This window comes from Mchenga conophoros, linkage group LG7 (genome assembly GCF_057382185.1).
Source record: "Mchenga conophoros isolate Kocher_MC1m ecotype Shallow Benthic linkage group LG7, M_conophoros_male_GT1.1, whole genome shotgun sequence".
Classification (NCBI taxonomy): Eukaryota; Metazoa; Chordata; class Actinopteri; order Cichliformes; family Cichlidae; genus Mchenga; species Mchenga conophoros.
The window spans coordinates 42,409,513-42,553,691 of NC_140532.1; the positions used below are offsets into that span (position 1 = coordinate 42,409,513).

Here is a 144,179-nt window from a genome sequence, read left to right on the forward strand (position 1 = left end):
CACGACTAATTTATTCACCAGTTTAATAATCATGTATATAATGGTTTAGGATGTAATAACTGCACCCTTGACACAAGTCCGAGATCCAAAACTTTCATTCTGTCACTTTGACTGACCATCCATGTATGACCTCCTTGTATGACAAACAGTTCAGATGTGCAGCAGGCAAAAAAACTAAAAAGCAGCATCAGGAAACACAAAACTGGGAATACTAGAGGAGCAAGAAATAGTGAAAGGCTGATTAATTTGAATAACATGTCAATCTGCCAAGTGACATTGGGTAAGAGGGGAGTATATGAGAGTGAATAACTGATTGGAGACAGGTGGTGCGGAAAATTAAAGGGAAACTAAACCAGAAGTAAAACTACCTGATATGCAAGAATGATTTTGTAATAAAACAGGATGTGACTAAACAGAAACCCCAAACCATGACATGTTAGCAATTTTGTCATTTTCTTTTCCATTTTTGTGTTTTTCCTCTGAGTCTAAGGGACATGTTTAAACATTTAAAAAGTTAAAAATGGTTCTTTTTTTTTCTTGTAAGTTTAAAAATGTGACCCAATTCAGCTCAGTGCACGCGGGCCAGGGCTTCTCCACTCTATTGTACACTAAGAGTGTAAATATACCATTATTGAGCCACTTTACTGATTTTATGACTGATGTAAAGAGGTGCTATGAATACACAAGCACTTTTCTTTAACACTACTCCATAGTTGGCAAAAATGTATTAAGGCTTTAATTATAACCAGGCAGAAGCCTTAACGTTGTCCATGTTTGTTATAAAAAACAAAAATAAATAAAACTCATTATAAATCATGCTGCAGAAACTTAATTGTTTTCAAGCTTAGTGTACCTTCAGGCATTCAGCTGATTTACACACATAGTGGTATCCACCTGAGGTATATCTCTAACTGTATATATAAAGAGACAGCTACAGTGTGGGCAGATTACTCACTAGCTGCTAAAGTGAAGCATATGAAGTTAAACCATTGTAATATTAATTATCCTCATGATTGTTTGTTATGATGTGGGTTTTAAAGTGCTAGTGGTGGTCCCAGTATTATATTTTAATGTGATTTGTTTGGCTTAGACTCTCTCGAGGAACTAAAAACAATTTCTCTGGAGAAACTCATTGCTTAGTTCTGCCTGTGAGCGTTCAAATACATAGCTTTGACTGACTTCTGACAATGCAGTGGAAAATTAATTCACACTAAAAATAACTTTCGAAAATCCCCAAATATCAACTTACTCCCCCTGCCTGCTTCCGTGTTGCTACTTACTCATACAGCACTTGTCTTGAAGCAGACTCTCATGTGGATCGACAGTTTAAAATATTGACATGAGGAATTTGCAGACTGTTTTTTCCCCATCTTTTCTACAGTCAAATCAGCTACAGTTACGGTTAATGCTCTTTTCAGATGTGCTGGGATGCTTTGCAAAGCTTTTGGCTGGGGATTAATGTGTTTCATGAGGTTTCAGTGGCTGACATTTTCTATGATTATCATGGGGTTGTCTTACAGGTCTTTCAGTCTTATTGCTCATCTGAAAGTGTTTATTTGCTGCAGTAGACCTTGTTCTGTGTACTTGTAAACTCAACGCCTCCTTCCTACTCCACGGCGGCCTCTTCCTTTTCCTCTTTCATCTTCATCACATCCTCCTCCCTCTTCCTCTCGAGGTGTCATTGATGATTTTCACAGCCCCTCCTCTTGTGTGACTCCTGCAGTCTCTGCTGCTCTGCTGCTGTCTACCAAAGTGAATTATGGAAAGATTTGGAAGGCTGGTTAGCATGGGAGTCAGGATTTGGGCTTGCTTAAAAACCCAGAGTACATAATTCATCAAAATTAACATCAGTTATAACTCTGCATCACTATAAACACTCATAAATTGTTTACACTTCTACTCACACACACATAGAGCCACACTTTGTCTCTTTTTCAATTCAGGAACAAAATGATATGATTTGAGGGAATTTCTTTTTAGAAAAAAAGGAAATATTTGATTTTTTTAAGTTATAGTCTGGCACTGACTTTATGAGAAAACTTTCCAGTGAAATGTCAGATAAGCAATGGACGTCTGGCAGCCTCATCAGTGTTTACCCACGAAAACTTGACGATTCCTGTATATTTTTATCATATATAGAGGGCAAAACTTCATATTTGATATTTGCTCAGCTCCGTGTGAGCTGTGAAGGTGAGAATCCACTCTAATTTGCATTGGGCATCGCTGCTATGTTAAGGTTGAAGTATTATTTCTGGATCATAACTTTCTTTGCTGTTGGCCAGATATGTGAAGTTGATATAACGTTCAGCTCTGTCAATCTCCCTCCTTCCTCACACTATTAAGATTTTTATTAGTCATGCGGATGATGTAAAGCCGGTCTGCCTGTCATGATGATATAACCTCTTCAGAGTCAATTTCCCAACATGCACATCCCTCCATACACCTAAGAAAACAGAAACTTTCCCCTACTGCTGAAATATTCGTTTGTAAGACAGCACATCGATCATCACAGGTGGTAACAAAATATAGAAGAAATATTTGATGTAAAGTTGTGTTTTTGATTTATATTTCCATTTAAATCTATGCTGTAAGATATGCCTTTTAAAATCTGCTCCTGCAAAACATTAATTTTGAAGCAGATGGTTCTTAAAAATTGGGGATAGCGGAAACCGTTATTCACTTTTACCCATGCTGTTGAAAGTCATCCGTTAGTCGGTGCACCGTTTGGGTACAGGCTGAAATATATCTGGATGGATTTAATGGATTGCTATGATTTTTGGTACACAGTCACTTCCCCATTAAAAATGAGCAACAATAACTTTGGTGAGCTTTTAATTTATAGTCTTACACCATCAGATCAAAATTCAGTGCTCAACCAAGTGGACTGGCATGTGCACGAGATGTGTTTGTTGTTTAGTTTAGTATCAAATACCAAAAGGTGAGCAAGTCAAAAACCTCAAATTTGATAGTGAAAATAGTAAAACGACTGCATTGCACATTTCTGTACGTTTATTAAACCTCTGTTAACATGCTTACAGCACTACTGTGACTACAAAGTGCATTGCGAAAAATGAAAAACATAAAAACGCAAACCAAAGCAAGACTTTTGCTTTCGAGTGTAATCGCAGCATTCTTTACAAAACTCTAGACTCTTCTTCCCCATCACCTGTGGGCTGCCTGCAGATAAATTAATTAAAGCCCATGTGATTATATAAATAAATAAAACACAAAGCAGGGTCAACAATTTAGCCACTAATACCCACATGACAAGGAAAATCAAAGCAGGAGGTTTGGTTGCGTTCCACCCTGGGCGAATTGCTAAATTGTCACTTCTGAGAATAAGCAAATCAAAATTAGAGACAATGAAATTAAGAAATAGTAATCATAGAACAAAAGTCTCCAGCAGATTACGTGATAACAGGCGGTGATGGAGTGAGTCCCCCTTACAGTGCTGACTGCTAACTTCAAATGATGAATGATTTCTTCCTAAATCCACATCAAAACCAACGAAGCAACAGAACTTTAAAATCAGCTTAACAATTTTTACACCCAGCTTGTTGCCACGTACCAGACGGTGTGCAAATGTGGTTTGATTTTAACATATCACCCTCCCTCCCCATGTTTTCTGTCACTCTTCACTGAACACAGCTGCTTTGAGGTGAACGCTAAAATGATGGTGATAACATGTCGACAATGGCAATTCACAGCAGGATTTGCAGTCAAACACAGTTTAATCTCTGCGTACCTGTGAGAATTGAATGACCTTTATTCAATTACAGCTTGCCACGTAAGGAAAGGTCCCTCTGGCTAAAATACATCAGCTTATCAGCCGTTTAATCCTTAGCAGTGTGTAACAATAGGGTCCAACTGTAAGGCAGTCGGGGAGGGCACGGTGAGCTAAATTGTGGTACTAATTATTTGTTTTTGTGATCATTAGCAACATCAGTTGTCACAACAGTTCTGCATTCCTTATATCCTGAAACAAGTGGCAAAACTGATTTGTCTCATGTGGTATATCAGGAACATCAAAAGTAACAAGTCTGTTAAAAAAAAACAAAAAAAAAAAACAGATCCCATTTTTATAACCAGACAGCTGGTCACTTTTAGGCGTCATGAAGGCTGAGCACAGTATTGTTGTTTCGCGTTACATGAAAGATCACTGAGCTTTACCTTTTGAGACCTGTCAGTTTGATAAAAATAAACAAAAAACAGGCGGTTACTGGTAAGTTCTTTAGCTAAAATGCGATGATGGATACAGTAAGTAAAAAGTAGCAGTACAGAATTCTTCACAGCGTCCAGGTAATCCATGAAGGCTCAGCACACTATTGTTGGTTCAACAAGCTTTGTCACCAAATTGAATTTATTAAAAGTTGAAGCAGGCTGCTCAATGACATTTACCGCACAACCAAAGTCGCCCTTCATTCGGGAAAAACATTTCACGTGAAATAGATGCTTGTGCGCCACCTTTTCGGCAATCTTTTCACTCTTACAGAGGTATTGATTGGATATCCAGAAGGACAATAAGGATTACGCCCCTGTTTTGATAACCACTTAAATATTGCTTTTAAGCAATTGCGCTTGTGAGGTCCTATTCTAATATTTGTTGGCTATGAAAAAAGGAAATTATTTTAACCAAGTTGTATCAGATTTTCAGTTGGCATCCTCTTCCCTGGGATAGAAGAAATCTACTGATGCCCACAGGCTGTGAATATGTTTCTTCATGTAGGAGAAAAAAGACTGGAAATTAGCAATTTACTGCATTCTGTAACAACTTTGCTAAGGTTGCTGACTACTGAAAAACCTGCAATCATCTTTTTAGTTTTGCCCAGAAAACACAAAAAGCTTTCAGAGGAAAAGGAGAGACGGAGGCAGAAGCAGGAGCAAAATGAATGTGTTTAATGATAGTTAAACTTTAAAAAGACAACCACTGAGTACAAAGAAACCTATTGTGTAACTTACGAGCTGTTGAAAAAAATCGGGTTAAGTCGATTAAAAGAACACAGTACTTCACCTATGGGAGGAAACGGACACAACCAAAAGCCTTAAGCACTGCCTGGACAAAGGCACTCTGGCCCCGGCCATCTGCTTTTCCAAAGCTGAAGTATTCCCAGTGTGTTGATTACTGAGTGGAGTTAGTTGAGCACGACTCACTGCCTCAACAGGAAAAGGGAGGTACTCGAGACAGTGGAGAGAGCAAGAAACAGCACACACAGACGCAACAATCCACAGTTGACTTAGGGATGAAGCAATCAGCAAACAGCAACACTCGAGGGCAACTAAAGCTATGCATATTAATTTCAAACTTCACCATATTCTGCACAGCAGCTGTCAAAATATGTTATTCAAAGTGTTCCTTTAAATCCAGATATAGCGATACACATGTTTATTTATAGTGTGAAGCAGGACACTCTACTACATGAAAAAAAGATTAGTTACACAACAGAACACCTGATTTTATTAAAGGTCAAAGTCATTTTTATTATCTCTGAGGAGCAACTTGGTGCACAGTTATCACCAACAGTCAACACAGAAACAAGTCACGCAAAACAAATAAAGCTGCATCACTTCATTTAAAAGGATACGAATAAGGGACAAATGAGTTCAAAACAACCTTAACTTATTTAACAAAGGGTAAGCAGGTGAGTGAGGACTGACTGGGCCTAATTAGAGACTCTGATCTTTTACAGCTGGAAGAGGTTGTTTAGGTTGTTTCTAGCAGTTAAAAAAAAAAACTCTTTACCTAAAGAAAATTACCTTTCTCTGAGTACCAACTCAATGCAACGAGGCTAAAGCATCTCATGCAATTTGAGTCAAGATCAAAACTTTTGGGCTTCGTAGTGCTTCTGATGAAAGTACAACAACAGATGGACCTTCCCACATAATTCACCGGTGTTTGGATCAAAAGCTGACATTGTTGCTGCCTGTCACACTTGTAAAGCCGTACAACTTCAACAGCCTGGAAACAAATAAAACAAAGATGAGCGATAGAGTTCTTCATGAAGTCTTCGTTTTTTGGCCAACTGATGTCCAAAAAGAAATCTTTACTCTAGTCACTTAATTCATCAAAGACCAGTTCGATTGTTCATCACTGAGCAGCAATGCATTGATGGGAGTCATCTGATCTTTGTATGGAAAATAAAAAGAAAATTTGTGTCATATTTTGGGGATTTACGTATAAGACAAATGCACAAAAAATAGCATTACATAAAAGATTACAGAGCTTTACCTTTTGAGACCTGTCAGTTAAAAAAAACAAAAAACCCAAAACAAAACAAAGCAAAAACACAGGTGGTTACTGGTAAGTTCATCAGCTGAAATGTGATGATAGATAAAACTGAAAGCAGGGAGAAGTCAATAAAAAGTAGCCGTACAGAATTCTTCGCACCATCCAGGTAATCCAGGACCCTATTACGTGGAGTGCTCTTGGCATCCTCAACAACTCTGCCTGCCCTGTAAGAAAAGAAGTGAATCCAATTTTGTTTGAATTGCACAATATCCTCAAAGGTTTTCATGATGAGAGCGCCAAAGGCCTTTAGTCACTGAATGATTTTGATGGCTTTATTTTTAGGTACAGATAAAACCACTGAACACTTACTGTGACAAGGAACCTGATGGAGTTCAAATCACTTCATGAAAATAAAGGAAAACTTTTCTGCACATCTTAATGAAACATCGGTATTATCTTGACTGGGACATTAGTTTCCTTTCACTAACCTGTGGAGATTAAAAGTCTCCTCCATAGAAAAACACATCCAATTGTGCTCACCTGGACTAGGACGAACATTCAGTCTGCTTAAATCTTCAGTATTAAAATTCCCACAAGTTGAGAGTCTATATCCCATGCTGGAGGTGAATTACTAGTAAGTACTCAGCAGGTTTTTCACTGTGTCCATATAAATACGTTTGGCGAGCCTTTCTTAACTTACCTCTGCACCTTGTTCCTATGAATATCGCCCCTCTGATGAAATGCTTACCTGAATAATTGTGTTTTAAGAGATTGTGACCCAACCAGGGGTTAAAATGGGACATGGGAACTGGGGGACTCTAAGTGTCCAGTGTAGCTGTGCAGTGGTGAGAAATGATTCTCTTGGGAATAAATCACAAAATAATTTCTTTTGTGAACTCTGGTATATATTTTTTGCTACTGCGGGTTATTGCCCTTTGTAGTTTTAACCAATTTCATGAGCTATCGTAGTTCCTTTCCAGTCCCTAGCCTGTGTATTGTCAGTATAACAGTATAATTTGTCATTAGCTTAAATTCATATTGATGATACTACCTTTTGGAAACAACATAAATTAAAGGCCCCAAAAGGTCACACATTCCTAGAGATTGGTTGGCAAGTGGTTCCTGGAGGTTGCTGTCAGTCTCTAGCTGAATTTAGTGGCAAAGAGCGATAACGTACTGCTGTCACGTTTGCTGTGGCAGACGGTGGAGAATGGAGAGTAAGTGTGGACCCAAATGCAGACAAAGGAGACAAAAGTGGAGTAAGAAAAAAGTGAGTCAGTGATTTTTACAAACAAAAGGCTGTCACAGTACTGGATTGTGTGACCCAGTGTTTGAGTTTTTATGTATCTTTTGTATTCATTTGTGTTCTAGTTTAGCTCATCTAGTTAATTTCTAGGTTGCTGTTTAGTCCTTTGTTTCTTAGTTGTTTCTGTCATCTCCCACTGTACTCAGTGTCCCTGGTTCGTGTGGCTACCTGTCATGTTTCATGTCTGTGTGCTTATGTTAAGTTCATATCATGTCTAATCTCCATGTTTCCTGTTTTACTTTGAAAGAGTCTGGTGTTCATCGTATGTAGTTTCACTTCCCCTGTCCTGTCATTTGGTTCATGTGTGTCAGCTGTTCTCCCTCATGTGTTTCCACTTCCCCTAATCATCCTTGTGGGTATTTAGTCTCTGTGTTTCATGCAGTCTGTGTCACGTCATCTGTGTACCTTCCCTCTGGTCAAGTGTTTTTCAGGATTCTGTGCAGTTCATGTTTGCCATTTGGTGTGTGCTGTGTTTCATGCACCCGCACGATGAGGTTCCGTGCAGGTCATGTTCACGTCAGTTTTGTCACGCCATTTGGTTCAGTTTCCATGCATCTGCACAGCATTCTGTTCACAGCGATCATAGTTATTCCTTTCAGTCATATTAGTGTTTTTCCAGTTTAGGTTTTTGGTTAGTTGCGGTCTATGTCCCTGTTATGTTTTGTCTACTCCCCTCTGTATCAGCCCAAATAAAGGCTTGCTTTCAGTTTAAGTTCACTCCCGTCTCCTCACCTGTGTTCGCACCTGGGTCCACCACACTCTCCACGCGGTCAGCCCCCGCTGACCGTGACAAAGGCACAGATAAACAGTCAAAACTAAACAAGGAAAAGCTAAACACAAACACTAGGCATATAGAAAAAATACAGAAACTCAAGACAGGACAAGTCTGAGACTAGGAAACATGAGGACAGATTAGCAGAAGGTCCAACAACAGGCAGAAAAATACCGAGGGCTAAATACAGAAAGGATAACGAGGGCATGGGAAACAGGAGGGAAACACAGCTGGAACTAATCTGACACAACAAGACAAGGAGGAAGCCAAACCGGATACACTAAATACATAATGCATATGAATAAAAGGCTCATTGTATGTATTCAGTCATGTCTGTCTTAACAATAAGAATCCACTTAACTCTGAAAAGGCAGTGGAAACCCCTCTGGTGGTGGGGCAATTCTTTGTTTACGTTAAGAAAAAAGATTATGCCTCTAAAACACATATCATACAAACACGACATTTTCTGAGCAAAGATTTATTTATTTATTTGTGGTTCTTTTTTGAAAGGTGAAATCATCTAATTTCTCTGGAGACTCTTCCACCACCTTTGATTTCCCTCTGGCATCTTTACCTTTTTCCTGCCCATCAGTCAATCTCTCTGTCTGGTTCCTTCTCTATTTTGTATTCTCTCACTGTGGCAGGGAAGATCCCAGAGGCAGATTGCTGGAGTCGAGGAGCTCTTGTGCAGTAATAGCCCATTACATGTTATTTTTCTCACACAGTGTCACTCGTTCCCAGCTCGTTCTGTCACTCAGTCACCCTGTGAGTGAACCCACATCACTGACAGCAAACTGAGTCCCAGACAAGTATAACATGCACACCACTCAATCTTTTGATCTGTGTCATGGTCTTTTCAAGCCAATGAAGGAAACAGCTCAGTGTGATTAGTATGAGAGGTCTAATGATACAGAAGTTACAATCATAAAGTTTTCATCACTTTTCATGTGAGATCATATAAAATTAACTCTACTGGTCTTCAATTAGCACTCTAATACACCTCTACACCTTTGAAACTTTAGTTTTAATGAAATAGCTACAAAATCAGAAGGAATCTAAATGGAAAGCCCCGTGACATTTAGATTATTATTAATTATTTAGTTTTCCACTGTGCAGCTAATGGAAAAAGCAATATAATCAAATCTTACACATATGTTTTATTGAAACCTCTTCCCATATTTTTTTTTGAACTAATGCACTTTGTCTCTGTCTTTCCACCCACTCGGCCGCCCTCATATTTATTTGCTCATATTTATTCTCTTTATTTCCTCTCTCTCTCAGTGTACCCCCGCCCACCCTCCAATCCCACAATGCATTTTAGATGTAACTGAACTCTCATCAATAATGAGTTTAACTCACTTTTAATAAATAACTCACATATTTCTTGTGGGTGACATCTTATTTTGGTTTCAGCTATATCTCCACTGATTCTTTTCCTCTGGGACTAAAGGGGAAACCAAACAAAGCGTCTATTTAAAATGGTGTTTACATTTCAATAAATTAAGTCGGACCCCCTTATTAATGTATTCTGCGCAGCCTTCAGGCCTTCATAGCAGCAAACTCAGCTTGTTAAAGATTCACTAGTGCCAGAGCATAAAAGTATTTTAGATCAACAGCACAAAAAGGCTTTTTAAATTAATGCTGCACCAAAACACTAACCTAACCCCAACAATTTGAAAATCTGAATTACACAATAAAACTTAACTCACCAGAGGTCACTGCATCATCAGAATTTAATTTCCTTCTCAGTCCTCTCTTTACCTGCCTTTATTCATATGATAGCTGTTATTAAATACACACTGGAGTGTATGTAAAATATGAATGAAGGTACATTTCTCTATATTCGATGCTAAAGTGCATTTCTTTTTCTATACAAATGAATTCTGCTGTACTGGAAAAATATTTATTTTTAAAGAAGAATTATCTTCGATTGTAATGTCAGTTGAACTTATAACTGTGCCGATGATTATCAAAGTTGGCTCTCCACAGTACCTATTCCAGAAGTGGTCAGAATTTTGATATAGTGCACTGTTAAAATTATCTTTTCTGTCTGGAAATACGATTTTTCTCTACTTTGTTTTTATTCCATCCATAACAATTTACATACTATTAGTTCTGGTTATTTGGGATCTATGTTTTTTCATTATCTTTGTTCTTTTGAGTGACTATTCACTATGGGTTTTTTTGTTTGTTTTTTTAAAGGAGACATGATGACTCCTGTAGAAGAGTCAGTATTACTAAGGGAAAATGTGTGTTCCCTGACAGTTGGGCAATGGCTAAAGGTTGCTAGCAGTCGCTAGGTGAAGTTGGCTGCGAAGAGGTATGTGGTGCTGGACTGAAAATCAGTGCAATTGCTTTGGTCATTAGCGGGTTACCTGGGTTGTCTGCAGTTTGCATGAAAGATGCTGGCTTGTCTGGAAAACTCAACAACAGCAGCTAGTGTTTCAAAAGGCTTAACTTCAACTTTGAATATTAAGGTGTCTGTTTTGCTTTTTTCTGTTTCACTATAGCTCAGCGAGTGATTATAAACTAGCTGAAAACATTTTGCCATCTTTCATGCAAATTTTGGACAACAATGGCAATCTACTAATGACCAAAGCAATTACAAGGAGGTTTTTGCACCCTTGTTTCACCTAGTTTTGCCTAGTGTAAACTAGCAACCTCCAGCAACCATTTGTCAACTGGTTAGAGAATACACATTTTTTTCCCTTAGCATTGATGCCAGGGGGTCACCAACCAGTGCACACGTCATACTTTCTCAAAGTGGAAAGCGGCTACAGTGCCATGAAAAAGTAGAACATCAAACAAATTTTAATATTAGACAAACACAACCCAAGTAAATGCAAAACTCGGTTTTTAAATAACAATTTCATTTATAAAGGAAAAAGGCTTTCTAAACCCACTTGGACCTGTGTTAAAAAGTAATCGCACTTCTAAACCTAGTAACTAGTTGTGTCACCCTTAGTAGCATGAGCTGGCAATGAGTCTCTCACATCATTCTTCTTTGCATAATTCTTTAATTCAGCCACATCGGAGGGTTTCAAACATGAATGGTCTCTTTAAGGTCGTGCCATAACATCTCAATCGGATTTAAGTCCTGACTTTGACTAGTTCCCTTTAAAACTTTCATTTAGTTATAGCTATTCAGAGGTGGACTTGCTGGTGTGTTTTTGATCATCGTCCTGCTCCATAACTCAAGCGTGCTTTAGCTTCAGGGTATAAATGAAGGCCAGATATTCTCCTTTAAGATTCTTTGATAGAGAGCAGAAATTATGCTTACATCAATTACAGTCATCCGGAAGCAGCCCCAGACCATCACGCTACCATCATCATGTTTGACTGTTGGTATGATGTTCTTTTTATGAAAGGCTGTGTTAGTTTTATGCCAGACATAACAGGAACCCTCCAAAAAGTTCAGGTTTTGTTTCATCAGTCCACAGACTATTTTCCCAAGTCTTGGGCATCATCAAGATGTTTTGGGGAAATGTGAGATGAGCCTTTGTCATCAATCATGAACTCTGATCTTAACTGAGGCAAGTGAGGCCTGAGGTTCTTTAGATGTTGTTCTGGGTTCTTCTATGACCCCTAGTTTTGACACAAGATCCTTTTTTATTATAATAAATTACATTTTTATTTAAAAACTTTCGTATTTACTCAGATTATCTTTGTCTGATATTAAATTTTTCTTAATGATCTGAAACACATAAGTATTACAAATATGCAGAAAGAAAAATCGGAAAACTAAGAACTGTTTTGTTTTTTTGTTTTTTTCCACAGTACTGTAACAATATATCTTCAAACCTTTTGATAATATGTGCAGTGTCATGTGGCCCTGTGAGGCAGGCAGAGTGTGGACCCAAAATGAAGGATATTGGAGACAGGACTAGAACTCAAACACAGATTTATGGATGTTAACTGCAGGAATTAAAAATCTCATACACAGAACAACGTAGGAACAAAACCTACAAGAAACTAGGACCGGAAGAACTAGGAGGAAAAACACAGCATAGAGGGACAGACAGAAACTAAGGGCTTAAATATACACAAGGTAATCAGGGAGATGGACTACACCAGGGAACACAGGTAAACTAAATCAGACTAACAAGACAGGGGAAGCAAAACTGAACACAATGCACACTGGACACAGACTATCAAAATTAGACAGGAAGCAAACAGAGACAGAGCTCCAGACTCCAGGCGTACTAGCCTGACTCAGGGAAGGAATAAACAAACACAGACACATGACTGACAGGAGACAAGACATGTTTGACACAACTAACCATAGAGACAGGGCACAGACAGTGGACATGTAGACATGACCAGAGCCACAGACAAAGATAACTAAATATTGCAATCTAGGGAAATAGATCAAAGTAAAAACTAATTACAGAGTACAAACTAAAAATTAAACTAAACACAGAGACCAAACTGACTAAATACAGGGGACGCAAGCGAGAACACACAGAGGCGAGACCAAAACAGACATGAAAGGGAACTGACTAAATAAAACAGGGAACTGAGAACTAGAAATATAGAAAACAAAACTCAGGTACTAGATGAACTAAACTCAAGGCTAACACAAAGCTTAAACATCCATTATTTCATAACTCCAAGAAGTAATCAAGAGCCCATAACACAACTCAAAACACAGGGTCCAAACACACAGAAATTGGGCTGCATTTAACATTTTTATTGTGGTAGAGGCTTGATATACTCTATATTAGGACAGTTTTATCAGGAGAGTGACGAATTCATCCTCAGTTCTTCTCTCTGTTTTGCTGCTGACAGTTAACTATTTTGGGGGGAGTGTTTTAGAATTCAGCATCACAACAGATAATTTTTGACATTTTCTCAGCTTTGCAGTGACAGTCATGAATTGGAAGGCTTTTCGTCTACTGCTTTTTTTTCCTAGCATGCCGGCATGTGAAATGTATTTTTTTTATTATTGTTAATATACCTACTTGACATTTCACAGTAGCCACATTGCTTTTGTGTGATTATAATCAAGTGTGACAAAAGGGCAGAAAGGTCAAACTGACTGGCGGAATGCTGAGAATGAAACAGCAATTTCTAAGTGCATCTCTTTTCTCAGCACGAACAGAAATCTAATTCCAACTCTTCTCTGCCCCATGATAGAGAAAAAAAAATACACTGCATGTTGAATGCAACACTCAGTCAGTCATTACATAAAGTGTTTTTTGGATGAAAAAGCACGGCTGTCTGCTAAGTACTATAATGTGGTTTTGTAAAAACCTGTAATGTTCTGTTTTCATTTACAATCCTGTTCTTTACTTGTACAACACCCACAAAAAGTTATGTTAGCTGGAATTTCCATGGTGGATGAGAAGACAAATGTTTTCCCATTCAAGCACTGCTATTGCATTCCATCAGAAATTTCTACAACGTTCATTCTGCTAAAAGAAAAAGCTGTGGAAAAAAATTAAAAAATCTGTATTTTGCATAAAATTGTTCCCAATTAAAAAGGACATTTGGGGCAAGATGCTGGAGGGAGGACAAAATTTGACAAAAACTGCTCAGTCCATCTACCTGGCATACAGCAGGTTGTGACACAAACAACCTGCAGCTTAACACCGAGAAGACCAAGGAGCTCATCATGGACTACAGGAAGAATGCTGACCCACATCCACCCATCCACATTAAGGGGACGGCTGTGGAGCGTGTGAGCAGCTTCAAGTTCCTGGGAGTCCACATCTCCGAGGATCTCATCTGGACGACCAACTGCTCCAAGCTGGTCAAGAAGGCTCACCAGCGCCTCTTCTTCTTGAGGACTCTGAGGAAGAACCACCTGTCCTCAGACATCCTGGTGAACTTCTATCGTTGCACCATCGAGAGCATCCTGACCAACTGTATAACAGTCTGGTACGGGAACTGCTCTGCCTCGGACCGGAAGGCGTTGCAGAGGGTTGTGAAAACTGCCCAGCGCATCGCCGAAGCACCACTTCCTGCCATAAAAGACATCTACAGGAAGCGGTGTCTGAAAAGGGCTGGGAAAATCATCAAAGACCCCAGTCACCCATCACATGGACTCTTCACCCTCCTGCCCTCTGGGAGGCGCTACAGGAGCCTCCGGACTAAGACCACCAGGAACCGGAACAGCTTCTTCCCCACAGCTGTCAGACTCCTGAACTCTGCCTCCTGACATCTGACCCACGTTAAACTCATGGACTGAACATACAAACAGACCCACAATGGACAACTGTACCCTCAAACACACAATAATAACATGGACTGAACCACCACTCACAACCACTAGCACTTTATATAGCCTCTGTAGAATTATCCACATATCTCACTTATCTTAACTGCACTACTGTATAGCTCTGTAATAATCATACGATAATTTTTAACCCTACAACTGTTTACAACTTGCATAGTTCCCATTTCTCTATAGCTGTATATCTCAGATTCTGTAAAGTTTTTCATATTTATATCCTGTTCATATCCTGTACATAGCTTGCACTCACTACAGCCTGTACATACTTATAGTTATAGAATATTCACAACATACTTCATACCGTGTACATTATAACATACCATAATAGACCCATTTCTGTAATATACTCACATATCTATATTATTGCTAATATATATTGTAATATATCTATATCACTAAAGCACTTCTGGATGGATGCAAACTGCATTTCGTTGCCCTGTACCTGTGCATGTGCAATGACAATAAAGTTGAATTCTATTCTATTCTATTCAATTCTACAGTACATACACTACTGTTATTAATAAGACATTAATGGGGGTGTCCAAGAGTTTCCTTCGTGGTGATCATGGATGCATGATCCATTGCCCCAGTTTTCTGTTCCTAGTTAACTGGAGTGGCACCTGGTGTCTTCTGCCATTGTAGCCCACCGTCCAACATGTTGTACTTTCAGAAATGCTTTTCTGCATACCTTGGTGTTAACTGTTGCCTTCCTATCAGCTTGAAGTAGTTTAGCCATTAACTCTGACGCCAGACAGGGTACAGGGTTTTTTGTTCAGAGAACTGCTGCTCACTGGATATTTTGACTTTTTCAGACCATTCTCTGAAAACCCTATTGATGCTAGAGAGATGAAATCACAGCAGATCAGCATGCCGACAAGCACGCCACCTTTCTTCACCATCGTGATGCTCAGCTTCAGCTTCAGCATGTCGTGTTGATGGACAACAAGCATGTCTTTCTGTTTTATATTTTTTCAAGCACAGGCTAGCCGGTATCATAATTGCAGCTTTTGACAGCATTGTTTGTAAATTCTTGTTTTGATCTCTGCGACACCCTCCTGATGACTTCAGACAGTTCATGAAAGAAGACAAGCTATAATCATTCAATATGTGATCTGTCTAGTCATTTTATCTGACAGCCAGACAGAAAAATCTGTGTAGTCTGAACCTGGTATCAAACAACATGACTGAGTTGACAACATGGCTCAGTTGACATCAGTTGAGTGTGCACTTAAAACAGAAGATGGAGAAATTGTGAAATGTTAGAGCTGCATTTGCTGCCGTGACCACTTTCAAACTTTCAGGGTCCACTTTTTGCTTTCATCTGTCTGTCTCTTCAGAGGGCTCTGCACTTTTGTGTACAACTCCCAATCTTTTCATCTGCTCTTCTTTACTGGTGGAACAATGTGTCCTGACAGTTGACAAAACTCTGTCCTCCCAGGGGCATAAACAGCTGGTACTGGTAACCTGATTAAGAGGTTCAAGATAGCATCTCGTGTGAGGATTGTAAGAGTGAGACAGGGATTGGAATGATAAAAAAGAAAAGATAACTAGAATGATAAATGTCCCGCAGTACTGCTATTTGGTTCCTAAGTCCTTAGGTACACACAATTGTACACATGTTGGTACTGATAACCACGCTGAAGGGCTGTACACAATGAAATAATAATGCTTGTGCAGTGGATTTTTCACAAGATGAGGTGAACAAAATTTAAGCTCATAGCATTGTGTTCCAGTTACTCTCCTTGTCTCATCTTCATCCCATATCTCTCTGCCGTCCCTTCATGCTCCAGATTAAGCATGATTGCTCTCGCCCTGCTTTTCATCCTTTTTATGTTGCAGACTTCACTGTGCTCTCAAGTGTTTATGGAAGCTTCAAAGGATAGAGATCTTGATAAAATAGGGTGTGTGTAGCACAGCTGACTTGTGATACACTGATTATTTAAAAAAAAAAAAAAAAACAAGAAAGATTTTTGTGGTGCGTGTGCAATAAATAACAAATTAAAGGAAAGAAAATCCCCTAATCCTACATTGAGGGAATTTGGTGATCAGCTTTGGTTATCTAGGGCATTTTGCTGGCCTTATAGATTCTGAAACAATCCAAACTATTTATGATTAGTTGGGCATGACGAGGTGATATGGGGACAATGTATTTATTGTACAGCATAACATAAAGATTTTTGTGATTTAGTCTTCATATGAGGACACAGGGTCCTAGGAGGTTAGGACAAGGCTAGCCTATAAAAATTTCCTACATTGGACATTAAAAACAAACTACTGCAGGCTCACTGAATGCAGGGAGGTGTTTCTAGAGCAGTGGTTCTTAACCTGGGTTCGGTCGAACCCTAGGGGTTCGGTGAATCTGTCTCAGGGGTTCGGCAGAGCCTCCGCCATGATATGCATGGCTCATTTTGTGCACCAGTAAAAAAAAACATATGTCTTGAATTTGAAAAAAATCATATTTTATTTTTCACTAAAGAGGGGTTCAGTGAATACGCATATGAAACTGGTGGGGTTCAGTACCTCCAACAAGGTTAAGAACCACTGTTCTAGAGTTTAGGAGCTATAAGCCACAAGGGTATGGTCTCCTCTGGATTTAACATAAAAAAAAGAGAGATGGACATTTAAAAGGTCTTAACATTGATTAGACTGGAGAGGCTGACTCGTAAGAAGGTCTCAGAACCTCTGCTAAATAGATGGGCAAGGCCACGTAATTTCTGAATTCATTTGGAAGAAAATCAAATGGAGCCAACAGCAGGGGAGATATGGGATGGCTGGGAACATCAAGAAAGAAACTACCTCTGACAAAACTGTGACAATCATGGCATTCATGAGCTCATTCAGTATCCAAAACCATGTTTGGGCAACAAACTGGTTGGGTCCACACTGGTTGTACTATTGCAAAAAAGATGCATCCCCAACCATCTGTGGGAAAAATGTATCATTTAATATCTTTTGATAGTTTTTAATCAAGCTTTTTTACTTTCCTCCATGTGTGACACTTCTGAGTTGTAGGGAAAGATAATCTTCTCCTCCACATTTACAGTATACTGATGACACTCAGGTTTATCTTGAAGTCTGGCCATTTCTGAGTGTTGAACTCGCATAAGAATCATCCTGTAGAGGTCTTGCTGTCACCAAGCTTAAGACAGCTTAATAATTTAAAAACTCAGAACAATTTTCCGTCATCCTGTATGCCTCGCGAAGGCTGTACAAAATGATTCCCTGGGCAGACTTGCCAATTAATCAAATCCTTCTACTGAGGTCTGCTCATATTTTTGTTAAGAAATTATAAGACATGTCAGTCAGTCAAGGGAGTTATTCACGCTTCGATTCCCACTGGACAAGACTTCAAGCTGTCTACACTTCCCTCTAAGCAGCAGCTAAGACCAGCAACTGCTTCAAATCGTGGCTGACAAACTTCTACATTTTACAAGAAAATAAGATCACATTGATCTTGTGAAAATCATGGTTTGATTTCGTCATATTACTTTCCAATTTTTAAGTATGTGGGGTTTTTTTTATTGTTGCTCTGGTTTCTTCCACAATTTCTTTTTCTACTTAAATTAGTTTATCATACCTACTTCAGGGGGACTGGAGGAAAAATGATAAGAGGTAAACTGTTTCTTAATGGTTCCCACTGCAGTTGCTTGATTTCACAAATAGAACATACCTTGGGAATTAACTGTTGCTTCATGTCCTTCATTCAAAAATAACCAGTAAAGCTGTGCCAGATTTTTGCTGGCACAGAAAACCTCCATGAGTTATTCATTCCAAGATCGTTCCTCTGAAGCGGTGAATCATAATTTTACACTTCAGTGGTAGAAGGGATTTTAACAAACCATCATCTGCTTGATGGTAGGCCGATACTTACATGCCAGCCAAAGGTAATTTACAAATTAGCCTAAGCTAATTATCTCCCTGTGTTTGCAGGTGAGCTCCCTGGTGTGTTTATTCAAACCTATGTTTTTGGCCATTGTTTTGCTTCATCTTTGTTTTCTGTTTGACAGTTCAGCTCTGCCTTCGCCATATCCAGGTCTTCTTGTAAGCAACCAGATCCTATGATGGCATAATGAGACTGTGCTGGCCGTTGACTTAAAGTGAGTCTGGAAACAGTAAAAAACAACAGGGAGGGATTGGGGTACAAGGGTTTTGTGTCTCTGCGTGCCACCATGTTAGTTCCTTAGTGACCATGATTATTCACAGTTACAGTGTGGTAAAAAAGTAAAGTAAAAAAAACACCCACCTACCTGCCATACCACTTCTAGAATTATTTAAAAAATAAAATAAAATAACAAAAGCTGAACAAGAAATAAAGTGCTGTACACTCAGTGGAACCGTTTCTTAGGTCTACTTTGCTAGTAAAGGCTTTGACCTTCTGCCACATCTTCAACCAGTTCTGAAAACACTCTTCAGAGATTTTGGTCCATATTGACATGACAGCAAGACACATCCAGGTACATCCATGATGCAAATCCAACACACACCAAAGATGCCCTATTGGATTGAGACCTGGTGACTGTAGAGGTCATTTGAGTACAGAATACAGTAGTTATTGTCATGTTGAAGAAATCTGTTTTAGATTATTTCAGCTTTGAACACAGTGCTGGAAACAGCCATCAGATGATGTGTGTACTGTGGTCATAAAGAGATGGATTTGGTCAACAACAATAGTCAGGCAGGATGTGGCGTTGAAATTATGCTCAATTCATACCAAAGGCCCAAAGTGTGCCAAGAAAAATGCCCACACTCTTACACGTCACCTCCAGCCTGAACCATTGATACAAGGCAGGATGGATCCATGTTTTTATGTCGTTTATCCCAATTTCTGACCCTACCATCCGAATGTTGCTGCAGAAATCAAAAATCATCAGGCAACATTTTTTCCTATTCTCAACTGTCCAATTTGTTCAGCCTATTCAAACTGTAGCCTCAGTTTCCTGTTTTTAGCTGACAGAAGTGGCACCATGTGCGGCCTTCAGCTGCACATCTAGTTCAGTAGCACATGTCCTTCAGCAACGTGTTGTGCAGTCAGAGATGCTCTTCTGCATACATTGGTTGAGTTACTGTTGCCTTCCTATTATCTCCAAGCAGTCTAGCCATTCTCATCTGACCTTTGCCATCAAGAAGGCATTTTTCGATCTGAGAACTGCTGCTCTTTTTAGACCAATATCCGTAGTTGTGGGAGAATCCCACTAGATCAGCAGAGTTTCTAAAATACATCTTTCTTTGCCATTCTGTTGTTTAGTAAACTTCAGCAGGCTGTGACATTGCCTACATGCATAAAAGGATTTAACTGCTGCTATACAAATGGCTGATTAGATATTTATATTAACAAGCAGTTTAACAGGTGTGCCTTATAAAGTGGCCAGGGAGTGTAGAGTATAGTGACGAAAGATGGTGGAAGTAGCCCCCTTATCAGTAACAACTGAATGTTGTACTCACAAATCAAACCTGAACTGCCTTCTGTGTGCCATGTTCAGTATGTTCAGGATACCAGTCCAGTCAGCATGTCTTTTCTCACAGTCCTCATAATTCTGAGGTCCTAAGACATGGATTTTGAAATGTTTGTGCACCTCACATAGTCAGCATATAGTTAAATGTAGGAGATATAGTTGAATGTAGATGACCAGGAGCATCCTAATATTGCATTCAGATACATCTGAGCTATCAATGTAAAAAAAACCCACAAAGAAAACCCCAAAAGTAGATCTGCAAATGAAGCTGGTACTTTTACGCAGCAGGGGTTGCAGAAAGAAACTGAATGCCATGCTCCTAATTGCTATTTGTACATTCCGGTATCCTGTCAGAACTTTAAAGATGAGAGAAGGAACTCTTGTTAGAGTTGCTCCTTGCCTCAGCTCTGGCAAAACAGCTATTTCTTGTCGACATAACACACAGTGTGTCAGCATGGGGATCCCCCTAGACAAGCAATTTGAAACTCCACTATGAGTTCAACCTGACGCTGAGAGCCTTAATCAGCATTGTTTCAAATCTTCTGGCTAAAGCTCGAACCTAACTTATGCCAGCTTTTCGAATATGTATCATCCTGGAATCAGGTTATATGGATCCCCACCCCCCACTGGCCAGCTACAAACTTATCTTGGAATATATAATATAAAACTCAATGTTTTAGAAAGAAACCAAAAGGACCATAATAAATGAATAAAACAACAAAGTACTGCGAAAAAACACAGTTGGGAAGACCTCGTTATTTATTTTGTAACCAGCAATTTAAGTTATTTAAGTTAAATTTAAGTCATTTTTAAAAAAAGGGGGGGGGGCTAATAATATAAGCAGAGTGCTCTGTCCCGGAGGGGTTTGAAATCTATAAACTTTTTTCTCACGTCCCTTGCCTTTATCATATGATGAATTACAATGTAGCCACTTGTCTGAAATAAATAATAAATAAAGTGGCTGAAAATCAATATCTGCCAGAAAAACACCACCATTTGAACAAGACTACAAACAGAAATGGTTTTTGAAGTCTCTGGATTCAGCTGGAGAACAAAGAGGCAGGTTGAAAAATAAAAACCAAATCCCAATTGGGCTGATTAAAAGGTCCAACAAAAAAGTTCACAATGTTATGAAATCCAACACTCCAAGAAACACCAAATCTATCTGGAAAGCAGAGGGAATACAAACATGGGAGCACAGAAGATTCAATGACAAATGGTGGGGTGAAATTGTCAAATTTGCTTAGGAAGGTTGCTAACTGAGTGAAGTGACCTGACAGTATCTATGTGGCAGCCACAATGACAACAGGTCAGCTTCTTAAAAAAATGTTACCTTGATTATCTGCTTCTGCATAGAAGGAATTCAGGCTGTCGCATAATTCGTAGGGTAATTTAAAAGAAACAATCAAGATAACTCACAAGTGGCAGAACATGTAAAATGTTAATAAATATTTAGCTTTTGGCAATGATAGGTGAAGGGCTCGAGAGGCTAAACTGAAGATATTCTGTGAGTATGCATGCTCTCTAGTGTCTCGCGCGAGTCTCTCAAATGTGTTACATTTGTATTTTTTATTGTTTTGATTTGTGGTCTCTTTTCTTATTTTCAATTTCTATGCTTCATTGTGTACTGTGTTTTATTATTAAAGTTACAGTCTATGAAATCTCACCACTAGGTGTGGGTAGACTGCAGATTGGAGTCTGTTTTCTTATCCCTCCCAATTCAAGTGCATAATCCCTATAATGGCTGCTGTGGGACAAAAAACTCTGGCTGTTGTTCTTTGTAGTAAGTGTCAGCTGTCTGTCTGCTGTTTACTTCAGCTGTCAATATTGCCTCTTTTCCACTTGCCACCTTTTACCTGGAGATGTTTGAAGTGCTAAGGAAGAAGATGACATTTTTTCCAGAGGTTGATTCTATTGTCTCTTTCCTCTGCATTTTCGCTTTTTTGAGGGAGGCTACCCCTTCTCAGATGATAAAACACTAGCATGATTCTTTTTATTTTGAGTCTAGAGGTGCAGACACAGACTAAAATTTGCCTCCAGATGCATACCAGTTCTCTTCTCCTTTGGTATGGCACGTATTTATAGCTTTCTCTAGCCACATGCCGTTAGGCAGAATGGGGATATCCAGCTCAATCACTGTATGTAAGATGACAGGGGAACATGACAGCTTTCACTGCTATTATGTATTTTTAATAGAATAATTTTAAGTTTATGAGAACACATCAACACACACAATAAGAAAACAGATAAATGTGATCATAGCGTTATTGCTTTTATTTTTTTCTTAAAGTTCTTATAGGGGTTGGGAAGCGCATCGGTAACTGGAAGGTCGCCGGTTCGATCCCCGGCTCTCTGTCCTGGTCATTGTGTCCTTGGGCAAGACACTTCACCTACCGCCTACTGGTGTTGGCCAGAGGGGCCAATGGCGCGATATGGCAGCCTCGCTTCTGTCAGTCTGCCCCAGGGCAGCTGTGGCTACAACTGTAGCTGCCTCCACCAGTGTGTGAATGTGAGAGTGAATGAATAGTGGAATTGTAAAGCGCTTTGAGTGCCTTGAAAAGCGCTATATAAATCCAATCCATTATTATTATTATTATTATTATTATAGATAGCTCAGTAATATTGTCAGTGAGAATTATTCTTACCAATATAGTTTTGAAGTGAAAATCTATGGAATCTTGTATCTGCCAGTGGGGACAAAAGGAAAAGAAAAAAGTTTCCTGATTAGCAGAGCCAACTCACAATTTTGAGTTATCTATAAATTTTCAACTTCATTTTTTTTTTTCAGTGACAGAAACATGTTTCCATTAGACTCTTTAATGTAGATGCTATGCAAACTTTGATTTGCATTTAAAATGTGAGATATAACCAAGAGATCTGTTTGGACTGTGACAGGTCATGGTCTGCGTTCTTTAGCAAGATTAATACCTCATTTTAGTGTTCAAAGTTGATATTAAAGTCTTTTTCATTTTAAAATAAACCATGTTAAGATGTTGCTGTAGTGCATACTACTGGATCTAACTATCATGAAGCCTATTCACAGGGCACATTTTGAATGCTTTTTGTAACCTGAGGTCAACTCTACACTGTGTGCAATATGAAAACACAGAATGTCGTGTCCAAAATGACAGAGAATAAAGACATAGCAATCTTGTAAACATGTTGTATACTGTGACTTTTCAGAAGAAAAGAAATCACCGAACCGCTAGTAACTTTTAGTCTATGTTTTAATGGTGATATATATCACGGGTATTATATCACCCTACCCTTCTTTAGACATTACCACAATAGTTCTCTTTTCATTTTGGATTACATATTAACCTGTGGAAGCAGCAACACTGTCCCTATTTCTGAGCAATTTATCAAGACTGTAATGGTTCCTGGTATTTATTCAGATACACTAAGAAAAGGATTTGACTCTTCAAACAGGTTTTTGTCCAACACGCCTAGGCTGCTTATGTCTTCCAATCATTAGGTAAACTAGAGAATTTCATTTCATTGTGCAACAGTGAACAGAGAAGAAAGCGAGAGCAAGAGATTGATGGAGCATTGATATGCTGCTGATATCAGAGGGGGTTTTTTAGGAAGCCTAGGACCAGAGGTAATAGTAACACTACCAGTTTATTAATTCTGTCTGTTTTACAATTGACTGCTTCTGAGAAACCTCCAGTGAACAAAACCAAAATGCAATTTAATCAGAACCTGTAGGAATAGACTTATATATCATAAGTCGTTTTAAGAATTCCTTTAAACATGCAACTTCACAAATGCATACAGCAAAACTTCCAATTGTGTTGCAAGTGAATTATTCATTACAAAACATGTGATGTATTCCTGTTCCTTCATTACCGAGTAGAACCGCTGCTCCTGCACATTAAATTCCAGTCAAAGACACATTAACATTTTACCACCTACAAATCCTCAGTGTATTTTTTTTATTCAAAAACAGACCGTAATTGCTGCTCTGTGGGGCAGACTTCTTACTGTCTAAGCTATCTCACTCGAGGCTTCCACCAGCCCTTGGCACAGAGGGAGATCTGCTTTAAAACAGAACTATTAAATGAGATGCTTATTTTGTCTTCCGGCATCCTAGGGAGGCACGCCACCGCATGCTGCTCCCCAGCTGCGCAACTCAGTTATGCCTTTCTTTTGCAACACGAGGAGTAGCTGTTTACATTTTGACATCTAGTATAGATTGACACAAGTTATGGGATTTAAAAGTTGCACAGAGGGCGTTAAGAGGTTTAGCGGTAGTTGCTGGTATATATGAGGCTGGAAGTGACATGAATATTTAGAAATGTGTCTGTGAGCATCCATTTGGAAAAGGCATGGGTGGATGCATCCAGATCCTAATGAAGGATTTTTCTTGTGAAACAGAGCAAGACTGTGGCTTTGTGGAAATCAAGGACCTAGTTCCTAGAATGAACTGCTTGTTCAGCAAAGATATAAGAACGGAGGTAAATTTTTTAAAAGGTTGCTATCTTGGAAGACTGAAATACAAATTAGGAAATGTTAAGCTCACCCTCACATTTTGAAACTGTCTCATCTGGCTTTTAGCTGGGAATGTTGCATACCAGTTGAATTTCTTGTCTGTGCTAAGAGTCCTAATGTGTAACCCATTCTCTGACAAGATGAAAATATCTTGATAGTCACAGCATAAGGAAGTAGCTAACTCAATATTGATCAAAATTAGAAGCTGTGTAAGAATGTGACTAGACAGTGACTATGTGCAGCAAAGTTTAACATATGCTGATATTTCATTTAAAATCATACCCATCACCAAATGAGAACAATGAGGCTACATGCCAATCATGATGAACTCACTGTGTTATAACTGACACCACAGGCTCATTTTTATCTGCCAGTCTGACCCAGTTTTTGAACCATCTCTGGCACTCACTTATAAATGTTTGATTACGCCTGCAGAAAATTTACATTGTTCTTATACTGTCAGATATGTAAAGGCGTGTTTTGCACTGACAAGCTGAATGGGCTTGCAAGAAAGGCAGAAGAGATGCAAAACTACAAAACAACACATCATCACAGCTTAATACTTCGAGCAAACCAATTCTGCCTGCAAAGACAATAGACATCCCGTGCTGCACACATTTCTCTGGGCCTCCATTGCTTTGTTTCTTTTGTTGTGCAGGTTATTGCATGCAAAATCAATAACTGCTTTCAGACACTGTTCATTAAACTGGGTTTCTTCACAGCTCAGTGAGAAACAAAGTCATCTTTTTATTTTGTATTCATTTGAGGGTGAGATATCACAGTGCCTCAATTGCCAAAAACCATCCTATATATTTTATTCATATAATTAAGTTTTAAAGCCAACTAAATCTCATATTGAAATAGTTGTAAGGTAATGTATTACAGACTGCTTGCTCCAAACCTGTCTTTTACAGAAGCTCATTAAATAGATGCAGTGGAAACATGTTTGGGGTTATTAGATAGGTAGTTGTTTTTGACAGTTTTGACAGTGCTGCTTTTTGATGTGCTGTTGATGTGCTTCTCCATCAGCAGGATGCCAGGAGAGTCATGAGTGTCTGTGTGTGTGGAAACTAGATGGAGTGCTCTGTACTCTAGCTAGACCGAGCATTTCAAAGGCTGACAGCCATCATTTTGCTTAAACTGTGAGACAACTCAGTGCTCATGTGAGCACAAAGTTGAGTTAGATGTATGCGATGAAGCAAGTTGTCCAAAGACTATATATAGCCAGTAGTTGTGGCTCTTGCATATGAGCCATCGATCCATAGTTTACAGTCACGTGACCAACTCACTACCTTGGCAGGTCGGTCACATGTTGTAGAGAATCGCTGACCTAATACTGCTGCCAGGAGGAAAGCTTTCAAAGTACACTGAAAAAAGTGATATTGGCTCCTTTTAGATATAGCATATTTTATTTTGGTATATCTTTTTAATTCAAATGAGTAATTCCTGTCTACATATATAATTCGAGTAACTCCAGAATACATTCCCTGCGTTTTAATCCAATTAATTTTAGTTAATTAAATGTAGCTCAAAATGCTTAAGTATGTTTTTCATAGCCTCCTGCTGGGCTATTTTGCACATGCGTTAGGACAGGCCACCATTTTGCGTGCGGACTGAAAGCGGACGTTTTGTGTGCTGCAAGCGGGCTCAAGTTAATCACACAACTTCGTGTAAAGGTGGACTAGCTTTGGAAAAGTAAACCTTTTCCGGTCGTTTTTGTTTTATTTTTTTACCTCAGTCAAAGCATGTTGACTCTTTAAGACGTGTGCACATGGAGAAAGAAGTCTAAGTAGTTGTACACCTCTGAACTTTGTCGTGATTTGACTTAAGCTAGCTATGTGCTCTATTAGCTACTGCTCTATTAAAAGAGTAATTTAAAACTGCTACGTTAAATTGTCATGTTTTTAGCTTAGTTCTGGTGGCACACTTTGTACTAACAAATTATGTAACGAGGCAATTTCTCTGTTGTAGTTAGCTGTAAAGTTCACTGTACAGTTGCCTGCAGTTTTAAATTGAGAAATCGTCCCTCCCGCCACAACATTGGCATTAATAGTCGGGCGGGGGAGGGGGCTTCTGAACGCACCTGCACAGTCAGGGGTGCAGTAGGAAATAAGTAGGATTGGCGTTGCACAACGTCTTTTGTGCAGAAACAAATAATGGTTGAAAACTGTGGAGGAGAATAACTCAGTGGTTGCCAATAATGTGAGCTCAAAAGGCACTGAGAGTGAGGTTTGTCAGGACTGAAATTAACTCGGAAAAGAAGTTGCTTCACTTGATAGAGCTGTTGAGTGTGAGACCTGTCAGCGGTCTGGTTTAGCATTTGAAACATCGCTACGTGCTTCCAAAACGCTGCATTTAATCTCAGAGAAAACTAACACAGAGAAGTAAAGCAAGTGTGTAAGTTCATCTCTATATGTTTGCATAGTATTTCCATGCTGAGCTTAACAACCGATGTATGGAGCCACAGCTGGACTGGCTGTCAGAGTTTTGTATTGAGGGGGAAAGGAAGCGATTTGTTTCGTACTTCAGCTAGAATGAAAAAAGACACAAAGCTGGAGTTATTCGGTGTCTTCATGCTGAACAGCTAAAACTTCTTCCCTCATTCTCCCCCCTCCCTCTCCTGTTGCTACTTCAATCATGAAACTGATCGATTATCAGCTGATCGGCTTTTCTGTCGCTAGTCCTGCCTCTCTTGTTTGTTAATCGCCCAGTTTGCGCTAGAAAGTGGAAAACGGCAGATAAACAACAGCAGCACGTTTAAGCTTGATAAGCTGTTGCTAGAATTTTTTTAATATTACTTTCTAGTATCCGCTTGTGTTTTCTGAAGGCACAGCCGTAATAGCTGTTGGTCATGATATCAGTTTGTATATGTGGTGAGAAGGAAACATGAAGGTGAAACCAGGAGATGTTTTTACTGAATCATTAGAGCTGAACAGGTAATGAAAAAACAGGTTTACCTTTTAGGTGACATGAATGAGTTGAAAGGAAGTTATGAACTGTTTCTGAGAGACAAATAACACCAGGATCCTTTTCTAAGTAGCTGGCAGCTGGTAACTGTGCAGGGGCGGGTCTAGCAAAGTGTTGTTGAGACCGAGGCCCTGTACAGGCTCTTGGTAAATGCATTGAGGAAATTAATGACTGGTTGTGCCACAATTTTCTCCAACTAAACAAAAACAAAACTGAAGTAATAGTCTTTGGCGCCAAAGAAAAACGATTACAGGTCACCAGAGAACTTCAATCTATACATCTAAAAACCACAAACCAGGCGAGAAATTTGGGTGTAGTGATGGATGCAGACCTAAACTTAGAAAAACACATTAAGACAACAACAAAGTCAGCTTACTATCACCTCAAGAATATATCAAGGATAAAAGATCTGATGTCTCAACAGGACCTGGAAAAACTAGTCCATGCATTCATTTTTAGTAGGCTTGATTACTGTAACAGCATCTTTACAGGTCTACCTAAAAAATCAGTCAGACAACTACAGCTCATTCAGAACTCTGCTGCTCGAGTCCTCACTAAGACCAAAAAAGTGGACCACATCAGTCCAGCTCTGAGGTCCTTACACTGGCTGCCTGTCCGTCAGAGGATAGACTTTAAAGTTCTGATGCTGGCCTATAAAGCTCTGAATGGTTTAGGACCAAAATACATCAGTGACCTCCTGACCCAGTATGAACCTTCCAGATCCCTCAGGTCATCTGGATCCGGTCTTTTATCAGTTCCCAGAGTCAGAACCAGACACGGAGAAGCTGCATTCAGCTTTTATGCTCCTTATATCTGGAACAAACTCCTAGAAAGCCTCAGATCAGCTGAAACACTCAGTTTATTTAAATCCAGGTTGAAGACTCACCTGTTCTCAGCTGCATTTGAATAAAGCACCAAATCCACACTTTTAAGCTTAAATTTCAAAACTTACACTAACTACTGATCTTATCTATTTCTGATTTTATCTGTTTTGATTTTATATACTGTTTTGTTTGTTTGTTAAGCTTAAATTTCAAAACTTACATTAACTACTGATTTTATCTACTGTTCTGATTTTATCTGTTTTGATTTTATATACTGGTTTGTTTGTTTGTTAAGTGGGTTTAGAGCTCTGGGTAGCTCCCCAACTGGGTCTAGACTGGGTCTAGAGAGTATTTTAAATTCAGGGAATTTAAAATAGAAAGTAGCTCGTCCACAGAAGGACTGGTAGCTCCCCTTACGATAAGGGTTCAGATCGCGCGAACAGGTGTGGGATTAGAGCTCTGGGTAGCTCCCCAACTGGGTGTAGACTGGGTCTAGAGAGTATTTTAAATTCAGGGAATTTAAAATAGAAAGTAGCTCGTCCACAGAAGGACTGGTAGCTCCCCTTACGATAAGGGTTCAGATCGCGCGAACAGGTGTGAAATGTGTGTGTTTAGTTAGTTTGTTTGCTTGTTTTAATCAGTTTTAAATCATGCTTTTTATTTGTTTTTGTTTCTAATGTCTCTGTAAAGCACTTTGAATCACCTTGTTGTTGAATTGTGCTATACAAATAAATTTGCCTTGCCTTGCCTTGCCTTGCCTTGTCAGGGGGCCAGGTAGGGCATTAAGGAAAGGGGGGCATAAATAATTTTCTTTCTTATTCTCATTTAAAATGTCTAGCTTTTAATAAATAATTATCTAAATCTTACAAGCAAAGTGGTGATCTGGTTAAATGTATAGAAATCCATTATTGTATGTAGTAAATATTAAGTCTAATATATACCCTAGTAATAGTAGTTCATATAGCACTTTTTCCTTTGGGAAGGTACCGTCTGTGCTGTCTGCAACTGTATTGAAGAAAAATGTTGAATCTAATTATTGTAGGAAAATAATTGTTTCTGTGCATTAAAGTAGATTACGTCAATTAAGCATTATGAGGCAGAGGGTGGGGGGTGGTTTCCTAATATTTTTGCTGGGAGTTGGCAGCCCTATTAGTTAGGTTGTTTAATATTTCTATGTACTGTTTAGAATACCTGAATAAGGAGGATGGTGTAAGTTTTTTAGGTTGATCAGTATTGCTGAAGTATAAAATATTTTGGGTGCAGTGTATTTTTTGTATACAGGTATAACAGAATAGTTTTAATGTTTTTTTTTTTTAAACTGAGTATGAACTTATACAAAATGCAGCAAAATATTTATTTAAAAAACCCAGTTTTATTTATTATAAAATACACTATATCGGATTCACATCGGCATCGGCAGATAATCAAAGTTATGATATCGGTATCGGACATAAAAAAAGTGGTATCATGCCATCTGTAGTTTTTACAGAGGCACAAGTAAGATTTGTTTTTTTACAAGGGAGTATCATGAAGTAGCTTGGAAATGGTAATTGTTTGTCTTTCTAAAGTCCTCATTTTAATTTTTTGTATTTGTGTTCCTTTTCTGGCAGATTTTCTTCCCCTTATGTGTTATTGTTTATTCAAGGAAACTGTGTTATTTTGGTAAGTACATGCAAATTCTTTACATATTTATCACGACAGTATTGCATTGACAAGTTTGTCTATCTCATCTTAAGGGTTCTTGTGATTATTAATATTGATATTAATTAATATCAATTATTACATATGATTAATATAGTTTAAGAAAAGATGCCTCTATATTTTGTACAGTTTTTTTTTTTTTTTATAAAGACTAGGGCGTAGAACACTGATTCCATGTGTTGCCAACAGTTCCCATCCTTTAGAGAAAATTATTTAAAGTTGAACATGAAAGTTGCTGGCTGTAACATTAGTTTTTATTTTTTCCTTTTATTTGATTGTTCAATTGGCACTGTTATGGTATTGCTTTCTAACCTGATCAGATTTTAGGTGCACTCTAGATCAGTGTTTCCCAACCCTGTTCCTCAAAGACCTCTGTTCTGCATTTTTTTAGATGCCTCCTTGCATCGCCACACTGATTTGAACTAATGTTTAGCCTAATTTCTTCAAGTTGTGCACAAGTCTGTCACTGACACAGTTAATATGTCAGGGTGCACTGAAGCAGAGAAACATCAAAAATATGCAGGATGGGCATCCTCAAGGAACAGAGTTGGGAAAAGAATGCTCTAGATAATACAGCCTACAAGCATACTTCTAAGATGCATCCATTCTTGTAGGTTAACCACGGCTAAAGTTTTCTTTGTGTAAAGTACTAAGTGTGTTTTTTGTTTTTGTTTCAAATTTTCTCTCTTTGTTGTATGTCCAGTTTATGTGGAAGTGTAAAGACTGCAGTGCAGAAGTTTCTAGACGATCAGAACTTCTTAAGCACTATAGACTGAAACATAGTCATTTTGGGCGTGGCCATCACATTAAGTGCCTATATCCTGAGTGTCCATGTCTTTTAAAGACTTGGAATTCACTTCTGACACACTTGTCAAGGAATCATAGCAATACCCCAGAGCACTCTGACAAATTTACAACTTTTTCCTGTCAGTTATGTTGTTGTAGTGAATTAGGAACAGAGCGTGAATATTTTGTGCACATTAGCCGTCATTTAAAAAACAATGAGACAGTAACATGTATGTTTAAAGGTTGTGACTACAAATCAAATATTTACAGTACCTTTAAGTCACACAAAAGTCGCAAGCACAGTTTACACTCGCTGGTAGACTTCAAAGAGGATATTGTCAGAGGATCTTTTGCAACTGAAACTGCAGAGCATGATGCTTCAAATGCTGAGGAATTGTGGGGTGACGAACAGCCTGTTGATTTAGAGACATCAAATGATCATGAAGACGTAGTTCAGCTAAAGCTTGCGGCAGTGTTATTAAAACTAGAAAATATTTTTCACGTTCCAAGTGCTGCAGTTGATGAACTTTTGGAGGAACTTCAGTATTTGTTGGGCACAGCATCTTTGTGTACGGCAGCAAAAGTTATCCAAGACACATTGAACAGTCACAGCTTGCAAATAGACCAGTCAGTCATTGAAGAACTTGCATCTGCACTGTGTACATCTAATCCTGTGTATAAATCGGTAGGTAAAGGTTGTCCCCTAGCAACATCCTTTAAGCGCAAAAATTTCTACAAGGAAAATTTTAAAGTTGTAGAGCCTGTAGAGTATGTGTTGGATGAAAAAAATAAAAGAACATTTCAGTATGTTCCAGTTTTAAAGCTTTTACAGCAGCTTTTCAGTGATTGCCACCTTCTTGCTAAGGTTTTGGATGGTAGTCGCATAACAGAACAAAGTGGGGAAGAAGTGATTTACAGGTCTTTTAGGGAGGGGTTGTTTTTCAAAGAAAACAGTTTTTTATCAGCAGGTGAATTGCGAGTTTTACTGAATTTGTATATTGACGATTTTGAGATTTGCAATCCACTTGGCACTTCCCGTAAAAAGCACAAAATCTGTGCCATATATTGGACTCTTAGCAATTTACCACCTGCTTGCCATTCATCACTGACTTCCATTTATCTGGCTTTACTCTGCAAGTCTGAAGATGTAAAGACATATGGATATGAAAAGATTCTAGAGCCCTTGTTGAGTGATCTTGTTACTTTGGAAAGTCAAGGGATTTTTATTGCACATCTTGGAGAATTTGTCAGGGGCACAATACAGTGTGTCATAGCAGATAATTTAGGAGCACACAGTATTTCTGGATTTATTGAGAGTTTTTCTGGTGAATACTTTTGCAGATTTTGTGAGGCCAAAAGATCTGATATTCAAGAAACAGAGGTTAGTTCAGGTGTGTTTACTCTGAGAAGCAAAGAGACACATGAAATGCATGTAAGTTCTGCACAGAGTAATGCAAAACCATGTCACGGTGTTAAAAGACGGTGTGTTTTCTCTGCACATCTCTCCCATTTCAGTGTTTGCAGTGGATATCCTCCAGATATTGCACATGACATATTTGAGGGCATATTACCAGTTGAGTTGGCATACTGCCTGAATATCTTAATTTTGAAAAAATATTTTACACTTGACAGCCTCAATGAGTCCATTCTGACATTTCCCTACAAATGGGCAGACAAGAGTAATCGCCCTCATGCTATTCCCAGGACTTTCATGCAGAACAAAAGCATTGGAGGAAATGCTCATGAAAATTGGAGTCTCTTACGATTCCTTCCATTGTTGGTAGGACACTTGGTACCTCCAGATGAAACAGCTTGGCAGGTAATTTTGGACCTAAAGGACATTGTTGAACTAGTTGTTGCACCAGTACACACAGAACAATCAATTGCTTTCCTTGAGTCTAGAGTCTCTGACCACAGATGTAGGTTGAAAGAGCTGTTTCCAGGACTGAAGCTGTTACCAAAACATCATTTTGTGGAGCATTATCCACAGATGATTAAATTCTTTGGGCCACTTGTTGGCATGTGGACCATGAGGTTCGAGGCAAAGCACAGTTTTTTCAAACAGGTTGTTCGTCACACACGGTGCTTTAAAAATGTGCTACTGTCACTGGCAGTGAAACATCAGTTCATGATGGCATACCACTTGGAGTCTGTCACAACTGTAAGGCCGAGCCTAACTGTCTCAGCTGTTTCTACTGTCTCTGTTGACATTCTGCATCATGATGTACAGCGAGACTTGAAGATTAAATTCCCTGATATTACCCATATTCAGCTCACAAAGAATGCTTCTGTGAATGGAACAAACTACAGGCCTGGCATGATTGTAGTTTATGAATCCTCTGCTGGATTGCCTGAATTTGCAGAAGTTGTCCAAATGGTTGTTGTGGAGGAAAACCTGAGCTTCATTGTCAAAGAGATGGGTGCCTGGTATAGGGAGCATTTTAGAGGTTTTGAACTTTTTCCCACATCACACATCTCCCTCGTTGATCTTGGTGCCTTGGTAGACCAGTACCCCTTGGCAGATTACAGGATTGGAGGCCGGCGAATGGTCATACTTAAAAGATTCATTCATATAGAAGGTAGTAAATGTTGTCTTCAATTGCATGTGTTCAGTTGCATGTGTTCAGTTGCAGTTATCTTCATGGCAACAGGAGGGGTACCACAAATGTTTAGCTTATTTTTAATAAGGATTGGATACTTCCCACAAGGGTAATATTTTTTTTTCCATTACATTTCAGTTCTTTTGGCCAAACATGCCTCATGTTGTCATGTGTCTTAAAAAAACATCATTGATGATGCTCAAAACATTTTGATAAAGGATGAATTGCAACACATACCACTAAAAGCAAAGTGACACTTTTTGAGGATTCTGGCTGACGTATGCAAAAAAACCCAGTATGAAGCTATAGAATAAAATTAAATAAACTGCTTTTTACCCGTAAAACCTGTGTTGCAGTTCTGCACTCTTGTGCTCCCTAATAAAATTATTCAATGCAAAGTATTTTAACTTTTTTTTTTCTCCTAATGTCTTTAAAAATCAGATTGAAGAATGGCAGAGCAGCTGAAGCTGAGAGTCATCGTGGCAGATGATGATTTTAGGAGACTTGACGTTCCATCTGGGATGCCAAGAACTTTGACTGATCTTCAGAGCACAATTTGCCAAGCATTTGGAATTGAAAGAGACTTTCGTATTCAATTCATGGATCCTGACTTCAATAATGAGTTTATGAACATAACATCAATGCAAGACATTCAAGACCGAAGTACAATCAAACTTGTGTACATGGCAAATCTGGATACAAGTGCATCTTTGTTAAAGCAGTATCCCACATGCAGTCTTGACTCCTCTGCAAGTCCAGAAAGTATTCAAAGAAACTCCAGTCTCTCATCGTCTTCATCCAACTCAGACAGCACCATAATTCTACCACAGTCAGACAGTGAGCTGAGATCATGTGCATGGCCTCGCGAGTTTACTATTCCTCGATTTTCATTCAATGTAGAGGTGCAACTTCAGCGTGGAAATGAGACCTTCAGAGAAACTGGAACTCGGCTCAAGATTACTCCAGGTGTTAAATCTGACATCTTAGAGATGCTAGCTGAGGCGATTTTTCAGTTTACTGCTTATCCTCAAAATTACCAAATAGATGAAGTTGCAGGGGCACTGATCAAAAAATTCCCTTGTCTGCGAGAGCCATCTGCCACAGGTTACTATGGCTGGATGATTAGCCTGAAATATAAGATGGCTAATTACAGGACAAAGATGCGCAACATTGGCTGTCCTGAAGTGACTATAAATGCTTTGAAAAACAAATCCAGTGATGATTGCCTCCCAGCCAAAAATGTTAAGAAACCTAAAAAGGCTGAGGTCAATTTTTGTCCATTACACCCAGCTGGCGAAACGGATGGCAGTCTAGAAAACATCAGGGTTGAGCTTTTGACCGACATCAGACGAAGAAACGGTGCCTCAGATGTAAGACAGAAGATGTCAAGAACATTTTCCTACCGTAGACAAGAGGTGGTGCAGGGAAGTCCAACTGCTGGGGAGTTTAAAGCTAGGTGGCCTGCACTTTTCCAGATTAATGAGGTAAAGGCATGCTTTTTTTTGCTGAGTGTTCTTTTCAGTAATTCCTTATGTTATACATTAATTAATCTGGGCCACTTGGATTAAGACGATCCCTAATATAGGTATAAAGAGGCTGGCATTTATAGTGATTGACCTGTGTACCGTACAGAGTATTTATTTGAGCAGCACTTAAAATACAAGTTGTGTATGAAAAACATAAGTGACTTAAAGTGTAGAAACATGAATAAAATAAATTTTTGATTTTTCTTATAAATAAAAAAATATTTGATTGTTTAAGTAAGTTTGCACTACATATAGGGCCCAAACTATTTTATAGTGAGTTTGATTATTGAAATGATTGATTAATCATCTCAATAATTAATAGAGTGAAATCAGATTATCAATTGTGAATTAACCTAAAACCTTTCATTTAGCTATTCGTTTTTAGTTAGCCTCAGATTGTTAAAAGCATGTGCTAAACAAATGTAAATTAAAAATGTGATGAACAAACTTTGTTGCTCATAAGATAAAAAAATAAATGGGTCAAGTTAAAACCCCTAAGACCTCTCACCACCAAGAGGTGCTGACCTCATAGGTGAGACACTCCCACCAGCGGACAAAGAGCACAGGAAAATGTGTTGCCAACCACCTGAAACAGACAAATATCTGCTTTTTAAAACCCTTTAAACCCGCTAAATGGACTGATGCCATTAATTTCGTCTTTGATTAACAGTAGTAACATCCTTCATGCACTGTATACTAACCCATATGCTAATCATGCTTTATGAAGTGATGGCAATTACATTGTAGCATTTAATGAAGAAATAACAAAATAATCATACCAATGATTAAGCACCAGTCTGCTTTTTTTTTCTTTTCTCTGTGTGTGTGATACAGGTAAATGCTGAATTCCAGCGTATTACAACACTTCAACTGGAGATGACCTTCGCGGCACAGTTAGACAGAATTACACCTCAGCTGATGACAGTTTTCCAGAAGAAGGGCGGTGTTTCTGGGCAGAAACTTGCCCACCACTTGCAGATCATGCAAGAGGTAAATCTGAATATTGCAAATTCTATTTGGATTTCTTTTGTCTTAAGTGGCAAGTCACTGGTGAGTCAAATAAGCCATTTTAGGTGACCGGCCAAGCAATCTAAATTTTGAAATTTTCATATATAAATTTTATTTACTATGTTTGAACTGACTTGTGATAAAATTTACTTATTGCGAATGTCAGACATTGTTCTTTTTTCCAAATTGGTTTAATCAGCAACTCTCTTTAAACAGGCTGAAAGTGATGTTAAAGTGAAAAGGGAAGCAGTTCTCAGGGCACTTTGCCTCTACCTTGGTGAAGAGGACGGAAGCCTTATTCGGGAGTACTTGGTAAGTCATTGTTAGCAAGTCATCTATACACACACTTCTTAGATAGATATTTACACACACACACAAACGACTAGATTGGAATTTAATTGTAGAGTTAATTGTTTTTCTTTTACCTTTTTATTAAATGTTTAGGACATTGAAGGAGATGACATCCAGAGAGGCCTAAAGAAGCACACCATGGGCATTTATGTCATCAACAAGGAGGATGGACAAAATGGACATTATGATGACATTGGAATATTTGTTGAAGGGGAGATAGTCATGGACAACATTGGATCTCCGGCCCAAGCTTGTGCATTGATGCTTGGAGTAATCTATGCACTAAACCTAGCCTTCCCCAAGGAATTGAGGCACTATTATGAATTCATTCAGAAAGTGTTGATGGGATTGGATGGGGAAAAGCTCTCCCCCAAAGTCCTTGGGCTGAAGAACAAAATTGCTACTGGATAGGAAGATTTCTAAAACCACACATCCATTTACATTTTGTTATGTAAATTACCAATGACTGGTGCTCTTGTGAATAGGAGTGAAATATTTGTATAACCATCATTCGTTCTCACGTTCTGTGTTATGTTTTGATTGAACATTTTCACTTTCAATAATGAATGTTTCACGTTTGGTACATTTGAGTAGCTTGAAGAGCAACTTTGTAATTATTCAGTTTACCGAAGCAATTTTTCTTTATTCCGGTCCTTGATAGCTGCTGCCCTATAATCAGTGTTAACTCACCTGATTTAAAATAAATAAATAAATAAATAATAATTGCATGATTACCACACTGCAGCACACTGGTAACACTTTAGGACTATTGTTTTGAAGCAAGTATGTTAGGTCAGAAAACATGTAAAACATTCAGAATCCTCAAGGAAGGACTAGAATGGAAAGCAGTAAGGAAAACACAAGTTTAGTTTTAAGTCTAATTACCTTATTAAAATGCAATTTCTAAATATGGATCGCAGAACAGCAAGTCTGAAACTTTGGTTAGTTTGTGGATGCATCAGTTTGTAATTGTGATACTTTATACCGCTGGCAGTGTTTTATTCTTTGTTAGAGGAAGAGAAACATTGGTTAACATTTCTCTTGTCTGTTGTTTCTGTTTTATTTGAATAGAGCTTTTTAAAGCTATTAGTTCATAGGCAAAAGTTTTGTAATTTGTATTATACAAATTACAGCAATTTCCCTTACATGTGGATTCTTATTCTGTTTGTAACAAATTTTGCATTAATAAATGATGTGAAAGAATTTTGTAGTTTTCATTATTGGCGTTATTAAAAAGAACTACAAATCAGGGTAAGCAATATTTTTTTTAAGTAAAATTTACTTAATTGAAATAGAGAGAAATTAACAATTTTATTGATTTGAATATAACTTTGGGACATAAGTTTAAAGGAAACAAATTATTCTGGTACACTTAACACAACCTTAGTTGGAATTACTAATATTATTTGACTAAGTTGTATCCACAACAGTTAAGTTAAAGTAGCTTAAAAATATATGTTGGCTTTACTCGCTTAAATTAAATTCTGTGTACTTAAAAATTATTTCTGGATTCAAACAAATTTATTTCGTGCAACCACTTGTCATAAAAAAATTTAGTAAATTGAACAAAACATTTTTTTCAGTGTATGCATTGTGCTACCGGGCAGATTTCCTCCTGCCTCCAAGGTGCACCAGGGTTACAGTCTAATAGTCAAAAAATGACCTCCCCTTCCTATCACTTTTCTTTGACTTCCGTGGAAACATCACAACTTCAAGGGAGCATGAGTTTAAGGTAAATGTTCAGAAGTTTGTCTTTTTTTGGGGGGGGGGACAACTGTACCTCTGGCCTTGTGTCCTCTCCCTTGTTCCTGTTGTGGAACGGCTGTGTGCAGGCAGGAGAAGGACCCAAAGTGCAGACTCCGGAGACAGAAAGTAACTCAAAACAGCTTTAATGCTGAACTCAAAAAGTAACAAAACTGAGAATCCAAAATAAACTTACACGGACAGACAGAACACACATACAGCAAGATGAGGGTAGATCGCGACACTGACAAACTGAAACACAGGGCTTAAATACATAGAGGGAGCAATCAGGGAATGGGCAACAGGAGGGAGACACAGCTGGTAAACTGGAGACAGCTGGTAAACTGAACACACTGAGATAAGACAGAGACCTTCAAAGTAAAACAGGAAACACATAACACAGACTGAACAAAAGACACAGACTCACATGCAGGCACTACAACAGAGGGAACAGAGACGTGGGACCAGGGCAGACACAGACACTGACTGGACACGGGGATATAGCGGACAGGGGAGACAGCAACTAAGGATTACACAGAGTCAAACCATAAGACATAACTCTAGCAAAGAAACCAAAGACTAGAAATGATAAATAATATAATAAACCCAAAAACCCTGGGTCAACGACCCAGGCATCCTAACAGTTCCCACTGGATCGTACACCGGCAATCCATCAACTAATCCCCTCCCCCCCAGCAACATATAAAGACTGGTGTACTTTCTGTCAAGTTGTAAACTTCTACTATCCCATTCTAGTTCATGTATGTCTTTAATTTTGTCTTTGATTTGGAGCACTTACAGTGGTCTCTCTCCACAGCCAGCCACATTTTCTTCAAACAGTTCTCTCTGGGAACTAACTTCTGGGATTCTCACCTTCCTGCTGACTCACTATCGCTTCATGCCATTCATCCCCAGACTTCTTACTGGTCTAACCTGACTCTGTACAGTCTGTTGTTTTCTTTTTACAAAAACAAAAGAACAACAAACAAAACAACTTTGAGCCGTGTTTCCTGAATCTGTAGTCTTCATTATGCTTGAGGCCACAAGTTCTGGCAGAATTTGTCTTCACACAATAATAAGATACAGGTTCAATTTCAGGATCTCAGTTTAACTTTAAAAAGTATTTTGTATTTATCCATCCTACAAAACAAAAACAGGGCCAATTATATGCATTTCTACAAATCTAAATGTAAAGAATTTTCACAATCACCAACAATTTTGGGTTAATAATGAACCAAAAAGACGGTGGCTGCAAGTAACCAGAGTCAAGATTTTTGTTTTTCTCTTATGCTACCATAATAAAGTCAAATTTAAAACAGACACTCATTTTGCAGAAAATAAATAAAGTACCGTGCTGGAGAAGTTTAAAAAAAAAAAATGTATCCAGCTATGTTGCATGATGATGAAAGATGCTGAAATAGTTTATTGTGTATTGTGCTGCTATATATAAACAAGGTGCACTCATCTTTTCTAAGTTGGCAGGATTTAAATCCCATAAACTTCAGTGAGGCTGTTACTATGGAAACTGAATAACATGCACTTACACAAACATCTATGTGCACACAAGCTGACAGGTTTATTTGCTTTATGGGAACATAGCTCATGTTGTGATTTCAAGTAAGTCACAATGATTGATCATAAAGACAATGATTCACAACATTGCAAAGCTTAGAAGAAAATCCAAGTTTCATTTTCAGGTATAAATCCTTCATAATAATTAGGTAGTTGAACATCTATTACTCAGTATTAAATCTGTAGTTTGTTCATGGACCTTGTGAACACTTGTCAAGACCAACCTACTTATGACATTCAAAGCTTAAGTATGCAACCATTCTTGCTTATGCAAGATATTACCATGTGCAGTTCACTGCTAAACCGAGCATAGATTACATTTCTCTTTGGAAATGTAAATATATTATGTAAATTAGGCTCCTGAAATCGCTCCAGCAGGTCTTATGATGATCTCTTAGTGGTGTGCCACCCACAAATACTAGTTGTGTTCACTCGGGCAAGCAGAAAACAGTATTGATTGGAATTTAACCAGCTGATGTCTTAAAATTGTTAGTTTGGGAATCCTCAGAGAGAGAGAGAGAAAAAAACCACAGGAAAGAAAACGATTTTGGATAACATATATGGTAAATTGTATGCCTTGAGAAATTTGACAGTTGAAATTTTAAAATATTTTGGGTTGTTTTTTTGTTCTATTGGCTTCTTTTGTTGTTGTTGTTTGGAGGGGGTTAATGATGTACTGTTTCCAACAAGTTTAACACAACACGTATAACTGTTGGGGTGTACATCTTATACAATTTTAATGATGGCAAAGAATAATGAAGCATTTGTTAGAGTGGGTATCCGTTATGCTGTATGTGCTTCATAAATGTTTCATGATAACAGCAAAGCTTTGAGAAAGTAATAAACACAGCACTCATTTAAAAGTAAAATATTAATGTCTTTAGCTTTGCTATCTCTCATTACTTTTGTTTTTTTCCTACACACAAAAACAGATGGCAATCACATTTCCATAACACATGGCAATGTTGAGGTAATTTGAAGTCTTAATTACACCTTCAAAACAAATTAAGGTTCTCATCTGCATTGGCTATGCTCCGGATTGAGAGGTGAACATTAAAATAATATATATATAATTATTTAAAATGCAACTGCACTCTTCCCAGATCTTCACCTGTCTCCACCAATTCCTTTCTGAAGAATTGTAAAGTACTTCTATAGTTATCCATATTGGCTATTTGGTGATAATTCCTAAATTAAACAACAAAATTAATCATTCATTTAATAAATGTAACAACAAAACACTCACTACACCTAGAAATGGACTGAAAAAAACTCTTGACAAGGATGAATGCAAACAGGTGAGAAGCTTTAAAACATAACCTGTTTGAGAAGAAAGAAGAGAGTTTTTTCATTTTGGTACATTTTAATTGATATTTACTTTTAGATTTCACTAGAAACTTGCCTTGCTTGCTCTGATGAAATGCCACTGCTATGTTTTGTGCATTTGTATACTTCTATAATTTGTACATTTCTTGCTTGTCGAGCATATTTTGAGAGTTCTCAGTGTAAGTACTAAACTTACATTCACCAATGTAGCAGAGGAAAATTAATCTTAGCATACATAACTTGAAGTGTTTTCTCAGCTGTCCTGATCTAAGATGTATTACTTGTCAAATATAGGGTGCATACTCATCACTACTTTATGCTAGGCTCCGGGTCTGCCAGCAGCCTCCCTGTAGGGACTTACCATATTTCCACTGTTTGGTCACTCATTCCATGTTGATACTTCAATATTTACACTGACATTTAAAAATGTAATACATTTGTGATTCTTATATCAGGAAACAATATCATTGTCACTGTAAGTGTCCTAACATATAATTCAGTGCTAATTGGAGAGTTGCTTTTGAAAGCATCCAAAAAATAGAACATGTATACACCTCATAATTCTTACTGTAGAAAATGCAGAATGCAAAAACATCTAGCTGCTCCCTTCATCTCTTGTAGCCCACAGCAGATGCTCCTCTGTTGCCTGTGGGTCCAGTGGGGACTTGGGAAGTAGGATCATTCAGCACCATTATTTTTTTCTTCTGCTGTTGTTTTTGCCTACTTTTCAACTTTCTTCAAACCCTTCACAGCTGAGGTAAAGTGTGGAATCATATCCTCATTATTGGCTTGTCTAAATGGTACCTCACAGCATCCTGCACCAATCCACACAAGTGATAATTTCACACAAACTGCCAGGGATTTAAAAAAGAAAAAAACAAAACAAGACACAATTGTGAGAATGATTGGATGATTGGAGCTGGAGGTTTAATCCTTTTGAAACATCTGTTCCTATCAGAACTCCTCCAATAGAGGCAGAAAAATAAGTTGACTACATTTAATTAAAAATGCTTTAACTAAGTTTTTTGTATTTACTCATTTTCTTTAAATCAGGGGTCCCCAATCCCAGTCCACGAGGGCCGGTGTCCCTGCAGGTTTTAGATCTCACCCTGGGTCAACACACCTGAATCACATGATTAGCTCATTACCAGGCCTCTGGAGAACTTCAAGACATGTTGGCTGTATCCCAATTCAGGGTCTGCAGCCTTAAAGGCCGCATTTTAAGGCTGATTACGTCACAGCGACGTGACGAAGGCTGTCCCAATTCGAAGGCTGCTCGAAATGCGGCCCTCAAATGTGTCCTTCATTTCCCTGAATTTTAAGGATGTGGCGGTGTAGACTTCGTGGCCCAACATATCCCAGAATGCATAGCGCGGCGGTGGGTTTGGATAATTTTACCGAAACAAAACGGTGGATGAGGGGCGCCCGAAGAGTAAACTTTAAGTACTGAATATTATGCCACTTGTTTATGTGCAAATGTTTAATAACGAAGAACATTAAAACATTACTGTTGGCCACATGTCGGCAAAGTTATGTGACATTAGTGACGTTTGTACTAACTTAAAGCCTTTACTTTAAAATATACGCCGTTCAATAGCTGACCTTAATCGTACAGAGAATGATCAAAGCTCATGTAGAAACAAACAAACAAATGAACAAAAGATTTTCTCCTTCATTTCTGTCAAACAATGCTGTATGAAACGTTTCCAGCTGTTAGTATCATGGTTGCTAGGCAACCTGGGCAGCGCGACGGAGGCTAGACCGTCCCATTTCACAAGCCTCGCAGTTCCAGCCTTAGTGGTCTTTGAGTACGCGGCCCTTGTGGACCGTTGAGGCTGCGTACTTTAAGGCTGCAGACCCTGAATTGGGATACAGCCATTGAGAAGGTAATTATCCATTTAAATCAGCTGTGATGGATCAAGGACACATCTAAAACCTGCAGGGACACCGGCCGTCGTGGACTGGGATTGGGGACCCCTGCTTTAAATGCACATTTAAACATATTCGTGAAACATTTAAAAGGCTTCTTTTATTTATTTTGACACACACACTTTGCGTTTATTTTCTTCTCCTTTTATTGGAAATACAAGTGCATGTACATGCATATACTGGTAGAGTATTTAGATATTTGCAAATTTTAGTTCTTCCACAAATGATCAAATGCTCCACAGAGTACCTTTTAAAAGCACCCCGTGTGGTCACCAATGGTGACCCAGTACTGTTTACATGTTGTTATCACACTATTCCACTAAAGAGAGTAAATCACACCAATAGGGATCCTGCATATTTAAAACTTCAATTTTTTGATGAAGAGGGAAGTGTCACAGTCTGGCTGTGTTGTAGGCAGAGAATGGACTCAAACACAGGACTCCAGAGACAAAATGTAACTGACAAAGGCAGCTTTATTGCTGTATTCTCAAAATACAATATGCAATAACTCAATAAACTGGGAAACTCAGAGAAATAGATGGAACGCACACAGCATAATGGAAGGTATGACCACAATGTGTCAGAGAACAGAGAGAAACTGAGGACTTAAATACACACATGAGGCAAGGACAGAGTGGAGACACCTGGGGAACACAGCTGAACAGAATCTAACTAATGAGATGGCAGGAAGCAAAACCGAACACAATGCAGACAAGAGGAGGGACTGTCAAAGTAAAACAGTCCGACAAAATAACACTGAGACAGAAACCGAGACTTAAGACGTACAAACTAGATACGGGAAAAAGGTAAACAAACACAGAGACATGACTAACTGCGGTGAGCAAGACTCACTTGACAGAACAGGGAGACCAGACAACCACAGAGACATGAAGGAGGAACAGTCAGGGACCACAAACGGTAACATACAAAACCTAGAAGACTAACTGAAATATAAGCTAACTACATATAGAATATAATAAATGTCAATGGAAACCCTAAAAACATGTTAATTTACAATAGAGCTGAACAAAACATAAGTGATTCTAAAAAATAAGAATCACCAAAACCCAAGAAGAACACAAAGCCCTGGTCCCAAGACCCAGGGACAGGAAGTACTCAGCATGTTTATCAAATCTAAAGAAAATTCATCATTTTGAGTAACACTTGAAATATAAAAATACAAGATTTTTTAACACCTTTCATTTTAAACCATTTTATGTCCTTTGTACATACAATGTTATACAAATATCGACATCTTGCATAAAGTAAAGAGACGGCAACCTTTGTTACTCCATTGCAAGAACACACAAAGTGAAGGAAAATATGCTCGCACTGGACACAAAGCAATTGCCATCCAATTGATTGGTTCTAAACAAGAACCTTATTACATCGGCAATATGATCAAGTTGCAAAAATGTACTGGAGTTATTCAGTAGTTTCTTTTTAGAATATTTCACCCTTGGGTACAAAACATGCTTTCAAGCCTGTCACAAGAAGATGAACCAAATTAATTCTTCAGCTAAATATTCCCTACAGCAGTGGCGGCAGCAGTGGTGCAGAGACACAATATGCTGACTTCTTTATACAAACAGTGTAATTGAGTGTAGATGCAAGACAATAAATCATTTTTCATGACACTTTCAACAGGTAGCTATCTGGAGTTGTTTAGGAGGAGGCTCTTTCTTTGTGTGTTCTCAGAGGAAGTAAGCCTGTAATGTTTATTTTATTGGCTCCAATTACTTCCAACTTATGCGGCTGTGGCTGTACACTGCTTCACTACATTAATAAGCTTTAGGTGTTAATAGAATTGGGGAAAAAGCCCTTTACTGGTGTTTTCCCCCATGTAATCCACAGATGGAGTAACTGTGTTGGTGGTAGTAATTGCACTGAAAATAGTTGCTTCTAAAGATGTCATTGTAAATCAGTAGCTGCATTTATTATACAATATCAGTACCCAGTTAAAATGACATTGGGATGAATAAATTACTTGCTACTGCTAACTGAAGAATAAAAAAGGACCTTCAAGAAAAATATCAGCAAAGATGAGCAAAGTGTCAAATGACACATGAAAAAGCTTAATGCAGGGAAAAAAAATTGTAGCTCAGAAATTCAGTGACAAGAAAAAAGTCACATTCAAAACTATATGCTTTTCAGTGTCAACACTGTGTGGGTGTATTTTGATCAGTTTTTACTGACAACATAATTTCCTTGGCATCACAACAGCTGTCATAAGTTTCTCATAGAGTGGATCTCTGGCTTGTTCCTCGAAATACTGGTCATCACCCTCACCCACCAAGGCCTTGCAAATTTTAACCTTATGAGAGTTCCACAGACAAAATACAAATACAGAAAATACTCTAAATGACTGTTCAGTTAATTCACCCTTGTATAATAGGCAGTATGGTAAATGGCCTGTATTTGTATAGCACCTTACTAGTCCCTATAAGACCCCAAAGTGCTTTACACAACCAGTCATCCACCCATCCACACACACATTCACACACAGTATCACGGTAACAGTTGTTATTGTTCCCATGTAGGACATGCAAAAATATAATTATTATGAATTTTCAAGCATTTTTTTTTATTAAGATGCTAAATTACAGTTATTTACTTGTATTCCTCAACATTATTTTTAGTGCTCAAATGTTGTGCTTGATATTGTGCTTGTTTAAGGTGATTTTCACTCAGATTTGGACATAAAAACATGAATGATGTCATCTTTAGTTTTATACTTTTAAACTTCATATTTGACAAACATGATTGTGTTCTCTTGCTTTTATGACAGCTGCTACAAAAAATCTTTTCAGCATTGTATTTTTTAGGAAAATGAGAAATATGTGCACCAATTTCTTAAAATGTGCAAAAAAAATGATTGAAATACAGTAAAAAAAAAAAAAGGCAAAAACAGGTTTTGTACGGTTCTAATGAGTTTGAGAGTCAATATTTTCATGTGATTTGTTTAAGTAGGCTTGTTGAATAGGTTTCAAGTCTTCCTGCAGGGCATTCAACCCAGCAATGTTAGGGTCTGGGATCTATGACTATTCCACTGTGTTTTTTTTCCATACAAGTTTTTCAAGTTGAAAAATGAAGCTGTTGCCAAACAGCTTTCCCGTATTGGTATTGCAAGGTGAATCAAAGTCTAATACTATTATTTTGTGTTCAAAATTCAATCATTTTTGACAAGATCCCCGACACTGTTGGCAGAAATGCAGCCCCAAACCATGACAAAGCCGGGATTCGTTCTTCCTCACTTGCTAACTTGCTCCATATAAAAACAACAATTTGAACCAAAAATTTCAAGTTTGGATTCATCGCGTCCTAAGACATGCCACTTAATTTCAGACCGATCCTTCTGTAATTTAGCATACCTCAGCCTTTTCTCACTCACTGTATTTCCCTTTCTTAAGAATTGCTTCTTGAAAGCCACTCTTCCACTGATGAAACTTCAGAACAACTAAAGGGTCAGATGTAGCTCTCAGATCCTGTTTCAGGTCTTTCCCTCTTTCTAAAATACTTGACTTTGACTTGACTTTTGATCTCTACTTGTCCAGTTTCCTCATATTTTTTTAAGGATACATTGCAATCTGAGGCCATGGTTCTCTGCCGGAAAAGGGTGGAGTTCCCACTCCGGGTCGGGGATGAGTTCCTGCCCAAAGTGGAAGAGTTCAAGTATCGCGGGGTCTTGTTTGCGAGCGATGGGAGCCGGAGATCGACAGACGGATTGGTGCTGCGGACGCTGCACCGGTCCGTCGTGGTGAAGAGAGAGCTGAGTGTAAAAGCGAAGCTCTCAATTTGCTAGTCGATCTACGTCCCTACCCTCACCTATGGCCACGAGCTGTGGGTAATGACCGAAAGAACGAGATCGCGGATACAAGCGGCGGAAATGAGCTTCCTCTGAAGGGTGGCTGGCCTCTCCCTTAGAGATAAGGTGAGAAGTTCAGCCATCCAGGAGGGGCTCAGAGTAGAGCCGCTGCTCCTCCACATCGAAAGGAGCCAACTGAGGTGGTTCGGGCGTCTGACAAGGATGCCTCCTGGGCGCCTCCTGGGTGAGGTGTTCCGGGCACGCTGACCCAGGACACGCTGGAGGGATTATATCTCTCGGCTGGCCTGGGAACGCATTGGTGTTCCCCCGGATAAGCAAGAGGGGGTGGCTGGGAAGAGGGAGGTCTGGGCTTCTCTGCTTAGGCTGCTGCCCCTGCGACCCAGCCCCAGATATAGTGGAAGAACATGGATGGATGGACATTGCACACCATGCCAAGATATTTGATACACAATTTTCTGCTAGTAGCTCAGTGGTGCACAAATACAATTTTTAATGTCTTTCAAACTAAGTCTTTGGCATTTTTAATGGATTCATCTGAAAATGGAGTTTAAAATTGGTTCTTTGCTAATCTGTCATGTGTAGACACAAAACGGATCCATCCTTAAGTTAGATGCCTTCAGAAAGCCTGAAGTGATATTACTCAAGAGCACTTTAAAACATTAAAAAGCATCTGTAACATAAAGAACAGACAGATGGCTCAAGTTTTCCAGCCAAATTTTGGGTTATTTAATGATTAGATGAGTTAAAGTGTAAACTATAGGTCGTTTTCAGTGTTCTGGTACCATCTGGACTATATTGGATTGGTGGTAAACTGTGGTGTCAAGAGTCAAGGGGATCAGTTTGATTTTAACCTAATGATGCTATTTATTTATATATTTGGTCATTAATTAAATTCCACCTTTATAATAAAAATTCTGCTGTTTAGTTATTGAAAGCAACCATGATAGCTCATGTCTCATCTGTTTATAGAATGCAGTTGGTTATAACCTCTACTCTACCGAATCTCACATTACAAATTATTTTGTGACTTATTTCTAAGCGAGTCAACGTCTGTCTCAAAATTGTATATATAATCAGGCAATGCAACACCTGAAAAAGCTATGATGTCATGCTACTTAGGCATGTTAATTAAGATGTAAATGGCATTAAATGATATTATACTCAATGATATCCAGTATTTGAAAAATGCCCCTTCTCTGCCCTTCAGTGCTCTCTCTGTCAAAGACTGTCAAGCAGCTGCAGTTCCATTAGACTCCAACCAAGCCCAGAAGAAGAATGAGCTCTTTTGCTGTGCCCTGACCACAGCCCAGTCAGAGCCACTGAAATGTCCTATTCATCATTTGCTCAGGGATAGACACACAGTTTTTTTGGAGATTTCCCCACAGAAATACTGGGTCACGTCTGAAAAGTGAATTTCACCAGTATCTGCCTGCTGCTTTGTTTGCCTCCAACCATTATTTGGTTTGTCCCAGTCTGGTGAGCACCTTTTGACACCCCCCAAGCCTCTCAGTTAGTTTGTTTTTGCTCTCCTTACTTTTCTGTCTGGGTCATTTATTGACATTTTCTATGAAATAGTCACGAAAATGCAGTGTATTTGTTTGTGTACAAATTGCGCTCTCTTTTGTCATTAGAATCAGAAAAACTCCAGAACTGACCTATTTTATTTTGAATAATGTTTTATGTTTACACCAGGTATGTTTTTCAGATTTATCTAAGGGGAGTGCCTATCCTGCTACCAATGAAAACCAAGTGGCAACAGCTGTTTTTGACCAAAACCATGACAATAAAATGTGGCATTTTCTATGAGGATTGACATTTTTTTAATGACACCATCAATACATGTATGTATCACACTTATGCAATTTATTACAACATCAGGGTGTTGCTAAAGTAAGTAAGCTTAATCCTTTGGGGACCTTGAATGTATGTGTGTACACGGTGTCACCAGAGGTGTTTTGGTCACTGGTACGTCCTATCATCAGGTGTCTTTGACCTGTTGCTCAATAAGCTAAATGCCTAGGCCTCGTGAGAGGATCTTTATGTCCAGAGACAGTGGCCAGGATAAAATGCACTTTACTCCTCACTAATTTAATCCTGCTGAGAGCTGTTGTCATGCAGCATTTCACTTACTCATGAGAAAAGGCCACGGGAGAAGGTCAATTTACGGAAGGGGAGGCTGCATTGATTTTTAAAATGTTACTTTTAAATAGTAATACATTTTGACCAGCCCCTAAATAAAACTTCAGAGTTCATGTCATGTTGTCTACTGTGTATTAGCAAAAGGCCAATCTACTCATGGATCATGTTGATGAGATCTGTAAATTTTAAGCTAGAGAGCAAAGTCCTACAACGTGGACACTCTCTGTTACTTCCCGTGGACTTTTGGGGGAACATAAAGAGCCTGTATCTCATTGTGGCGGCCGTTACTCAAGTGGATTGATCCCCAGCTCCTCTAGTCAATGTATCAATGTTTCCTTGAGCAAGATACCAAATCCTGAGTCGCCCCAGATCCATCCGTTGGAGGGAATGTGCATATGAATGTTACGTAAAAAGGGATTAAGTATAGATAAAAGAGTTGTGATTGGGTGCATGACGATTGCAGTAGAAAGTGCTTTGAGTGCTCAAATTTAGTAGAAAAGTGCTCTGAAAGTACCGGTCCATTTATGAAAGAGTCTAAGACTAAAAGAAACATCAATCAATTTCTGATATACAACTTGAAGTCATAATCATTCTAATCAAATTCAGCACATGCAGACCTTTGATTTATGTATTTCCTCTAGGCCAAATTATTAAGCGCTATAAATATATCTCCTATCATCTCTATGCTGACGACATCCAACTATACTGTTCCTTCAAAATGTCTGAGTTTTATAAATTGTCTAATTTAAGTAATTGTCTGACAGAAATCAACAAATGGTTATATGACAATTTTCTCCAACTAAACTCTGATAAAACAGAAACTCTAATTATTGCTCCAGACCATATGGTCCCAGAAATTAGACAGCATATCAGCTTCTTAGACCCTTACGTAAAATCAAGCCTTAGAAATCTCGGTGTCTTATTTGACAGCTCGATGTCGCTCGAGCAGCATTCTAAGCAGCTAGTCCGAAACTGTTTTTATCATTTACGGAATATTTCTAAACTCAGACTAATGGTATCAAAGCTTGAACTTGAGATGATTATTCATGCTTTTATTTCTTCTCGTTTAGACTATTGTAATGGCCTTTTTACTTGTTTTAACAAATCAGCCTTAAATCGTCTTCAGACTGTGCAGAATGCTGCAGCACGTCTCTTAACAGGCACCAAGAGAAGATCGCATATCACTCCAGTCTTGGCCTCCCTTCACTGGTTGCCTGTAAATTTTAGGTTTCAGTTTAAAATTTTAGTTCTAACCTTTAGGGCCCTGCATGGTCAGGCTCCTCAATATTTATCTGACCTGCTGAAATCACATACACCTTCTCGGGCTTTAAGGTCATTAGATCAGAGACTGTTGGTGGTACCACGCACTCGTTTTAAAACTCGTGGTGATCGGGCCTTTCAGACTGTGGCACCACGGTTGTGGAATTCTCTCCCACTGTCTCTTCGCTGCACGGACTCCATTGATTGTTTTAAGAAACAGCTGAAGACATTTTTATTTAGAAAAGCATTTGATTAATTTCTTCTTATGCTGTTTTTATAGTTTTATTGTCTTACATTGTTTTATTTACTGTTATATTGTTTTACATTCCCATTTTCTGTGTTGTAAAGCACTTTGTGATTTTTATCTGTGAAAAGCGCTATATAAATAAATTTTACTTACTTACTTACTTACTTACTTTGATGGATCTTCTGTGCAATCTCATAATGTTCTTTTTTTTAAATCTCATTTTCTGTGGGTTTGTATCAGCACATTTGCTTAAACGCATGTGTTTATGCACATCCTGAATTACTTAAAGACAAATCATAAACACTTTGATGCCAGACCTTTGGTGTCTAATAAAAGCTAAAATCTGTCTTAGGTAAGACTTAATCACAGCATTAATCTGTCAGATAATGTGAACAAAGCAGGTAAACAGCCCTGAAGGTGCCAAACTCAAAATATCTCATTTTCATCATTTTCACACACAAAAAAATCCTGACTATCAGGGTCTCATTTTAGAGTGCTATAAATATTTAAAAAATAATTTCATACTTTGGTTAATCCCACCTGGAAGGGTTTGCTCTGTGTGAAATAATGGTAAGAGCCCAGGGGTCCCATTAGGCTTCTCACTAATCCCAATAAATCCACTTGCCACTGCAGCACAGTCCAACTTTACTTGTTTTGCCTCTAAATAACAGTGACAGCTTCACCACCAAGACATTTGTTCTTGATGCCTCATGCTTTGTTCAACCTGTCACCCATGAAGGTGATTAACTGGATTGATTGCACAATTTTTGACATGAAGAGTAAATGAGACGTGGCGTGTCTCCTCTCACTGAATGACAGTCCATGAAGCAGGTGATAAGAAGAGCCAAAGAGTCATTTCTAACAGTGCTGTCTTATATCTGACACCAGACTAGACACCTCGCAGCAGTTGGCTATAGTCACTATATCAGTCAAAACTATCCCAGCTTAGTCACAAAATGCTTTTTTTTCTGCAAGAATAAATTCAACAAAACCCTTTTTTTAATGCCAGGCTGTCAATGTTTTTTTTTTTTTGTTTGGTTTGTTTTTTGTCTCCAAGTGATTTTTGACATGCTGTGCCAAGCATAACAAGAACTAAACAAAGTGTCTAAATGCTTCAAGATTTGCATTTTTCATTCTTGCTGCTATACAATTCCTTGACGCAAGAGGTTATGGATTTCACTGTGGGGAATTAGGAGACTTACATTATTCTCCACAAATGCAAATCTTTATAATATGACAGTTTAATCTTCTCAGAGAACTATCCAACAAGATTAAAGACGAAACTTAGATCATTCAGCGTTTCTCTAGGTTGTTGCCCCTTAGTCATTCTTACAGCCAATTACTGAGGTATCTTCCCTGTTGTTAATAGTTACCCTATTTAGACATATTTTCTATCAGTATTAACTATTAAATGCTTTTATAATTCCACCAAGTTGTATTTAAACAAATCCATAAATTTGCATGGATATATGGTTATAAAGGCTCTGTAAGAACATGCACCTTAATAGAGCGAAGAGCTTGCTTTACTTGGCAAGTCATGAGAGTATGCTAGAATGTGCTTGTGACCTGGTAGCCTGGCTGGCCCTGGGTGGGTCCGGGATGGGCGTGAGGTTCTGGGGGCGCTCCGTCTCTGGGCTGGGACCCGGACCGGGCCTCGGGGGCTTGGGTCCTGGTTGGTGTGTTGCCGGGGTTGTGGGCGGGTGGGTGCATGGGGGCCCAGCCCTGGAGCAGGGTGCCGCCGGTGCGTCGAGCCACCTGGGGGGCTCTTCAACTGGTGGGGGAGATTGTCACATCTTGCAGGAGCTTTCCTCTCCTCAGGAGCTCCCTCTGCAGGAGGGGGAGATACAGGAGAGGTGGAGGAAGATCTCAGCCTGGGTGTTTATTGTCTTATGTAGTCTGGAAGATGAGTGGATGGTGGGGTGGGTGCAGTTTTCTCTGTGGTGGGGTTGGGTGGACTGTCCCGGGCTCTGTGGGGCCGGGCGGCGCTGCTGCACTGGGCCCGGTCTGGATGGGCCTGGGCCCCCTTTCCCTGGCGGGTCGCGGAGTATGGGGGTGCCTACTGGGGTCAGCGGGGGAGCTGGCCCCAGGGAGGGGTCACTTGCCCCTCCCTTCCTTCCCTCCCCATCTCCAGCTGCCTCCCTCTTCCCGCTCCACCACAACCACCCACACATGCAGGGCCTTGGAGTAGGGGTATGTCACCAGGGTGCAGAGGAGGCTACCCCCCCCCCCCCCCCCCCCCCTCTGTCCCCTTCTGGCTGCCTCTGCCTCAATTTTATCCCACAACTTAGACATTCACATTACTCACACTCTCATTACACATACATATAGGATCTTGGGGGTGGGCACGATACACGGAGTCCAAAGTACCATCAGGGTGTACACCCCACCCCTGGCATCGTTGCCCACCTCTCAATTTTAAATACACGTAGACATTGAGGGCTAGCAGGAGGGACTATGCGCTTACCTGCTGCTCTCTGGCAGGTAGCTCCATGCCCTCCTGGGTTTTAAATGCACCTTAGAACACACATGCATCAACATTACAATGAGCGGGTGGAGGGAGGTTTGGAGTCTTCTCTCACCCCCATTCTCTGCGACCTGCTGGAGCAGGGGGGCTAGGAGGAGGAGTTGGCCGTCCGACTGCGGTCTGGAGTGTGGAGCCTTCCTGCTGCTGCGGAGTCGGGGCGGTCTGCCTCCCCCCACCGCAGGGAAAAGGGAAACACCACCTGGGTCTGGGTGCAGTTCCCCCCTCCAGGGGCGGGGGCACCTAGACCCGGTTTGTAGAGTACGCTTGGGGAGTGTGATCGTGTGTACAACGTCTCTTTATGTCTGTCTCCACGTTGGTTGAGTGTGGAGTAAGTGCATATGAGAGCATGAGGGTGGGAATGGATGTTTGTGTCTGTGTGTGCCTGTATGTCTGTGTCTATATGTCAGGTTGGGTGTCAGGCGCCACCTCTCTGGGGACATCTCAGGCCTCCAAGGTTTGGAGGCCTATCTCCCCCTACCACCACTTCCCCTGCCAGTGGCGGACCCCCTCAGACATCGGTGCGTTGGTGGTTCTTTGTGTCCGGGGATGGGCGTCCAGGTACACACCGGCTCACTCCTTGGCGGCCGCTTATCGGGGCCTGGAGCCTGGGGCTCGCTCGGGCCACTTCGGAGGTGGGGTGCCCCCGGCCTCTCGGCCTGGGGCTCGGTCACTCAGGCGCAGCTGGCTGCCGGCGGAGCTCACGGGCGCGTCACTGCAACTCCCCCTGACTTCTGCTCCGCGGCTGCTGAGTGAGCCCTCATCTGGGACTCTCCTCAGCTCTTTCCGGGACAGTGGCGCAGCTGCCCCTCTGTTGGTCTTCCTTGGTCTCTTGTGTTCTGGGGGCCTCTGGATGTCTGGAGTCTTGATCTCCTCCATACCTGCTTCAAGCCCTGGAGGACGGGGCTGTGGCCCCCCCACACCCTCTAGCAGATTATTACATGAAGGAACCTTTTAAAAAACAAGCGCGTCCATGCTCACAGGTGTACACACGGGTGATCACACCCACAAACTACACCCTTTTTGGCTTTACTGTCATATTCCCATATATCATTGTGATGTTGTTTATTCTATTACTCTTGTTCTCTTCTGCTTGCTTTCTTTTTTCTTTCTCAGCAGGTGATCCAGGTGATTGATATATGCATTTTTTTCTTCTCTGCCCATTCTGTTGGTTTTTGTCTTTTGCCCTTCTCCCCCGTCCCTCTTCTCAGCTGTTTCTCTTTCCCTCTTTCTTTCTCCCCTTCTTTCCCCCAGTCAAGTCTGTCCCGTATTCAGTAAGTGAAAATAAAAGAAACAATAAAAGGTGAATCAAATGGACCATTACGGCAAGGCTGGGATGGTCAGTTTGGTAAAGTAAATCCGTTGGGCATCTTTCTTTGCCTTTAGACAACAATTCTGATGGCAAAAGAGCCAAACGGGACAGGCCAAAAAATAAATTTAAAAAAAAAAAAAAAAAAAAAAAAAAAGAATGTGCTTGTGAAACTTTTTTTTTAGAAAGTTGTTCACATAGCATGTCCCCAACAGGGCCCCAAACATCATGGAGACAGTCTCAGATTACATTACATGTCACATAAGCAACTGAGACGGACTTAATCCACAGAAGAACTGTGGCAACTTTTTCAACACTTAAAGATAATTGAGAATGTGTGCAAGTGTGCTTTAGAGAATTGATTTGATTGATTCTGTTCCTTGTTTTTGTTGCACTCTGTAATAATTTTTTAAACTGCTTTTACACTTTACTTTTAGTGCCTTTTGCTCTCTTTCATTGCTCCCCTGTTATTTTCTGAAATGCCATTTCTTCAGTTTTCAAGGAATAGCAGTAATAATAGAAATTACACTAATTCAAGCATGTAATACAGTCCTAAGTACAGACATATTAGAAATCAGTCGTTTGGTAACATAGTTTGAAAGTGTGGCAGATTTTCTGGTCTTTCTCTTTTAAAGCTGCACAAAATTGAACTCACTTTCATATTCCATACATATTAGAGGAGCGGACACATCACTTATTTAGAAATGACTAAATGATTAGCGGTCAGCACAAGATATCGATCACTCCTTAAGCCCCGAAAGCAATGAAGCAATGTGTTTCACTGCAGCTTGCTTACAATGGTCACTCAAATCTGCAGGTTAGAGTTTTCTTTTGCGTGATTTGCACATTTGCAAGAGAAGGCAGTAGCATGATATGTCAATTTTAAAATTGAGAAGTTTTTTATTTACAGTAGATGATAATTGTGTTGATACAACATTTCTATTCTTTTGCAGTACCATATAATGTTACTTGTAAACTTTTGCATTTTCAATCTATCACAACAGGAGCAGAAATAACAAAAAAAATAAGTTAGCATTCAAATCATTGTAAAAATCAGTAATAAGATGTACTAAACGTTCTGTTACTAAACTGCAATAGAAAATCTATTCAAATATAGCAGTGAGCAGAAATAAGGAGTCATATTTACACGGTAGCAGTAATTGAATCTACACATTTTTCAGCTACTATTGTTTTACCTCAGTTGAGTATTTGTGTTAAAGTTAGTTGTTTTAAATATTCATACCACTGACTTTGCTCTTACTTGCGTTTTTCCCTACTGGACAAGGTTCTATTGCCTGGGAAGATTCTTTCACTGTTACTTTTAAAGCCCCTGAGATTTACAACATCTCACTTATTTTTGGTGTAAGTATGTATTGACTGCCTTTGCAGTCACTAACTTTAGTCTACTAAAAAATTTTTATTTGATTATTGTGCTGAAATATGGTGACCTTAATTTATTTTATATTTTACTAATCTTTTTCTTTGCATGTCATTGCATCTTTACTTTAATGATAACTACTGTCATTAAAAATAAAATAATACAAAATTAAATGAATTCATTTGGATCTTTCTTCCAGTTAAAATTACTTTTTTAAATGCCTGCCACATTGATTTGCTGTCAGTGAAGTGATGGGTGCTGCTGTTTTATAGGGTTGCTGATATTAGAGGCAGTTAGTGTAATTTGTCTTGCTCTCTATTCAAAATTACCCACCCTCATTATTTTGATATTGATGGTTTTGATCATGTTATTTATTGTTTCTTTACCAATTTTACACTTCTTTATACCCCTCTAAAATTTGGAACAATGTCTTAGATGTTTACAGTGATGTGTGTTTATTGCAGAATAATTATATCTTTATTTCTATTAATAACAGAATTTCATATTCACTCACTGAACACTATTGGGTACACTTTGCTACTACCATGTTGAACCGTGTCTTCTTCATGGCATCAATTCATCAAGGAAATGAAAATATTCCTTTGAGATTTTGGTCCATATTGACATTATAGCCTCACATTGTTGCTGCTGATTTATTAGCTGTATTAGGGAGATGCTCTACTGGATTGAGATCTGGCACTGTAGAGGTCATTTAAGTAAACAATTGAACTCACTGTCAGGTTCAAGAAATGAGTTGGAGATGGTTTAAGCTTTATTTGATTTTTGGTGCATTATCCTGCTGGAAGCAGCCACCAGGATATGGGTACATTGTGATTTTAAAGGGATCAACATGGTCAGCAACAACATTCAGGTACACTGTGGTGTTTAAACAATGTCCAATTGGTTCCAAGGAACCCAAAGTGTGCTAAGAAAATATCCCACACCTTTACACCACTCTGTAAACCATTGAGATGTTTGTATGGGAAAATCCCAGTAAACTAGCAGCTCGTCTGGCACCAACAGCATAGCCTGCTCACGATCACTTAAGTCACCATTCTTCCTCATTCTGATGCTCACTTTGACCTTCAACAGGTATTTTGACCACATATACATGTTTAGCCAACCACAGCTGCATTAACAGGTAGTTAAATAGGTATACATCACAAAGTGACTAGTGGATCTATACTAAATGCATTACTTGTTCCATTTTGTACCTGATAATACAGCATAAAGGGAATCTCAAAAGCTGACCTCTTAGGAGGTTAAATCCATAAGAGTATAGGAACTTTGTTACCTAGCTTAACCTTAGCTTGTTCTCTGGCTGTTTTTGCATATAGTGTCCTGTGTGTATAACATTAAAGCCAAGTAATTAAGAGTGGATTAAATGGTAAATGGTCTGTATTTGTATAGCGCTTTACTTGGTCCTAAGGACCCCAAAGCGCTTTACACTATATACAATCATCCACCCATTCACACACTGGTGATGGCAAGCTACAGTGTAGCCACAGCCGCCCTGGGGCGCGCTGACAGAGGCGATTAATGGAGTATTTCCAAATGTGCACAGACCCCTGTGACTAAAATCTAATAAATAAATAAAAATGAAACTTCTCCAGATCAGTATATATAATATACACAAGTGTATCCACTGCAGCCCTCTGAACAATGCTCTCTGCCTTTTTTTTCTCTCTCTCTGTCCTACTTTTTTTTTAGCCTCTACATCCCTGAGAACCTATGGAAAAATGTTAAGAAAAACACACACAGAAGCTGTAAATAATAGAAAGGACCAATACAGTCTTTGTGGCAAGAGCTGCAAAGTAAATGCATCTCTATTGTCTTTGAATGCTGCAGTATAAAAGCTCAGAAGTGTACTTTGTTAAGCTTACTGGACTGCTTTGATTGTCTGTGATAAATCATCTGACTATAAACAAACTGTTCATCTTAAATAGTAAATGATGTATAATAGATGGACACAAATGAGTATGTCTCATCTTCATACTTCTCATCCAGGGGCAATTTTAGCCTATTTTTGGGGGTGCTTCAGCAAAATGGTTTGTTCCAGCCCACCTCTCCCCTACTCTGACTCTAGCGCCGTTGCTGCCAGAGCGATGGTGGCTGAGACGCAGCGGAGCGGAGGTGGAAGTGCCTGGCTTAAAACAGGACATATTAGCTGCATTTAACCTTCAGTTACTCTTTATATAGTTAGGTAGGAGACAGACCATGTTTCTTTTTAGCTGAAAAACATTACACTCAGGTAACCTGCAGTGTTGAAAACTTGTTTTCCGACGATGTTTGCTACCCTACAATCTGTCCTACTCTGTAGTAAAATCAGCAACATTTGACCGTCCTGTTGCTCCCATTGAAATTTATACAGCCTATTTAAAATCTAAAACTTAACATTGTCCGTAGCCTACTGTTGTTACCACTGTCCTGTTTGAAATGTAATGAGAGAAACTGGTTACTTTGTCATATGTGCATGTGCTGATATTAAACCCAAGGTACTGACTAGCTAACTGACTGGATGCCCATTAACCTTATAACTCCTGGTGTGTGTGTGTGTGTGTGTGTGTGTGTGTGTGTGTGTGTGTGTGTGTGTGTGTGCAGAGAGACAGCCAGCTTCATAATGGATATGAGGATGTTTTTTCAAAAAAAGGAGAAACATTCAGGTAAAAGTGTAAGATCAAATGATCCGTCAATAAAGGATAATGTTGGATCAGTGTTTCAATATTTATATCCTTTATTAGATATATATGTGGTTTGGTTATTTGCCTTTTGGTTGAAAGTACACTGAGAGAGGACTTTTTTATTAGTGATCTTAATAGTATTTTTTTTTTTATCTAATTGAATACAATCTATTTGTGTATGATTGTCAGTCCAAAGAGGGAGAGAGGAAAGAGGGGAACCTGAGGAGTACAAGATCAGGAAGAACCAGGTAAGAAAACAGACAGGGAGTACTAACAGGCATAACAGAAACTGTTAAACTGGCAAAGAAAAAACAAACAAACAACTAACTAATCTGAAAAACAAACTGGGTTGTCAGCCCTGGCACTGCATTAGTAATGCAGTTCAAAATGGTAATGCAGCATTACCATATTGAACTTCAGTCAGAGGAAGTCACGATTGCCAAAAACTTTTTGAAGCTCAAGAGTGAGGCTGGTGCCATCCCAGATATGTTAACATTGTACAATCTTCAGGATAATCAGATCTTCCCCACACTGAAAACTGTTAATCTGGTTGCCCTAACAAATCCAGTTAGCAGCCGTAGCTGTGAAAGGTCTTTTAGTGTCTTGACTCAGCTCCATACCTGGCTGAGAAGGACCATGGGTCAAAGCAGACTCCAGCACCTGGCTGTGATGTCAGTTGAGAAAGAGATGCTTGAGAGACTTGACCACCAAAATGTGATAGACAGATTTGCCAACCTCAAGGTGAGGCGACATAGGTTAAAAGAAAAGCAAAGATCTGCAGAGCCATAGGAGTATCTGCAGTAAACATCTTTTCATACATTGTATACATTGTACCATAAGCCAGGGTGTCTCCATTTTTCTAATCTTTTAATAATAATTTGTACATTTCAAGGACTCTTCTATTTTTGGAGTGTATTTTTTTATGTATCTGTATTGTATTATACATACACTTTAAAAGTGAATCTCTGTCCAAAAAATGCACTTAGTTTACTTTTTACTCACTATGAGCATCATTCATTATTCTCCTGCAGTAATTAAGGTTAGGATATGTTTTTTTTAAAAAAAAAATTCCAATCCATTCTTCTTTAGCAGCATTTAAATAACCTTTATCAGATTTGATGGTTTTGTTACAGACTTAAAAAAAAAGTGTTTTGCTTTTCTTTCACAAATGTGGGGATTAAGTTGTGTTAAAATGTACAAAACAGTGATGTCATGTTTTGTGACGAGGACCCAGGCACAGAGAGACTTGATGAATTTAAGAATTTTATGATATAATAAAGAAATTTGCAGACTTGCACAGAGAGGGTAAAATTATGATGACTGATAATGGAGATGAAGACAACAGACGATGAGGACAGGGAGGAACAGGGGTTTAAATGCACCAAGGAGACAGTCAGAGGGAACTCGGGACAACTGGAGACATTTAAGGATGCAGGGACTGACAGAGACAGGGAAGAAGTCTCATCGTGACGAGTAAAGTTTACCTTGCCTGGATGGGCAGCTCTCTGGGTGCTCAGCACCCCCAAAGCTCTGATCCTAGAATTGTCCCTGTTCTCATCACAAAGTGCTTGACATCTCACTCATAATTCATATGTAAAAGATGTCTCTAGTAAATCCTTGAACTACTCAGCATCATGTGATTTAATCAGGTTATGCAAATCCAAATTCATTAAACACCAAAACACATGGCTTGCAACACAGTTTTCAAATTTTTTAATTAATATATTTTAATAGCTTTATCAAAAATAATTAACAGCCTGAATAATTACAAATCTTAAACATCCAGCTGTGCTGTCAAATCCACTTTAAGATTATGATAAAAATGTTTTGTTTCCATATATTTAAAGTAACTAACTGTTGAATTACCTTGAACACAGGAATTTATCTGTTGAACAAAAGCTTAATATAATAGGGTATTTCACAGCAACACTTTCGATAATTTGGGAACCACAAAATGTGGTTTATATACAGAGTACTTTAAAGCAAAAAAGTATAACATAACAGTGGACATGTTTAGCTACACATTAGGACGTTTACTTACTGAACATTAGTGTAAACTTTAACTGTGCTCTCGTGAAATTGTCGTAAGTGCCGACCGGATACACAGATGCATTTACTCACTTTTCAACATGGCGGCTCTTGGCGTGTAGTGTTTTGTTTTGGTGCAAAATCCCACGGATTAATGTAACATTTGGAGGACCTGGTAGCCACCTGGTAAACAAAAAGCTATCACGATACCGTCATTGTTGTTACGTCCTTTAAGCTAATCTATTCCTTCGACTATCTGGGAGATGTATCGTCGCGGAGCGGCAAAGAAAGACAGCAAGCCGGTGAAGAAGGATGTGAGTGACAGTGATAAATACGCCGATCTGTTGGTTTTCGGCTATGCCTGCAAACTCTTCCGAGACGACGAAAGGGCTCTTTACCATGATCACGGAAAGCATCTTATCCCATGGATGGGGGACAAGAGCATCATGATTGATAGGTCGGTTGAACAAACTTAGACCGAAACATTATGCTAACAATCTCTCCTGTCCGCTAGCCTGTCTCAAAATTCAAGGGACCACGTTGGAGTTGTTGCTTGTTGAAGCTTGGAAACACCTGCAACTCGCGACGATTGTTTTATTTCTTGCCTCCTAACGTGTCTTGTTGGATGTCCTGAACTAAAAAAGAAAGAAAATTGGGGGGAAAAGAAAAACACCTGGTATCTAAAGTTTCTTCGGTAACATGCTAACTTGCAAATGCCTGTCAGTCTTTGCTAATGTTAGCCATGACTGACCTATTTATGCTTTTTGCTGTCAAGTTATTATACACTCCAGCTTACATTATAAGAGAACATTGGACAAATGGATTGAATAAAGTTTATTTGAGACTGGTTTAAGACCACATAGGCCTGCATAGTTCGCGCTAAATGTACCTCTTAAATTGGCAATTGCAGTAAATATATAAAAATACTCAAGTTATCTGTGAAATCGGCTTTGCATCTTGGCATGTTATGAGAATTTCCTCTAGAAGCTTTTTTCATGCTTTACACATGAATAATATGTCTAAGCTATAACATGTCTTTTTCCTGTTCTTTTCAAACGGACGTTTTCTAATATAAAGTGGTGAAGTCCCTACAAAACTTGGTATTTTACTATGCTTTTGTTTGCCAGAGCAAATTCTAGCAAAGACAAAAGTTACTGTCATTAAGGTGATTCAGTGTATCATTTTGACTAATTTTTTCCACCTTTTACATAGAAATTGTCCTTGTTGCAAAGTCATTGTAAACCTCCTTGAGTCTTGTATTTCTTTAAACATATTAAATCAATTGAATCACCTTAGTGTTCAGACCCAACTTATGTTTCATTTGTACAGCCTTTGTTTGTGTGTCTTTATTACATAACCCAGTTTTTCCACAGCAAGGTAGGCTAAGGGGTCCTTCCAAACCCCGAATGCCAACCTCAGCTCCAGATTTCTTTGTCTTCATGAAGAAACTGCAAGTGAGAGATGGCGTAGAGGGACGAACCTTGGAAAATGTCGTCCATTTGGGTTCTTACGGATAGGTATTTATGTGCTCGGGTTTGTGTGAATGTAACTTTCTTTGCAGATTTAGAAGTAATGATGAGTGTTACAGGGGATTATTGAACCCTGTAAGGTAAGAAGCGAGTTGCTTTGTTTGTCTTTTTTTTTCTTTTTCATTTCTAATGTTGTTGGCCTGTAAAAACAGGAAGAAAATACAGACAGAAAACTTGCTAGGTATATCAGAGCTCTATCCAAAATAATTCCCAAAGACTTAATTAGTATCATTATTGTGATGTATCCATTTTGAGAAAACATTCATGGAGGACTTACAGAGGTAGACCAGTTTTATATCTTTTATATTGTGGGTTTTAGGTTTTACAACCTTGGTAAGTAGGCCCATGTTCTGTATGAAAAGTTTTGTCTACTTCCTTTTCTCTAATCCTTTTTATCATCCAACAGATATGATGGACGTGGTCACTTACATGACCTTTCAGAGTATGACAGTGGGTCATGGAATACATCCTACCAGCTGTCAGAGGAAGAGGCCAGGATTGAGGCGCTCTGCGATGAGGAGAGGTACCTGGCACTGCACACTGACCTGCTGGAAGAGGAAGCTAGACAAGGTGAGCAGGATGCTCGTTTAAACATTTAGCAGTAATAGTTAAAAAAAAAAAAAAAAAAAGAGTGATATTAAAGGCAAGGAAAAATAATTTCAAAACATCTTATATACCTTAAATCTGCTGGAGCTCTTAAATAGGATATCATGACCTTACTTTCGTAATCTGTTTTCAAAAGCTGATTTTGTGTCAGTAGCTCAAACTTGTTTTCCGTTTGTAGTCAGGCCTTTTTAATAAAGATGTAGTTGCATGGGCTCATATGTCAGGGGATGCTCACTTAACAGCATTTTTGCTGTCTTCATCTTTTGCTCCAGTAGAAATTTTAAGGTAATGTCTACTGCTTCTTAGGATTTCCCATTTGTGATGAACACACTGACATTTACTTATTGCTAATGCTGGGCAGACACTGTGCGATTTTTTTTTTTTTTCCAGTCGCACGATTCAGTTCCTGCTCAAACTCAAATTGGCCCATTTTGAGCCGATTTCTGAGTCCTACGACCGTTTTGGCGATCGGCCCGATTTTGGCCTTCATCGTGCGTCGTGCATCGTGTAGTATACGTGGGGTAACGAGAAGCGATTAACACCTCACGACCAGCTCCCGATCATCAATCGCTTGGTCGTGAGGATTTCAAACCTGTTTGAAATCCTCGCGACCGTCGTGAGGGTGTCACCGCAGTTTCTCACACTGCGCACAGCAGTGCAGCGTGTGATCTGGACACAAGCGATGGAGGCACAAATTGTAGAACTTTGGAAAGCTCATCCGAGCCTTTTCAATGTGGCCTCACAAAATTATCACGACCACAACAACCGTGAAAATAGTTGGATTTACACTGCTGCTCAATCACAGCTGCCTGATCAATGTTTTTCATTAGCAATTTAGCAAAGTTGATGGTGGTGGTGTGTCTGTGTGAGTGAAAGACAGAGAGGGAGAGCGAGCGACAGAATTTCTGTTATAACCTTCATTTTATGGACGCACAGTGTGAGCACTCAGGTCGCATCAGAGCATCGGACCGTATAGTGTGAGACCCTGCATCGTGACCTATGAACTTCTAACCCCTGCGAGTCAATCGTGCCGTTTGAGCAGGAGCTGAATCGCGCCACTGAAAAAATCGCACAGTGTCTGCCCAGCATTAGTTACAGCTTGTTGTCAATACGCTGGGGGCAGAAATTAAGTGATCCTCTGCTGAATTTGTAAATTTGTTTGCTTCCAAAAAAATGAACAGTCAGGTAAACGGGTAGCTTGATTTTAATGGAAATAAACATAATATCATCCAAAACTCCAGGGAAAAAAGTTATAAATTAAATTGCATATCACTGAGTGAAGTAAATATTTGATCCCGAAGCTAAATATGACTTGTTTGAAATACCTTGTTGGTAAGCACAACGGTAAGATGTTTTTTGTTTTTTTTTGTAGTTATTCACCACATGTGCACACGTTTCAGGAGGGATTCTTTGTTGAAACGCTTAAGTCCTTTGGCTTTAGAGTTGGTGTTTGTCAACCCAAACCTTCAGCTCCCTCCACAGATTCTGTAGGACTCACGAATGGCTGGTCCTATCCATGACCTTAATGTGCTTCTTCTTCGGCCACTCCTTTTTTGCCTTGATCGGATGTTTATGGGTCATCGTCATGCTGGGAGATCTATCCATGACCCATCTTCAGTGTTCCGGCTAAAGAAAGGAAGTTCTCATCCAAGATCTTATCATACAGGGCCCCGCCCATTAGCCCCTCAATGTGGTGAAGTCGTCCTGTACCTTTAGTAGAAAAACAGCCCCAAAGCATAATGCTACCACCTCTGTGCTTGGCTGTGGGGATGGTGTTTTTTGGGTCATAATCAGCATTTCTCTTTCCCCAAACGCTGCACTTTGGGTTGACCACGGCACTTTCTCCCAAGCCTTGGAGATGTTCACTGGCAAGCTTAAGATGGACCATCGCACGTGCCTTCTTTAGCAGGGGGACTTTGTGGGCTTTGCAAGAATAATTGATGCTCATTTGATTTCTTTCGAGAGTTATCAACTTCTCATCAAACAGTTTGCTCATTCCAGCCTTATGCAGGTCTATGATCTTGTCCCTGGTGGAAAAGTAGGAATGAAACAAATTGAGTATCTTCTGTGTGCTACATGGACACAGTCTGTGGAAGCCAGAATTCTTGCTGGGAAGGAGTTTAAGTCTCTGGCTAGAACTGAACCAATGATCTTGATGTCCTTATTTCTACTGTGACACTTGGATGGTTGAATCAGAAATTGGTGTAAACATCATGAAAGCTTGGATCCATTACTTTTGTATCAGCAGTTCAGGCTGGCGGCACTGATGTATTGGTGTGATATATTTTCTCGCCACACTTTGGGTTCGTTGTTACCAACTTTAAACAGCAGAGCCGACCTGAGTGTTGTTGCTGACCATGTCCATCCTTTTATTACCCATCTTCTGATGGCTTTCCAGCATGATGACGCATGTGTGTCACAAAGCTCAGATCACCTAAATCTTATTTCATTAGCATGACAGTGAGTTCTTTGCACTCAAATAGCCTCCACACTCACCAGATGTCAATCCATTAGAGCACCTTAGGGATGTGGTGAAACGGAAGGTTTGCATTATGAAAAACTACTACAAACTTAGTAGGTTAATGTTTATTGCTGCTTCTGTCATGCCTGTCATATTACACTAATTCAATTTATCAGGTCCTCTTTTGAACTCGTGTCATGCCTGTCTTGCTTTTTCACAGTTTAGAAATCTTCACTCTCTTCAAAGGCAGTCTGTGACAGTGTTTTAATTACTATCCAGTGCGTTTTAATTTCAGGCATGCATCATCTTATGAGACTTCTTCTGCAGACTGCCACTGCACATAAAACTTGGATTTTATCCCAACAAAAATTGACAAGTCACATTTGCTAAAAAGTTTAATCTATGCTTCTTAACAAAATCCCTGGATTTTTTTTTCCCAGGCCAAATCTTCAGAGTAGAGTGACGCCCCCTTTCTAAGGCCTTTTCAGCTTTTAGACTCTTAAAAAGGGCTGGCTTTAACTCTTGAGTTGAAGAGCTGCAATTTCTATGGAAATCACATTTGACTCATCTAGGATACTTGCATCTCACTCATTTTACATAATATAATGAAGCTGGCTGTTTTGATGACAAAGCATCCTTCCAAAAGACAGACGTAATGACTGTAATTGAATTTAATAAGCCACAGTTTTAAGTGAAATATGGTCTCTTTTGCTCAAACTGACAGGTCAGAAGGAATCAGCTAATGGTTTGTGTAAAACACACACACACTGCAGAAGGTGGATCTTGCAGTCCGGTTTGCCCTTGAATTTGGAGATCTGACCCCATTTTGCTGAGGCGATTACCCATCTGTCCACTTAAGGGGCAGTGGGAAGCATAATAAATATTTATAGAGTTCAATGAATTTCAGTAGAAAAGGGTTGGCTACAGGGTCCAACATGCATACTTCCTGTCCCCTTTTATATATTACATTGGTAGCATTATAACTATTTGTATATCATAATGATCATGAGTTATTTGAGATTAGAGCAGGGCGATATGGCCAAAAATATTTATCACGATATATATTTGAAAATTTGCGATAACGATATAACTGACAATATAATTGATGCGAGACAAAATACAACTCCACAACATTACTAGCGCAAAAAGACAACCTTTCATTTATTTTCACTTAAACAAGAAGCTGGTTTTTATGTACATTAAAGCTTTATAAAAATGTAACAGTGCAAATGCAAATTCCTTGCTGAAAGTTTAACCAAAAGGCATTTCCAGTAGAAATGGGCTGACATATCCTGAGCATAACCATGTATAATATCCACTGAAGTTAAAAAGAGGTGCTTTGCAACATTAAACTGCAGTGTGCAGTACGCATTTTTCGGACCATAAGGTGCACGGGATTATAAGGCACATTAAGCGAAACAAAGCAGTCAGATAAATCAAACTTTATTAAACTCATTCTTCTTGCTTCCTCCACTTCTGTACCATTGATTCATTAATGTTGAATTCTCTGGCAGCTGCTCTATTCCCATGTTGTTGCAGTATATTAATGACTAACCTCGTATTGTGGATGGATTATCTCAGTTGTTCTCCTGACTGAAGTTTGGTCCGTTTACAGCATCCTGCCATGCGATTGCATTTGTCTCTAACTATCAGGAACCTTCACGTTAACTTTTATAAGTGGAAAAGTGTTAGTGTTCGTCCTCCAGCTTCACTGTTTATGTTATGCTAACATAGCTGTGTCGCTAGCGATCACATAGCACATCATTATATACCAGCTAGCCCAACTTCAGTAACCTTACAAACGTCACTGCTGTTTAGTTTCCTGTCTTCATTTATGTTGGAAGTGATAGCAGAGCTGTACGTTTGATTTTTTTCAGAAATCTCTCAGTCAGAACATGCTATATCATGCTAAGGTAACTAGCAAAACTAGCGAGCTAACTTCCGCTAGCTTCCTGCTAACTTCTAACTCCGTTAAATGTAATAAATTTTGTTTTCATGGATGCCTGGAAGTTAAACTTCATAGTTACACCTGGTAAAGCAGCAATGCTGATCGTTTTATTAAAGATGAAAGAATTTAGACAGTTTTTAACTCTCAGTGATGCTGCAGTGTTGTTTGACCTGAACGATACGGAGTTTAGGACACAGATTACTCCCAGATTTAAGAGCATCTTAGTCCGACAATAACGACGGCCGCTTGCATGTTCTGCAAAAAAATGTGCTTTGTCGTGTATCTGAAGGACAAACACCAAACCAGTTCCACATCACTGAAGTTGCACCATTTTTACAAACCAATTCTGGTTCATCTGTTTCACTCAACAATCAGCCATGTGCGTATGAAAACAAAGGCACTGCGCATGCGCGTTTTACTCCCATTCTATCGCGATATTTCATTTTCCTATCGTTGCCTAACATTATACCGGTATTACCGTGAACGGTATAATATGGCCCAGCCCTATTTGAGATTTTATATATATATATATATATATATATATATATATATATATATATATATATATATATATATATATATATATATATATATAAAATACAGAGGCTACTGAGACACACTTAAGTACAGTCCTTCAACAAGCCATTTGTGCACTGCTTGCCAGCTGTATGTATGTATAGGTTGTTGCTTTCATCTCGGAGTGGAGTAAACATTCTTCAGTGGCTTTTAAAATGCAATTTAGTTCATATATTTATTTTCTGGGTGAAAAGCAACCAAACTAAGGGAAGATATGTTAAGTTTTCAAACCAGAATAAATAAACATTAGGCTTTAAAGGACAATTGTAAGAAGAATTTTGTGAGCCTGTTAAAGTTTTCTATATATCTGCACGAGTATGTCCTAAAAGTACACAAAAACAATTAACAACAGTATTATACAACCTTACGAAAAATATTAGCTCGTTTTGAATTTGATGGGAGAAAGGCATCTCAAAAACGCTGGGAGAGAGGACACAAAAAGCTAGAGAGGACACAAAAAGCTGGAGAAGTAAGTGGTACTAAAAAAAAACAGCTGGAGGAACATTTTGCAACTAATTAGGTTAACTGGTAACAGATCTGTAGCATCGTTGGTTAGAGAAAGAACATCTTAGAGAGGCAGGATTTCTCAGAAGTAAAGATGGACAGACATTCACCAATCGGCTGAAAAACGCTCTACAAATTGTGGAACAGTAATGTTGCAATGATGTCTCTGTATTTTTACTCAGTTGTATATAGCATTCGTATTCTATTTTTATCTTATTGTATATTTTTATTCTATTTTATTCTACTGTATATATTATTTTATTCTATTCTGTACAGCTGTGTACTGTATTTATTCTTATTGTATTCTAATTTTTGCATCATAACTTTTGCACTGTCCACTTCCTGCTGTGACAAAACAAATTTCCCACGTGTGGGACTAATAAAGGTTATCTTATCTTATCTTATCTTATCTTATCTTAACATAAAATCATAAAAGACTTTTAAAATCTTATTATATACGGTAGATAATATCATTATGAGAATCAGAAGAAATCTCTGTGCGCAAGGGACAATGCCAGATATAAATAATGGATGCCTGTGATCTTTGGACCCTCAGGTGCCCCTGCATTAAAAATAGACATGATGTTAACGTGATCCGGAAATGCTGCCATCTCCCCTGAGCCTAAACTCAGTTCAAATGGACTGCCAGCATTCAGTCCAAAAGCCTGTATCTCTGAAGGGGGCGGCTGAGTTGACATGTTGCACATCTGAAAGGCACCACCAGTCTTGGAAGTTATATACAGGTTTTAAAGCAAGATACGCTCCCATCCAGAAGATTTATATTTCACCAAGACATTCCTATAGCGCAGACTGCATCTATTACAATAGCATCGATTTGTAGTAGATGAGTCTAAGCGCTGAAATGCTCTGTTTGCAGTCCAGATGTTTCACCAACTGAAACATTTAACGTGTCATGAAATGGAAAAAATACAACAAAGATGATCCAGGACTGTTGAGTTTTTAGAATCCTCTATCAGACAGGAATGAGACAACATTCCTCTCAGAAGTCCGACGGTCTGCTCAGTTCCCAGTTGTTTACGGGCTGCGTTAAAAGAATAGGGGATGCTGCACAGTGATAAACACAGCCTGACCCTAGCTTTTCTGATATACGTCATTTCCATCAAATTCAAAGTGACCTTGTTTTATTCTTAGGCAAGGCAAGGCAAGTTTATTTGTATAGCACAATTCAACAACAAGGTGATTCAAAGTGCTTTACAGAGACATTAGAAACAAGAACAAATAAAAAGCATGATTTAAAATTGAATAAAACAAGCAAATAAACTAACTAACTAATTAACAAACAAACAAACAAACAAACAAACAACAGTATATAAAATCAAAACAGATAAAATCAGAACAGTAGATAAAATCAGTAGTTAAATGTAAGTTTTGAAATTTAAGCTTAAAGTGTGGGTTTGGTGCTTTATTCAAATGCAGCTGAGAACAGGTGAGTCTTCAACCTGGATTTAAATAAACTGAGTGTTTCAGCTGATCTGAGGCTTTCTGGGAGTTTGTTCCAGATATAAGGAGCATAAAAGCTGAATGCAGCTTCTCCGTGTCTGGTTCTGACTCTGGGAACTGATAAAAGACCGGATCCAGATGACCTGAGGGATCTGGATGGTTCATACTGGGTCAGGAGGTCACTGATGTATTTTGGTCCTAAACCATTCAGAGCTTTATAGGCCAGCATCAGAACTTTAAAGTCTATCCTCTGACGGACAGGCAGCCAGTGTAAGGACCTCAGAGCTGGACTGATGTGGTCCACTTTTTTGGTCTTAGTGAGGACTCGAGCAGCAGAGTTCTGAATGAGCTGTAGTTGTCTGACTGATTTTTTTAGGTAGACCTGTAAAGATGCTGTTACAGTAATCAAGCCTACTAAAGATGAATGCATGGACTAGTTTTTCCAGGTCCTGTTGAGACATCAGATCTTTTATCCTTGATATATTCTTGAGGTGATAGTAAGCTGACTTTGTTATTGTCTTAATGTGTTTTTCTAAGTTTAGGTCTGCATCCATCACTACACCCAAATTTCTCGCCTGGTTTGTGGTTTTTAGATGTATAGATTGAAGTTCTCTGGTGACCTGTAATCGTTTTTCTTTGGCGCCAAAGACTATTACCTCAGTTTTGTTTTTGTTTAGCTGGAGAAAATTGTGGCACAACCAGTCATTGATTTCCTCAATGCATTTACCAAGAGCCTGTACAGGGCCTCGGTCTCCTGGTGACATTGTGATATATATTTGTGTGTCATCTGCATAGCTGTGATAGTTTATTTTGTTGTTGTTTATAATCTGTGCCAGTGGGAGCATGTAGATGTTAAACAGAAGGGGTCCCAAGATGGAACCTTGGGGAACTCCACATGTGATACTTGTCTGCTCAGATGTGAAGTTACCTATTGATACAAAGTAAAATGTAATATTTTCTCAGTTAAAACATCTGATACTTTTTTATATTCTATTATTAATGAAATATGTGTTTATGGAAATTACAAGCTATTGTGTTCTGTTTTTATTTATATTTTATATAACATCCCAATTTTGGAGGGCAGTTGGGGTTGTACTCACTCCAATTCATCTTTTACCTTTCTTTGTACAATTGATTTGTGTGCAAAAGGTACCTTTCTTTGTGCATGACCAACTCTCTCATGAGATTCAGCTCAGACAAGCATCCTGACATTTTCTTTTAGTGTTCCTTGGTGTTATTCAGAATTCCCTTTTCTTTTCTATTAATGATGGTCTGTTGTTTTGGCCCAAGCGTGACACACAAAGATCCATACGATGACACTTCTAACCCCCTCTGTGTTTCAAAGATGGGAAGCAGGAGGTTCTACCTTACCTTACTACCTATGCAGTAAATAATGCAAACGAATGCTTCTCATTTAAACCACAAAGTTTTATTTTGGTCTCATCAACACACAAGACAGGACTGCGTCATTGTTTTGTTTAATTTTTCATCCACTACACGTCTGTATACTGTATATCTAATTAAAACTGACACAGTATCAACTTAAAAAGAGTAACATTCGTTATCTTCACAGATAGATGTCCTTCATCAAAATCAAAAGTCATCATCAGTTTGTGCAGACTGGTTTAAAGTGTTCTTCAACATTGCAGTCTCTTTTTTTTCCCTGATTATGTGTGTTTCCTAATCCTTCACAGAGGAGGAGTATAAACGTCTGAGTGAGGCTCTGGCTGATGAAGGCTCTTACAACGCCGTGGCTTTTAAATACAGCGCTGACTACTATGACCCCTCTCAGCCCACTGAGGAGGAGGATGCTAACAAGGAATCAGGTGAGAACTCGTCACAACTTCCCAGAGTAATGTAGTTACCGTGGGCTCTGTGTCACGTCTAGAATTGTAGTTGATTGTGTGTGCTGCAGTCAGCTGTGAAGAACACAGCAGCTCTTTCTGATATATAACATTTACAAAAACCAACTTTTTTTAATCCAAACAGCCATCTGCCCATTCATACACTTGAGGCGTTTGCTGAAGTTTATTTTTTGCCCAAAAAAAAGCTCATGACAAATGTGCAAAAAATTCAGTATTGCACTAGAATATCACCTCATGTAATCACCTCGCACCATCTGTGTTACTTTTAGTCCTCTATCTGTTTGTGACTTCTTGTTATGACTTATTTTGTGAGGAGCCTTCATGGATTCCCTGCTCCCTTGTGCAAACCTTAACCTCCTAAGACCCGAACTCTTCCACGGCATGCATTTTTGATTTCTCTTTGATATTTGGGCTGATTGGGACCCAATGAATGTAAAAACAAAGAATGACCAGATTTTTTTTTTTTTTACCTGATTTTTGTTTCTAAGAAAAATGAGAGCCACATATGAGGATATTTGTTTAAAATTTTGATAGAAGAGTAGCAGCATAATGTCCTCGTAAGTGGATCTCAGGCCCTTGTAGAGCAAAATTGAGTATTTTGGTCTAAATAACCCAAAATGTGATGTCCACATATGTGGACGCCAGGTCCTAGGAGGTTAAACTAACAGTCTTTTTCCCAAATGTCATCTAAACAGACCCTTTGCCCTCCAACACACCCTTGTCATGTCTGGAATGACTTCCCAAACATCCTCATGCTCAAGAAAAAAAAAAAAAAAGACTGCTTCCTAAAAGATAGACACTGACCCTGACACAGTTACTTCTGCTTTAAATATCTGATATACACACAGACTAGTTAAGCAGACTAGATGCCTCTCTGTGTCTCTGGTGAATTTGTAGAGCTGACCCCATGGTATTCAAACATCTGCTAAAGATTCAGATGCCTGCAGAGGGTGACTTCGTGGAAAAAGTCAGAAAGGTCTCACATTTGATCTAGTTTGAGTCGAGCTCTATTTAAACTCTGAAACATTAATAAAAAAGTGGTCAAGAACTTCCCTCTTACCAAAGAGAGCATTAGCGCTTAAGGAAATATATCACAGTAATATACCAAGTTCAGTCATTCAGGTAAGGAAATCCCAAACAGTTGATTGTGTTTGTGTTGATTGTGTTTCAATGTGAGAAACATTTCGTCACTCATCCAAGTGAGTTCTTCAGTCTCAGCTGACTGCAGGTTTCCCAACCTTATAAACCGTACAGTTCCATAATGACTGAAACCAGCCCACTGACAAACAATGGGCTGTGAGGTCAGTTTCATGACCATTGATTAACAGCCACCGATCAAAGACCATTGATCAATGACAAATGGCCATGATTACCACAAAGAGTTGGCTGATCAGTGGTTTCACCTGCAGTCAGCTGAGACTGAAGAAGTCTCTTGGATGAGTGACGAAACATTTCTCCTTCTGAAAACGCTACGTCCACATGAACAGAATCAATTTTTTGGATTTATATTTCAATTATTTGGTTCTGATTGATAGCCAAACCAGAAGGTTAAATTCAGTACAGTTTATTACGTGTTCTGTCAAAACATGATAAATGCGTCTTATTGTTAGCCTCTCTGTTAAACCCCACACCAATCATTAGCCAGTCATTTCACAATATACCAATTAGTTTAACATCCTGTCAAAATAAGGAAGCTAATTTGAATAAGCAGTATCTCTTTGCTGAGGTTATTTAAATAATTCACTCTGTCTTCACTGAGTAGCTACTCTGTAGTGTGGCTTTAAATAAAGACAATGCTGGACTTCCCATTAAAAATGATCCGTTTCAATGGTTTTTATTTTAATGTGTAATTACCAATGAGATTTACTTTATATAAGATTTAAGAACAAGCTATATTATAAAGTTGCAAGTAGTTTAACCCTGATAACAGTGCTATTATATAACTATATTGAACAGTATTGCTTTTTTATTGCTTTTACTGTATAGCCCTTTATAAGCCTGTCGATTACATATTGTTGCCATGGCACACCTTCCACATGCACCCAAGTGGAATCCATAAGCATTGCTTTTTTTCTTTTTTAATTGCTTCAGAGATGCCTTTTGTTAATATAAAGGACCCCTTATTGGAGCAAACTCCCTACAGTACCTGGTTAAATATTTAAGCTCGTTTCCACCTGACCTGTATGTTGTCATCAAGATGAAGGTAAAGGCTAGAGTGCTGTTTTGCTTTGATGTATTTGTGTAGTGGGGAGGTTGGTAGAGGGCATGAGTTTCATCCATTTTTAAAATGTTTTAGGAGTTCAGAAATAATCTTAATGTTATTGCTGAACTGGGTAGATATAAAGTGGGGTTTGTTCGTTTTTTGTTGCCGATGATTGTCAAAAGTTAACCTGTTTATCGGTATATTTATTTTCCATTCTCATGTCCCCTCATTTGTGTAGAGGAGGCAGAGCCTGAAGAGAGTGAAGAACCATTCGTTGCTCCCGCAGGGCTTTCTATCCCTCCTGATGTGGAGTTGGTGAGTGTTAGATATTCTGCTTCGTTTCTTGAAACTCTGACTTTTTCTGTCTTTTTAGGTGGATCTTTAAATGAGTTCAGTTCATGCTTTTCTTTTTCTCATTCTCATTTTCTCACAGACCAAAAAACCATTTTCAAAATCCTATTATCACAATATTTAAAAAACAAAAATACTGTACACACTTAACAAATGCTCGCTACTTTCACAATAAGTAGTGAGCTCACAGATGATGGCGTGTCAGAGTGAAAACCAAGCTGGGGTTAGGTTACTTTGCTTTAGAAAACAAAACAAAATCAGAATACTAGCTAATGTGATGAGCTGGAAATGTAATTCATGTGCCGATTTGCAACCTTGTCAGACATGCTGATCATTCGCTTTTGTAGATGATCGAGTGGTGGTCACTTTGAATTGTATCTCCTTTTCCTTCATGAAGAATAGGCTGGTGCAGCCTGTGCTAAAGGTGCTAATAAAGAAAATACTGAAGCGCCTTTCTTTTGTATTCAGAGAATTCAGCTGCCTCTTATTATGGCTGCCACTTACTTACTAGTTGAAAACACTTCAAAATGAGAAGTGTGCCAAGCTTGTAGAATCATTCCCAAGAAGATTTAAGTCTGTCCAAAATCCTTTAACCAAGTAATATGGGAAGGATCCGAATACTTCATATAAAAACAAATTCAGGCATTTATTTTCAGTGAATAAACTAACTATGCAGAAAACTTAATGATCTGTAGACTTTCAAAATGAGCTGTATGTACAGTGTGCTCTATGTTTAAATGTGATGTCACGACATTCTACATGTGTCTTAACTATAGATTTATGTTGTGTTGTCTGCCTTTGTTTTTGAATCACAGATTCAAATAATTTCTATATAACACGCAAACCAAAGCAACAGAAATGACTCTGCAATAAGTTGAAAATCTGTGAGTTTCACAGGGGTTTGCTGAAAGGGGATTTTGTCCTAAAATTGTATGGCTGTCCAGCCTTACTCTGAGGCAGAATGCCACATAGTTTTTGTTTGTGAAAAAACACTTCTGTGCCAAAAGATAATGTTTCACATTGACATACCATCTAAAGAAGGAAACAGTTGAAGTAATAGAAAAATATAAGATTTTCTGTTGCTTTGTTGTGTCTGATATCCACGGCCAGAAGCCTGATGATTCCCTGTAGCCACTGTCCTATGCAAAGAGAGTCGGTCTCTCCTGCCGTTGTACACAGATGTTGAGAAGTGATCCATCCCACTTAGGAATTAGTGACAGTGTATAGGGAGAGTCTTTTTATGTGAAAGCAACGAATGCGTTTTTCCTGCTTTCCTTCTTTCAAAGATGAATATAAAAGAGTCATTCTCCCCTGTCAGGGATTAACACATGTCGGGAAGCATAACACCTCCCTAAGGAAATGCTACGGCAAATGTTGCATGTGAAAAAAGGCATGCTTTAATGCCAGTATTATACCATGGTGGGTATATGAGAATCAAAACAACCTTGTGTTTGCATATATACAAACACAGCATAGCTGCTGCTCTGTATGATTTGCATATATTATCAATCTCTACTCCTTGGTTTGTAGGGAATATCACCAGGAGAAGCCCTTGAATATTGGGCAAATTCACAACACAGCCTGATGGGATTCTAATATTTTCCTGAAGGATAGATAAATATGTCTGTGACACACTAAAATAAGAGCATGGCTCAGTTTGACATGCCTTATTTCTCACAAGCTTCTTAATGAAACTATTCAAGGCCTGGTTCAAAATTATTAAGCTGGTAAAATTAAATTATTCATATGCTATGAAAAATACATTTTTATTATAGCAGCTACCAGTCCATTAATTGGATTAGTTCTGTTTTAGTAGTCTTAAGGTGGACTTTTGCCACTTTCATTCGCCGTTATTAATTATTTTATGATTATTAGATTTGCCCTTGTTTTCACAAGTATAGCTTAATAATAGGTAACACTGAGAGAGAGCAGAGCAGTTTACCTCAAAAGGTCCTTGGCCAAGGATGTCTTTGAGCATTTTAGATAAGGTCAGGGTGTCACATTTTAGTACAGCTCTAGTAATAAGTACAGGTGCAAATTAATCTCTACTCACTAACCTTTGTTAACTGAGAGACAATATGGTTGGAAACATTACATATTACTTTCACATTGGCATTCCTAATGGCTATTCTTTGGGTAACAGTGTTGTAGAATAATAGGTGCGAGACACCATGCTCTTCTCTTTTTTTATGAGATAAAATAAGTACGTAAAAGTTCCAAACACCCTTTTCCCTTAATTGCTAAGTTCGTAAGTGGAAGTGAGAAGGGATTGTGTATGTCAGAAAGTCCTTGGCAGCTTAAAAGATAATAATGATCTGTTTTTGTTGGACGCCAGTCTTTTTTTGGCAGTGTTTTGAAAGGTGGTATTTATTATGACTTTCAACTTGATGGGATATGTGTATTCTTTGGAAGACTGCTGCACTTCTCTGTACTCTCTAGGTATTGGCAAAGATTAATCATTGAAAGCACACAAGGCGACCAATAATGAATGAATAATGGACCATTTCTTGTTCCACTGATTTCCACCCCATGTGTATTTTCAGAATTAATGTCATCACAATGAGCATAAGAGTGCTGGGCATGAAAATGTTTCTGTAACAAAATTGCCTCTGTTCTTGGTGTACTGTGTGTTGCATCTTAATGCCCCGTCTGTGGTGCCGATGCTTATTTGTCACAAATTTTTCACCACGTGTCTTAAAGGAGAAAAGTTTTCTCCTTTGCAAATTGAAAAAAAAAAATGTGTGTTTTTCAGAAACTGAAATATAATAATAGAAACTGTCTGCATTTTTAAATGCAATTTCTTAATTTCTTGACTCTTTTGTAGCCTGCAACCACCAAGACCCACAACATCATTGAGAAGACGGCCAACTTTGTCTGTCAGCAGGGGGCTCAGTTTGAGATAGTGTTGAAAGCGAAGCAGTCTGGTAACTCCCAGTTTGACTTCCTTCGTTTTGACCATTACCTGAACCCTTATTACAAATACATCCTGCGGTCCATGAAGGAAGGTCGATACAATGTTGCCTCTGACAGCAAGAAGGAGCAGTCGCAGGGTGAGTTACAGAAAGCATTCACTGGATCCACCACATTGCATATGCATGTGTCTCGTACGGTAACTAATGTGTAATTGTTAGATTGATCACAACGTATAAGTAGTCAAACAGTGCGGAATACACTAAAAACATTCATTATTGGCAATAATTTGTTTCATCTGTACATTGTTTTTTTCGTTCTGCAGAATCTGATTCTGATGATTCAGATGATGATGGAGATGGGAGCTACCTCCATCCCAGCCTTTTTGCCCCTAAAAGGAGCTCTCGCCTGGAGGAGCTAATGAAGGTATTGTAAATTTTTTCTTTCTTTTTTTTCTTATAGTAGAAAGTTTTCCACAAACAGGCTTGTTACCACAGAATTCTTTTTAGGTCGACTGGAATATTAATAGGAGAAATTTCTCAGCCAAATATAATGCTGATATTTTTCTGAAAAGATACTCAAATGTTGAGCTGCATAATTTTATTTGTGAACATAAGTTAATGTTTTTGGGTGGGGTTTTTGTGGGGTGGGGGGTGTTCTGTAAGACTGATCCGTTTCTAACCAGTAGCACCATCTGGCATCTAAAATTGATTTACATGCCTTTAATGCAACCCAAGTCTGTTACTGAGACTAATATCTTAGAGCTTTACTCTGTTTCCCGGTCTTCATGCTACTTCAGTTGTTAGTGCTTTCATGTGCCTTGTCATTAGAGCCATTAGTCTTTGTGCAGCAATAATGGGAGCATGCCTCTTTAAAGAAACATAATGAGCTTCTTTTAGTAGAAGCTGCCTAACAGTTGTCTCCCATCAAGAGGGATTCGTTATCAGATTTTCCCCTGTAATTTTCTACTGAAGACTCATATTTTAATGTTTAAGGTTTCATGGGGTTAAAGCTTAAATCTTGTAGACTTGTAATACCACAATAAGGACGATTAATGTGTATGATTTGAATAATGCAAGATATTTAAATACATGCCATTTTAGAGGGCTTTGAAGATATTTTAATGCATTAAATGCTCCTTTCTCATGTAATGCTTGCAGGAACTCAAATGTTTTAGTATCGCTTTGCAACAAACAACATAATGGTGTGAAATGTTATTTTCACCGGACTGGCCTTTTTTGTCTTGTAGCCTCTTAAGGTGTTGGACCCAGATCATCCCCTGGCAGCACTAATTCAAAAAGCCCAACAGGAAAGAAATGGGACAGCAGCAGTGGCAACAAACCAAGAGGAAGCTCCAGCTAGTCTACCAACACAATACAGCGCCGACCGTGAGTAGAGTCATTCTGATAGAAAACCGCATTTTGACATTTTTAGTTTTTCAGTCATGGTCTTTACATGATGGGTCCCTCTGTACTATTTTGTTCAGCTTTTGTCTTATACACTGCCAGTTATTCATCAAAACTCCCTTCAACAAATACTGAGTGTAGTCTATCATTGAGGAAAATGGTTTCCAGTCTCTGCAGCGAAGAAATACTGAATTCAGTGGGTTTTTTTCCCATGGTAGGCCAAGCGTACTAAACGGTTAACCTGACCTGAGCCAGTATTCAGATCCAGAAAGACCTTTGGCTTGGGGTCATGACAGGCAAAGAGATCGAAGGCTTGATAACATGATAAACGTGTACTGCAGTGCTAATCTGGGTATCAGATGAGTGTTTGAATGAACTGTTTCACATGTGATTTTAAAGTGATTGCTCAGACTTCATGTATAAATAAACACAGGGAGATTATATTGTTCGATGAAATCCTTATCTTGCCAGATTCCATTAAAAAAATTTCTACTATAACAAAATAAAAATTCTAACAAGATAAAAATAAATAAAATGAGTATCCTAGAAATTTAAAGAATAGTTCAAGTAATGAATGTGCAAACAATGAAATGAGTTAAAGAGTTTTAAAAAAGCTCGAGTTGTATTTTTTTTTTTTAAATACATTCACTCTTTTTTAAGTTAATCTGATAACGTCTAAACATGGCTTCGTGCTTGAATGCCACCCTAGTTCACTTGACCGTCAGGTCAGAGCATAATGGGATTTTACTATAACTTTCAAGGTAGCACAAGACTTGAATGCATGCTGTGACTTAAACTGATGGTTTTCTCTTGATAACACACTCCAGTATCTTGAGTTTCAGTTCTGATTAAGATCCTTCTTTTAGATGATAGCAGTAATGTCAGGGTGAAAAAAATCTAATCAATTTCTAATGTTCGATGTTCAAGGTCTGAACATCAAGACTTTTCCATATTTCTGCGCAAAACATCAGACTACTGAGGATGTTATTACGCCTAGCTACGGGTATTCAAATATAATATTAAAAAGAGGGATATCTCTCTGAATTTAAGAGCGAACATCCTTTCATTGGGTGATGTTGTGCAACAAGTCTTTTGCATGTAAGGGTGAAAACCCCAGGCAATCTGTCAAAACGCCTAAAAACACTTTCAGTTTTCTTGACAGAGAAAATTGGATATGTCATTAAAGTCAACCAGCTTAGTGACTAACGTGTTAATATATCCCAGCCTCCACTTTGACACTGACCATTTATTTTGTCCTCGTCCCTTTATTGCACATTCTTCTTTCTTTTTCAATAACAGTCTTTGTGATATAAACCTGCTGATGACTGAGAAACTTTTCTTGGACAGGGGCCACACATTGACTTTTATAACCCAGTTGCCAAAATAGCTGGAAGTCTTTGTAAATTTGCCAGTGATTTCAATTCTGTATTTATTTAACAGTAGTACGATGATGCAGTACAGAATTTTGACAACACTCTGGGAACATGGAGACCAGTTGCTATCAAAGCTTTCAGTTGATGACACTAAATGGGTGTCGTGGCTGCACAGCAGGCAGGCCAGTTTAGTGGCTGAACTATTTTTCTGCAGAGCCACCCTAACCTGAATATGTACCTGTGTAACCTGTAAACCTCTGTAAGTTGGGACTAGGTAAAACAGTTAGAGTTCTGTCTGCAGATGATTAGCAAAAAATGAATTAATTAATAAAACTGGCTAAAAAGTTTTATTGTTTTACATTTATTTTTGCAACAGATCTTTTGTGGAGTTATTTTTCTTGTTTTTAAGTTTTTAATTAAGGTCCTCTATAACATTTGCTCACTGTTCAGTTCAGTTCAAGCTAAGATGACTGAAACGGCTCACTAAAAAAAAAGTAAAACTTTGAGTTTTTTCGATAAACCTGATGCAGGATTATTAACTGCAGATGCCTTTGTATATGGATTGTTCGAGATCTCTCACATGGTCCAATCGAAATAACTGCATGTTGATTGTTTAGTGAACTTATAATGTTAAAAGAAGAGATTATTTGACTTTGACAGAAGTTCCTTAACACTGCGTTCTTTTTAAGACGATCAAGTTTTGGTACCTTTGCAAAAAGAGATTTCTGGTCCTGCAGAAGTCTGTGGAAAAACATGCATTTGTGATTACCTCTATAAACAATTTAAATTCATTTGAATTTCACATCAACAAATACATAAAATATATAGATACCTTTTATTTATATAAAAGGTGAAAAATGTTGGTTTAGAAACAATTTAAACTTGAAAAACACTCTTGCTGTGATCAGGAGGCTGTCTTTCTCCACCTCTCCCATTTTCCCTGCCTTGAAAATCTTGAAAATGTATCAGTTATTTAAAGGTTTACCGAACAAGCCTGGTGTGACAGTTTCCATATTCAGTTAGAGGTGACTTTTGTCTGACCTGTGGTTGTTATTTACCAAGGTTAAAATGAAAAGTTTGCACAATTGAGTCTGAAATGAAATACTTCATCATGTTAGAATCTATTATAATGCCCCATCAATTTATATAAAATCTCAACAGCTATTTCACAGTTCTTCACACTTTTCACTTTAGCTGCACATGAGGTGGACACAAAACAAGTGCTCCACACTCAAGGACAGGTTGGCTGAGTGGTTAAGTGTATCCTAACTAAAGCAGAATCTGGTTATCCTCCTAAAGTTATTATTTATTGGATAAGTGTGGAAATGGTTTGAATTAGGTCATGCAGTTTGGTCAACAGGTGGCAGCATTTTAGCAGTGAGTGTGTGAGGATGTTTTCAGACGTGTGCTGCTATTTAACTTTTAATAGTTTATATTTGCATACCAGCGAAGCTTTTCCTGGCTAAATAAATGTTCATATGACTGGCTACAGCATGTTTGGGTATAAATGTGAAAGTTGTTTCTTAACAAAGAGGCATCAACTTACAATATATGATATATTTAGTTCATTTTGGTGGGGGTGTTGTTTCTGTTTTATCACACACAGTTAAATAGTTTCTTGGAGGCATGTGTATTTGATCTAATTCCTGCCTCAATTGTTTTCAGCAGCAGTGTACTATGGATATTACATGCTGCCAGATGGATCGTTCTGCTTAGCTCCGCCTCCCCCAGGTATAGATGCCACCTCATACTATAATAATATGACCTCAGCTGTCATGGCACCACCTGCTTCTACCGAGGCCGTGGCTAATTTGGGCTCTGCACCCACCCCTGCTGAAACTGTCACAGTAGCAACAGCAGCTACAGCCCCCACTCAGGACTCCAGCTCTGTTCCTCCAGCAAGTGTACCAGAAATCAGGTGGGCTCTGACACTGCATGGAAACGCTTTTCACTTTTCTTTATGGTAGCCTTGACATCAGTTAGTTTAATTTTGCCTTAATCAGAAATGATTAAATGTGTTTTCTTTAAGAACCTTGATCAAGCATAATGATGACTGTTATTTACCCAAAAAGCTAAGTTAGTGTTTTGCTTATCTTGTCTGAAGTTACATTTTAAATTCAATTATTACATAGTGTATTTAAATACAAGAATGAAAATGATGCCATATTAAAAGTTGAAACTTTCAAAGATAAATTGTATTCACATCTTAAATTTCCCCTCCAAACAGTTCAAAAGCTGAACTTCCAGTTTCCACCCCATCAGCAGCAGCCATCATTCCCCCACCACCCGACATCCAGCCGGTCATAGACAAGCTGGCTGAGTACGTTGCAAGAAATGGTCTGAAGTTTGAGGCGAGCGTCCGGGCCAAGAATGATCCGCGGTAAGTTTTCTTACCAGAAATAAACCTGCTGTTCCAGTCAGGTCTCACTTTAGGAACTCCTGTTAGTAATTTTGCCATCAGATATGGCATAACCTCTTTATCATCCCCCGGCTCATTTTTCTGAGCGCTCGCCTCTCATCTTTGTATGTTTTCTTCTCTCTGTGCACTGTAGGTTTGAATTTCTGCAGTCCTGGCATCAATACAACACCTATTACGAATTTAAGAAGAAATACTTCATGCAAAAGGAAGGAAAAGGCTTGCCAGAGGTAATATAAGCATTGCGCTGTATACATTATGCTTCTGTGCGTATTAATCTAACTCTCTTTATCTTTCTTTGCCATTTAACATTAATGTAACAATGGTTCCTTCAATCAAAACTTTAATTACTTATTTTTTTAATACCCTGCAAGGTGTGTGGTTTGGTTAATGGTATATGTACATTTACAGACATGAAACTTCTAAGTATTAAATATTGTTCCTACATAATGAATAATAATGAATTATAACAGTTAATAATGACTGCACTGAAGCAGTTCTCTCATTTGCATCACTGCTACAGATCCATAAATGATCAAGATTACTGCATAAAGCCCTTAAGAGCTTAATAAAGCTGTGGCTCACAAGCAGCGGTGCTGTCATGGACACTGACTAGAAGCAGTTTTACAAAGACTGTGAAGAAATGTTTCTTACAGAAAGATCAGTGTGACAAATTTTTCAAAAATCACTGAACCAAACCAATGGAAAGTTTTTAAATTTCATCCAGAGCGACGACATTAAATGCACAATAGAAAGTACCAAAGAAGACATTATGTGCTAGAGTAGGGACAAATGCTGCACAAACAAAATAAGATTGATAATCAATTAATCAGACTTGACTTTAAGCGAAATCTCCTCAGTATGTGTATTATTTCCTTTTTCTTACTATTTCTTCCCCATGTATTGTTGATCTTAGAATTTTCAGCTGCGCTTGAAGGATGGGCTCCATATGTGATATTTTTAGTCTGTCTTGCCCTCAGTGTCTATAAAAGCTGCCTGCAGATCTAAAGTTAGAGCTCTGGGGAGTCTCAGCTTGTGCTTCTTGATGTAGTTCATGGTTTTCAGGTATGCTTGGGATTATTGTCATCTTATTTGTAGTTTCTTTCTTAAATTAATGCTTTTGCAACTTTGAAATTAGTTCCTTTTGTTGCGTATCCACTACAGATATCTTTAACCAGAATTTGGAATTGATAAATGAGGATAACGCAGGGAACAAGGAAGAGATTAAATGACAAGAGGTGGATCCAGCCATCCTACTGAGAAGCAAAGTAATACACTAGCTCAGCAGCTTAACTTGTCTTTCAGTCTGTACCTTCAACATTTCTAAAGCTCAAAGTTTTGCTGCTGAGATAATCCCACCTGTTACCAGAAATGTCTCCCATGTTTTAGAAATTTGATTCACTTTGAGTTCATCTGGTACTTTACAGCAATCAAAAAATAAGATATTAAGTTGAGTTACTAAGAAATTGCTTAACATGCTTGGTGTCCCTCAGCTTGGGAGCTTTTCGAGTTTCCGAGCCGAGCATTGGTGTTCTCTCATCTGTTTGTAAGTCAGATCACTACCAGTCCATTTTTTTTTTTGCTCCCGGGAGGTGCCTCTGTGATGTCAACAGTGAAATGGATGGATGGAGAGATCCTTCATACGTATGAATACATAAGCATATTTCATATACTATATATTGGCTTTATGTCAGAGCTAGAAAGAAATGGTAAGAAGTAAGTGAATTTTGTAAGGAGCGATTTGTTTTATGTCAAATCAAATTTATTAGCTTGTCAGAGTGCAAAGAAGTGTGGTCCATTATGACACAGCACAGGCTGTTTCAACAAGCAGTGCTTGGCTTTTTCTATCAGAAAATCTGTCTTGTGTTTATTTTTTGCTGGCTAATGGGATGAGGTTTGCTGCTCTCAGTCAGTGCTATTATTTGTAGTTTCATACTTGATGAAAAAAGTTAATGTTGCTTCATATAGTATCAATAAAATGTTTAATATTTGAAATTTTCTTCACTTTATTAGTGTATAAATATAATTATATTAAAAGGAGTTTTTTTTGTAAATAGTCCAAACCTTCCTCACACTTTTATGTTGATATTCTAGGTTGAATGTGACACCTTCTGAAAGCCCAAGCTTTCAATATTTGAATGGATGCTTTCATTTTTGCATCAGTTATAGAAGCATCTTATAATTTTAAAAAATAAATACATAATAAAACATTGGAGTATCTCAGTGACGGTCTAACTGGGATTAGAATTTGCACCATGAACAGATTATTTATTTTTTTTGAAATAAAACAAAACTGAAGTCAGATTTGTAAGGATATTATATCAGGGTTACAAGCTGACAGGTTGAATTTACGCATAGCACTTGACACATACACATGTAAGGTCTACAGCACAGCTGTTTTCATTCCCTCTGATTTATATTAACCATGATTTAATCAATTTTGCGCCTCAAGTACAATGTTCTGTATTTGCTAGAAAACTATAATGTGAGATTAAATTCATTTAATTTTCAAAAACAAAATGTCACAATAGCTGTGCCTATTTTCCAATTTACTTTTATATTGAGTTGACAGTTTAATCTCAATAGGGGCTAAAGTGTTTTTTGGAACAAGTCAGAGAAATGAATGAAAGCAGGGACCTCAATCTATTTCGTTTGGCAAAGGGTCAATTGTAGGCTGTGGGAAAGTATGAAAATGTGTTGCTATAAAGCTCTATGAAATCCAACCAATTTCCTTGAGTAGCCCAAGTTTGGAGCGCTACACCAGAAAAGGAAGGATTATTACCCTTTTAACTGTTCTGTGTTCAAGAGTTACCTGCAGATACGTTTACTTAAGGACGTAAAAGCTAAGTTAAAGGTGTAATTGTGAGAGCAATCAAATTCCTGCATTTTACAATTGAGGTTATTCCAGAATGTTTTAGTGTGCTTCTTCTGTAAGCTTTGACTTGAAAGTTGTTTTTTTTCCCCTAAGATTTATTCTCTGGGCGTTTCACAGTGCTTTGACTGTTGAAAGCACTGTTCAATTACAGCTGAATAGTAGATAGTTGCCTTTGAAGCATTCTTCAAACATGATAAAATGTTTCTCCTGAGGGTTTTCCCTCCTGTGGCATTGGCTTCATCATCAATTTTCCATCTCATCCCATCAGTAGTTTAAATTTGGGATGGCAGCTAAGAGCACTTGGTCCACAGGTATTACTACAGAGGGTTTCTGTTGATCTGGTCTGTGCACACAAGCCTGTTAAAAAGGCTTTGTGAAGATACTCTGTTGATTTGAGTAACAGACCAAACAGAGGAATTTTAGAAGGCAACGTAAGGGTGTAACTTCGATTCTAATTAAGTACATGGGAGTGAAAACGGAGAACGAGAAGTGAAATTAAACTTGTAAAAATGATATTAATTGATCTTGAGTTATAAAAAGTTATCATTCAGAGAAATGAGTGCTCAATGAAATGCCTAACTACTTAAGGTGTATCAGTTAATATTCAAAAATCAGTTTTTAATTTTTTCCTGCTATAAAACAAAAAGAAAATGTTCGTTACAGTTTGCAGTGCAGAAGGTTATGCTGTGATGAATACAGCTTCGGAAGTTGATAGAAAAATTGAGGAAATTAAATTACTATTTATCTAATGAAATAAACTAAAAATAGTTAAAAGTGAATTCTTTGTTAAATCACAGGCTTTGTCTTCTAATTTATCTAATTTCTTACTATAATTTTTTTCCTAATAAAAGTATTTGAAGGATATGAGTCAACAGTGTCTTTCCCCCTCAAACCATATTCAAGGACCAATGATTTTCCAGTAAGTGCTGTGTTCTCTAGTTAGATACAAGAGGTGCTGATGTTGACATGAGTGCAGGAACAAACTCTCACTTATCTTAGGGGACTACTGCTGCACACAAGTTAATGATTTCCTTCTTCTTATGCACTTGCTCAGTGGGAAATAAAAGTTGACATCTCATCACATTCCCGAGCTATTGTCAGTGGTATCCTTGAGCTACCTCTCATTCTTTTATATTTTGCTTCCACGAAATCAGACTTTCTTATAATTGTTTAATGTGGTCTTGAGCAATAGTTCTGCAGGCTGTCTTTGAAAGCTTTTCTTCATGCACTGGCTACCCGACCATTTTCAAAGGAATGTTGTTTTTGGTTTGTTAAGCCACTTAACACTGACCTATGAAGCATTCAAGCATTAAAAAAGGCACCTAACTCAAAGGATTAACGAGTTTTCTGTCTACATATAATAGACGACTTCAAAAAAGAGCCAAGTTTCAATAGTATTATAAAAGTAACAAGATGATTGTCATGAGAGGTCCTGCAGTGAGTATCTAAAGCCGTGTATAAACTGGTAGCTGCTCTGTCATGGTTTGGAGCTGCATTTTAGCCAGTGGTGTTGGGGATCTTGCCAAAAACTGAATCATCAACACAGAAAAATACCATCATACTTTGATCCACCGTGCAATACCATCTGGAGAGTGTCTAACTGGCAACAACAGCTTTATTTTTAATACTGACAATGATCCCAAACACTGGACAGAAAAACAGGCCAGTCATGGATCGGGCTCCCCAGAGCCTGGACCTCAACAGAGAACAGAACAAAAGACAGCCAACATCCAAAGAAGAGCTTTGAATGTCCTGCAAGAAGCCTGGAGAACTATTTCTAATAACTACTTAAATTATGTGGAGAAAACGTAATGTGCTCTTTCAGACTTGTCAAGTTGGTTTTACTTTATAATACCCTGAAAAAAAAAAAGTTAGCGCACTGTGAAAGTCCCTGCAGATGGATAATTACAATAATTATACACAAGAGTTATTGTTTCATTGGAAACCACAGGAATGACTCATTCAGTGATCCATGCATCATTGAATTTATACCTTGACTATAACATACACCAACACTAAAGGTTGGTTCTTTCAACCACCCAGCCAATTAAATATTGTTTACTTGTACCGACAGTGGATAGATGGTATATCTTTTAAAAACTTTCCCAGCACTAACTTTTTTTTTTTTGCATTGTGCTGTTTTACATCAAATCTACAGTATCTTTTATAAAAATGAAGGCATGCAAGTTCCCAAGAAATACCATTTACAACACCATCTGTCTCGTGTTCTACTGGTTTACCCATAACGTGGACTCATTGCTGAAAAATGCAACAAGGTTTAGACATACAGAATTTGTGAAGCCTCTGGAAAATGTTAATGGCTTAGCTTTTAACATTTTAAAGAAAAGCAGGATGATCCTTTTCTCATTTTCTCTCCTTATTCTCTCGTGCTTCATCATCTAGAGCGAAGAGGTAGAGGATTCTACGCTTCAGTCAGACAAGGCAGCCAAGGAGTCAAAGTTGACAAAAGGTAGGACACAAACTCATGCAAAAATAAACTCATTCTCAGATTGCAGGGCTGCTTGCACTTTTTGTTTTTTGTTTTGTTTTGGGCGTTTTTTTTTTTTTCTCCCTTTTTTTTAATTTATTACTTCAGTGAATGGGATGCAAAGCCTTTGGGGAAATATGAGTATATTTGCTCTGGTGTGCATGTGGATGTTTGTATGTGTCATATGCTGTTGTCTCTGCATTGCCGCCTGTGAGTCTGTTGGTATTTATGCGGGCAATTTCATTTGGTAATATCAGGCCGGAAATGGCTATGCAAAGATGAAAGAGCCTGCACGCATATTCAAATTAAGGCCCGCATTCACAGACTCCTCAGACGCAGTATATCAGGGTGCACGCAAGGCAAAACTAATAACTAGTTGGATTAGTTGCACAAGTAAACTATCCAGCCCTCCACAATAAGAATCAGGATCTTGTATTAAGGTTATGTGGGGGAATGGGAAACAATAGATCTCTTTCATCTCCAGTAGACCACAGATATTTGATTATAAAATGCTACCTTTCATTGTGCATGTCAGTCTTTCTCATGTTCACCTGTCTTTCTGTGCTCTTATTGTCTGTCCCTTATTTTTCAAAAGTCTTTTCTCTCCTGAATGTTTTCCATGCTTCACTTTTCTTTTTAACTTGGATTTGTCAAGAAAAAAATCCAGTTGTGCAATGTTTTTTTTTTTTTTTTCTCCAATATCAACTCACCTGAATCCTTTTTGGTCTTTTCTCAAATCATTTTAACTCGTGTCTTTGTGCCATTACAGCCTCTTTTGCGCCCATCTCTTTTGCCATCAAGGCAAAGGAAAATGACATGCTGCCACTGGAGAAGAACAGAGTTCGACTGGACGATGACTCGGATGAGGACAAGGTCTAGCTCAGCTTTGTCTGTTTATTGCACTCACTTTAGATCTTGGGGTAGTTTTTGCACATTTAAAACTCATTTTTGTTTTAGTACCATTTTTAAGAATAAGTTCTGATGTGTTTTCTTGAAGTTGTTGGAAGAGGAGGGGCTGGAAGCTGTGATGGGTGGAGCTGAGATGATTGATAAGGAGCCTCCTCCAGTCAGCGTACCAGAAGAGAAGAAACCCACCCTCAGTTTGGAGGAGTTAGAAGCAAAGCAAGGTAAAGGTCTAAAAAAAAATGATAATGCAATGACTGTATGAAAGCTCTGTAGCTCTTTAAATGCTAATTTTAGCCATGTCTGCAACAGAAAGCAGTATAAAATATATTTGGAGAATAATTTTGGACAAGTCATAAAATATTCTCGTGCTCTCAAACTGCCCCACTGCCTGTACAGTTGATAGGATATTGGAAAAACGGGATGATTTCCCCAGCTCGATGACGATTTAATGCAGGCCTGCTAAAAGTGAGGTTTTTGTAAATGAGCTCAGCTTCCAAGTGATTTCTCTCACACCTGGCTTTTTGGGAGGGTTGGTAGAAAATAAATTTTAAAAAAGAAGTGAGAAGATGCATAAATCCACAAAAGTCTAAATTATGAATTCCCTTAACAGGGTGTACCCTAAGGTAAGAATCTAGCTATATAGTATAGTAAAGTGCATGATATACATCTCCCCCAAAGGCATAATGGAATTATAGATATAGAGTGTCATCATGCTGGCTCAGCAAAGTCTTCCAACAGAAAATATGTTGCCTAAAATATAGAAATACTGCATCCTAATGCATACACAGAAAATCCCCCCTTTGTTCTCCAAGAAGTTTACACTGTGTGGTCCGATCAGGGCTTTGATGATAGTTTTTACAGAATGTTCTTCAAAAACGATTGAAAGATTTTAAAAATCAAAAGAAAAGAATTTGCCCATTAAGTTTTCAGGGTTAGTCACATATTCAAAAACTTTTTATCCACTCGATTATTTATTTTATCTATTTTAAAGCTGTATCGTTTATTTATGTATTTATGAATTGATTTTATTGGAATCTGAAAACAGATTGTACTTGAAGTTCTTTTGTTTTTTTGTTTTTTTTTTTTATCTTGTTATAATTTGCCAACTTCAGAAACCTGCAATCGGTGCCTAGCTTCAGCAAAACTGGACACCTTCCCTGATGACTTAAACCTGTGTTATTAAATGTCTATCTCCGTGCTTGTCAGAGAGATGTGATTGACATGCCGGCCTTTTGCCAGTTAATGCCCAACAGACATCTACGTCTGTAAGAATGCCGCATTGATGTCTGATGATAGAGAGCAAGAGTAATAATCTCTTAGCTGCAGAACGGAGCCTGAAACGATAGACGGACAGACAGTCAAAGACAAATGTGTCACTTTTCAGCATCAAGATAGTTGACCGGTGCCGTTTAGGTTCAGTGGAACACTCTTTGAGTGTGATGGCCTCTCCTGGAGCTGACAGACAAAAGAGAAAGACTAGAAGACCCTAATAAAAAGCTGACTGAATTGGTTTTGCTGTATGGCAAAGTGGCTGTCAGTCAGCAGGCCTAACTTGATCAGATAGGAGAAATGGTGGCAGGCTGCAAAACACTAATCTGTGTTGATGGCCTGGAACAGCGCCATCATGTCCGGTTTTTAGGGAGAGCTGCATAAATTGTTCAGACTGCCATCATTTTCGACTAAATGTGTGTGTTTTTAGTCTTTGTACAAACACAATTTTCATTTCATTATTTTATTTCATTCACATGGAATTGGTATTGACTAAAGATGGTGAGTGCACCCCAACACTCAAAAATGCAGCGTAACCCATTTTGTGCTTGATATGAATGCAGTAGTTGCTGCTAAGAACGGGCTCTGTGACGAACAAGAGCGTGTGGGGTAGAAGAAAGAGAATTTTTCTCCACTTGAGGTACTTTATTTGAAATGCCCGAGGAAGGTGTTTGGCAGAACATATCGATTGCCGAGACATTTCTTAATTTGTTGGAGGAAATAAAAGACGACCTGAAGCCTCCAGCTAGGAGAATTCAGGAAATGCCTGCTGCCTCACTTTTTGGGCTTCTGGCTCTTTGCAAGAAGTCAAGAAAGGCTTTAATAAACTTTTATTTTAACAGTCACAAGGCTTCATGTCAACATTTTAAGCGTTAAACCAAGAAAAACAGTTAAAGGTAGATCATGTTTGACGGTTTACCTGATACATGACTGAAACAACGACTTGACAGAGCTCCAAATGATGAAGTGGAAGTAAACGGAAGTAAGGAGTTTGGTTTAGTTTTATTGTTCTATTACATTAGTCAAATGTATCTATAAATACAGGAGTCAGATTGAGGCTAGGCAGGACTATGTCAGTGTCTAGGGTACCGATTCTGCTCCACTTGACTGTTGTTCATTGTACTCAAATATGATTTGCCTTAGCAGCTAGCCTATTTTTAACCCCAAAGAGATAACAGTAGACCCAGAGGTTGCATAACTTATACAACTTGTTTTCCGCAAGCAGTTGCTTTTATACTGTCTTGTCTTCCCTATTTTTTATTTATTTTTTTGCTCGCTCATGCCGTTGCTCCCTGTGCCCCATTACATTAGCTGTGCTCTTCTTACCTATGTATCCCCTACCCATCTGTGTCACTTCATCTCCTTTCCTCATCTCTCAAACCATGCATTTTGTTCCACTCCCATTGTCAGTTAGATGCCTGTCTTCTCTTCTCCACCCACGTTCCCTCCTACTCTGTACAAACCTTGAAGTGCATGAAATTATGCATCATCGGGGATTTCGTCGGGCCTTATCTTTTAGAGTAGAAACTTTGTCAGTCTTCAGCACTTGGAAAGTCAGAAAAATGCCAGACATTACCTTAGTTAGGGCAGAAATGTACTCTTAAAGTCTTTGCTTGTTTTTCGCTTCACAAATGTGAATTTTTCCCCGCACTGTTTGTCTGTTCATGTTTCATTCCGTGTCTCTCTGCTCTCTCTTCTTTTTAATTCTTTTATTTCCACAGGGAATTTACTTGTGACCAGAACAAGCTTTCCTTTTCTCTCACTTTTCTCTCAGAGCAAGTCAATCCTTTGTTCCCGCCATTTAGTAGCTGCATATCTGGCAGTGAGAAAAACAAAAAAGGGACAATGCCTGCAATCCAACCATGTCTCCTGTGTTTACCCTCTCATCTCTCGTCACTTAGCTAAGCAGAAACTGGAGGATCGTCTAGCGGCGGCAGCCAGGGAGAAGCTGGCCCAGGCATCTAAGGAGTCTAAGGAGAAACAGCTACAGGCAGAGAGGAAGAGGAAGGCAGCACTCTTCCTACAGACTCTCCGCAGCCCATTCGCTGGAGAACCTGAGGCAAAGAGAGCTGAGCTAGATGCATGTGCTCAACTCGAGGTAGGTACATGGTTGCAACGGTTGCATAGTGTTCGTCACTGTGTGTTTCTATTTTTAACAAATGATAGTAAGTGTAATATGAATCATTATTCATGTTACACATGTCTACATTAACTCAAAAACTAAAATGGCATAAATATAGTGGGGCACATACCCACCATATGTAGTCACCACATTTTGCATGCATATTTACACAGCCACGAGTCCTAAACTAAGCTTTGTTATTCTTACTCAAAGTGTGGGAAATGCTACTTTCTTTGCATTTTGTTCTAGAGTCCTTGGTATAACTTTATAAATGACTGTGGTGAAATTGAATTTCTCCTCAGTGAGCCTTTCAAACCCAAGAACACTCTTAGGCGTGGTGGTGGTAGCATCATTCTCTGGGGTTGTTTTGCTGCCAGTGGTATTGATACATTGCACAAAGTGGATGGAGTAGTGAAGAGAGACGACTACCTCCAAATTCGTCAACTTCACCGATAAATGGTAGAAACACCAGTATCAGGTGTTCCACCATAACAATGATCCCAAATATACATCAAAACTGATTTTGGACTGTATAAAGCAGGCCTTCATTAAGCTATTGGGATGTCCTTCCCAAATCCACAACCTCAACCCTGTTGAAAATATGTGGATTGATCTTAAAAGCTGGGTCCGTGCTGAAAAACCAACACATTTCGATAAACTCTAGCATGTAAAGTGCTTTGAGGGGTCCCGAAAAGCGCTATATAAATGCAATCCATTATTATTATTATTATTTATGTCAAGACAAATAATTTAAAAATCCAAAATACACAATACAGTACAAAATGCACCCAGTTTTTTTTTTCCTAGTCATTAAAGCTGTCTGCTGTACACTCATTCCAGCCGGGGGGAAAACTGTTAAAAAAGAATTAAAAGCCCAAAATTAGGCTGACATACATGCCTGTGATGAATGTATGTAAATTTCTTAATGCAGCTGTAGTTACCTAAATTGTTGATTCCCTAAAATGTTTATAGACTCCAATGGAGAGGAGCAGAGCCTATCGGCATATCCCAGTGTCACTCTAAAGATACAAACTGAATTATAGAAAACTTCTTTTCTTCACTCCTTTGTTCTATTTCTCAAATCTCCATACCTCATGTAGGGTACGGAGATTCTGTTTTAAAATTCTCCTTTGTGAAGTACTACGAAGGTGTTGCAATAATGCAAATTTTTAAAGCCTTTTGTCTGTCACAAAAAGGCAGCAATACTTTATAGTGTAAATAAGTCTCTGATAGTGGTCATTTGATGTGTAGATTGCCTGTCTGTGTGATGGATGTTGCATGTCAGCTCCTCATGTTAGCCCAACTGATTTGTGGTGAACTGGAATATTGCCTGTTAGACCAGGTGGCAACGGACAGCCTGCTGTCACTACTGTGCCAGCTCTTTCTTTCTTTACCAGATGTTCTCCGTCTTCTGCAGTGGCTATCAGAGCGTAAATATCCTGAGGAAAGAGTCAGGCCAATAGCCTACTGTAAATTAGCTGTGTACTAGTTAAATATTTGAAAAAAAAAGGTTGAATTTTGTGTGTATTCAGTCTTCAAAGTATTTTGTTTCAGTGGTGGGAAAAAGTAGTAAAATCTACGTAATGCTGGTATGAGGTACACATTGAATAGGACATTGTAAAAAGTCACACATCCTCAAGGCAGACAGTAGTGCAGTGTAATTGTTCGAGTCAATAGGTTTTTCAGTTTCTATTAAAGCTTTTTGCAGATTAACCCCCTTTAAGTAAGACATGTTCACCAATTTATTAATTTGGAGAGTCACTTTGAAGAACAAATTTTACCTGAATTTGTTGCAAGTGTATGGAAATCGAAAGGGATTAATGTGATTAACACGAATTGTTGTGAATATCCTAGGGGCAGTAATTTGGAGGGTCACAAAGAAGGATCATCCACTAGTACAATTTGGTGGAACTCTTAGTAGCTTTGAGGACAGATGTGATTGCTGATGCGATGCAAAATGAGCTGACTTGGAACTGTTGATGTAAGCGCTCCATGTTTCCCATAGTACCCATCATGTTGATTATCCTGCAGCAGTGTAGTGGATAGTGTAAACTGACATGAGTAAACAGATCCCGCTGGCTAAGCGTTTCAGGCCCAGGCAATTTATCCTTTTCCAAGTGACACTTTCAGTGTTGTGATTTGCTGCCGTTTTAGCCATTTCTTATTACATTTTGGCTGAAATGGTGACGGTGGTGGATATGTAGCTTTGTGTTTCCTGCAGATTGATATACTCAGAGATTGGTGCAGATTCAGTCTGGCTTTGCTTGTGTCATTTATCTGTTCAGCTGATTTGGTGTGTTAATTCTGTACACTGTAGCTTGCTATCACCAGTGTGTGAATGGGTGGATGATTGTGTATAGTGTAAAGCGCTTTGGAGTACTTAGGACCAAGTAAAGCGCTATACAAATACAGACCATTTACCATTTTATTTCAATTCAGCTGCTCTTACAGCTTCATTCGAACATGTTAGTGCTAAAGATGGCACCTTTTGGTTCTGTTGGTAAGAGGAGTGAAATGGAGGGCAATAATGAAGCAGTGATATTGTTTTCGGTCCCCTAACTGGCTACCAACAGTAGCAGATAATGATTGCTCAGTAACTGACAGCTTAATATACGACCATTCTCTGTGTAAGAGCTCTTCTCTGTTGGTCACATGGTTTAGGTGATAAATGCTTTCTTTATTATTATATACGAGGTCATTTTTAGTATACGAGAAATCTCGAAGACTTGGAAAATGTAGTTTCCCTTTGCTTCTGTTCCTTTATGCTCCCAGGACAGTACTTTTCTTTCCCGCGCCTCTTACTGTCTGAACTTCTATATCTTGCTAGAACAGGTGTGAGAGGGCAGACGTTTTGTGTGCCTGGTGTTGGGATAAGCCTCCCATATGCCAATCCCAATTTGAAACCATCGTTTCTTCCTATCATTTCATTATCTTTCCCTCAAGCTAGACACCAGATTGGGTGTAAAAACTGCAGTGTAATAAATATCCTCCATTTCTCTGCTTCTGTCTGTTTTAAGACACTTCTTTTCTTCTGTCATGAGCACATTTTCTTTCTATTTTTTTGGCTTCTTCTCTCATGTTGTTTCATCATCATCATCTCTCACCCCATATTTCTCTTTGTCCCTTTCTCTCTGTTTTCTTACAAATTTTAGCAGATGGGTGAGGGGAATTAGATCCATGAGACAGCTCTGTTGATACTAAGCTGAAGTTGGAAAAATTTATTTGGATTGCTTTATTGCAGAGCTCATAATCTTTTTTTTATCTCACCACATAAAGGATGCCGTTTGATGTTCTTTTTCATCCAGATGCCCCTTTAGTACCAGGAATATACACAAATTTAAAATTGGCCGTCTCAGGAGCAATCTAAGACCTAACCCTGTTAGATAAAGTCTGTCCTTGGAAAATCTATTGCTATATTTAATCCGCTGATGGACTGAAGCCAGTTTTTCAGTGTGAATCCAGCAGCTGACCAATCTAAAATGAACAGACTGACTCACACTGGGGTAATTAGAGGCACTTTGCAGCTGACAGTTGTAACTCAGTGTGTAGCCAGAGGGCTGCACTGTGTTGTGTAACCACAGTTTTCCTTCTGTTTTAAAGGAGAGAATATGAGCAATAATTTCCCAGGACAGTAAGAAACTTTCACTTTTCCTGAGCCAGCCTTGTTACAATCCCTTGTCCCTTTCAGTGTGCATATGACTATTTATAGTACCGTCTCTAAAGAGAGAAAAAAAACCCCTCAAGTACATTTTTCTTCTTCACCTTTTGTGATTTTAGACACTGTGCAGCTGTAGGCCTTAGAGCAGAAAATAAGTCAAGTTAGAAAATTAAGAAAACAATTAATCAAATTTATCTAAAGCATTTTTAACCACCATACGTGAATACAGACTAGGCATATTTTACCCTTATATTTCCCGTGGTAGCTCCGCTATCTATAGCATAATATAGTGTAATGCAACCACACCTCCAAAACGTTTGTGTGACTGTGTAAATGTGGATAAAAACAAAATACAATCATTACTTACAATATAAAACAGAGAATATATCAAATATTTCTAGGAGTATATGTCCTTTTTCTTTTTCTTGTTTTTTAAAAGGGCATATTAAAATTGATGGCAGCTACATGTGTCAAAAAACGTGGGACAAGGCCACTGTGTAGCAACCCCCCCCCCCCTTTGAGAGAGGCCTATTGTCTCATTGTTGTCTGATAGTAGCCAACTGCTCAACAATTGTGGGACTTCTGGGATTGTAAATTTAGTGATACAACGAATGCTGTCAGCTGGTCCAAGGTGTGGACTGCAGGCAGCCATGCTGTTGGAATAGATGCACTATGCGGTTGAGCAATGTCTTGCTGTGAAAGGCCTCATCTAGATGTAAATATGGAATGATATGAAATATGCAACACCTTCCCTGAAAAAGTTGTTGTCTGAATTGGAGCATATGTTGCTCTAAAACCTGTATATACCTTTGAGCTTTCATGGCACCTTTCCAGATATGCAAGCTACCATCAGAGATGCAGGCTTTTGAACTTTGCTTTGGAAAAAGCCACATCCTCCCTCTCCTCTTTAGTCTGGAGGACGGAGCATTCATGTTTTCCAAAAAGACATTTCACATTTAAATTAATTTGACCAACAGTTTTCCACTTTGCCTCAGTCCATTTTACATGAGCTTTAGCCCAGAGTGGCGTTTTTGGTTCATGTTTATCTGTGGCTTCTGTTCACGATAAATCTTTCACCTGCATTTGTGAATGTCACGGTGAGCTGTGTTCATGCAGTGATTTCCATAACAGAATTATGCCTGTTTTTAATGTAGTACCACTCAAGGCCCTGAAGATCACAAGCATCCAATACTGATTCCAGGAATCTTTTGATGTTATATATTCAAAGTCTTCAGAGTTGTACAGAGAAACATGGATTTTGAAATAGTTCCACAATTTGTAGACGTATGTGTTTTGCAGATTGGTGAATCTCTGCCTGTCTTTTAGAGAAACAATGGCTCTCTAAGATGCTCGTTTAATACCCGGTTATGTTACTGATCTGTCACCAGTTAACCTAATTACTTGCACAGTGTTCCCCCAGCTGGGGTAAACACATTCCAGCCAGGGTTGTCCATTGCCTTCATCTTTTTAAGTAGACAAGCTTGTTAATTGTCCACAATATCAGATATAGGAAGGTACTGTGCATGTGGGGGGAAATAAACAACAAAATAAAACTGACGTTTGTTTGCTTTCTGTCCTCATTTTGTCTTTCTTTAGCTGCAAGAAGCTTTTTCTGCTTTTGTGGATCCTGCACCTCCTCAAGTATCCCCTGCACCACCTGTTTATGCTCAGGATCAAAGATTGTCTGTGGAGAACCATAGAAGCCACCACAGCAGGGAGCCCCCATCCGTCTCGTCATCATCTTCCTCGTATATTACCTCCTCCAAAGGTCCAGAACGCGACAGAGATCGCGACAGAGATCGCGACAGAGATCGAGATCGAAACAGAGATCGAAACAGAGATCGAGACAGAGACAGGGACAGACAGAGAGACAGAGACAAGGATAGGAACAAAGGGAGAGACAAAGACAAAAAGAAGAAAAAACACAAGAGGAGGTCAAGATCCAGGTCAGCATCGAGATCAAAGAGCAAACACTCCCTTCCCAGTGCCTACAGGAGATCCCGCAGGTCCAGGTAAGACGCTCCCACTGAAAAGTCAGCCTTTTTTTATTTCTTTTAATCCACCACAAAAAAGTCAGAGTGAATGCAACAGTGATGCTGCTCACTCCAGCCACAGGCGGCTGAAAAGAAGCTTCTGTTATTTCTTTTTTGTCATTATGTTTTGCTTTGAGTTTATGCTGCCTTTCTACAGATTTGTTGTTTGTTTTGAGCAAGGTAACTGAACTGAGAGGTTCAACTATTAGAACATTGTGATAGGAAAGAGACGCACACACACAGGCTGTATTCTTAATCTTATCCTGGTTGTTTCATTTTCCAGCCTTGCTATGCTGTGTTTGTAAATGGCATGCATGTTCTGCATATTAGGCAGTGGGACAAAATAAATTTGACTGCCCTTTATGGAAAGAAATCTGACAAGGTTATTAATTTCTTAAAATATTTATGAATACTTAATGCTTTTCTGCCTAGTTAAGAATAAAAGTAGTATTTCCATTTTGTGAGTCCTTTTATATAACTTGTATTAAAGTAATGAACTGAATAATGATTTTTTTTCCTGTTCAGTTCCTCAGTATTTAAACAGTGTTTATCTGTAAATTGCACCACGTTCAGGTCTTCCAAAGGTTTACTGAAATAATTGAAAGTCTTATTCAAACCTATCTTTTCTTCATTTTCAGTTGTGCAAAGCCCTCATGTCGCCTTTTTTTTCTTTTTCACTTTAACGCCATTAGGCTTATCATTTTGTTTTTGCCTCACTCTTCTCCTCTTTTTCTTTATTTCCAATTCATTTGCTTCTCTCTCATATTCTGCCTTCTGATATTTAACGATTTCTTCCATCTTTCATTCTCTTTGTTCCGCTCTCTGTCCAGATCCCGTTCACACTCCCCAGGGAGAAAAGACAGAAGAGGCAACTCATCAGAAAGGAGACGCGAGGAGAAAGAGCGGGAACACCATCATCCCAGCAGCAGCTCCAACTTGCCCAGGGGGCTTTCAAGATCCAGGTAAATCTAACAGCAGGTGTCTTCACAAGTCATAGGTCCTCACATGCAGCTTTGTTTTCACACTAAAAACATTGATTTTTGCTGCCTTTAAAGCTGAGAAGGGGCACTAATGATGCGACTCTTGGGTGGTTAGTCCATATTTTCTTGATATTCTTCAGTTTTCTTTATTTTTACAAAAGCAGCGGGGGAACCGTTATCAGTGTTCAAGGTTTTCCATGTGTCATTAAGGCCAACTTCATGTAACTCGAAGACAGTTTGATTCCCCAAAAAGGGGAGGGCATGAGGAAGTTTTGGCAAATGCATTGCAGAGTTCATCCCAGTAAATATAGTTTTGTCTTTATAATTGTACAACAGTCGCTTGATACCGACAGATAAATAGGCATTGTTACAAAAAATAAAAGTACAGTCTTTTTAAAAAAAAATATGCTCACTAGCGTTTCACTGCTTTAGGCACTGGGCAGCCTCCTGTCATTGATTCACCTGGGAAATCTGCAACATACCAAAGAGTCTCTAAAGATTTTTAAGGCATCCGTCCAAAAGAAAGAGCTGAACCAGAAACAGACCTCTCATCACGATAATGATGAAAGAATGAAGCCTTATGAAATGGACTAGTTGTTACCACAAGGCAATACTAATATTACAATATTATAAACAAACAACAGCACAAGCAAGAAAATCCTCAAAAATCTTGTAACTGAATGAAATTTGCAGGGAATTGTTCAAACCAGAGTAAGAGACTGGGAATAACTATGCAAAATGCCTCTTAAATAGAGTTTAATTGGCCTGTGAAGTTAAGGGTGTATATTACAGCAGTTCATATGCTCAGTTAAATTATAATTAAAGACGTTTATTTTGTACATTTTGTTTTGAGTACACCAATATTTCATGCAAGGCTTGGCAGATACAAACCACCACTGTTTATTGTGCAGTGTTAATATCTGATTGAGGCGTTTTAGTTTTTAGCTCCTGCTGTGCTCTTCTTGCGTTTGTCAGGTCTCCTCCTGAACAGCAGAGGAGCTCCTTGGCATCCTCAGGACAGATGCAAATTGCGGCCTCCTCGTTCTCACCATACTCTTCACCCAGCAGAGTTTTGTCTCCATCAGCGAGCCCCGCCTCCAGCCTGGCTCACTCAAGGTAACCCCTCCAGACGCTTGTCAATAATCCAGCTTGCATCCAGCATGTAGATGTAAATGAAAGTCTCTTTACTGAAGGCTTAAATGTTTTGTTTTGGGGTTTTTTTGTTTTTGTTTTAGCTTCAAGTAAATGAGAAGATGTATTCTTGCATTTAAATCTCTCTTATTTGCAACAATAGATTGTTCCTTTAGGTCTGATAATCGAACACTCCAGCTGCTGCCGATTTAAGAACCTAACAGAGGTTATGCTGATGCACTCTTTTTCACTGACTAATGTTTAGAAATGTTTATTTTTATGTTGTTGTTGTTGTTTTTTTCTGTTTCTAAACTCCTTCTACTGAACAGTGTTTGCTCTCCTGATATCACAGCGCACAGCTTGGGTCTTTCAGCTTAAAGGTCACAAGGGCAAAAGCGCATTAATGATCTTGGCCACAGACTTGATAAGACTTGCAGTTGGTAGTCTGCCACTTTAGCAGCGTGTTGACTTTTCAATGCAAGAAGACTAAATGTTGGCCAGGCGCACTCTGTTCACTTCAATATCTTACTAAAAGAGAAGGACTCATTATGAACTTGTGGCTTGTTGGTAAATAGAGCCTGTTAATTACAAAATAACAATATTTTAAATTCCACCTCTTTTATTTCCAAAGTTTTATTGCAAAGTTTCCAGATTTTAAGCGTCATGCCTTCTAGCTGATACCAACCAGTGCGTTTGTGGATGTTCACTTGTTTTGTAGTTTAAAAGTTTAATTTTTCAGTCTTTAGTTTGTGTAACCCAGCATAACTTTTAAAATCTGCCGTCATTAAAAAACAGGCTTCTGGGAAAACAGGAAACAATGTAAATATTTTTGACTTCTGCAAAATTGGAAAAACACAACAGTTCCTTTTATGTTCAAACTGAAGTATTGCATGCACCATAATTTAATGTTTTTAAAAGCTCTGCTTAACCAGTATATCAGCCGTCTCATGTGCTTTGTTATGAAGGAGAATGCTTTTTCTTCCATAGATTTAGTAAATGCTCGTCTTTTCATGTGGGGCGCAATTATCCTGGCAGATGCAGGAGTCATTCCAATAGAAGACAGTCTTTTGTTGCCCTTCCTTCCTAAACTGTGGGTGAAAGCATGAAAGGTTTTGCTGTTTACTTTCTCCGGGGAAAGGAAACTAGATCATGATGCCATAATAACAGCGGGAGGGGCAGGTAGTACTTTATACTGAGTGCCGTGCACACACACAAACGTTTGAAATCTTCCATCTTCGTGAGAGGAAGAAAAGCTAAACTTTTTATCATGAGCAGCGGTCTTTTCTGCAGTTATGTTCACCTGTTGTGTTCAATCAACTTGTACATGATTTGTTCCTTTTTTTTTAATCTCTTGATGAATTATGAAATGCTGGACTGTAGAGACATTTAAGCTTCGGAAGGAGCCGTGAAGCTGAACTTGAGGCCTGAAATTTGTCTGCATGATTAAATACTCTGTCTGTGTTTGGTCTTTTAACTCTAGATGGAAATTTCAGTGTTACAGGACACTTCTTTCACCTCTTTCCTTCCTTCCATCTTTTCTTTCTATCGCTCTCAATGCCTGTCGAACTTTGGGCATTTCAGAGAAACATCATAAATATTGAATATTCTCTCCTGTTTACATGATTGATTTTATGCTTTTTGACTCTTTTGTGTCCTTCTCCTCTGTTTTCTTTTCAGGGGTGGTTCTCTGGAGAAAGACAAGGCAGTGTCCTCATCCATAGTATCCTCTGTTCAGTCTAAAATAACTCAGGTATTGTTCTTTGCTCTTATCCCAGATGCATCCCCTGCTGAACTTTTCCATCCCATCCAATGAAAGTACTTAGTGGTGTTCTTTGTTTCCATCATGCAAAGAGGAAGGATGGAAAGTGCTGTTCTCTTTCATACACCAAAATATAGCTAGTTTTTAGAGCTTTTGACTTGAACTCATTTTATATTTATCCACTTCTCCCGGTACCTTCTGTGTGTTTTTACAGCACGTCGGTGTGCTATATTTGTTTGTTTGAACCATGGGGAGGCCGATGTCTTACATTTATATGTGGTGCAAATGTGATAAAGCTGCACTCTGTATTCAGTGGCAGTGTAATCCAATCTCATGCATCATACCTGGAGAAAAACTGCCGGTCTGATTTCGTTTCTTGACAGTTTGAAACTGTTGTTAAGAAAACTGTGCGGACTCCAGGTTCACTCGGTTTCAGCCATATTGAATGATCATCCGCAGCAAATTGAATTTGGTTCGTTGCCACCGAACGACCGATATTAAACCGTCATGATTTTGCTTGCCTCTGGGACTTGTCATCAATTTTGATTTGGATAAAAATGTAACTTAACATTTCTCTCATAACCTTGGAAGTAACACTTGTCAAAACAAAGCGGTGAGAACGGATTTGTAGATGGCCTCGATTTGTTAAAAGTGTCTGCTAAGTTTATAGTCGACTGATGGTTGACCGGTTGATGGCGCAGGTTTCTAATAGTGTTTTGTTGGATAACATTGTTGAACCGTGTTGCTGAGGTCTTGTTTACCACTGTTTGGGGTACATGTGCTCTTATTTTAATAAACAAACAGCACTTCTCATCGTGGCAGTGGATCTTGGCTCCAGATTGCTCTTCGGCCCTGCGCATCTCATCCTGGGAGCTTCGCCAAGAATTTAGGATAAGAGAGACTGAATATTAGTTGGCGCCGATGAAGCGAGAGGCAAAAACAGAAACCTCTGCAAACTTGCCGAAGTCTTTTGGGAGATGGATTTCACTTCACTGCAAAGGAAGGAGGCAGAAGCAGCACATGGTCTTGAAAATGTTTTCTCCAGTGGTACTTGTAAATTCAGACAAGAAGGACCATTACCATTACTGCTGAGAAACACAAGGTCAAGTTCAGCAAGTTGTCAGTTCAAGTTAAGAAAATGGCAGGTTTCAACATTCAGTATGGTTTTATACCCCATGTGTTTTTTTTCTTTTACATTTTATAACGCAACAGAGAAGCAGAGGTTGGCTTCACATAACTTTATAACTTGTTTTAGTTTATTACTTAGCTGTGTAAAAACTAAGTTTTGGAAGCTTGGGTTTAAGCCTAAAGCTGTAAAAGCTCGCCATACACTACCTGCTTGGCACTAAACGACACACGTGATGTGTAAATAAGCGAGTGTTTGCTAAGAAGTTGCCGCTTCAACTTAAAAGCTGAACCTTGTGTCAGTTTTGCTTCTCATCACTTCTCGTCGTGGCAGTGCATCTTGGCTCCAGATTGCTCTTCGGCCCAGCGCATCTCATCCTGGGAGCGCAGGATGAGAAGTCACATTCCCCAAATTGCTTAAAAAAATTAATTGTCAGGCTTTTCTTTTCTGTTTTAATAAAAAACACCCAAAGAAAACTTACTGAAAAGGTTTGATTGGATAGTTGCCACTGTCGTCATGCCCTAATGCAACCCATAGTCTCCTGTTGAGTGATGAGCACAGCATAGACACTTCCAGCTGTAAAATTACAGTAACTGCACATAGAGCTCTGCGTGTAGCCGCTTTCTGACAGTTGACTAAACCAAATGTTAAAATACTGTGTGTGTGTGTGTGTGTGTGTGTGTGTGTGTGTGTGTGTGTGTGTGTGTGTGTGTGCGTGCGCGCGCGCTTGAGAGAATTTTACGTACTGCTTACATCAGTGCCATGCATTTAACAGTAATCCAACATTTGCATACAATTGTTTCTGATGCAGCCTGATAAGGTGGCACTGACATGGATTACAGCAGCTATCCTGTAGTTTTCTAGACGGGACAATGCCAGTTAGTCCACCCTTTCATTTTGTGGCTGACAAATAGGCTGCATGGCTGAAAACTCTGTGAACACACACAAAACAACACAACAGTAAAATTAGCGCTTGTGCAGCATCTCAGTCTTGTTTTATGCAACGGGGTATTTGTTCCTCAAGCTGCTGAAGCACAGAATGCCTCAAAATATAAAAGCACATCGTAGCATCAGGTTCTCCTTTGATTTTGACAGTGAGAGGCACCTCCAGACCAAAGGAGAACCAACGTGTTTATTGGTGTCACATAATTATTGCTGTATTGTTATAGTGCGTCTGGGTCATATTGGGCCTGTTTAATGTAGATAAGTGGCAGGCTGTGTTGGTGTTTTGTCTCATTTGGGTGCGAAAAATGAAAAACAGTTGCATCTGAGTAAGTGCTACACACCCGTAACTCACAGTGTAACCTCACACACGGCTCGCCAATAAATTCTGACCCCGGCAGGCACTGTCCTTGCCTGCATGTTTTTAAATTGCTATAGACAATTTATAGCCACTATTTTTGTTGCTTTCAGAAGTGCACCTCAGATTAAGTGCATTCACGCGTATCACTTCTACAGACGAAGCGTTATATAATCCACAGAGATCATTGATATTCTTAAACACTGTCTTTATTAATGTCTGTTTAATGATTCTCCTTAAAATTGTTGTAAAATCCACAAAACAAAAGTGCAAAAACACGAGCAGTTACTGTTGAGTCCTGTCAGTCCTCATTTGGACATTGTGCTCATTTAGATTCATATTTATTATGTAGCTTTTATCTCTTTCCTGAAGCTTCTTTGTTTTGCTCCTAATCTACTTGTATTTGACTACTGTTGAAAACCTTAGAACTTTGAGAAGCCTAAAAATGTCTGTACGTACTTTGATTTTTAAGTCTACATCACCATAAACCTCTCTGATTAAATGTCAGTAATTTAATTTATACTTGCCTCTGCAATGCATTATTTTGATACACGGATTCTCCTCCAACTGAGCGAAATAAACCTAGCATGCAGGTAAACATAAAGTGTCAAACGTGGGAGTACAGCCCTGTGCAATATCACCTAAAAGACTGATTATTCAGAACTGTGTCACCTTACTGGGAATGTGTTTCTCTAAGCTGAACAGAGCGTTTACTCGCATGTAAACTTGGATCTTTTATTTCTTCCGTACTTGTCCACTGACTTTTCTTTTTCTTTTTTTAATCGTCTTTCGCATCGATTTTTATGTGGCGCCAAATCTGGAGAAGTGTTCTGCCATTATTCATAAACAGTCTGGAGGGTTTATGTTGCTCTGCCTTTCTTTAAAATCTTCCAAAGGTATATTGGATTGACATTAGGTGACGTACTTAACCACATCACAGTGTGTCTGCTGTGTGCTTTAGATTGTTATCATGCAGGAATATTCCTCTGTTGCCGCGCTTCTGGAGGCTGGAGGTCATCTCGTCTGACGGGAGTTTGTCATATCCTCAGGCATTCACGGTGACATCTGTGTCCTCTTCCAACACTTTTTGTGTCCGTGCAGCCCATCTCATCTTTATTTCCACCTCCATTCTTTACTCTTATGACTATGCATTCACTGTGGCAGTCTTGGGCAGGTTCATGTGTAGCCTGCTGGATTTCATCTAGGGCTGCCACGATTAGTCGACTAGTCACGATTACGTCGACTATCAAAATCGTCGACGACTGATTTAATAGTCGACGTGTCGTTTGAAGCTTTGTAAGATCGCAAAAGACGCAGGAATAAGTAGCAGGATTTAAGAGTGCAATAACGGACTGAAACAGAAGATGGCAGCACTGCATGTACAAGGATGCCAGCTGCCGTTAAACCCCGAAGAAGAAGAAGTAGCTGTGTCCCAGAATTCATAGCGCAGCCCAGCTCAGTTTCCAACAATGGCGACAGCTAGTTAGTTTTAATATTACTCTTATTATTCTTTTTGGGCCACAAAATAAATGTTTAACATATTTTCAGGTGAGAATGTAGCTGTGTAAACCTCAAATATCTGCTCAGTTTATCAAGACACCACATATTTTCAAAAGCGCTCCGACGTTTTCGGAGACGTCTGTTACCCACTAGCTCAAGTGTTAGCCGGGGGCAAGGCTCACTAGAGCCGGTGAGAACACCGGACTCCCGACAGATCGTTTTCAAACCCACCGCCGTCTTTCGCTACTCAGGTTAAATATATATAAGTCACTTAGATAACTTAAAAATGTTATTGTTTGGCTTTTTTTAGTGTTTTATTTGTTCCTGAGTAAATCGGTTTGGCTGAGATTAAAGTTATAGTTTTTAGACAGCTGAATAAACGTCAAGCAGACAGCTGATTATCAGAAGTATGAGATGGTAGAGAGTTTACTCCGGTGTCCTGTTATATTTTAGATAGCAAGGAGTTTATTAAACTTCACCGAAACAATCTGCAAATTTCATTAAAATTTAATAAACTATCATCTTGTCTTTATTTTTAGTTAGCACAGACCTTAAACACTTAAAGCTGTAAGCTAATGATAGTTATATAAGAGCAGATTCATGCTGGTGCAATAAGCTGAACGCTGTACGTCCAATGGATGCATGATCTGATTAGTTGACTAATCGGTGACTAGTCGACTATCAAAATAATCGTTTGTGGCAGCCCTAATTTCATCAGAGGAAAATATCAAAAATATTCCCATTTGACTGAAGGAGGTGCTCCCAGTGTCAGTCAGGCTTCTTTTCTGGTACTTTAGCAAAGTGTAATCTTGCACCTTTATGTTGAAGAGCAAATGGTATTTAGGGGGGGGGGCACTGTCCATAGAAGCTGATGTTATGCTATTTTCTTCACACTGCCTGAGCCAACACAGAAGCTGTAATTTCCAGCGATAACCCCTGTGCCCAGGGTAAAGCACTTGTCCGTCTGTTTTCAAAGATGTGCAAGTAGTTCAGTGTGTTTGGCAGCGAACAGCCACTCTGATTCTGAGTGGGACCATGGCTTGTTCTCTACCTCCTGATTATTGCTTCAACTGTGTTTAATATTTGTTTTTCTAATGTATCATTAGTCTCCCTGAAGAACTGTTAGATCAGTGATGATTTTAGACAGATGCAGCCCATTCAGTGCTTTTTCTCTTTTGCATATAAGTCACACTTTAATAGCTCCTCTTGTTAAGGTCATGCCAAGCATGTCAGTTGGTCCAGACTCTCCAAAGCCCCTCTGTGTGTGTGTGTGTGTGTGTGTGCGCGTGTGCGTGCGTGCGTGCGTGTTGTGTCCTTTCTGTATGTTTTGGTCAGCAGAGTGTTTTTCGCTGTGAAACTCTCCCATGGATGCCATTTTTACCCAGGCTCTTTCTTGTTATGAATCGTGAACTCTGACCTTAACTGAGACAAGCGAGGCCTGTGACTCTTTAGATTTTGTTCTGGGCTCTTTTGTGACCTCCTGGATGAGTCCTCGATGGGAAATGAATTTTAGTAGGCCGGCCACTCCTGGGAAGGTTCACCACTGTTCCAGGTTTTCTCCATTTGTTGATAATGGCTCTCTCTGTGGTTCGCTGGAGTCCTAAAGCCTTAGAAATGTCTTTGTAACCTTTTCCAGACTGATAGATGTCAGTTCCAGCTGCTCCTTTAGATCATGGCATGATGAGTTGCTTTTAGGATCTTTTAGGCTTTACTTTGTCAGAAAGGTGCTGTTTAAGTGATTTCATTATTCAGTAAGTCTGACATTAATCAGTCCTGGGTGTGGTGAGGGAAATTGAACTCAACTTTGCATAAATGTGAGTAATCATTTAATTCATACTTTCACAAGAGGATAATTACTTTTTTACACATGGCCAGGTAGGTTCGGATTACTTCCCAGATAGCAAGGAAACACTGAAACAATGTTGAGTCAATATCAGGCTGTGTCATTGAACCAACGTTGAAGTGTGACGTTGACCTAACGTCACTCTTGCACCCTTTTTTAATGTTGAAACAACGTCAGGTTTTGATGTTGAATCAATGTTGAAACCTGACGTTGATTCAACGTTATATTTTCTAATACTGCTGACATTGAAACAATGTCAGATTCTGATATTGAAACACTGTTGAGCTATGGTGTTGATTTTCCGCCTCTTTCGCACAGTTGCTTTTTATTAAAACAGTTAAATCATGACTGGAAACCTACCTTTCTTTATAGGTATTTTAACCAATACTAAACTACTGCATGTTTCCATCAATACTTCAACCACCTAAACACATAATTGTACTTATTCCTTAAATTGGACACCCTTTATAAAAAAAAACCCCAAATGTCTCACAATGTATCATGTCAATATTAATATCCTAAAATAAGAAAGCACTGCATGTGATGTAACAGAGAGAAAAAATAAACAAAAAAAGGGTCAATAGGCATGTTTCGTTTGCTAAATACTTTATTAAAAGACAGTTTCCTATTTACGTTTATATAATTCACAGAAGTTTGTAATTTTTTGCATGATGTGCGTCCTGCACCACCCAAACGATCTGGGGTGTATCGGAGCCATTTCTGCACTGCTTGTGCAAAGACTAACTCGGACATAGAGTTTGCCCCTAACTGCTGCGTCAGGCTCCAATCAAGGCAAAGCGTCTCACCTATAGACACATTTTAAGAGATGGAATTAGCGTGTCTCATGTCTTAAATGTGTATGCAAGTGCTTGTGTGTTTAATCAACAGGCCGTTGTTATGTATTTAAATCACATCTGACAGCTATTACACTTTATAGTTACAAAGTGTACATAACCTTTATATACTTACCATTGCCTTATTTGCCTCTTGTGATTGAAGAGCTGGCTCTGCATTGTTTAGCTCCTCAATGTTGTGCAAGGGCAAATCCAGAGGCAGTACCCCAGCATCTACCGATTCATTGCAGCCGGTATTGCGGATGGCTCTGACCTCCTCACGGAGTTCGTTAACAGCTCTCGTCAGGTCTGACAGAAAAAGATGCTTTTTTTTTAAGTATTTAAGAATACAGACAACTTGTCAAACGTTTCCTTGTGTCACACACAGACATGTACAAAGACACTAGACAGTATTTTATTACCTGGTATTTTCACTCGAGGGGCCTGGGGAAACCATTTTTTTTGTGGGCTGCTCATCCTCTGAGTCACTATATGTGTACAGGGGATTTGGTCTAAAGAAAAAAAGTTGAAAACGGTCATAAGTAATTACAAATGTGCTTTTGGAATATTTTTTCCTAAAGTTACAGTTTGATTTATAACAACACACACAGGAAACGGAGATGTGCAAGAAGGTACAGTATACAAGGAATTTTTGAAGTGCACAAGTGTACACGGCTTTGCATTTATAAAAAAGTTTACAAGCTTCCACTTTTTGGACTATATTATGTGGTGATATTGCAGTATGCAAGCACCACAGATATGTATAAAAGACAAGATCATAAATTCTTAGCAATCAAAGATATGTTTATGAAATAAAAAAAGTTTTACTTGTGCTTTCTTTTATGACTGGTCTGAGTTTCAGCTTCGGACTGAAGGTCAGACGTATCACAGTGTTCACTTAGATATTTCTGAAGACTGCGTTCTGCTTCGTGAAATGTGTCTGGAAGTACAAACACAATGTATGGCCAGACATAAATTAGGACACGAAAAACTTGTTATTGTTACATTTATACAACACCAATCCAGATGATACCCACCATGGCTTATTAGAAGTCGGACTGGTGCATAGGTGAGCCATGTTGCACCAGGATGAACTCTCCTCTTTACTGCGTCGTGGATCCTGAATGTGTCTCACGGAGGGTATGGAGGCCATGACAATTTCTCCCCATTTATCCATGATCTAGGGACTATTTCTGTACCACCAGTGCTAAACTGCACAATGCACCAGTCTTTCATTTTTATCTTTTTTTTAATTTGGAGTCCTTTTTGGCCCTGTCTAGGATAAATAGGAAACAGATAATTACAATATATTTCATAGTCACTACAAAACTTGATCTATTGATTGAACTAAATAATAAATAATAGCTTAAAATGTATATAGGCAACAATTACAAGCAAACCCGTATATGTAAGCATTTAAACACTGAAGATAATAAAATTAACAGTATTTTGTCTAAGTCTGCCATTGTAGGAATTCATGGCACCGAGACAAAAACTTGGCGCACAGTGTGGCGTCAAAATAGGCGCACACCTTTGACGCTGCGTTTTCTCCGTCTTCCTCGTCCACACGTAAATGCTAAACGCAGTTTACGTGTGGACAAAAGGTGCAAACGCAAGTTAGGTGAGCGTGCAGCGTAAAGTTTGAATTGAGTGCGAATCGAAGCGGGTGCTCTCCAATCATTAAAAGTAACAAAGTCATTGAACACATTTATACAGTTACCTTTACGTTTATCAATCATATATCACAGAATTACAATTTTTTGTAGTACTATGCTAAAAAGCAACTACAGAGCGAAAGTCTGGGTCAAGCGCCGAGGCCACGGCAAGAACAAAGGAACCCTCGAAGCGTTAAAGCTAGCTTTGTAAGGGAATATAACAGAAAAGTATGAAACGAAAATGTTTTCTTTGTTGATAGACTTTGTTTGCAGTGCAATTTATTTGTTGCCGGATTGTAAGATGAAAGTAGACACAATTTCGGGCTCCCACATTTTATCCGAAACTTTACATTAACAAGTTTTGTTTTTTTTTTACTGTTATTCAAATGCAACCGTGGAAATAACGAATAGAACAAAAGTCATTCATTCTTACCTTATACTAATCGTGGTGCAGGCCAGTGCAGTGCATGAACTGATGCCTTCTCCGGTCAATTCCGCTGAGAGTAAATCTAATGTCCCGCTCTACTGTACAAGACAATGGTTACCTGGAGGGATGTACCACTGAGAGGGGTGCTGCGGAATAGTCCAAGCAGCTTTAATTTCCCGCTCAACCATAAATCGATGGTTTTTCAACGTGATTGTTGTCACCTTGTCAACTATAAATAGATCAACAATCAACGATGACAGAACAACAGTGAATCAATGTTATTTCAATGTCAGTGTCAGGTTTCATCAGTATTTCAATGTTGTTTCAACATTGGTTTTGTGTTGACATTTCAATCCTGACGATTCTGATGGTTCAGATGGAAAATCAACATCTGTTCAATGTCTCCTTGCTATCTGGGTTTTTTCCCTTTAATAAATAAAGTCCTCATTTAAAGCTACATTTTGTATTTACTCAGATTATCTTTGCCAAATATTATAATTTGTTTGAGGATCTGAAACATTTTTAGCGTGACTAAAAGCTTTTTTTCACCTCACTGTAGGTGTAAAACTGGACACGATATAAAAAGATGCGCCTAGAGCAGAGTCAGGAGTGAATGGGCATGCAGTTTCACATCCAATTTTAAAATACTAAGACAGCGATGGTGAAAATGTTTATCTTAAGGATTCAAGGCGGTCTTCACAAGTCAGCGGTTCACATCACGATATCCACGCCATTTAAAAGGCGAGATACTCTTTTTCCGGTTGTGACTAATGCATTAATTAAGCGGCGATACAGTTTTAAGTCATTTAATAAACACAGCGGTGCTCTCACATGTATTGAATACTGTACATACTAGACAGCATCTTACAGTGAGGCTGCAGTGTGCTGGATTTCTAGAGCTTCTGGGAGTTGATGTAATGCAGGTCGATACTGTTGCCTCTGCGTTCACACTAACTCTTCTATGAACACTGGAATAACTTCAACTGAAGTGAAACTAACTCGCTCACCTGGCCGTGTGTGTGTGTTCCACAATGAACATCTCTTGATTCTTCTGTCATCAGCAACAACAACAAAAAAAAGTCCTATTTCAGTTTCTTTTTCATTATCTCGTAGTCGCTTCTCCCACCTTCATCTCAACATAGCAACACAAGCTAGCTGGTGGAAACATGCTGCTGCAACATGCTCTGATTCAAAACTGCTAACTACTTATACCCCATCTGTGATGTTTTACAAACACATCTTGAATAATTCAGCACATCCTCATCTGCCTAATGGGCTCTGCTTCCCTCCGGGTGCCTAGTTGCTATTTGCTTCATTCCAGCTCTTATTTCTCTCGTGTTTGTCTGTATTCCTCTTTCTTCTTTCCCATCTTCCCTGTTGCTGTACATTTGAAAGATACTTTGTTCACCTTTACAGTGAACTGCACTGGGACCGGGAGTGTTTTAAATTAGGAGTGTGGGTATCTCAAACACTGCATAGTTTCTTGGGGGGGGGGGGATCTAATGACAGAAAGGCTAGATATCAATACATGTGGCTGCTACATTGCTCCCTCAAGATTTTCCTAACAGTTTTTTTTTGTTTGTTTAACGGTTGTTGCCGTTAAAAGCAAACATGTGACACCCTTATTTCTGTAATCTCACTTCCTAACTTGACCCACTGGTTATAGTTTTAAAACTGTCTTAAGGGCCCAGTGAGAGTTATAAATAGTGCTTCCATGTTAGTTTTTTCAGGCCTAGTGTTTGTAAAATTAGGTTTCAATCCTAAACAGGTAAATGTGGTTAACTGACAGCATACAAGGAAAATAGTTTGTCCTAATGAGGAAAAAAACCCAACATCCCAATTCAGTGAAAAAATAAAGCTGTCCTTGTAATGTGTTTAATTTCATGACAGGATTCTGGCACAGCTTTATCAGACATACAACAGAAAGGCAGGCGTGATATCTGTTTGCTTCCAAACAGTCTCACATTGTTTTCTAAAGAAGCCGGTCAATAATAATCGCAGCCACAATCTGATTTCCACCCCACACACAACAGCAAAACCGTCTAAATAGAGGCCGTGTTCTTTAGCAGATGAAGGTGTGCACCTCGCACGATCTATTCCTTCAATTTCCCCACTATTACCAACATACAAATGTTACGATATCACAAATGTTCACATTTAATACTAAAGCTTCCTGTGGAAAAGTTTTTTACATTTTTGGTGTAATTTTGCAGTCAAATAAGGAAATACTGTGCTGTACTTCTCAGCTTAAAGCCAGACGGCATTTAAAAGCACAGACACACAATTAGAAAGTAGCTTTGTAGTTGCGTTGTGTAAAGCGACCAGTGTGTGTCTTCAGGCCTTCTTATAGAACAAAATGAGTGGGTGTGCGTCAGAAGTTAGTCAGGGTGGTCTCTTCCTCTGCTGGTACCCGTGTAAAAACCCAAAACTGTTCTAGTGGTTATCAAACTGTATCTTTATTGATGTATACTGAGGTGTCAAAACCGTCATTATGGGTGCGGGGAGGTCGTTAAATGTCGTCTATGTTGGTGTAAAGTGTATATGTGGTGGGGTTGTGGAGTAGCAGCTGCCCGTTGGTCTTTACTCCAGTGTAGATGAGACAAATATAATAAAATGATAAGGACTTAAATTATGCACAAGTGTGGAGAAAAAAAACATGCTTTTCTTACAGGTATCCCTGTTCATTATTACAGAGGTATAAGTACAGCTGGCAATTTAACTGTCACACTCAACTAAAACTCCAGCATCAAACAAAAAGTCGAATGTGAACTTTATGAAAAGTTTCAACATCAAACTCAGGTGTCTGTCTTTAATTAATTTAGTAATAGGAAAGCGTTCCAATTAGACGACTCCTGCTGGTTAAATTTAGCTTTAGATTTAGATTCCAGATTTAAACATGCCACTGCTGACTTACAGTGACGCGAGCAGAGTGCTGTGTCTCACTGATGCTGAGCAGCCTGCTGGTTTTTGGATGTTCTCAGATTTTATCTTTGTAATTTTTTTTTTCTTTACAGAACGTGGGGCAGTGCAGGGACTGTTTAGGTTAATACTGTATCGACTGTGTCTGGGATAGGCTCCAGCCCCTCTGCGACCCTGAACTGGATAAGTGGTTAAGAAAATGGATGAATGTATTGATTGTTTACTCATGAGCAAACTTTTTTTTTTTTGGTCCCAGAAGTCATGCAACATGGTCTCATACATGACGACTGAAGTGCAGCACGCAAAGACCTCCAGAATTTAGCTGCACATTAGTTAGACGGGACACTTGTGGCTGTATTTAGAGCACACGTCCAGCCACTTGATGATAATTCTGAGCGTTGTCATTGTGCGTGTCCGTTATCTGTGTATATCCGAGAACATCAGGGTTTTGAGAGAAACGGCCTTTAGAGCGATTTGATATGACAGCTTTCCCCCCTCTTGTGATTACAGCTGTTAATTCGTCTCATCTGTCAGGAGAGCTCGAGGGTGGATATTTGTCCATGCGTGCATGAATCGCTCGTGCACCGCGATGCAAATTAACACTTCCTATTCTGCAGCGTAAGCACTTGCCCCCGTGGTGTGCAAAGTTTACATTTCTACCTGAAGAGTGAAGGAGGAGAAAGTGGAAATGAAAAACTGCTGTTTGGCAGTTTCTTCCACTTTGTTTCTGTTTCCCTGCTGTGCACTCTCGTTGCAACTTCCTATTAATTATATTGTTTTAAGTAAATAACCTGTTTACAGTTGTCAGGGATATGTGTGGGTTGGCCGGGGAGTTCATATATGTGTTTTCTAATTGCCTTTAAGGGGATTCTGTTGTTAATCTTTTAAAATGTATAGCAGTGCAACAAAACTTTGAGGCTGGTGTAACATTTCAGTGACTATTTATACATTCCTGCATACTCGTTTTCTTCCTTCCTTCGCTTTTTATTTCTTCTATGAAATGAATGAAAGTGTTGCCTTCATTCATCCCACAAGCAACAACAAAAAAACAAATGGATGAACTTGTGTGTCTGTCAGCCGCATGGTTGATTCTCAGTGGGAACACCATTACTAGCAGCTCTTTCGTACTGCAGGGAATAGTTTGCTGAAGAATTACAGGAGAAACTATTCCTCTTTAAGGAGAAGTAAAACACTGTGACAAGAAAAGAAAAGCGTTGGCAGATCTACTTTTTCCATTTTGTAGTTCTTTCAAAATAAAGTGCTTTGTTTTGTCCCCTTCCAGTGCAGTGTGTTTGCTCCGCTCCTAAATTTTGATCGGTTCTGTTTGATTTAGTAGATCTGCTTAGATCAAACTAACTGACTACTAGTTGTATTGTTATTATACCCACCGAGGCATGGCATATCTCTTGCCATGCCAGTTGCAACATTGTACTGGGGGTCTTAGTGGGAAAGCTGTACATTAAAACTCATCTCATGTTTTGTTTTTCTCTCTCTTCTTCTTTGTGCAGGATCTGATGGCCAAAGTGCGAGCCATGCTTGCCACCTCCAAGACCTTCCAGCCTCCCAATTCTTAAAAAGGACGTTGCTTTCTTCTGGATGTGACAACTTTTGCCTGCAGGCGAGTGGTATTCTCCGATTTCCCGGAGATTTATCTGGCCCGCAGCTGTTTCAGAGCCCTCTGTTTATCCATGATTTATCAGTTCATCAAGAATTGAGCATCGACAGTTTCAGTTTGATTGTGTTACGTCTTGTGCCAAGTCGTAAGTGTGAAGTACGCTGAAGTGAAACCTGAGCACCTGGTTTCACGGCCGGTGTGAGAAAACCGCTCATAACACAGGAGATTAAGTCACAGCTATGTTTTTGGTGCACGGAGAATCAAATGTGAAATAATGTTTGCCTCCTGTTTTGAGATGCTTTTCTCCTACGAGTCACTCTTTGCAGCATCAGCTGCAGGAAATCTGGAAGCTCTCCTTCTATGAAGGCTTATGTTTTGATAATTTAATTTTCCCATCATTTTTCCTCATTTCCTTTTTCTCTTCAGCGCCTACTCTACTACCTGAGAAGTAATTTGTTTTTACTCTGTCCATCAGCTGCAATGTGCAGCCTTTGAATTTTGGTTCCTGGTTTGTACTGTAATGAGTAATGCAGAACAACTTTCTAATCCAAAATGAAATAAAAGTTCTTTTATGATTTACGTGTGGCCTTCAGTTGTTTTATTTTAACAAAAAATAAATAAACCGTCAGGAGAAGAAAATGGATACAATGCAGGTTGTTATAGTGCATTAGATATTGGAAAAATTGTACTTGTGGCTAAAAAAAAAAGATTACATAATTGGAACATGAATATTCAAATATAAAATGATTAGAAACTAATGATGCATTCTCAATCATCCAGGAAAGTAAATCTCCAAAAGTTGATTCTGTTCATCTGGACGTAGCATTTTGTGGGAGAAACGTTTCGTCACTCAACACAGAGCGAATACCATCCCCACTGACACAGCAGCCAGGGAGGCAGAAGAACAGCACATCAAGAAGGCCCTGAGTAAATGTGGTTATCCCAGCATCTAAAGGAAGCTCCAGCCAATCCAAGAGAGAAGGACAACCGCTGCCCCAGCAAAAACCTGTAGTGATCCTGTATGTGTCCGGAGTATCCGAGCAGTTGAGACGCATTTTTTCTAAACACCGTGTCTCTGTGGCTTTGAAACCCCAAAACACACTGTGCCAAAAATTGGTCCACCCCAAGAATCGGGTCCCCCGACGCAAACAGAGTAATATAGTGTACGCTGTTAAGTGCCAGGAGGGTTGCCAGGATTTATACATCGGGGAAATCAAACAACCTCTGGCGAAGCGGATGGCACAACACAGAAGGGCTACCTCGTCAGGCCAGGACTCTGCAGTCTATTTACACCTACAGGCCAGTGGACACTCTTTCAAGGATGAGGATCCTGAACACATCCTGGACAGGGAGGAACGCTGGTTTGAGCGGGAAGTCAAGGAAGCCATTTACGTGAAAAGGGAAAAACCATCTCTGAATCGACGAGGGGGCCTAAGGGTACATCACCATCTTACAATGCTGTGATTGCAGCCGTTCCCCAACTCTCTCTGAATGGTACTCATGGCCATTGATCAGTGGTTGTTGATCAATGGTCATGACAATTTGCATAATTAAGATTAAGGAACTGACCTCCCAGCCCATTGTTCCTTCAGTGGGCTGGTTTCAGTCATTATGCAAATGTACTGTTTATAAGATTGGAGAAACAGTCAGCTGAGACTGAAGAAGTCACTTGGATGAGTGACGAAACGTTCCTCCCACAAAACGCTACGTCCAGATGAACAGAATCAACTTTTGCAGATTGCAAACTAAGTAGAAGTGTCATAATTTATTCTTAGGATGCTTTCCCTCTTCACCAGCTGGGATAATGCCCTTGGTATTTGTTTCAAAAACACTTAAAATGTGTTTCACAGAATTAACGAAGGGAAAAAAGACAAAAGATCCATAGTGACATGACATGTATTATTAAAAAACAAAGCCAGTCTATTTCTATAGAAGTAAATTAATATATATAGAGGGAGGGGAAAAAATCAAACTGGAGCTTATCCCACAGCAAACCCTCAGCACAAGTATAACTCCCCCTTTGATTTAAGCACTCTGCACTCTGGAACCTGTGATGGTAACTGATTCTCTGATCTGAGGGGTCTGAGTTCAAAATAAGGTGGTTGATCAAAGTCTGAGTGTCGAGATATAAAGTGGAGTTGTACTATGTAGTGATCAAAAGTGATCAATAAAATTTGAAACTGGATTCTCTGTGAATGGGAAGACACTTCTAATCGCCACAAACGTGGATTAGACGTGGTATTTGTGTGTGTCTGTGAATAGATTCTGTCTGTATGTTGGAGCAACACAACCTCCTGTGCACGTGTATCATATATGTAGCAATGTAATAATTTCCCCACGAGTCAAATGTAACCTCAAGGGACGAATGAGTGCTCTGTCTACATATAACAGGCAACAAAGAACCAATTTTAAATTGTATTTTTACAAACCAATATCTTTTGTTACAGCAGCCTGTCACAAAAACACATAATCTGTCACCATTTCTTTAGTAAAATCTTTGAAAAATGTCAAAGCTAACACAGTTCGACAGGGATAAAATAGTGGTTTTGCAACAATAAGGTGATTACACAGAGCCATTACCCAAAAACTCAGCATATTTTAGCTTGCTGTGTATTGTGTACTTAAGATACTTGTCCTCCACTTGTCCGCCTGGAAAAGTGGAGGACAGAAGTGTCAGGCCTGAAAAAAGTTGTCATTGTCCAAATATATGTGAACCCAAGTTCTTTTTGTTTTTTGTTTTTTACCTGTTCACTGAAACATATTTCAGTTATAGTCATATAATGGACATGGTTATAATGTGTAGACTCTCGGCTTTCATATGAGAATATCCACATTCAAATTGGATGAAGGGTTTAGGCGTTTCGGCCCCTTAACATGTGCCACCCTCTTTTTAAAGGGACCATAAGTAATTGGACAATTGACTCAAAGGATATTTCATGGGGCAGTTCCTTCATTATGTCATTATCAATTGAGCAGAAAAAAGGGCTTGAGTTGATTTGAGGTGTGGTGCTTGCATTTGGAAGATTTTACTGTGAACAGACAACATGTCAAAGTGGCAAAAACTGCAGTTTGGTACAGCTTGAGAAAACAAGAAAGACAGGAAGCACTGGTGAACTCAATAACACAAAAAGACCTGGATGTCCATGGAAGACAACAGTGGCGGATGATCTCAGAATCATTTCTATGGTGAAGAGGAATGCTTTCACAACAGCAAACCAAGTGAACAACACTCTCTTGGTGGTAGGCGTATCGATATCCAAGTCATAAAGAGATTACTGCATGAAAGTAAATACAGAGGATTCACTGCAAGGTGCAAGCCACTCATAAGTCTCAGGAATAGAAAGGAAAATTGGATTTGGAACAGCTCATGATCCAAAGCACATCACATCATCTGTAAAACACGGCGGAGGCAGTGTGATGGCATGCATGGCTGCCAGTGGCACTGGGACATTAGTGTTTAGAGTGTTTAGTGATGACGTCTCACAGGACAGAAGCAGCCGAATGAATTCTGAGGTGTTCAGAGACATACTGTCTGCTCAAATCCAGCTAAATGCAGTCAAATTGATTGAGCAGCGTTCCATAATACAGATGGACAGAGTTTAAGACTTCGGTCTCATTGTAAGCAAAGGGTTTTCAGCCAAGTATTAGAAATTGTCATTTTTATTTTCAGTTATTTAATTTGTCCAATTACTTAAGAGCCCCTGAAATGAAGGGAGTGTATTCAAAAATACTTTAGTTCCTCACATTTTTATGTAATCTTTTTGTTCAGCCCCCTGAATTAAAACTGACAGTCGGGAGTTCAGCTGTATCTGAGTTTCATTTAAAATGGTCATTGGGGCCGCAGCCAGTGGTGTTGGAGATCTTGTCAAAATTGAATTAAACGAAGGTCGAAAAGTATCATCAGATTTGAAGTTGCAAAACCAGCTGCAAAGAAAAAAGCACAAACACTGGAACAGTACCAGTCATGGATTGGACTTCAACATTACTGAAGCAGTGTAGGATCATCTTGACAGAGAACAGAACGAAAGGAAGCCGACATCCAAAGAAGAGCTTTGAATGTCTTCATGAAGCCCGGAGAACTATCCCTGAAGACTTCTTGAAGAAACTACAAAAGAGCTTCACTAAGAGAGTTCGGGCTGTGTAGAAGAATAAAGGTGATCAAACCAAATATGGACTTTCAATCTTGTTAGAATTGTAAAAATATTTTTTGCCTTGTACACTTTGCATTTTTCTAGAAAAATACAAAGACATTTGGGGTGGCACAAGACTTTTGCACAGCACTGTATGAGCAGCAACTACCAACAATCAATTTCAGCTAAGAAAAAGAGCCACGGTGGTGTTCTTGTCTCTATATTGATTGAAACAAACCACTGAACGGCGTGGCTGGTTAGTATGTCACTTACTGCATGAGTGGAATTAGTGAAACAAGTCTGAAAGTTTGTTAGAGCTGCCTTAGCTTACTGAAAACACATCTTCAGTTTGATCTGAATTATCTGATATCAATCAAAAAGGAAAGGTCCCACCACTAAGTACTACAAAGTAATTTCAGAGATTTAAAGTATTTATTTGTCGACATTTATAACAAAGGAATGAAATGCTGTAATTGTCTGTGTGTTATTGGGGATTAGGTGACATTGTTAAACTAATTAAAGCAGAGAAACAAGTAATTCTAAAGGGGTTTTGTTGTGACTCCCTCTCCATTAAGACAGACAGGTGTGCAAAGCTCAACAGCACATTTACCCCCTATCTAAGTCTTTCTCTTCTTCTCTTTATTTGGGGTGCCCAGCTTATAAGGAAAATAAAAAAGATTTCCTGCCCCCAAGCAATAACCTCTATTCACTGCATAAAGTTTACTGTCACAGCAGCATTGCAGCATAAACCTTGAAGACTGTTGATTGCCTCATACCCTCCAGGCAGCTGCTGCGATGGCCCTTGCGACCCAGTGCTCACTTAAACCAGGATGCAGAAATTGTTGGTAAACTCCAGCTCGAATTACTGGGGTGCGAGCGCTGGCTCACCGGTGATTAAATGTTCTGAACCATAATCCATTTAAAGCCATGTCTTTAATCACTAAAATGTAAAACCTATTTTCAAACAGGCAACTAATTACAAAATCACTGATGCTTCTGTTTGTTCTGCTCACATTTAAAGTTTTGCTCCAGCAGCCTGAGCAGAGCGCTGCAGAGCCCTGCAACGCTGTGGCAAGGTGATAATAATCCATTACATTAACTGTGAGTTACAGCTGTGTGCCAGCATGGCAGTGTTTTCAAGTTAGGCACACTTGAGGGATATTTAGCGCAATAACTCAGATGACCTGACGCGATAGCATCTGGAGGACAAAACTTCTTCAGTCGGAGAAACAAAGTGCTCTGCCATCCAAAGTCAGCATGTTCCTGTGCTCTATATGCACCATCACACACATCCTTAGTGCTCCTGCTGATGCAAAATCTCTACAGAGAGCAGTTCAAAACCTCCTCTGACTGCATTAATACTCAGTTCTGCCCCCATGCCACCAGGGAAACTCTACAGAAACATAACTAGAATAAATGAAGAGCTGCTTCAAGCCTCCGGCCGTGAAAATGTTTCCTCCCTTCAGAAAAACATGAACAGATGACACCGACACACTTTGCTTTTGATGGTTTGTTTGTTTTTTTCCCTTCTATAGTAATCCCCTCTTATGAGCTTACCTGTTGTCATTTCCCTATTTGGTATTAACTCTGCTTCCTGCTGTAATGCTTAGATTATTAAAGAAGACATGTTACCACTTCACCAGTGTCAAACTATTACAGTAAGCATTGATACTACTGACTGCATTATCTCTTAACTTGTATCCCTGCTCCCTTTATGAAGTCTTAAAATGTATTTCAGAGAAAAATCTACAGCAAGCACTTTTAAGGGGGTAGCTGTAGCTGAGGAGGAAGAGTAGGTCATCTACTAATCCACCAACTAAAGGTTGGTGGTTCAGTTCCTGGCCGCTTTATTCTCCAATGGGTTTATTGGAGCAATAGCAATATTTTCTAAAAACTTGTCCCTTTAGTTCAAGCCCAAAAATGCTGGAAAGATTTTGCATGTGTTCAATCTAACTTTAGCACTCTGCTGTCCAAAGAGGGCTCAGGGGTGTTGTTACGTTTGGTCTACTCAACTGGAACTACTTTGTCCAAGTTAGTTGTCCAATTCAGTCCAGTTCAGTTCAAGTCAACTCTATTTATATAGTGCCAAATCACAACAACAGTTGCCCCAAGGCGCTGCATAAGGTAAGGACCCTGCAATAATACAAAGAAAACAGATATACCCAACAATCAGATGACACCTCCGACCCCAATCTCAATACTTACTATTTAGCATATAGACAATTCATATACATATTTTTTCATTGAAATAATAAATGTAAAAATGTAAATACATCTGCCAGAGTAATATGACTCAAAACTTTTTCCTTCCAGCCTCTGCTTCTATCTGGTCGATAGAGGTTTTTAATCACATTTGCACTGCATAATGGAAACAGCAACAATTGTCTCCTAATGAAGTTAAAAAGCTCTTAAATCTTTCTCTGCAAATGAGACTCTTAAAAAAAGGCAAAAACAATCTGTCGATAATCAACTAAATTTAATTAAAATCACGAGTGTCTATTGAACACAAAGTCTTGCAACCCAAATGTTTATGGGTAGAAATAGATTGGAAGGAAATTGCTTCTCTAATAACACCATGTATCCAATTATGTTGCAGACTTTTTTTTATCTAATCATATAAAATCTGTAAGGAGTGGGGTTGGAGGGGGGAGAGTCTCACACAGTTAAGGCAGGAAATGTTTTACAGCAAAAACAGCAATATAAGAAGAGTTCACATAATTTACAGCAAAGTTAATTAAATCCATTCACTGATGAAGTTGATAATATATTTAGCATATTGCAATAGCTAGCAATATATCCATCGATCACTACAGTTAACATTCACAGAGGCTGTGCCATGCTGCAGGGAGTGAAAGTGGAAGGAGACATTTGTTTCTGCCATCAGGCAACAATGAGCTGCAGCATCTCAAGACTGGTGGGGTCATGTGGTACAGACTGACATCACGCTGACATGCTCTGGTAAGAAACAAACCTGAACCCACACTCCACTTTTCTTCTTTTTCTTCTTCTTTTTTTGCTTTAAGGAACTGAAGCCAAACATTTGATGGAAAAAGTCAAAGGAGAACAGCAGTAGGTACTGAAAACTAGCCTTTTTTTTTCCAAACTCAAAGGTTCTTTATTGATTTGAAACTAAACCTTTAGCTGAGTGCAGAAACGTTCAAGTCAGATTCAAAAAGAGATAGTGGAACAGGTCCAAATGACGGACTGCAGTATGTCAGTGAAGTGTGAGCCTTAAGTCAAGTTACAAGTTCTTCAGTCAAGTCTGAAGTCAAGTGCAATCCCCTTTGTGCAGACATGAACGGTTGCAGGTGAAAAGACATCAACACCACACTTGTTATAAAACATATCGCTAAAATACAAAAGGCAGCTTAACTGCTCTGTCTTCTACACTATTTGGGGAGTCGTGATTTGTGATCACATTCTTTTATACCGGATCTAATCAAATAAAGATTTAATTAAATAATATTTACCTGAAGGTGCTCTCACATAATAATATGTGGAAGTGGGAAATAAGTGGGAACATATATCATTTTAAGAAAAATATTTTGAATTTGATGGCAGCAGCAACTCTTGAAAAAACATTGGACTGGGGAAACAAAAGGGTGGAAAGTAGAAAAGTGAAAAACTTCTCTGGCCAAACAATTTTTTTAAATTCTTCTTTTGGGACATTCCTCTCCCAAATGTCCAGCTGCTGGTCCCTTTGGTTCTCAGATGTTTATGGACTTTTGTTAAGAAGAGAGGATCCCAGTGGTGACAGTGGTAAACCTTTAGGCATGTCCCAACAGGTGTAGGCCCCATGACGGACTGGAGACATGACAGCTTCCAACTGGCTTGGAGAACACCTTGCTGTCCTCCAAATTTACCTTGTCTCAATTTCTGCTGCTTCATCTAGATGGGAGAGTCAGAATTTGATGTAAACAACATGAAAACATAGATCCATCCTGCCTTGTATCAACAGTTCAGACTGCTGCTGGTGGTGGTGATGTGTAGGGGATATTTTCTTGGCGCACCACAGCCTGCCTGAGCATTGCTGCCAGTCATGTCCACCCCTTTAGACTGCTTTCACCAGTTTCATCTGTACAGTTTATAGAAGACAGACAACAATCAAGGCAGAACCATAGATTTGGCCCATTTCTCAGATGAATAACGAGACTGTTTGTTACACGGTTGAATGATCTAGAACTGTTTTCCGTGTAAATAAACTACCATGTAAAAATAAATGCATTGGGGTATGACTGAACTAAAGTCAGTAATAACTGATAAATAATTTAAACTCAATTTTTGGCATTCTATTATTTCTATCAGCAAGTGTCTCGCCTTGATTTGTACAACACACAGGTCAGAATTTCAGCAAGAAGTTCATCTGGCCAATCCAGTGTGTGTGAAAAGACACTTATTTTATTATTTTGGTTCTTTATCTGTCTGCACAGCTGCGCTGCCTTTGATAAGGAAGGCGAGTGATGCCTTATGCAGCATTTTTCAAGGGGTAATTGTACGCTGCCACTGAGGAATAGATAAGTATGAGTCAAACAGAGTCTAGTGAGGAAGATTTATGTGAGGGATGAGCCTGTATCCCTTTATTACTAAAGCAGATAGTCTTATAGTGCTTCTAAGCACGTATAAAGTTTTGGTAACTCTCAGCTCTTTTGGCCTATATTACAGATGTCAAAAAGAGACAAGAAACAAGTTGCTGATACTATAGACTATTTCCCCCTCATCTTATGCCCTTATTTACTTTATATATTAGCATCTTACTTTCCAAACAAAGAGGTATTGGTTATTCTGTAGCAACAGTCACATTAAATCACAGCAGAGACCAAGTAGAGTTAACCTGTAGTTAACTCTCATTCTGTTAAAAGGCTGCAAAAATCATGAGGACTGGGATGCATAAGGTCTTCTGGACCTCCATTCTTCTCCTTGGTGTCACATTTAGCACTTTTTAACTTGGATAATTAAAGTGTGGACTGTAAGGCGTGATAAATAGCTGGAATAAAGTGGCAATACGTGTGTCTTGTATGTGGATGTGTCAGGTTTTCTTTTTTTGTTTGTTTGTTTGTTTGTTTTTTTAAAACAAATAATATGATTGCAAGTAAGTGATAAATTCTGCTTAACCAATAAGACAATCATGAGTCAACAGGGGTTTGTGAACTGCAGAGTGTCTCCACAGCGGAAACGTACTGCTGGTACATCAGAGGAACAGCTCAGTATGAGCAGCTTGGAGACAGATTTAGAGAGGAGAGGCTGAGAAGGTGTGGGCATGTGCAGAGGAGGGCTCGTGGATACATCGGGTAAAGGATATTGAAGACGGAGGAAAAAAGGACCTCCACAGAGAAGACTCATGGGTGTGCTGAAGGAGGACGTGTGGCTCGCCGGTGTGACACAAGAGGATGCTAGGGATAGAGTGAGATGGAGCTAAATCCCTAAAGGGATCAGACAAAAGAAAAAGAACTGCAAGTGCCCATGACTTTATGTAAATAATACACCACAACTGCCATACATGTGAGCCAGTGTTGTGTTCGCTGACTTCTGATCTGCTTTAAATGGTCAAAAATTCATCTTGAAATTCAAATGCAGTATTTTTGATATTTTTATTTCTTTACTTAGTGGTTATAATCTAACCTTGTATAGCCGGAACTGTTTGATAATTGACAGAAAATTAACATTGTTGGAAACTGGAGTGTTCATTGAACCATCCATCCATTCACTTCTGCTTCTCAGGGTCGCGGGGGGCGCTGGAGCCTATCCCAGCTGTCATAGGGCGAGGGGGCAGGGTACACCCTGGACAGGTCACCAGTCTGTCGCAGGGCCAACACACAGGGACAAACAACCGTTCGCACTCACATTCACACCTAGTGACAATTTGGATTAATCAATTAACCTATCCCCACAAGCTGCATGTCTTTGGACGGTGGGAGGAAGCCGGAGTACCCGGAGAGAACCCACGCAAACACGGGGAGAACATGCAAACTCCACACAGAAAGACCCCGGCCTGATGTTGGAATTGAACTCAGGACCTTCTTGCTGTGCGGCAACAGTGCTAACCACCGTGCCACCGTGCTGCCCTGTTCATTGAACCTTTTCACACATTTCAACACATTTTTTTTTTTTTAACAAGAAATTGTAATAATGTAAATTTGTTCATTGAACCTTTTCACAAATTTACATTATTACAATTTCTTGTTAAAAAATGTGTTGAGCAATTTATTTAGGCTTTTCAGGGGGGAAAATCACACTGATGATGCAGAGGTCTCAAAAAGCTGCAAAAACTCATGTATCAAATATGATATACTGGACGTTACAGGATTAAAAACAATTATGATACCCCACATATCCTTATTGTAATAGTGGGATGGATATGAATACTCCCAATTTATACGTATCAAAGTTTGTGAAGGTATTCATTGCATCGCATTTAAACTCAGAGCAATTTTTTAAGGATGTGAGGGTTTGTATTTAACGAAAGTGTTTCAACTTAAACTTTAAAGTATAAAGTATTTTATTTAATAATTTTTTGGTATTATATGTGTTTTTTTTTGGTCTTTACACCTCACCAACAAGTATGAATGACGAACATACAAAACACAAAGCACAAAACTCCAAATACTGGCAGATCAATTGTGATGTCATGGCTGGCAAACTTGTGACTTACTACACTGGCACTCATAAAGCACTTTGTAGTGAAAAGAGGTCCATTATCTCTGGGCATCAGATCCCACACATGCCATCTTAGAGCATCAAAGAGTGACAGTGGAAAACAGCAAAGCAGTCATGGCTTATGACCCTATGAGCTCATTTTGAGACAGATGCACAGCAAAGGCACAAATCTGAAGCTGTTGCTCTTGGATCAGAATATTATGCTCATATTTTTTTTTTTTCAAACATCTGCCATATTTAGAGGACAATGACAAACTTTCAAAAGCCTTCAACCTCACAAAAGGGGCAATACTAAAGTCTTATTATCATGACACATTAGTGCCAATAACCCATCAAAACAAAAACAAACAGGTCAATAAGTCATTTAAATAGCTACTCCAGTCTGCCTGCTCAAACCCCTGTCAATGGTGGCCATAATAACCACAAGACCTCAGCCAAACATTAAATCACAATTTTATATGTAATCAAATCAAGCTCATCACATCTGCACTGATTGATTCCAGACTCGATTGCTGCCTGGCATTTGCAATTTCATTAACTCATACTGGCAGAGAGAGTGTGTGTGGGTGTGAGCAAGACACTGAAGCAGGATGAGAGTGTATGCAGGACAAAGTGACTCAGGCAAGCAGTTAGAGAGAAACATGAGGGCAGGGGAGTGATTTGTTTGCTTTACGGGACCTGAATGCATTGTAATTCAGTGAGACATGTGAGGGAAAAGGGAGGAGGAATAAAAAAGAAAGTTGGCGGTGAAATGGAAGTGTTCGATCTCCAAGTGCATTTCATGTCTATATTCTTAATTTTATGGTGAGCATTAAGATGATTCAGTCCTCAAGCAACCGTGACAGGAGAGAATTTGACATGGCACTGATGTACCATATGACTTTCTTTTTTCTGCGCTTGGCTATTTGGTGTTTAATTTTAAAGAAATACTGCAGTACTTTAGTGTAATCATGGTTCAAAGTTCCAATATATTTCAAGTGGCTGTGACAGATGTGGTCTGACCACCAAGTAGAAGGAGCTACAGCAGAGTCAGGACTCGGAGCACCTTGGCCACAGATCCAGACAGAGACACAGTGGTCTAATTAAGACATGTGGCAAGAAGAAAGAGAGCAGACTGGCTGAAATCCCAGTGGTAAACACGGTCGAGGATGAGACAGATGTAAAGATTTTCTCTGTGTCTGTTCATATTCATTCTATCTATCTATCTATCTATCTATCTATCTATCTATCTATCTATCTATCTATCTATCTATCTATCTATCTATCTATCTATCTATCTAATTCTACAGTCTGTTGATCGCTGTGGAAGCTGAAAAATCAGAGACTTCTTTAACGTCCCTCCTTTCCGCCTTGTTGCCACTGGACTTAAATAGACCACTGTGTCTCTGTCTGAGACAAAGGTGCCCTCGCTCTTTGCTTCATGTAGCTGCTATAGTGAAGGCGGTGGTAGTGGGGGCTTGAAGTCTGTCCCACTTAAACTGAACAGAGCAGACGATCTGCTTCATGGCCCCATCCGATCCACTTAATGTGATTACTGTCCTAAATGCTTTGCCTGTGTTCAGCGAAGCTATCCTGGATATCTTTTCATTACAGCCTTAGTTAAAATGCATTGATCTGCTGCAAGTTGCCAGTGTAATTAACAGGATTATTAAAATGATATCTAATTGTTGGTTGAACTATCAGCATTTAAATGCAACAAAGAGAGAACTGGTCAGTCTTGTTTCAGTCTATGTGGATTGACTATCCTTCTGGGGCTTGTTGTAGTTTGTATTCTACAGTACCTGTCTGGGGCTCTGCAGTAAGCTACATGTTTTTAAGATGGATTGAGTGGACAAGCTGATGGCTGACCGGTGCCAGTGTGGCATAAAATTTCATTTGTGTTTCTCACTAGATACGTGTTTAACTTGCTTATGCACGTAGAAAATGCCTTCTTCCTTTCTCATCTTGCACCCTTTTATTCGTTCGCTCACCCTCGCTGGCTCTAATTTTCTTTTCCGTCATTCTCTCGGACATTTTTCAATCATGTTGTGCACTGAATGACAGAATGGTTACACATAGAAAGATCATAACCAAACTGAAACTTGGAAACAAAAATACAAATATGTACTTGTAACCAAACATCATCCAGTCGAGCCTTCCTCTTGTGTTTGCATTACATGGCTTCGGACAAAATATAATGGGTTTTTGGTCTAACTCAGCCGTCAATCACTCCTTCACGAGCCTTCCAGTATAGGCCTGTCATCAGTACCAGCTCGATTCCTGTGTTATCTTCATCCCTTATCATTTCAGCTGTTCCCATCTGCTATCTTTTGCAATTGTCAGAATTTTTTTTTGCCTGATTTGATTTTGACGTCCAGCCAATCTGCAGACACTCTGATTTTGACCTACGTGTCTGGTCCCAACTGTTGCTGTAAATTGCCTGTACATCCACCTGGTGCGTACCAGCGCCTACATTCAGGTCCAAGTACCTCTTGCTAGTTAACCCACCCTGACCTGAGTTACAGCCAATTTTGGAGAACAGACTGAATAAATTATATTCCTTTGGGTAATTTTTCTTTTAAAGCACACACGTTTATTATCTGTGACAATGGTGAGTCCATCGAAAATGAGAATAACTCAAACGGCACAGTAGAAAAATGACCCTCTGCACGTTCACTACGAGACACAACAAGAGAAAAAGAAGTGCAATTTTAACAGTTTGTCTCAGTTTTTGTACGTGATGAAGAAATGCTGCTGTAGTACATGAAAGAAACCTGTCAGTATGACTCTTTGGGTTCAAAGAGCATAAATGGGTAAAATTACAGAAGAAACTGTGGCGTGTAATTGCCCAGACTGTTCTGTAATTGTACAACAGAAAGGTTTTGTTAATTCATTAGAATTCCCTACATTAGATAGTGGGAAACTATAACTTAATTACATTGTTGAGGGAGGAATAGCCATGAGGGAGGTCTTTATCATAAAACTTATGATGATACATGTATCTATCCCCTCCTCGCGTTTTCCAATCCAGCAGTCCAGATTGGAGTCTTTGTCGGCCTTTTCTGGTCCCCGGGTGTTATGTTTGACAGAAGTGCAGAGGTGTCGTGATGGATAGCGATTACGTTCTGCTTCTCCATTCCAGATTTTCTGGCCCATTGGTGCTGCCAGAGTTTTGTACTGTTTTTAGAGCCAATACAAAAAGGCCCATTAGCTGCTCCGTGTCTTCAGTCCTAACCACTGTGGTTCTGTGGTTTATATCTCTGTGAGTATTATTCAAACATAAATGAACTTCTTCTTTTCAGCACAGCATTTGTTAAACACTCAAGTAGTAATAATCTACTAGTAATCTTTAAACCTCCAGCTTTGCATCCACCATTCAGCACAGGCCACTTTGCATTGTATTTGTCAGAAATGAAAAAGAGATTTCTTTATGGAAATTATTTGCTTGAAGATATTTAGAGCCGCAGATTATACATTTCACTACTATCAGTTTGACACGAAATATACCCACTGACAAATGCATTTGTCTTTTTATTTAGTCATATCACATCCCTGTCTCCATGCTGCAACAACAGGATAATAGCCCCTGGGGGATCTGAAAGTCAACACATCGTAATTTTTTCTTTTCTCTCTCTCTCTTTTTTTTTCTTTTGTTTTTTTTTTCTCTTTTTTTCCAGATGGGAGAATCAGGAAATAGACAGAAAACCGCAAAGGTGAAAAAGAGGAGCGTTTGCCAAGGATCTAAGTCAGAAACTATTCTTATCTTTGAATGGGCGATTCGGAGAACTGTCATCGCCTCCATAGTTCATGGTGTGTGGTGCAATTACCATAACTTGAATCGTGGCCTGAATCCCGTGATCTAATCTCGGCTCTATTTGGGCTGTACAGTTAGAAGCTATTGTCCACAGTGTCGCCTGCTATCATTACAGTTCAATTGTCTGTTTTCTCAGCAATATGAATGTGAACTGGAGCTGTTACTGACTGTATCCAGGTTTTTACTGGTTATGATGTACTGGTATTATTGCATGCAAGTGGCACAATAGAGCGTTTGTCAAAGGCGGTTAATGGCTGAGCAGCTCTGGTGTGAATCTTACGGCTCTTATACTGCATATATATGTAAATTAAATTAAACCCTCCTTGTTATTTCTTTTTGTCATGTTTATGTGCTTGATGTAAACAAAAGCATTCAACACAGCACATTGCATTTTCCCTTATATTTGCCAAAGAGTGACTTACACAGCGTGTACAGTCATGGTACTAAGAAAGCACATCATGTATGATCTGTCTAAGATTCTAAGGTTTTACATATCAGGACATAATCAGAAACGATCTAGTCTCGCGAGGTCTTAAAACGAGGCAAGAAGAATCTGAGCTGAACAACATACGATATATTACAGTGTTTCATTATTCAGTGGTGTGTTAAAACCTAAAACACACTGCATGATTCAGTAGCTTGTAGACACAACTTTAGCAGCAACAACCTGAAGTATTCTATTACTTCGATTGCTTTCAATCAGTAAGTTTCACGTGTTGTCTCACAGGAATTTTAGCCCACTCTTTTTTTACATTGTTGCTTCTCTTCATTGAAGTTTCTGCACATCTCTGTTAAGGTCCTGCCATTGAATTTAAATCAGGTTGTGGTCTGCACTATTGTCACATCTTTATTTTTTCTTTTTAAGCATTCTGTTGTAGATTTTTCAGCTGTGCTTTAGATCATTGTTCTGCTGTAAGGACCAGTTTCAGCCACGCTTCAGCTGTCGGATAGATGAGCCGATGGTATACCGAGCAGTTTACTGCAAAGCCCAAATCATCACTCCACCACCATGCTGACAGTTGGTATCAGGTGTTTGTGCTGATAGGCTGCGTTTGGTTTTCACCCAATGTTGTGCCGCATTAAAGCGGAACATCTCAGCTTTGGTCTCATCTTTAGGAAATGTCTTGTGGTTTGTGCAGATTAAGCTTTGCTGCCATGTTCTTTTCTGAGGAGAAGAGGCTTTCTCTTGGCAACCCTTCCAAACAAGCCATATTTGTTCAGTCTTTTCCTAATTGGAATAAGTGCACGGATGGATGAACTTTAACATCCTACCTGAGGCTTGTAGAGTCAGAGAAGCAGCTCTTAGGGTTTCTAGAGTTTCTCTGAACATTGCTCAGTCTGACCTTAGGGTAGAGGAAAATCCACTCCTAAGAAGATTGGCAACTGCCATAACTATTTTCCAGTACTGAACAATCTTTCTCACTGTAGAAGAACTTGACTGACTTACATTTTTTCTTGATGTGTACTCAATCATCCAGGTAAGGAAATCCCAGAAAGCCGATTCTGCGTTCGTGTTTGTAAATTCCAGATTGATGGATAACAGTGCCTGCTCCTCTGAGATCACTGCTGATGTCTTTCCTCCTCGCCACCGTATTACAGTTTTTCTCAATTGCATCAGTGTAGTCCTCACATCAGAAACATCATTCTTACTGCACTTAATGCAGTTCGCAAATCAGCAACAAATTTTCCATCCACTCCAGCCTTTTTCCATTGTTTTTGTGAACGCTGCTATTGTTTCTATGCATACTGCACTACTAAAGACATTTGTTATTATGTCGTTCTATCTGAACTCAACTCAACAAAACAGTTTGTACTTCTGTCAGCCAGAATTCTGCATTTCTCCTTCACCTTCCTGAATACCGTCTGCAGTGTTTTCAATCAAATTACTTTAAACTTTTCTGTTTTCAAATACATATGACAGAGCAAGACCAGTTACACGCTGTCAGTGGTAACAGTGAAAGTGTCCTTCAATTGAAATCAAATATAAACACGTTCTCAGAAGAGGTTTAGTTAAAACAAATAGAAGTGCAATCGCAGACTAAATGTTTCAGTTCAGCGATCTGATACTCAGCCACTGCCTTAAATAGTGGCTTCGTCAACCAGGTGATCAGGAACAGGTGAAGCTTCAACATGTACTGCATTGGTCTCCACAGTCGCCAAAACTCAATCCTTTAGAGCACCTTTGGGATGGGGTCAAAGGGGAGATTTGGATGATTTGAATTTGCAGCTGGTAAATCTGCAGCAACTGTGTGATGCTATCATGTCAGTATCAACTAACATCTCTGAGGAATGGAACCTTGTTGAACCTGTGCCACAAAGAATGAAGGATGCTCTGAAAGCAAAAGGGTTTCAGCCCAGTTCTAGGAATGTTTACCTTACAAACTGTGCTTTTGTGTAATTAGCAGTGCCATAACATACTCAAACTACCTGACCCTCTGTTTCCCTGTGCACAGGTTTTTGGCATCCTACCCATGGTGTGGTGAGCCTGACCCTGAATTGGTGATTGTGAGCACCGTACACGTTGAACAGATTGGACCCCACTTCTCTTGGAGCACCTTCTCTTGCACACCTTGTTTGTAATAATTGGTTGATTGAGTTACTGTTGCTTTCCTATCAGCCTGAAGCAATCTGGCAATTCTCTTCTGCCCTCTGACATCAACAAGGCATTTTCACTCAGAGAACTGCTGCTCACTGGATATTTTCTCTTTTTAGGACCATTCTCTGTAAACCCTAGAGATGGTTGTGGGGGGAATCCCAGTAAACCAGGAGGTTCTTTAATAGTCGGATAAGCCTGACTGGTATCAGCAACCATGCCACGTTCAAGCGCTTTTCTTCCTCATTCAGATGCTCATTTTGAACTTCAGAAGGCTGCCTTGACCATGTCAAGGTCAAGGTAGTTTCTGACAGATTAGATATTTGCATTAATGAGCAGTTGGACATGTTCTTAGACTGCATGTATTTTCTTTGTCTGTTTTCTGATGCACTGTTTCATTTATTCTCCTTTTCAGGATTTCAGCGATTCTGTAAAGTATGAAATAAACTCTTCACATTTCATTTTTTGTCTTCACATTTTTTTCTTCTTTTTCTTCTTTTGCATTCACTAATTGTCTTTGCAAAGTCACTTAGGTTTTGATAAAAGTAAAAACCCAATGATTGTCTTAAAATGATAGTGAAGGGTTTTTATTCTTTGGTCACATAGTTGAAGCGATTGACTGACATTTGCATGTTTTGACATATTTGAAAGGGTTTTGTTTTACTGTCTTTCACACAGTTTTGTTTTATGAAACTGCCTTTAGTGTTTTGAGAACTGCATTAAAACTGGTGAGAATAACGTTCCTGATGTGAGAATTGCATTGATCAAGACAAACTGTATCACGCAAACTGCCAAAACCTTTGCAGTTATAGAGGTGGTCACACTTGCTGATGATCGATTAACTAAGTGTAATGAATTAGCTACACCCGGCTGCTACTTAACCTCTTAATTCCTATGAAAGGAAGCATGTGCTTTCTCTCTTTCTGCATCTTTGCTTAATTTCCATTAAACAGATGATGACACTGGGTAATTTATTTAAATATGAGTCCTGCCAAAGACCTGATTATTTTTATAATGTACTAAAATGTAAAACTAGAGTTTCCAGAAGGTGTCTTTCCATTTTCCCCTCAACTTATAAAGCTGATATAGTGTAAGATATTAAATTTGGCCTTAAATGATCCATTCACACTAGTTTCTTGTCACAGGTGACTTTTGGTGATAGGCAAACATCGCTTTTCTGGAACATTAGATAAAGAAAATAAGTTGTCAGTATCCTCATTAGCACTTAGGAATGTCCCCAGGTATTCTTTTTCATCTCTTTTTGCTCACAATAAATTTTTCATTATCGAGCAATACAATATTTTTTACATTTCCCCTGATACACGGGGACAATTTCTGGGTTGGTCTTTTCCTGCAGAGAGTTGGACTATGCAAGTTTAAGAAAAAAGGTTCAGCAGAACATCTGCAGAAACACAAGAGATGAGAAAAAAACAAAAAACATATTCCACCCTAATCTTTTGGGATGCCACATTCCCAGTTAAAATTATTACCCTGAGTAAAGCAGAATTTGTGTTTTAGAAGATCTGTTTTCCCTTCTATGCCCTTCGTAAGACTGAAAAAGAAAATCCATTCCTGACATTTGAAGCAATAGTCACCAGCACAGCACCACCGAGGTTTATTTAGTAGCTTTTTGCGCTCTCTTCATCATCAATTATAAGGTTCATTTTTCATTTGCACTTCACGTCTGTTGTTTAGCTTGTTGCAAAGTTGAAAAATGATTTTGTTGAAAATTTGATCTGCTAAATGCATGAGAACAGTCAAAATCCGAGAAAGATTATGTAATTTTATCAAAAACTCTGAAATTACATTTGGTTTTTACCCCTTGGGAGGGGATTGCTTTGTTAACTCATGTATAGAGTTTTAGGTAATACATTTTTTTTTTTACTTCTGTCATAGCAAAGATCTTTAGTTAGTGTTACTTTCACTTTCTCTGAAATTTCCAGGCATCCCAAGTTGTTCAAACACTTTCTTTTTTGTTTGTTTGTCTTCAGACCCAAATTTACATTTCATTGGGTTTGGCATAAGTCACAGTCTCAGAAAGTTTAGTTTTCACAGAAGAATTTGCTTGCACAAGTCTTTGACCGCAATTTATTGACAGGAAGCCAGACACTAAGCACAGGATTAATTTTGTCCAGCAAGTGTTTGACCTTTTGTGTTTTAATTTAAGCCCTCACAGACAATTCCTTATCAGACATACGATCCGGCACCCCATAGATGAGACATTCCCAGAGCAGAGAATTTCTCTCTGCTGACCTGCAGAGTTTCCATCAGCCATGGAAAACTGAAACCAAAGTGAGGTAAAAAAGAGAATTTAAGTCCCATTCACAGATGAAAGGCACTGATAAAGAAGTCAGGAAGTGTAGTCTAGATTAGCGATTGTTCTGGTGGGATTTATTTATTAATTACAATAATACTTGATGAACTGATGAAGTGAAAGAAAGAAAATGTTCCAATGGTTATTCTGTTTTTCACAGCTGAGAGCTCCTGTTGCTGAAAGCTGACAGTAGAAAGTACCCTGATATTTGGAAGCTTCGGACAAAGCGCTAAACAAGATTTGAGTTTGGCCATATTCTTATTTTCTCTTTGTGACAGTAAGCTTTCCGTCAAGCTGCCCCCGCATTCTTACTTTTCCTTTTTGAACTGTGCTCTAGTTTAGGCTAGGTCATTCCTTTAATGGGGATTTTCAAGTCTTGCACCTCCAGCAAATTCAGATTGTTTGGTCAAGCTACTCAGCCCAAAGTTAAAGGCTGGACTGACAGAGCCTTTGCTGGAAAATATTGATAAGTGTATGTGCTATGCTTGGTATATATAGAGAAATATATTGAATTTCCACATTCATGGCATTGCAATTATATAAACTCAGTGCTTGAGTACCCATTGCATCCTCTTTTGTAACCAGGAGGATGCAGAGGAGACTCTAATCATGCTAAGAAACTTCAAAGCAAGTCATGATGTTTCCTGAACATCGAGGTAGTTAGTTCTCCATGGGGCGCATTTTGATATCAAAGATACAAATTGGAACACTGGATGTTTTCATGCAGAAAAAAGAATTGCACTTCAAAAAACATCAATTTCTTTAACCAAGCACTTGAAGTAGCACATTTGTGTATTTTCTGATGCATTACACATTAATCTCTATTGATAAGTAACATTTCATACCCAGCTGTTGCTCTCAGACAACATGCTATTGTGTGTGTGGAACACAAACACGGCTACATCATCATGTCATCAAATTAGCATCTCAATCCATTACAATCAGTGTTGTTTTCAGTCACCATAGCCTTCTCCAATCCATGTTTTTTTTTATCCTTACAAGCATGCACATACACACACAAGGACAGGCATGTTGACCAGCACATAGACACACACGCACACATACAACAACCTCCCTGCCTATAAAAATTGAGGAAGCATTCCTCTCAACAGAAAAACACATCCACACATCTTGTGTGGCAGTTTAAAAAGGTCTTAAAGCAAAGATGGGACTGCCAGCTGATGAGAGTGATGATGAGATGTCATAGAGTGAGGAGGAAGATGAGGTTATAGTAGATATCCCAAAGGGAGAGGATGGAGGTGAGGGAGACTGAAGTGCCACAGCAGTAGAAGATAAACAGGGAGAAGTTCAGAGTGAGGATGAGGAAACCGTTAACGATGAAACAGGAGGTACAGAAGCAGACTTCAGAGCAGGATGATTGGAAAATTCATTCTTAGGTCGTGTTTGCTGCTGGTGGACTTCTGAAAAAAGGGTCTGAGGATATTCTCACTCTCTTCTTGCAAGATTGGCACCATCTTTCCACATCAATAGATGGCATGTCATCATCACCCTCATCACCTGGCAGCACCACCTCCACTTTTTGAAGTGACTTACGAAACCTGCGGATGCATTTCTAATATGTGTGAAAATAGGATGTGAATTACATGTTCTTATAAATGCATTTCAATAAGGAGAGATCATTTGGAAGAAATGGACCTGATTTACTGAGAAACTGAAATCAGTTCAACTATACTGCAATTAGACTCCAATGACCTATTATATCAGAACAGCATCTCAGCAGAGATAGGAGTTATGATGGTGGTTGAGAAGATGAAGATGTAGATAGAGATGGAGGCTTGGATGAAATTGTAACTGACCAGGGTGAGGTGGAGATGAGGAGGAGGAGGGTTGCACGAATGAGAGTTCGAAGAATGGAGTGACATAGGAGGATTGAAATTTCAAATACAGAGAATGGAGGCTGACTGGTTTCCAGAAGAAAATGACTGGCCTAGAGTAATGATGTCAGAACTGACTTTGACAGCGTGAGAAAAAGTTAAATAAAGAACAGACTAGCAGATGAGTAATTACAGATCTTTCTTAATGATCTTACGCATAAGCTTCATTACAAATCATTGTATTGATGGCAAAAACATTTAGATCCAGTGCATCCAGAAAGTATTCACAGCACCTTATTTGTTCCACATTTTGTAATAGTAAAGCCTTATTCCAAAATGGATTAAACAGACTTTTCATCACAAAATTCTACAATGTGCCATAAAGACAGACTGAAAATGGTTTGCTTGAAATTCATGCGAGTATATTGCTCAAAATTGAGGTCAGGTGCATCTTGTTTCCACTGATCATCTGTCAGATGTTTCTACAACTTGAACCATGTCCACCTGTGGTAAATTCAGCTGATTGGACATGATTTGGAAAAGCACACAGCTGTCAACATAAGGCCTCATAGTCGACAGTGCATGTTAGAGCACAAAGGAAGCTGTGAAATCCAAGGAATTTTCTGAAGACTGAGACGGGGGTTGTATCAAGGCACAGATCAGTCCGGGTGGAGGGAAAGATCAATGCAGCAGTGTACAGAGATATCCTACAGAGACATCCTGATAACCTACTCCAGAGCACCCTGCTCTTTGGACTGGGGCGAAGGTTCATCTTCTGATAGGACAAGCCTAAGCGCGCAACCATCATAATAAAGGAATGGCTCCCTGAGCACACTGTGAATGTCCTTGAGTGGCCCAGGCAGAGCTGGTCACCTGTGCTCCTGACCCAACCTGATGGAGCTCGAGAGGTTCTGCAAAGAAGAATGGGAGAAACAGAAAGAGGTGCGCCAAGCTTGTAACATCAAACTCAAGAAGACTTCAGGCTGTAATTGCTGACAAAGGTGCTTCAACAAAGTATTGATCAAAGTTTATGAATATCTGAGCACATGTAATATTTTTGTTTTATTTTTAATAAATTTGCAAGAATTTGAAGCAAACTTTTTTCACTTTGTCATTTTGGGATTTTGCATACAGAATTTTGAGGTGAAAAATGAATTTAATCTACTTTGGAGTAAGACTGTAACATGACCAAGTGTGGAACGAAACACTGTGAACACTCTCTGGATTCACTGTAATTCTAACTCTTTTCCTTGAAATAAAATAGACTTGTGCACTAACTGTGCACCATGCTTGCATTCCATCCTTGTATACCTGCTTTGGGCTTATGCAATACCATTAGAGCACAGTGTGTTACCTCGGGGCAATGTTCTTTTTTTTCCTTTGATAATATGTCATGTAGATTGTTAGGTGACTCATATTTTCACATGATTATTTGGACCAAAATGAGTGCAACTTTCATGTAAGAAAGTACTGGAAGAGGAAGGAATATAGGCCCTTTTGTACGGTGGCCCCTAGAGACAAAGCATGTGCAAAATACAAAACACATGCAAAATACAAAACACATGCAAAATCCAAAGCACATGCAAAACCCATAGCACATGCAAAATACAAAACACATGCAAAATACAAAACACTTACAAAATACAAAACACTTACAAAATCCAAAGCACATGCAAAATACAAAACACATGCAAAAGACAAAGCACATGCAAAATACAAAACACATACAAAATCCAAAGCACATGCAAAATACAAAACACATACAAAATACAAAACACATGCAAAAGACAAAACACATGCAAAAGACAAAGCACAACGGAAGTGCTCCAGGACGCTAGGGGCAGTGTTGAGTTTTTGTTACCTAGTGGCTACATAAGCCATGAAGTTTCTAATGACCGGATTTGGTGTGTGGCAGTAAAAGGTAAATGAACCTTTTTTTTTAAATTATTTGAATATATATTCAAATAATGTCATCCTGGAATATATATTCAAATAATTTAAAAAAAAAGGTTCATTTACCTTTTACTGCCACACACCAAATCCGGTCATTAGAAACTTCATGGCTTGTTTGTGTATAAATCAACAACTAATACACATATGCTCTCAATTGTGTAATTTAAGTTATCTAGGTAGTTGTGTTTTGGAAGTTCAGTTTTACGCTAGCAACGTAGCTGTTGTGTTGGAAATGCGTCTGTGTATATACACTTTAGCTTAGGTCTGCCCTTTTCCGTTTTAATACTCCATTTTAAAAGAAAAATGCTGTTTGTTTCAGGGTAAGAATGTTTTGTCCATATTGTGGCCATAACGTGAGAGAAGTTGTCAAGTTCTGCGGTTCATGTGGCAAACATATTGAGTTTTTGGCGTTTGTCAACAACAGTAAGTATTTCACAAATAACATATATAAAAAAGGTTGTCTGAACCAGTTCACAAAGCTGCCATTTGGCTGTTTACAGTTTATTTACATTTGAATGCAGTCCTTATTTACTATATTATTTCTATGTTATATAAATTGCATACACATTATTTTGCAATCATTTAAACCAGTAAGGTATATATCTGTGAAGATTCTTAGTCGTCCAGGTTAGGGTTATAGTTGTAGACTTTATTTGTCTTGAATTTACTGAGGCCCAAAGAAGCAACATATTAATTTCGTTTAATAATGAGACAATATATTGGTTTTTAAATGTCATTGTTATTTAAAACTGCACATTTCTTGTCTGATGATCTATTTTACCATTTCCCATCTTATTTTTTTTCTGTTTATAAGGATCAATTCAAGAAAACATTTCCATTGAAGACCTCATTCAGAAATATTTCAGAGACGGTTACTCCTATAATGAAACATTGGACATTTTGGCCTCAAAACATAAACAGAAGATCAGTCTGACCACACTTAAAAGTAGATTAAGAAGTTTATCACTGTCCCGCAAAAAACATTACTCAACTCAGGCCTTGATTTGTGCTGCAATAATAGAAGAGCTGAAGGGACCTGGTCAACATTATGGATACCGTTCAATGTGGCAGACACTGCGTCAGAAACACCATCTTTCTGTGAAAAGGCATGATGTAATGGTGATGATGGCAGAGCTCGACCCATCTGGAGTCCAAAAGCGCTCAAAGAAAAAGTTTTTACGAAGAGTTTACGATTCACCTGGACCAAACCACACTTGGCATGTTGATGGATATGACAAATTAAAGCCATATGGTTTGACTATCAGTGGTTGTATTGATGGCTATTCGCGGAAGATATTATGGTTGGTTTGCGGAGCAACTAACAGCAACCCAGAAGTCATAGCTCAACACTACGTTCAGTGTGCTTCAGAGTTTGGAGTCATACCAGTGCGACTTCGCACAGACTGCGGCACTGAAAATGGGACGATGGCAGCAATGCATTGTGCCTTACGGTCATCTCATCAGGATTTTTTTGCAGGAGCTGCCAGTCATATGTATGGATCTTCAATAACAAATCAAAGAATTGAAAGCTGGTGGTCGTACTTCAGAAAACAGCGGTAGGTTTTAAAATTTTTCAAGAAACAACTATATTAAGCAAATAAAAGTGTGGCTGTAATATATAGTCTGTGATGCAGAAGCCTTGATTTGTATTACACCACCTTTCCTTTATAGCTTCAATGTGTAGCCAAGTATAAGATAGAAAATTTAAACTGTCAATAAAGAAAGTGAGATGAATAGAAATCCAAAATGCACGCACTTTACATCAACTCAAGAAACAGTTTCATAAACGTAAGAAATAGTGAGGCTTTGAAGGATAGTGATTTTGAACTGATGGTATGTTTTTGTCTCTTCTAGAACACAGTTCTGGATGGACCTTTTGAGTGACATGAAGGAAATGCACCTCTTTAATGGTAGTCATGAACACATGTGCTTGGTGCGCTTCATTTTCATGGCTGTGCTTCAGAGGCATCTGAATGAATGCAAAAGAAAGTGGAACACGCACCTGATCCGTCCAGTTAGCCAGTCACGCTGTCCATCTGGTAAACCGGATGTGATGTATTACCTGCCTCATAGGTTTGTATCACTCTTGTCAATTTAAAATGTGAAAAATCAAAAGTCTGTAATTTAAGTAGAAATCACAAAAATGACATTTTTTTTAGCACCTTTTAATCTCTAAATGGTAAATGTCCTGTATTTGTATAGCGCTTTACTAGTCCCTAAGGACCCCAAAGCGCTTTACACAAACAGTCATCCACCCATTCACACACACATTCACACACTGGTGATGGCAAGCTACATTGTAGCCACAGGCACCCTGGGGCGCACTGATCTATGCACTTGATCATATAGTCTTCTTTTACTGTATGGTCATAAAAAACAGACACCACAGTGTTTGTACCACCCAAAATTTGGACTAAATAGGTCTACTTTTTTCACATGTTGATTCCAGTGCTAAAATTTATGAAAAGCCGTTTTATATTATCTCCTTAAATACATGACAAAAATCTGCCAATGTTTTCAGCAAGTCAATTGTTCAAGACAGGTAGTTACAGGAACTCTGACCACCTTCTAGTCTATTCAATGCCATAATACAGCCAGTGGTCTTAAGTAAAAGCATATGTTCACTTTAAGCATAATTTCCCCCCCCCCCTACAGAGACAAGGATGTTGTAGTGTTTTCTTAGTATTTTAATAGTAAAAATTTTCCTTGTACAAACTTTTAGGTTTGGTGGACGCGACTGTGGCCTTGCAGTTGGACATCAAGAGCTGAGCCAGTTCAGGATGAGTTCAACTCCCGATTTCTGTGGAGACCCTCACCTACAGGAATATTTTGAAGGACTAAACAGTGGCTTCAGTTCATCACAGACATTGGAATCTTGTGTGGAGAACTACATCAGACTAAAAGGACTTGCTGGGTTGTAATGCCAAGGTTCCCACACATCCCAGAACTGTGGATTCCACTTTGTGGTTATAATAATGCACCACCTGCACTTTTGTTAAGGCAAAAAAAAATGTTTTTTGCTTCAAGTAGATCACAATTATAGTTCATCAGTTTATAGTCACTTAAAAAAATAGCCTTTTCCAAATAAGAATATCAGTTGTGACGATGAGATCAAATAAATTATTTATCCTAACAGATGATATTGTGAAGACTCTCTTAACCTCCACCTTAAATGCAAGACACGTGTTGGTATTATTAGCTTTATTAATACAGGTTGATATAAAATAAAGGAGTAAAAACACTCTAATTTAAGTAATAAGATTTATTGTTAACGTTAACAAGGCAAATTACACTTTGCACTGAAATAGAAATTGTGTAAAATGTACAATATCTATGAATATATCTTTTCTAAATGCTGGATAGTAGTAAAGGGAATTCTAAAGCTAAGGGTACTAAAAAGTAATCCTTTCAAATCACAGACATTTACTTTAGCATTGTAACTAAAACAAAGGCCTTGGCCCAACAGATATCTAGCCAATTTCTTTAAACAAACCTTTTTGTATAAGAACAAAAACACAGTTGAAATGAGGACTATATTACAGTGTGAGGATCAAACTGTAAGTCGATCAATACAGACCAAAACCAGGAGAGTTTAATATTCCAAAGTCCATATCATCCTGGAACTGCTTATATGACTGAGCCATTGGTATCACAATGGTGTTTGCACATGTTTTCCCAATTGGGAAACGTGATGCATCACCAAACAGCAATCTTGGTCTTGGTTCCATTCCAGCTGGTGGAATGCTGTTTAGGCCCGTGGCAAACATCAGGATGTCTTGTAGGGAGACTGCTGTTTTGGTATCTATAATTAAATAGAATGTAGCTAAAGATAATTCTTTATTTTATAATAATTCCAAATACAAAGCAGAATATCAGAAACTTGGATCCTCAAATGTTCCAAAGTGTTATGTTTTTACTGTTTTTCCAAGATTAATAGCACAAACACCCATACCAGTTCAAACAGCAGCTCTGTGGTGACTTACTATTGCGGTACAATTTTTCCATTTTAAACAGAAACTGTAAAGGTGATAATTTGACTCTGTTATTATTGTTTTGTTCATGCTAGGTAGCTCCCCAATAGCCACTGCTGGCAGCACATTCATCCCCCAAGGGATGAGATTCAACTGCTAAAAGACAAAAAAAGTGCTTCTGTTCTATAGCAGAAATATCACCTGACAGTTTAAACTTAAAAAATATATATCATAAAAGTAATATTCATGAAAGAGCTGCTTTATTGGTTTTCACTGATCGTAGAAATTTGTTTGCAGTACAAGTTTTGTATTAAACAAACCTTCAGCGTCTATCAGATAGTCTCGCCAGAATCCAAGCACCCTGGTTTCTTCCTGCCGTCTTGAACTGCCAGGTTCGCTCAGGACCACAGCAAACATGTCCTCTAAAAAATCAGATGTCAGCGGCTCTGGTCTTGAGCACATGAAGGGTTGGAACAACAAAGGATGCTGCTGCAGGGCATGGATTACACCAAGTGTTGCGAGGCCATCCTTAAATCTATAAGGGGAAAATTGTCATCAGCACTACAATAAAAAAATGAAAAACACTTTTTGAATGTTTTATTTTAATTATTCCGAAAGCACAATGAATTTTACAGACTTTATTGATCCTAGGGGGAAATTAGATCTCAGCATTTAACCCATCACCCTTGGGGTGAGCAGTGAGTTAGTGCTGGCTGTCTTACTCAAGGACACACCTGGTGTGTGGGCTCTCATCGAACGTGCTACCTTCTGAATCCCAGTCTGATGTTTTATCCATTGCTCCACCATGCCACCTTCCGAATTTATATTTTACCATCTGCATTTCTATTCATCAGCAAGTGAATGTTGGAAACTGGAGCTTAAGTTACTTCAGCCACAATGTTGCAAATGCATTTTCAGTCAGTACAGTACACTGTAAACCCGAATAAGTTACCAGAACTCAAAAAAATTGAGGCAATCGATTGCCTCAATTTTTTTGAGTTGATCAACTCAAAAGTCAAATTTTTCCAGAACATAAAAGTTTGGATTACATGGTACTTGTATCTTTTGAGAACGGTCAACTCAAATATTTGCAGTTAATATGACTTAAAGTTTCAAGTTTACAAATTCAAAGAAATAAGTTCACAGAACTTGTAAAAAATAAGTACACAACCACAACATTTTTATGTTAACAAAACTCAAATGTTTATTAGTTTGTGTTGTCATTATTTTAAGTACACGTTAGTCAAATATGTTGACTACTTGATACTTAAAAACATGTGACCCAAAACTTAAAATTTTTGAGGCAATTGCTTGCCTCAATTACACTGAGTATCGGTAACTTAATATGCAAAAGTCATAAACATCTGCCATTGAACAGTATCTTGCCTGCTCCCTTTTAGCACTATGTTGAAATTAAATACATAAAAAAAAAAAAAATTAAATTAATTAAAAATAATTAACAAAAACATTTATAAATTAAAATAAGTAGACCAAAAATTGTTTAGTCAGGAAAACTGTCAGAGTAATGAAAAATAATGCCAAATAATAATTAATAATATCAAAATGTGCTTTTGGCTCTCTGGCTAATATCTGAATAAGACAACAAGGCAGCAATTTGAGTGAATTACAATGCTATTTGTTTTACATTAACTAGTATCAAACAGTGAAATTTAGGTCATCTTGCGCAGCCCACAATGTTTTGGAAATAGTATTACGAAAAACATTAAAACATACAAAACATTAGTGTTGCTTTGCATTATGTTAATGAGAACAAAGGCACATTGTATAGTTTGGACCTATTGGCTGAACACCTGTAGAGTAATGCAATAATGTTTTGAGGCATTATTTAGATGAAAGGAGAGAACTTTGAACTAGCCTTTTATAATGCTTCACCCTGCATCCTTCTTTCAGATGAGTTCCTACATAACCAAGTCATTCTTGAGGGTCTGTAACCTGGGTGACAGTTTACCACTTTCTAGACCAAATAAAATCTTTTGAGTAAATTCTAAAGTGTTGGTCAGGTCTTTGGGGTAGCTGAGGTGAAGTGCATAGATCAGTCCAAACATTACCAGGAAGGCTTCACCAAATCTGGGGAGACTGAACACGGCATCACTTACAATGACGACAGAGATTTTCACAGGTTGGTAGTGAACTGGACTTGTTGTGTCATGGTCACTGATGACAGTGAAGAGGGCCACTTCAACACCATCAAGCTCCAACTCATCAGATTCGTCCTGAATTAATGAAAAAGAGATACTAATCACAATCTAACCCAAGAAATACAACAGACGACATATAATTTCTCATTTTACCAACTCCCACTGAGATCCAATACCTCTTTTACAAGGGAGACCTGAGTCTCACTGTAAGAGGTGAAAAACAGAAGATCCATGTTCTGCACACATAAATCAGCTAATTCACCAGAGAATCAAGTGGTGTGAGATAGACTGAAACTAAGCTAAAGGAAATACACAGGAAAATGTTTTACTAAACATCTTATCACTTTCAACAAAACACCAATTCAGTTCATTCGTAGTGAGGAGACAGAAAAGACCATACATGGAAACCTTATGGGTAGACTAAACAAAGATAAGTCCAAACAGTGCATCAAAATACATGTTTGTACTTTGATGCACTGTTTATATACACAGTAGTATCTGTTAGATACTTAAGGACACTCACA

The 144,179-nt window shown here is 38.9% G+C and overlaps 5 protein-coding genes across 9 annotated transcripts in view; 3 read left to right on the forward strand and 2 right to left on the reverse strand.

The window, feature by feature from the left end:
- Positions 1-34,506: 34,506 nt before the first annotated feature.
- On the forward strand, positions 34,507-37,339 carry LOC146570729 (uncharacterized). Its single transcript, XM_085281222.1, has 4 exons — positions 34,507-34,845; positions 35,722-35,877; positions 36,112-36,207; positions 36,340-37,339. Exons 1-4 carry the CDS (start codon positions 34,522-34,524, stop codon positions 36,655-36,657), a joined length of 894 nt encoding a protein of 297 aa, XP_085137348.1. The 5' UTR covers positions 34,507-34,521; the 3' UTR covers positions 36,658-37,339.
- A 22,955-nt stretch (positions 37,340-60,294) lies between these two features.
- Positions 60,295-114,832, forward strand: sfswap (splicing factor SWAP). 3 transcript variants are annotated; one of them, XM_085279355.1, is made up of 19 exons: positions 60,295-60,662; positions 62,141-62,304; positions 70,985-71,116; positions 73,597-73,673; positions 76,534-76,759; positions 76,945-77,045; positions 77,869-78,007; positions 81,064-81,316; positions 81,626-81,778; positions 81,951-82,044; positions 87,093-87,159; positions 87,947-88,050; positions 88,175-88,304; positions 91,254-91,450; positions 96,729-97,144; positions 97,996-98,127; positions 99,121-99,261; positions 100,954-101,026; positions 114,147-114,832. In XM_085279355.1, the coding sequence occupies exons 1-19, from the start codon at positions 60,469-60,471 to the stop codon at positions 114,210-114,212; spliced, it is 2,859 nt and encodes a 952-aa protein (XP_085135481.1). In that variant the 5' UTR covers positions 60,295-60,468; the 3' UTR covers positions 114,213-114,832. The 3 variants fall into 3 exon arrangements, with proteins under 3 accessions (XP_085135481.1, XP_085135483.1, XP_085135484.1); XM_085279357.1 differs by having other exon boundaries at positions 81,067-81,316; XM_085279358.1 differs by having other exon boundaries at positions 60,525-61,722.
- LOC146570731 (uncharacterized) lies at positions 107,530-108,762 on the reverse strand. 3 transcript variants are annotated; one of them, XM_085281225.1, is made up of 5 exons: positions 108,675-108,762; positions 108,466-108,577; positions 108,060-108,149; positions 107,774-107,946; positions 107,530-107,610 (listed from the first exon to the last, which is right to left on the reverse strand). In XM_085281225.1, exons 3-5 carry the CDS (start codon positions 108,112-108,114, stop codon positions 107,581-107,583), a joined length of 258 nt encoding a protein of 85 aa, XP_085137351.1. In that variant the 5' UTR covers positions 108,115-108,149; positions 108,466-108,577; positions 108,675-108,762; the 3' UTR covers positions 107,530-107,580. The 3 variants fall into 3 exon arrangements, with proteins under 3 accessions (XP_085137351.1, XP_085137352.1, XP_085137349.1); XM_085281226.1 differs by having other exon boundaries at positions 108,466-108,762; XM_085281223.1 differs by lacking the exons at positions 108,466-108,577; positions 108,675-108,762 and having other exon boundaries at positions 108,060-108,280.
- Positions 114,833-137,446: 22,614 nt separating the features above from the next.
- Positions 137,447-140,594, forward strand: LOC146570732 (uncharacterized). The gene is made up of 5 exons (XM_085281227.1): positions 137,447-137,493; positions 137,845-137,948; positions 138,340-139,081; positions 139,380-139,598; positions 140,248-140,594. The coding sequence occupies exons 2-5, from the start codon at positions 137,852-137,854 to the stop codon at positions 140,444-140,446; spliced, it is 1,257 nt and encodes a 418-aa protein (XP_085137353.1). The 5' UTR covers positions 137,447-137,493; positions 137,845-137,851; the 3' UTR covers positions 140,447-140,594.
- A 178-nt stretch (positions 140,595-140,772) lies between these two features.
- LOC146570733 (G2/M phase-specific E3 ubiquitin-protein ligase-like) overlaps positions 140,773-144,179 on the reverse strand; it is a 9,028-nt gene continuing 5,621 nt past the window's right edge. Inside the window, exons 12-13 of the mRNA XM_085279359.1 lie at positions 141,817-142,031; positions 140,773-141,327 (exon numbers count right to left, since the gene is read on the reverse strand). Of these exons, the coding sequence (XP_085135485.1) occupies positions 141,092-141,327; positions 141,817-142,031 (451 nt within the window). The 3' untranslated portion in view covers positions 140,773-141,091. The remainder of the gene's footprint in view (positions 141,328-141,816; positions 142,032-144,179) is intronic.

What these genes read in the sequence shown, in the direction of transcription:
- sfswap (XM_085279355.1), top strand. Translation starts at nt 60,469, where the DNA reads ATGTATCGTCGCGGAGCGGCAAAGAAAGACAGCAAGCCGGTGAAGAAG. An exon ending in GGAAGAGGAAGCTAGACAAG is followed by an intron (nt 62,305 to 70,984) that starts GTGAGCAGGATG and finishes AATCCTTCACAG; the next exon opens with AGGAGGAGTATAAACGTCTG. An exon ending in GCCTGGAGGAGCTAATGAAG is followed by an intron (nt 77,046 to 77,868) that starts GTATTGTAAATT and finishes TTTGTCTTGTAG; the next exon opens with CCTCTTAAGGTGTTGGACCC.
- LOC146570731 (XM_085281223.1), bottom strand. Translation starts at nt 108,177, where the DNA reads ATGACCGTTTTCAACTTTTTTTCTTTAGACCAAATCCCCTGTACACAT. An exon ending in CCCTCGAGTGAAAATACCAG is followed by an intron (nt 107,947 to 108,059) that starts GTAATAAAATAC and finishes TTTTTCTGTCAG; the next exon opens with ACCTGACGAGAGCTGTTAAC. An exon ending in AAGAGGCAAATAAGGCAATG is followed by an intron (nt 107,611 to 107,773) that starts GTAAGTATATAA and finishes ATGTGTCTATAG; the next exon opens with GTGAGACGCTTTGCCTTGAT.
- LOC146570729 (XM_085281222.1), top strand. Translation starts at nt 34,522, where the DNA reads ATGCGCAACATTGGCTGTCCTGAAGTGACTATAAATGCTTTGAAAAAC. An exon ending in ACTTGCAGATCATGCAAGAG is followed by an intron (nt 35,878 to 36,111) that starts GTAAATCTGAAT and finishes CTCTTTAAACAG; the next exon opens with GCTGAAAGTGATGTTAAAGT. An exon ending in GCCTTATTCGGGAGTACTTG is followed by an intron (nt 36,208 to 36,339) that starts GTAAGTCATTGT and finishes TTAAATGTTTAG; the next exon opens with GACATTGAAGGAGATGACAT.
- LOC146570732 (XM_085281227.1), top strand. Translation starts at nt 137,852, where the DNA reads ATGTTTTGTCCATATTGTGGCCATAACGTGAGAGAAGTTGTCAAGTTC. An exon ending in TTTGGCGTTTGTCAACAACA is followed by an intron (nt 137,949 to 138,339) that starts GTAAGTATTTCA and finishes TCTGTTTATAAG; the next exon opens with GATCAATTCAAGAAAACATT. An exon ending in ATGTATTACCTGCCTCATAG is followed by an intron (nt 139,599 to 140,247) that starts GTTTGTATCACT and finishes ACAAACTTTTAG; the next exon opens with GTTTGGTGGACGCGACTGTG.